The following is a 110,193-nucleotide window of genomic DNA, read 5'->3' as shown; positions in this document are numbered from 1 at the left end:
GTGTGCAGCCTGCAGAGTTTAGTAAAAGAAAATCAGTAATAAAAAACTGGGTAATTAAATCTTGCATTATAGTCATTGAATGTGTTATTATTTGAAATATCCTGTCATTTAAAGTATCCTGTGTTGTGTTTTTAGGCGTAAATAATGTAATTGTATAGTATTTTATAAAAATATTATTTTAAAATGTACATTATTTCAATGCTGTATGCAATAAATTGCTTTCTAATTTAAAAAATTCTTCATTTAACATTTGCAAATACTGCATTTATACATATGAACAATCTTTTATTTATTTGTTTTATCCAACTTATGGTAATCAACAGTACAAATATGATGGTAAAGAGAATAGGATAAATTTCAGAAGACAGTTTCAATCAATAAATTTAGAATATTAGAACAATCTAGACCAGAACAGGCCATTCATCATAACAAAGCTTGTCAGTCCTATCCACTTAATTCTTCTAAAATAAAATTGTCAAGTTTTGAAGGTCCCTAAAGTCCTAGTGTCTACCACACTACTTGGTAGATCATTTTAAGTGTCCATGGTTCTCTGTGTAAAGAAGAACTTCCTAATGTTTGTGCGAGATTTACCCATAACAAGTTTCTATGTCTCCGTGTTCTTGATGAACTCGTGTAAAAAAAAAAAAAAAATACTGTACCAATTCCCTTCATAATTTTAAACACTTCAATATTTCATCTCTTAATCTTCTTTTGCTTAAACTGAAAAGGCTCATCTCTTTTAAGCTTTCCTTTTACTTCATCCCCTGTAGCCCTGGAATCAGCCTAGTCGCTCTTCTTTGGAATTTTTCTAGTGCTACTATGTCCTTTGTGTAGCCTGGAGACCAAAACTACATAGTACTGTGATTCAACAGATTCCAGTTTATCTGCCAACCCTATCTTGGTATCATCTGCAAACTTAACCGACTTGTTACTTATATTTCTATTCAAATCATTGATTTATCTCTATTATAAAAGAAAATCTTGAGACAAGACTATTGCCAAGTGTTTTTTTTTCCCAAGTCCTGCCCTCCTCTCAACCATTTTAGGTTAATGGGCCACGGTGCTCTCACCTCCCATTCATGTGAATGGTTTTGTCAGACACAGTTCCTGCGCTCACAGCTCTTCTAAATTTTTACATTTTCCTCACTTTAACTTCCCAGTAAAAGAAGACTTATTATGTCCAAATCTTAATGAAGAATTTCAAGGGTTAAAAACAGAAGAGATGAGTACACGGGCAGTCCTAGCACCGAGAAACGAAGTCAAACAAATTAACGCATAAATTGTTGATCGGTTACATGGCAAATTGGTTAAGTGCGTATCAATAGACTAAGCTGAAACAGTTGGTGGTGATTGTGCAGAAGATGAAAACATCAACTTACAATATCCTGTAGAATATCTACACCTGTTAACACTGGCCAAATTACTGTTGAAAGAAGGATGTATCATAATGTTATTGCTTAATTTATGCAATACGACAAGATTAGTTGTATTCAAAATTGGTCGAACAATTCTGACATGTACAATTTTAACAGGCGACAAGAAAGGTAATGTAGTACATCTTCAGCAGAAAACAGACACCAAAGGAGATCCTGATATGCTATTTGTTTTAAAACGTTTAGTTTCCCATTAGAATAGCTTTTGCTATGACAAATCACAGGGACAAACAATTGAAAAAGTCATTGTATTAATTCGAGAGAAACAATATTCAACTCACAGGCAGTTATACGTTGCATTGTCACGATATAACTTCAAACATGGAATCAAAATTCAAAGTGATATTGACAAAAAGTTAATTCCAAATATTGTTTTTACTTACGTTTTACAGTAAAAGTGTAAGTTTAAAAAGTATTTGCATGTTAATTTCAAAGCCAAACAGAACGAAAATGTATAACAACAAATAAGTAACACAACATGAAACATAATTTTCTTTCAATTTATTACATTTTACTATTTCTTTTACTGTGGTTAGTTACTCGCTGTAATGTAAAATAGTTCTATTATGCATATGTCACAATCTGTTAAAATTGTACGTCCGCTTCCCTATATGCGAGTGGCAGTGCTGCTAAGTGGTTAGTGCGTAGCGCCTGTATGTGGGTTGGCGAGCAAAGTGAGCTGGGGCAGGGCCCTCTAGTATAAAAATATAGCAGCAGCCCCAGCACTGACTCATGTGGAACACCACTCTTAACATCAGGCAATTCTGAATAGGTTCATCACAGCATCACCCTCTGCTTCCTGTGTCTGAGGCAGTTTTGAACCCATCTACAAACATTATACTGACCTCACACTTCTTTTAGTAGGAAGAACAGCGCCATCTGCTGAGCTTTAAGTGCGGAATGCAGGATTCAAGACCAACAACGATGGAGAAATGCATGCTGACAATCGCATGAAGTTTACTGTTGTTTGTAGTCATTTATTGGGTCACACATCCACCTCCCGTAAGAAGTCAAGGCATTAAACCCCACAGACAATGTCCTAGAGGAGGGTCCTCAGCTCCAGTCCTGGAGGTCCGCTGTGAGTGCAGGTTTTCATTTCAACCGTTTCTGTAATTAGAAGCCAGGCCTAGCAGATAATGAAACTTGGTATGTAATTATATCAGCTGTTAGTGTTTTCATTCTTCCAAGACAAACCTGTATCACATTGTAGATACTTTGTTTTCTGAGCACATGAGCCAAATGTTTTGTGTCCTGGAATTGATTTGTACCTCTTGGTCCTTCTCTTTTCTTTCCTTTATTTTAAAACCATTTTATTAAGGCAGATACTGTGTGATGCATAGATACAGGTTTAAGTTAAAGCACTTTGCTGGAGGGCTTGTGATTTCTTTGTCATTTGCACCTTATTATTGAGTGAATTTTAAGTTGGTTAATTAATTATCCTGGTAATTATACTTGCAATCACTCAAATAATTCGGCAAAGGCTCCTACTTTATTTACCTTACCTTTCTCTGTTGTAGTAGGAGGTCTCCGGCATTTAGACTTATATCAAGGTAACTGAGGCACACTTGTTATAAGAATCAGAATAATACAAATTATTAATAATAATAATCATATGTATATTGACATATTGGACTGGACACAGACAGACTAGACAGACAAACATAACATATAGACTGGGTGTTTACTGGTATTTAGAGTTCTGCTTTTTCTTGGCACAGATAAATAATTTTATGATGCCGAGTCTTTAAATATGAGGACTGATGTTGTTAGTCCGCAGGGGCGGATCTACCGGGGTGGCACGGGGTGGCAATTGCCACCCTGAGAAAAAGCCTTGCCACCCCAGCACTAGTATCTCAGTGTTCTAAAAATAAGAGTTTCCTCGACCGATTTACAGCAGCAACGCTCTATTATGATGACATAAAAATAGCATATACCCGTAAATAATAGAACAAAATCGTCTTTCTATTAAAGCGTAGTCCGAACAAACGACTCTCATGAACTGCTTCGTTTTAGTGAATCAAAGACATTTAGTGCAACCAGCGGGATCATCACAGACAAATTCCGGCATTTTTAACAAACCGAAGCAGTTAATTTTGATATCTTCGCGTATATCAATGTCTAACAGTTTAACTGTAAACTATTTTCAAAAGTATGTTGTTCAGTAGCTTGCATATTCAAGTCCAAACCTTTGATAAGTGGCGTCACGTGACAACAACGCCGTGTCCAGTCCATCGATATGCTGGAGTTGAGAAACAAAACCAGGTACTGAATTACTTTCATACTTAACAAATGAATGTTTAATTAAACATGTCTTAGTGTTGCCTGAGGTAGATGCTTGCTAGTTATATGACAACTAAACAGCAAGTATGTCTAATCAGTTCTATTTAATGTTAACCTGTATTACCTTGTTAGCTAGTGCAGCAATCAAAATATTCCATAGGAGCACATGCATTTACTGAGTTATTGTATAGCTTAATGTTTCATATGTATTCATTATGGAGGTGAAATTGTTCAGTGTAGTGTATGTTTAGAAAGCTATAAAGTCTAAACTTCATACTTGTTGCATCTCCCAGGATACTATGAAAAGAAAGGCTGACATCCAGAGTTTTTTTAAACCAAAAAGAAAAGGAAAATCAGATTTAGATACTGTGGGAGTGGAAGGTGAAGATAAGATAGAAAAGGGTACAAAAGAAGTTGTGGAAGACAGAGGAGGTGATGGAGTGTTGGACGAAAGAAATATAGAAATGGATGACAAAGAGCTAGAAAGAAGTGAAGAAGCAGAAGATATCCAGCATGAAGTGAGTGAAGAGGTGGAAGAAAGAGGTTTAAGAGAGGAAGAGAGCTCAGACATTGAAAGAGAGGAGAGAGAGCTTGAAACGCCAGCACCCTGTTTGTCAGGTGGGGCCCATTCAGTTGTCCAAGCGAGAATAAAAGCAGTGGCCAAGCATGCATTTTATGTGCATTGCAGTGCACACAGTCTCAACCTGGTTATAGTAGATGCCGTCAAAAATGTGCCAGACGCTGGGAATTTCTTTTCTGGATCTTATGTCCATCAAAAATGGCTTGAAGTACAGCGGAACATGTATGATGGTGTATCAAGGGAGCTCCAGCGACTCAGTGATACACACTGGGCTTGCAGACATGTAGCATGTCGCAATGTCATGGATAGATTGCCTGCTATTTTGCAAGTGCTTGAAGAGCTCTCAGATGAGAACAATCCTCAAAGAGCCGTTGAAGCAAAAGGCATATTGGCCCAAATTGATGTCAGTTTTGTTGGATGTCTTGTGCTCTTTCGAAAGGTGTTGAGTGACTCTAATATTTTGTCTGAGATGCTCCAATCTAAATCTGTTGACCACTCTAAGGCTGTTGAACTCATTGACGCACTAAAAGAAACACTGACAAATTATCGCAGTGAGACTTTTTTTGAAGACCTATGGTCAGAAATACTTAATACGTGTGAAAAGAGTCACATTTCAACAACATTTCACACCCGAAAGCGGTCAAAACAGATGGCTACAAAATTTCAAGATTCCATCGTTACTTCCACACTTGGACAGCATGTAGAACCAGACAGCAAGGAGACTTTTCGAGTCAAAGTGTTCTACCCAGTCTTGGACACCATGATTGGAGAAATGGAAAGACGTTTTTCAGATACCGATTGCAACATCATGAAAGGCATTCAGGCTTTAAATCCGTCAAGCTGTAGTTTTTTTAAGGGAGGAAGAGATTGTCTCTTTGGCTAATGCTTATGAGTCAAGTGTTGAAGATATTAAACATGAGCTTCACCAGGTAGGGAGAGTCCTAGATAGACTTAAGATGAATGGAAAAGAAAGTCCTACTACTCTGATGGAGTTTGCTCATTTTCTGGAACCATATAAGCTTGTTTTCTTTGAGCTGTTCAGGTTGTGCAAAATAGCTGTAGTGTTACCAGTTAGCAGCGCAACATGTGAAAGGAGTTTTCAGCTCTGAAGATAATCAAAAATTACCTAAGGTCTACAATGGCAGAGAGTAGATTGTCGCGTTTGGCTATTCTCAGCATTGAATCAAAACGCACCAAGGCCTTGAATTTAGATGACTTTGTTAAAAGATTTGCTGAACAACATGGCAATCGTCGCATTCAGTTACAGTAGGTTCAGTTACTTGCATTCTTTAGATGTGAGTAGTAAATATGTCTGCAACTGTACACATATGCACCAAAGCTGTTTGTTGGATGGTTTAATAGACTGCTGGTCATAACCTTGTTACACCAAAATTTGTAATTTAGTTTTCGGTCCATCCAAATTTGTTGGTTTTGTTAAAAAAATAAGAGATACTTGGATTTAAAGGGACTTTTGTTGCTTTACTTGCACTAAAATTATTGAATTTGTTTTTATGTCTCATCCAAGATATTTGAATACTTTAAAATGTCATTTTGTTGCTCTTGTTGCACTGAATACTGTGATTTATTTTATTCATTTTGAAGACATATGTTGGTGATTTAAATGTGGTTTCTGTATACTGTATTTATTATGTGTTTTTGACTTAACGATCCATTGAGATTTTGTATCAATATGCAGTCTGCATTGTTTGTCATGCTTAGTAAATTAAACTTGGCATAGACTTTGCGTAAAACGCATAGGTTTGCGTAAAACACAATAAAGAGAAGTTAAATATACCGTACCATCTCATTTAATTTATCTGACTTTCCAATCCAGATATCAGATTCAAGTCAATCACAAATCAGCCTTTATTTCATTTTTTTAGAACAATGTAAAAATGTGCACCCTAGTGTATACACCGAATAAAGAATAGCATTCCTTGAATCCACAAAAACCATGCAAGGATGCTTGCTTCAGTGTTGCCACCCCTCATAATTTTAATGCCACCCCCTTGCCACCCCATGAATAATTTTCTAGATCCGCCCCTGTTAGTCCGGGTTCAAATGGACAATTCTTCATGCGTTGGAGTGTACTCCTTCCTTTTCCTTCATGATCCCTTGTCTGTGATGTGCTGCTGCTTTCTCAGCCTGACAGTTTGCTGAAGCTTCATGGAGAAGAGCATTAGTCTTTCAGGCACCAGACCTTAGACGCTGAAGTTCCCTTATTGAACTAATGGCTGCTCCAGACAGGGCTCCTTTCCTAGCTTGACAGACTGAATCTCAGCTCTCACGCTCACAAAGAGAAGAGTTTGTTGGTCTCAGCTTTCCAAGGAAGACCGGCTCATAGATTCTAGGTTTAGAGAGCAGGTTTCGGAGGTTTTCAGTCATTCTGGAGGGAATCCCAGGACTTCTCTTAACTTGCCATTCTATGCTTCTCTTCTTCTTCTACTAATGAGAGATGGGGTGCATGTGGTTTCAAAGGATGGTTGAACCTTCTCCAGACTAGATTAAAGTCGCTTCCAGATACAAAATCAGTTTCTTCTAATAGGCGAGTTCTTCTGTCCTTCCTAGTTGTCATCCATTGAATTTTTAGGTCTTTGTCCTTCCTTGAGTCAATTTTGGTGAAGCAGAGGGGCCTCTGGAGAGATGTCAGGTCACCTTCGATTTACACTTTTGTTATCAGATGAGGTCCATGCAGATCCTGGAGTTCTGTCACTTAGTTTGGACTGCAAGGTGTGGTTTGGCACAGCTGGGTGCCTTCATCCCTGTTAAATCTGCTTTCTTAACAGGCCTGGTGTGTCACTAAAGTCTAACAGAATGGACAATACCCACTTTGTCCTACAATCTACTGGAGAAATCTATTTGCAATGAGCTGCCTAAACCGGATGGGCAATGCCTTAAATACAAAATCTAATGGATTTGAGGTGAAAAAGAAGAAAGCCACAATAATAAGAACAGAACATGCAAGACGACACACACTGCATGACTCAAACTGCTCCCTGCACTTCTGGTGGCAGTGCAAAGTACCATGGTGCCAGGTGGTTACTGGACAGCATCTCACACAAATAACTGAGAAAATTTTTTTCTACATACTGTATATATCTGTGCTTTCTGCCCACAAAATTCTTGAAAACAGGAGAATCATATTGCTGACTTCTTTTCCACAAAGTGGAAGCATCACACAGAGATTTCCTTGGTGTGTGGCCTTCCTCAGTGATGGGTGAAAATCAAGATGTAGTGTGGTGTGGTGTGGGACAGTTTATTTCTGATATTTGATCTCACTCCTGCTTTATTTATTTACTTTAATTACTGTGGCTTCCTTTAAGGAAGCAAATGAAACTCGATTTATCTTACCCCTTCGCTAGCCTTAACTGGAAAAGAATCAAAACAGAAGTGCAAACACAATATAAAGAAATACAAAACAAAACATCAGGCAGTTGTCATTTTCACAAAGATGATGACCTTCAAACCCTAACACTACCCTGGCCATGTCAGATTAGACATGCACACACTCACACGTCCATGGGTACAGAGGACACTGCAGGGCCAATTGGTCCAGCCCTTGAGCTGGAAACAGGCTTACAGAACCAAGCAAGAAGACAATTAGACATGCTACAAGAAATCATATTTTTCTAGATAATTAATTACAATGTGCATATGACTGAGAATTGAAAAAATACAAATACTTAAAAAGACAAAATTGAGGGTTGTTATAAACATTTTAATAATACATTTGTCAAGAAGTTTCTTGAGTTCAAAAGCCCAACTGCCAAAAATGCCCTGACTAGAACCAAAAAGGGCCGAGATGAATCTTAATAAAATAAAAAGGTTTATTTTTCACAAAGGCCATGCAAGCCCCAAAGCTCCAAAGTGCACAAGGAGAAGCCTGAAAAAGGCAAAGAGTAACACATTCAACAAAGTCCCAGTACGGAATGCAAAGTCAACAACAGTGCAGGGGTTCAAAAATATCAGTCAACAATACGAAATCCAAAACCCAAATTCAAAAACAGTGCAGGGGTTCAAAATATCAAAAAATGTAAAATAAATTGAAAAGCAGTAACAAAGCACAGCAAAATCACAAGGACTCTCCACTCCTGGAGTATTTAACTGCGAGGAATCTTGGGGAGGCCCTCTCTTAAATTAGGTGGACCTTGTGTGACCACCCAAAAAGCACAAGGGACATAATACAATACAATATAATTTCTTTTTGTATCGCCCAAAATCACACAAGGAGTGCCACAATGGGTTTTAACAGGCCCTGCCTCTTGACAGCCCACCAGCCTTGACTTTCTAAGAAGACATGAAAAAACTCCCAAAAAAAACCCTTGTAGGGAAAAAATGGAAGAAACCTTGAGAAAGGCAGTTCAAAGAGAGACCCCTTTCCAGGTAGGTTGGGCATGCAGTGGGTGTCAAAAAGAAGGGGGACAATACAATACAATACAACACACAGAACGGAACAAATCCTCAAAGCAGTATAAAAATAAACATTTTAGAAGTACGGAGTAGAATTTAACAGTAGATGATATCACATAATATGATTTGGATTTGTTTAGAGTCCTAGAGACCTCATCCATCAAGCTGCCTCCCCCATTTGGCCATTCCACAGCTGAAATAGCACTAATCCGATGAAAGGACCCCTCTTTCCCACAATTCCTGTGATCCTCCAACAGGGATGACTTTACCTTAGCCAGGCAAAACAACTTGGCAGGTGGGCCGTGGCACCAAGTGCCACATTTGAGTACCGAAAAGAGAAACAGAATAGGTGAGGGTTAGTATCAAATTCTAACTATCATGTTACTTATGTTTTAGTACTAATAACTAACAGAGATGCAGTCTGTACAGTTAATGAGCAGCTCTAGTCAGGATATGCTAAACTGAAGTAGTGAGTCTTCAGCCGGGATTTAAAAGCTGAGACCGAAGGGGCATCTCTTATAGCAGCAGGCAGACCATTCCACAGTTTAAGGGCCCTGTAACTAAAAGCTCGACCTCCCACTGTTATTTTATTAATCCTTGGAATCATAAGCAGACCGGCATCTTGAGATCTTAATGTGCGCTCAGGTTTGTAAATCATAGTAAGCTCAAATAAATAAACCGGATCTTGGTCATTTAATGCTTTATATGTTAAAAGGAGGATTTTGAAATCTGCCCTAAACTTAACCGGGAGCCAGTGTAAGGATTTAAGAACTGGAGTTATGTGTTCGTATTTTCTTGTTCTTGTAATAATTCTTGCAGCAGCATTTTGGATTAACTGGAGGCTGTATAAAGAACAGTTTGAACAGCCAGTGAACACCGCATTGCAGTCGTCAATCCTACTAGAAATAAATGCATGAATTAATTTCTCAGAATCTTATTTATTTAGAAAGCGCCTTAATTTCCCAACATTTTTAAGATGGGAGAAACATAATTTGGATAACTTTGTAATATGTGCTTCAAATGACATGCTAGAGTCAAAGATAACTCCTAGATTACAGGCTGATTCAGTAAAATTAATGGGGATTCCAACTGAGTTAAATGATGACAGAATATTGTTGTGATCAGCGTCATTCCCTCCAACAATTAACATCTCTGTTTTATCTGTATTTAAAGACAAGTAGTTCTCATCCATCCATCCATTATCCAACCTGCTATATCCTAACTACAGGGTCACAGGGGTCTGCTGGAGCCAATCCCAGCCAACACAGGGCACAAGGCAGGAAACAAACCCCGGGCAGGGCGCCAGCCCACCGCAGTAGTTCTCATTCATCCACTCCTTTAATTTACTAACACAACTAATTAAACACAACATCGGAGAAACTTCATTTAATCTAAATGAAAGGTATAACTGAGTGTCATCTGCATATGAGTGAAAATTAACATTATGTTTCCTAATGAGAGATCCCAGTGGAAGCATGTTAATTGAGAATAGTAAAGGTCCCAGTACTGAGCCCTGCGGGACACCATATCTCACTTCTGTTAATAACGATGGAGTACTGTCAGCACATTTCTGTACATATTGGAATCAGTTTGCTAAATAAGAACTAAACCAAGCGAGCACAGTGCCTCTGAGCCCAACGTCATTTTCTAGCCTGTGCAGTAAAACAGAATGGTCATTGGTGTCAAATGCTGTACTTAAGTCTAAAAACATTATTATAGCGGAGCTTCCTTTATCAGAGGATATCAGAATGTCATTTCCAACCCACTTTAGTGCCGTTTCTGTACTATGACCAGTGCGGAAACCAGACTGGAATTTCTCAAATAAATTGTAATGCGTAAGGTGCAACTGAAGCTGACTGGCGACTACTTTTTCTAGTATTTTAGAGAGAAGGGGTAAATTTGAAATAGGCCTATAATTATTTAGTATGTGTGGGTCTAGGTCTGACTTTTTAAGTAATGGTTTAATGACTGACACATTTAGTGTATCAGGTACTGTGCCATGCAATAATGAACTATTAATAATGTTTAGAATAGGCTCTGCAAGAACATCCATTGCACTTTTTACTAGTTTTGTTGGCACTGGTTCTAGGGAACAAATAGTGGGCTTCATTTTAGAAGTTAAAGATAAGACTTCCTGCTCAGTTATAGGATTAAAATTACTAAAGTGCTGAATGCAATGTGAGGAAGGGTTTGCTAAGCTAGTATGCGGTTTGTACTGTGATGCTGAGATCTGGGATCTTATATTTTTTAATTTTCTCATAACCAAAGCCCTTCTCTAAAAAGAAAATAAACATTAATACAATTGAATGATGCGAAATTAAACAAGACAGACATGAAACACAACTGTGAACAACAGCCAAGGGAAAAATGCTGGCTGAAACATGTCAACATTAGTATAGCTGTACAGGAACCTTGTTTGCTTTGGATAGCCATATTGTTTTAGGCAATTCCAGTTCTGCCTTTTGTGCTCCAAGGAATTTCATATTGATTGGAAGACCTTTTGTAAGGAATATATCTTTTGATTTTTTTATGAAGATTGCGTGTTTGCCTGTTTATCTAGCCAGGATTTGGCAGTATATCTCCCTCTAGTGGCCATTGTTGGAAGAACTCGTGGGAGTTGCGTGCTTTTGAGATTCCCAGTTCAAGACAAAAACGTACTACAAAAATAAATACTTGTTGTTACAATTTGAATATATACTTTATTAGTAGTAAGGGATATAAGGCAGGACCTGTCATGGCTACATCCTACATTTTTGGGGCCCTGAAGCTTGGACTGTTATGGGGGCCCCTTTGCAACCTGCAACAAGGTCTGGATAACCGCAGTTGTCTTACATTCTTCAGTGTGCTTGTTCCACGGCAGATCATCATAATTTTTTTGATACTTTAATAACCTTTTATTTTTTATTTTAACAATTATTTTGTATTGAATTACACTATTATTAATATTCTGCGGTGGGTTGGCACCCTGCCCAGGATTGGTTCCTGTGTTGGCTGGGATTGGCTCCAGCAGACCCCCGTGACCCTGTATTCGGATTCAGCGGGTTAGATAATGGATGGATATTATTAATATTATTATCTAAAAAAAAAACCTCATGGAGTAAACAAGCGAAGTGGATTAAAGTTTCTTCTTGGGCCACTCGGGGATTATGGGCCTTGAAGATTAAACTTCATTATTTTTATAGTAGATCTGTCTCTGGCTAGACACAAACACATTGCCTGCGTGGAGTAGCGTGTAGTGAGAAAAGCACTGTATACATGTAAAGAATTATTATTATTACTACTGTCCACATATTTTGAAGTAATAAAAATTAGCAAAATGTCATCCTCACATTGTCGGCTATGGACTGATAAGTAGCGATATGTGTACTTCACCACCATACAAATCACTATCATAAAAAAGGCAAAAAAAGAGAAAATGTCACTGTTTAATGGAATTAATCAACAATCGGTTGAAGATCGCCACAATAATGCAGATATTTTTTAATACAATATGTTTATTGTTTTGATCCACGAACTACCGAGATAAACGCAATGGTCCATCGTCTCACCTTTGGAATAAACGGTTAATAAAATGAATCGCGCTAAGGTTCTATATGACTAACACCCGTCGATCACTAGGACCCGGGGGAGCACGCGTTTTGTTTCTGCTCAGTTTCCATAGCCGCCGCCGCTGCAGATTCAAGCGACTCAACAGCAACAAAGTCTCAAGCGACCAGCGCAAATAATTATCCCATTCTAAATTCACCAGGGAATCGCAGTGCGTTTCGATGAAGTTGCATGAAAATCTGTGATTTGACTCTCTGATCGATAATGGCACGATGTACAATAACGGAGCATCAAAAAGAAGAGTGCATTTAAAAATGTAAAATTCTTGAGGAACGGAGTGACCCAAGTCTACCTGGCTGCCTGGAGAACCTGCGCTTCATTAAATGGGAAACTGGTCGGCAGGCTGATTTACATTTTAGTTTTTAAATATTTGATTTAAGAGTCGCCCTTCGAAATCGGATCAACATCTATGTAACAAGGTAAGATTTTAAACATTCTTACTATTATTAAAGACACTTATATTGTGTGTTTTTAAGTTAGTTTAAACGAAATTTTCTTTTTCTTTTTAAATTATTTCATTGCTGAAGTTCTTAAAGTATTGAATATTCATATTGTATTCAGATTTTCGCTCTCGGTCTCTCAGTTTAACGTGCTACCTGGAAGAAAATTCGAGTTAGAAAGAGTGGTCTTTCTTCGGTCAAGCTATATTTTATATAGCGCCATGCAGGATACGTAATGCGGATTCACAAAACTGGTCATAAACCGTCATATAATATTTGATTTGTGGAAAATGCATATTGCTGTATAGCGTAAAGACGCGATGACAAAAAAAATCTACAACTAAACTGCTTTCAGCTTTTTCTGATTCTATTATTTTTGTTTACCTTATAGAAAATGCTTTATTTTTCATGTTTTTTTTTTGGTATGGCGGTGCAGCGCAGTGGTTAAGTAAACCCGGCGGCTGGGGTCTCAAATCTGACACTGTGTGACCCTGAGCAAGTCATTTCACCTGCCTGTGTCCCAATTGGGAAACAAAAGAAATGTAACCTACTGTGCATTCCAATGTTGTAAGTCACCGTTAGTCCAAAAAAAAAAAAGTAAATGTTTTAACTAAATCCATCTATTTTCCAACCCGCTGAATCCGAACACAGGGTCACGGGGGTCTGCTGGAGCCAATCCCAGCCAACACAAGGCAGGAACCAATCCTGGGCAGGGTGTCAACTCACCGCAGGACACACACAAACACACCAGGGCCAATTAAGAATCGCCAATCCACCTAACCGGCATGTCTTTGGACTGTGGGAGGAAACCCACGCAGACACGGGGAGAACATGCAAACTCCACGCAGGGAGGACCCGGGAAGCGAACCCGGGTCTCCTAACTACGAGGCAGCAACGCCGCCACCGTGCCAACTAAATGTGTTTCAGAAAAGATTTAACTTCCTAATAGTCACTAACATTTTAGTCAATAAATATATATGTAGCTCCTTTCAAGGGGAACAGAATCTAAATGTACTTCACAAAAGATTTTCTTAATTATATATAGTGCCTTGTTCAGTCACTGTTGTGTCCTGCCTTTCAACCGATGCTGCCATGATAGGCAGCATCCCCCTTCAGTCTTATAATTGAATAAAGTGAATGTAAACAGTGGATGGAAATTCATGAAAACCATTCATCAGTTATTTTAATATCACTCACTTTTTTTGCCATGCCACTTACAAATGTGCGTTTTGAGCTCTGAGTATTTTAATTTATGACAAAACCGTCAGAATCTATCCATCCACATACCAGTTTGTTCAGTTTTGAGTTTTTTGGGTCAATGCCTGTTCTCACAGTTGGCGGCACAAAGTAGCAACCCACCCTGGGACAAGGCGCCACATAAAATTAAGAAAGTGTCTTGTGAAATAAAATGAGATGCTGTTCCCTTTCAGCTATACATATTTAAAAATGTACACATTTGAGCTTATCAGGAAGTCCAGGCACATTCGGAGCCAAACTTTAGAGGATATGCCAACTCCACTCTGGCAACCTCTGTGTCGGACTGGAACTTAGGACTCTGGAGGTGAGAGGCTGTGGGGTTAAGCAGCGCACCGTTGTGCCCCCCAGAAATCAAAACTTCTATGTTACTGTAGAATATCTTTCACAAAAGACTTGTTGAACGTTTTTGGGTCATATGTGACTGATTTATAAATACACCCAAATAAGTCAGCCAGTCAATAATTTGTCTTCTATGGCTTCTTTCATTGTGAACGTCATTAAAAAGGTTAATCTCTGGAGACTTCCCAAAATGCTATTTAGGATTAGAATTAATTTAATAATCACTTATATACATTGGCTTTGATGACAGAGTCATACTGTATGTCGGTGCAGTAATAATGCTGTCTCACCCCGTGAACATCCCAGGTTTGATTTGTGCCCGAGTCACAGTCTTTGTGCTCCAATTTGCTCCCACTTGTATGGAGTCAAGTGAAATTCTTACTTGCATAGTCATAATCAACATGCAGACTCCTTTATCTTGAAACGTCTGTCTTCCTTACTTTAAATCACTACCTTACCTATGCAGCATGACTCCTGGTCCACTAAATCCTAACAGAATGGGCAATGTCCACTTTGTCCTACAGTCTCCTAGTCATGTCTGGATTACTGCAAATCTCTGCTGGCAGGGGCACCTGCATGTGTCACCAGACCGCTACAAATGATTCAAAATGCAGCAGCATGTCTGTTGTTCCACCAGCTGAGGTTGCCTTGTGTCACTCCTGTCTCAGATAACTTCTGTTATCTCAGCTTGGATCCCTTCTTAAGAAACGGACTGGGGGAAGGAGCTTGTATGGGTCAATACCTCCCCTAGGATGACAGAGGGCAGCCCTCCTAGTTTGCTATGATGCACAAGGTTGGAGCATGGAAGCTCAACACTGCCAGGGCCCATGGTCAACACCAAGGGGGCGCAAGGGGAATAGCTGAGCCCTCCTTAGCAGGATTGCCGCAACACCCAGAAGTGCTGCTGGAAGTATTTCTGGGTGCTCTATATAATAAGCCTACTACCATTACTCTGGCAGCCAGAGTTGGGAGGAAGTGGACAAAGCTTGAGGGAGTAGTGGAGGTGGAAGAAGGAGACGAAGAGAGAGAGAGAGAGAGTATAGACAAAATACTGTATGTTGTGCTTTGGAACTGAATTTAAGCAGGTGGGAAACGACTATTTGGAAGTGTTTCCCACAAAAAGTCTTGTTTTGTGCCACATGTCTGTTGTGTCAGGTATTTGGGGAGCTGTGCGCACCCTGGTGGTAATGCCTTATTCTGGTTTACATTAATCTTGGATCTGCGTACTTAGATTAACACTACTTTTCATGTTTTGTGTCTTAGCTTATTTTCTTGTATTTGTGTAACAGTGACTTATGTTTTGATACTTTTATGTTGCCTACATATTTCCCTTTGGAATAGTAAACTCTATCTAAATGAACAATGCAGCAGCACATATTAAGTTCAGATTCTTAATGCTTGCCCAGAGAGTAGTCAGTGGGTCAACACTTTATATATAAATGGAGGCACTTGTGAGGTCCTGTGCTCCTGATAAATGGTGTGTGATGCTGCCACCACCGCCTGGTATTAAATCTCAGTCCGGACTCGTCATGTGTAGCTCCTAGCTGGTAGAATGAACTACCGAACTCTATTCAAAATTCTCCCTCAATGCATTTAAAGTCTCTCTTGTTTGGTTAATCCATCCATCCATTATCCAACCCACTATATCCTACCTACAGGGACACGGGGGTCTGCTGGAGCCAATTCCAGCCAACACAGGGCGCAAGGCAGGAAACAAACCCTGGGCAGGGCGCCAGCCCACCGCAGGGTGTGCACACACACACACACACACCAAATACACATTGGGGACAATTTAGAATCGCCAATGCACCTAACCTGCATGTCTTTGGACTGTGGGAGGAAACTGGAGTACCCGGAGGAAACCCACACAGACATGGGGAGAACATGCAAACTCCACGCAGGGAGGACCCGGGAAGTGAACTGCGAGGCAGCAGCGCTACCCACTGCACCACCGTGCCGCCCCTTGTTTGGTTAATTTCTACCTAATTGACTTTGTTAGGTTCTTGTAATCTAGGAATTGAATGTAGCTTTCATTTTGTTCTGATCTCTTCATTTGTGATGATCAGTTTTGTAACCTTTTCCTGTAACACTTGTTCCCAAACAGTTCTGCAGACTGATGTATACTTGATTATGTTGACTGAGCTCTTTTGTCAGTCAATTTGGATAAAAGTGTTTGCTAAGTAAATACATGTAAATGTTTCTCAGAGTTAGAATTATAATAGCTTGATGGCAAGTGGTCTAAGGGAGCGAGCACAGGACGGTTGCTTTGACTAGTACTTGAAGTTATATGCCAGGCAATACTGGAGATAACCAGGCAATCACAAGTGGCACATATAGTAGCTTTCCCCACAATTCATGAGGTCATCCAGTGACTCTCTCCATTTTGGTTGTGTGCATTTGATGGACCAGCCTTACGTCAAGCCTTTGCTCTGACCTTGCACTTGATGTTCTGCATGAACCTGGAATGGACATAGGGTCTTTACACGAGGCACATCTTTCCAATGTGCTCTGAAAACTTACCCAGATTACAAATAATCATGTTAAGCAAATAAAAATCACTCATTTACCTATTTTATAAATATAGTCTTTGTACCACATGCAGTAAGAAGATCATGGGTTTGTGTTCTCCCTGTGTGGTAGCACTTTGAGTGGTGAGAAAAGCGCTATATAAATGTAATGAATTATTATTATCTTATGTGCAATGAAGATACAGGATAACCCAGTAAATCTACAACTTATTCAACACTTTTCAGGACAATGCCATCATTGCCATTAAGAAGTATGTTTTTTGTCTCCTAAAAAAAGTTCTGGATCACTTGGCCTATAAAAACTATTTAAAATTGAAATAATGTGCCCCACTCCAATACCTCTACAGACTCCACATGGAGAATTTGGAGAATCCTTATACCTTCCTGGATCTGCTCAGCTCCAGAGTAGGAAAGAAACTAGCCCTGATGAAGAAATTTGGTTCATTATTTTAACTTTAAAATATACCTAAAGAAGTCCTCCAAAATGCAGTTAAATTTGTAGAGCATCTTCCATGGTGAACACAATTCCAAAGTGTTTCATACATTATGTACATTTAAAAAATGTGTTCAAGAAAATATTATTTAGAAAAGGTGGTTGATTGCATAGTGCAGAACCTTGCTGTATATACAGCCTTACATACTGAGCATTGTCAAAGGTCACGTGACTTGCTCAGGGTCACATAGTCGTTCTTTCTTTTATTATGGTGTCCATTTCATTGCAAGTACCAATCACATTATGAATCCCTAGATAAAGTTACATCTGCAGACTTGTGATTTCATGTCCACCAGCATAGTCAATAGGCCTCACTATTTACTTAAGGGTAAGTAACTATTTACTTAACTAATGGTGTGGTAGCTGTTTCTATGGACATCTCCACCCAAGACCATGCAGTGATCTTAAAATATACAGTGCAAACAGAACAGAATGATGTGTTCAATGGGAAGAAATCTAAACAATATTAAAGAAAACTAGGCAAGTGGTGTAGAAGAACCCTCAGACACAATATGATGTGCCATACCATAAAGTCAATGTAAGTACTGTAAATTTAAAGTAATGCCAGAAAGAAGTAGAATTGTTACATCTGAATACACAATGGAAGGTCTGACACTTGAAAGTACTGCTTATATGAAGGATCCAGGAGTCATATTGAAGTCAACCATATCTACAGTACCTCAAGACAGTTTACAAAAGCCATTAAGAAGGCTAATAATTGGATGTTCGGTTATCCTGTACATCATGATGTGTGGCACACAAGTCAAAAGAGGTTATGCTTAAATTATGACACACTGGTGAGGCCTCTCCTGGAGTACTGTGGGCAGTTTTGGTCTCCACACTGCAAAAAAGACATAAAAATGCTAGAAAAAGTCGAGAAAAGAGCAACAAGGCAAATTCCAGAAACTGAGAATTATGGGCTATATGGAAAGATTGAAGAAGATGAACTCTATAAGATTAAGTAAAGAGATTAAGAGATGATGTGTAAGGAAGCTTATTCCTGTCACTCAAAAAATAAAATGCATTATATTACAATAATTATTGAGTTATTTTGCTAAAGAATTGCATTGTTCTGTAGTGATTATTGCATTGTTTTTTAAAAGTATTGCATCTTTTTTCTCAAAGTTATATTCTGTTGTGGTCAAGTGTCATTGTGCACACACGTGTCTAGTGACAGTTATTAAGATGAGGTTAAATACACATGTAGCATGCAGTCAAGTGACAGGAACTGAACAAACATGATAGGCATATACCGTACATTTAATCTTACATGTGCTGAGAAGTAAATTTAATCCACCCAGTTTAGCGTCACAGGGAACCAGTGATTATCGGAGCAGCACTGGGTGGAAGGCAAGAAGCAACCGGGGTGGACAGTACGCCTATTGTTTGCAGGACTCAGTGTCACAGCCGATCAGAAAATAGTGTTCTGCATGCAATCCAATAACCGAAACGTATCAATAAAGAAATTGTTTAGTCTTATTCCAGTCACTTACTATAGATATTTTAGAACAGGGTGATCTGGTGGCACAGAGGCCAATTTTCATACCACAAATCTCTGGGGGCTTGAGTTGTAAAATTAAGTCTTGTATTGTTCAAGTGACACCCAAAAGTGTGCGCCATATATTGAAAAGCTGTCTTCTTATATAGGCATGTTAATTTAACACTGGTGAATTTGGTGTTTGGCTTTAAATGGACTTTATCTCATTTTCTGCCAATGCCCTAATAGCAGCAACCAAAAGAAGAAGAAGAAGCCCTCGAATGCAGCTTTTTTAAATAACTCTTGTGTATTCACTCCTTAGCTAGCTGAAATATTTCCATTGCAAAACAGTGTCATTGTGTCTTGTTTAGTCATTTGCATTGCACACTACAGAGACATGCAAGATGCCTGAAAACCTGCAGAAAGGTCTGTCTGGGAACTTGAATGCTGCCAGTATGTAGTAGGAAGTCTGTCGGATACATTTGGGGTATCTATCTATCTATCTATCTATCTATCTATCTATCTATCTACAGTGGTGTGAAAAACTATTTGCCCCTTCCTGATTTCTTATTCTTTTGCATGTTTGTCACACAAAATGTTTCTGATCATCAAACACATTTAACCATTAGTCAAATATAACACAAGTAAACACAAAATGCAGTTTTTAAATGATGGTTTTTATTATTTAGGTAGAAAAAAAACTCCAAACCTACATGGCCCTGTGTGAAAAAGTAATTGCCCCTGAACCTAATAACTGGTTGGGCCACCCTTAGCAGCAATAACTGCAATCAAGCGTTTGCGATAACTTGCAATGAGTCTTTTACAGCGCTCTGGAGGAATTTTGGCCCACTCATCTTTGCAGAATTGTTGTAATTCAGCTTTATTTGAGGGTTTTCTAGCATGAACAGCCTTTTTAAGGTCATGCCATAGCATCTCAATTGGATTCAGGTCAGGACTTTGACTAGGCCACTCCAAAGTCTTCATTTTGTTTTTCTTCAGCCATTCAGAGGTGGATTTGCTGGTGTGTTTTGGGTCATTGACCTGTTGCAGCACCCAAGATCGCTTCAGCTTGAGTTGACGAACAGATGGCGGACATTCTCCTTCAGGATTTTTGGTAGACAGTAGAATTCATGGTTTCATCTATCACAGCAAGCCTTCCAGGTCCTGAAGCAGCAAAACAACCCCAGACCATCACACTACCACCACCATATTTTACTGTTGGTATGATGTTCTTTTTCTGAAATGCTGTGTTCCTTTTACGCCAGATGTAACGGGACATTTGCCTTCCAAAAAGTTAAACTTTTGCCTCATCAGTCCACAAGATATTTTCCCAAAAGTCTTGGCAATCATTGAGATGTTTCTTAGCAAAATTGAGACGAGCCCTAATGTTCTTTTTGCTTAACAGTGGTTTGCGTCTTGGAAATCTGCCATGCAGGCCGTATTTGCCCAGTCTCTTTCTTATGGTGGAGTCGTGAACACTGACCTTAATTGAGGCAAGTGAGGCCTGCAGTTCTTTAGACGTTGTCCTGGGGTCTTTTGTGACCTCTGCGCTCTTGGGGTAATTTTGGTCGGCCGGCCACTCCTGGGAAGGTTCACCGCTATTCCATGTTTTTGCCATTTGTGGATAATGGCTCTCACTGTGGTTCGCTGGAGTCCCAAAGCTTTAGAAATGGCTTTATAACCTTTACCAGACTGATAGATCTCAATTACTTCTGTTCTCATTTGTTCCTGAATTTCTTTGGATCTTGGCATGATGTCTAGCTTTTGAGGTGCTTTTGGTCTACTTCTCTGTGTCAGGCAGCTCCTATTTAAGTGATTTCTTGATTGAAACAGGTGTGGCAGTAATCAGGCCTGGGGGTGGCTACGGAAATTGAACTCAGGTGTGATACACCACAGTTAGGTTATTTTTAACAAGGGGCAATTACTTTTTCACACAGGGCCATGTAGGTTTGGATTTTTTTCTCCTAAATAATAAAAACCATCATTTAAAAACTGCATTTTGTGTTTACTTGTGTTATATTTGACTAATGGTTAAATGTGTTTGATGATCACAAACATTTTGTGTGACAAACATGCAAAAGAATAAGAAATCAGGAAGGGGGCAAATAGTTTTTCACACCTATCTATCTATCTATCTATCTATCTATCTATCTATCTATCTATCTATCTATCTATCTATGTAATAGTTGATAGATCAAAAGTAAATGACTGATTTCTTAAGCTTTGGTGCCTTGCCGTGTCTTTGGTCTCTAACCCTCTTTTTAAGATTCTGTCTTCAAATATTCTCCTGTGGCCTCGTGCTTCCCCTGCCTCTTTGTCTACCTGTTTTATTTATTTATTTATTTATTTATTTATTTATTGTCTCATTAGGCAGTATAGCAGCAAAACAGTCCTTAACCACTTCTTCCTAACTTCTGTAAATCTTCCCTTTACAATTTACTTCTTTTAGAACTCTTAGCTTCGCGCATCAACAAGTCATAGAGTGCCACTATCAACTAGTGTTTAGCCGCCATTCAGTTATAAGGGGACTGGATGGCTGCAGATGTGCAATTTTTTTACATTTTGTTTTTTACTTTTTACCCCTCTGGCTTCTTCACAGGGCTGTCTGTGGACATGAGAGTGAGTGTTTATGTGGAGGGTTCTTTTTATAATTCCTGATTTGTGCCCCATTATTTTTTTCTAATTATAATTTGAACACAACAAATATCTACTCCTTGTAAAATAAGGTGAGAGGACACATCAAAAGGGTATGGGCTACTAGGAGCACAGTATCACTGGTTAGTTTGCCGTTGGCAATGATGAAAAGATGATCATTTTTGTCAGTGTGAACTCCTGAGTCTATCTACCTAAAGAGCTTACCATCCTTTCTCAGGTACCATGGCAGTTCTTCTTTTTTTTTGCTTTTTCTGGGCATGATGTTTTTCTACTTTCTGTATTTCCTGTTTTCATAAGTTTAGGAAGTTAACACGTATGGGAACTAAAAAAGTTGCACCATTTAAAGTGTACTTTTTGAAACAATGATGCTGCTGCTGCTGAAGTGGAGTTGTTGTTTGCCATTATCTTTACCTTTGCATTGATTTTTTTTCAGTCAAATGAATTGTTCCATTTATCCAGTGTGCTGTCACCGTTGCTTCTGATTTGCATCTCCTTTCAAATGCACTATGCTGGTTTACCTGGTTGGCTCGCTGCCCCTCATTAGTTTCTGTTATCTCACACACATTTATGACACGTGATACTGTAGTGGCTTCTTCCAGCTTGGCTGACTTTGCTGTTGGTCTCATTCCAACTGTGTCTTCATTTTTTTGTAAGCCACCTCTCATGAGATTAAATTATGTATCCACCATGTATATTTTAATAATCTCAAGAGCTATGCCATTCAAATGTTATGGCACGCCAAGTGAAAACTTACACATGATGGGTGGCTTGGGTCATGGCTGGTATGTAATTTTTTTGTCACGGAGTCAATTTCAGGTTCTTCCAGGTGCTTGACATTCACTATCATAAGACATTTGCTTGCTGAATGCCAAGTTTTTGAGTTATTAAAGTTAAAGGAAGAGAGCTGCAAGGTAATCCTGTCTTCTCTGTAGGCATCATAAGTGAGCATGTCACTCAGATGGACTTTGCAGTTTAATCTCCACACATAAAATATCAATGGATTCCTATACTGTTGAGTCTATTGCCATGCAAACATTGATGTATGGTTTATAATAATTATCATGATGATGTGTAGCATGGCTGAGGGCTTCTACTGAATACATAAACTGGCACAAAAAGGTTCCCAACTATCTGCACTGGTCAATCTGTGGCCCACTAGATGGACAGATGCCTGAGAAATGGTACAAGCACATGACAAGAGCTGTCATCAACATCGGAGACACTACCATCATGAGGGACATAGCAGTCAAAGCAATCATGCCATTTCAGTTAACCATCCTGATACAAAGGTGGTTTTGGGGCCTTGAAGCTTGAACTGTTATGGGTGTCCATTTGCAACCAGCAACAAGGTCTGGGGAACATCTCTTATCTTCTCCAGTGGGGTTGTTCCATGAAAGATCATCATACATTTTTTAAAGATGTAACCACTACATCTCCAATTTTGATCAAAATTGCTGCACTGGATTATCTCGCATGTCAATGTCACTGGTGTGAATTAAGTACTAGGGTGTTGTACCGTGTATGGATGTAGTAAGAGGTCAAGCAAAATGACACCTTTTAATGATTAACTAGAAAGATTATAATATGCAACTCAGGCCCCTTCTTCAATGTCAATATAAAGTGAGAATAAAAAAATTCCAGTGCCTTACAGTTTTTGAGTTATGGAGCCCCATTGATATTAGGGACCCTAAATCTTCAGCTTCATTAGTTTCATAGTAGATCTGCCCCTGTCCTTATATGGTGGTGCATCACAAAAAAGACAAGCAATCGATGTCGCAGTCCCAGATGACAACAGCTGAAAGAAGCTAAAAAGCAGAGCAAGTATAAAGATCTGCAGATTAAGATCAGCAAGATGTGGAGCACCAAGACTCGAGCTGTGCCTGTGGTGGTCAGAGCTCATAGTGGCGTCATTAGACAAGAATCTGCAAGAGCTGACAGGACACCACACACTCCAAGAGGTGTTGAAGTCCACACTGATGGAAACCGCTCACATTCTGTGCAAAGTACAGGATTTAAAGGTTTGTCACTGGTTGGAACACGGATACCTCGGCAGCCGCCAGCAAATTTCCATGAATAAATAAAGTTCTAAAATAAAATCTGCATCAGGTGTTCAAAAATAGAATTAAAAAATGAGTGTCCAGTTCTATGTAAAGTATACAAGGATCAACTGGCTAGGGAGGAGAGGAAAACAAAAACTAATCCTACTAACATAAATAAGGTTTATGCCATCCTGTGTCTACTATGGATATTATTATAGATTTCTCCTCTACCTTTAACAAACTTCAAATGCTACTGAACTATCTAGCCAGACTTACCAGCATGAGTGACAGCCCAGGACTCTTACCCAGCAGGGCACCTTCTTAACAGAAGGAATGGAGGAAGGAGCTTGCATGGGGAAATACCTCCCCCTGGATAACAGAGGGCAGGACGGATTGATATGGTGCCATGGGTTTGGAGCATTGAAGCTCAACACTACTGGGGCCTGTGGCCACTGCCAGGGGGGCGCAGGGGGAATGGCTGAGCTCTCCTCAGCAGGACTTCCGCCACACCCGGAAGTATGCCTGGAAGGAGATCACGGGACACCTGGGGCACTTCCAGGTGCTCAATAAAAGGAGCCTGAGTCGGGAGGAGGAGTGGAGGCAGACAAGACACAGAAGAGCGACAAAGGAAGAGGCTGCTTGCACTTATTATACTTTGCTACATAGGTGGGAATGAGGAAAAAGTGTTTCCCACAGCTGAGTAAATGTGTGTTATGCTGAACTTGAGTCCAGGTGTCTGTTGTGTCGGGTGTTTGAGGAGCTGTACACCCCCTAGTCTCCCCCCAGTTATGTCATTCCAGCTGTTTATGGACTATGCTATTCAGTCATAGGGCCTAGCTGAGGTCTTTATGTTGATATAGTATACTCATAATGAGCACCTTGGACACTGAGGCTGCCACCACATACTTAATTAATACCTAGAGAAATTAGAAATTAAATATATTGAAAAAAAAAAAAAAATTAAAAGTGGCTGAAAGCCAGTCTCAAGTATACATGACAGTTTCATGCTGTGTCAAAAGTCTAACTCACTGAGTTCAGTAGACCAAAACCCAGAAAAAAAAAATAATAATAATAAACTGTGTGTGTGCCACAACATGCCTGACATGGGTATATTACAGATTTCTGTCAAATCAAAGAATAAATAAAAAAAATCAACATATGGCAGGTAAGAATCTGATGTTTTAAGAATTCTACCAAGCCTGCCATTCATTCAGGTTAGTCAGTTAATCATATTGTGTTTATATGACAGGGTGTATGTAATTTAAACCAGGAGTCTCCCTTTTGCTACAATAGTTTCCTTTCATTTCATTTCAAGTTTATTATTACATGCACACAGTACCGTGATATTCTTCCTCAATGTCACCCACAGGCTAATGACAGTATTATAATGGGAACAGAGAGCAGACAAAATGTTAGGCTATGAATATAAGAAACCTACAGCAGGTCTGCTCATCCAATTTCACTATGGGTGGCTGGTAGTGATTTGCACAAATTGAGTTTGGAGTGAAACTCCGTGTTTTAAAAATTCATGAAATAAATTGTGTTTCAAAAAGTTATGTAATTTGCACAACAAAGGCTTGAATTGCTGTCTGGAAGCTTTTAAATAAATTCTGTGGGGAAAAAAAAATCTCCGGAAGTGTGTACATCCTCAGCTCGGAACGGGTGGCTGCCAGTTACGAAGTCCAAGCTGCTGTAGGTGGCATTAAGTCTCAAGTCTTGGGGCTCTGTGATCTCGTCTGATGGTATAACAGTGTTAAATACTGAGCTTTAGTCTGTTCATTATATATCAATTTTTATTACCAATGCCTTCCAGACGGTTTGAAGTGCAAGGGTTATGAAACCCTCTGTGGATTAACCAAACTATATGGCATATTCTGTTTAATGAGTTCCAGTCTCTCAAAGCATTTGATCACAATAAGGCTGAATTTCATCATTCTTTGGAAATTAAGACAGCATCTTTTTGCACCATTTTATTACAGTAGTTTATTTAAGAGCTAAAAAATGTACCTCAAGATGTGGGCACAAGTAAATACCTCCATCTTTATTCTGGCATTAATGAGCAAACCCTTAGGAACACAATGCTAATTCTGGGTAGGGCCTACCGTTCTTCTCAAAACAGCACAATTCATCATGGCTTGGATTCCTCAACATGTTGGAAATATTCCCTTGAGATTCTGGTCCATGTTGACATGACTGCATCACGCAATTTCTGAACATTTGTCGTGCTGCAAATCTCCCGTTCCACCACATCTCAAAAGTGTTCTTTCAGATTCAGATCCGGTGACTGGGGAGGCCACTGAAGAACACTGAACTCCTTGTCATGTTCATGAAAACCGTTTGAGATGACTTTTACTGTGTGACATGGTGCAATATCATGCTGGAAGTAGCCATTAGAAGATGGGTATATCGTTGCCATGAAGGGATGCACATGGTTAGCAACAATATTCAAATAGGCTGTGACTTCCAAGCGATGATTGAAGTGCGCCAAGGACAAAGTCCCCACAACATTAAACCACCACAACCAGCAGCCTGGGCTGTTAACACAAAGCAGGTTGGTTACATGGATTTGTGCTGTTGGCACCCAATTCTGACTCTACCATCTGTGTGCCTCAGCAGAAATCGAGATTCATCAGACCATCCTGCATTTTTCCAGTACTAAGCTGTGCAGTTTTGGTGAGCCGGTGCCCTCTGCACCTTCAGCTTTCTGTTCTTGGCTAAGAGGAGTTGAACCCGACGTGGTCTTCTGCTGTTGAAGCCCATCCACTTCAAGGTTCGACATGTTGTGCATTCTGAGATGCTGTTCTGCCCACGCCAGTGTTTATCTGAGTCACTGTAGCCTTTCTGTCAGCTTGAACCTGTATGGCCATTATCCTTTAATCACTCAAATCAACAAAACCTCACTGGATGTTTTTTGTTGCTTGCACCATTGTGAGTAAACTCAGGAGACTGTTGTACATGAAAATCCCAGGAGATCAACAGTTACAGAAATGCTCAAAACAATCCGTTTGGGTGCCAGTCGAAAATCAATGAAATCACATTTCCTTCCCCATTCTGGTGTTTGATGTGAACATTAACTGAAGCTCCTGATTTTATACATTGCACTGCTGCCACTTGATTGGCTAATTAAATAATTGTGTGGATAAGCAGGTGAACAGATGTTCATGCTCAGTAACTGTAGATACTTACATAAACCTATTTGGTGTAATTGTGTTGTTCTCTTCTGTGGCTGGTTTGGATAGGAAACCTGTGGTTCTCTCAGTGATGGGCCAACACAAAATTAAGTCTTGCTGGGTCTGTCACTGGAAATCTTAGAAACCCCGTCTATGATTAACGCTGAACTGCGGCACCCCAAACGAGAGGGCAACAATCCTTAGGTGACTGCCAACTCAGAATGCATCCATTACCCAACCCGCTATATCCTAACCACAGGGTCACGGGGGTCTGCTGGAGCCAATCCCAGCCAACACAGGGCGCAAGGCAGGAAACAAACCCTGGTTCAGGGCGCCAGCCCACCGCAGTTAATTAAGAATCCTGAATTTTAATTCTACAGGGACTTTAAAAAATTTGAATTGTCACACGCTGGATTCCAAAGTAGCGACTTCGGGATAAACGCAATGGTAAAGTAAAAGCACACAGTCGCATTGCGTATGGCACGACTGCGCTTCTTGTCGCTTTACCTGTGACATCTTTGTTGAAAGGTTGCTGACTCACATTCCGCGTAACCTGACACCGATGCGGACTCTTTAAATTTGATAGCGACCTATTAGAAAGTAGTTGTTGTTTATCTTTTAACCAGGTATAAAGCATAATTTAAATTGGAAGGTTGTGGCTTTCGCGATGTAGTCATTATATAGTATTTAGAATTGCTGTGTATGGCGGCTCATGCAAATAAAGTAAATATAATATCAGGTTTATTGTCATGCGCACACTGCATTGAAACTCCTACGTGTATGTCTCGGATTAGTGGTGTAATCCCAACAGACAACAATTAATACACCAGACCTAAAGGTTCAGACGACTGAGCTCGTACAGTTATTAGTTCGATTAAAGTGTTAATGAGACTTCTGAGAAAGCGTGTGCGTTAAGAATCTGCCCGAAAATCTAGTGGGAATGCTGCTATTAGTTTAGGAGTTGGAAACAAATTAAGACATTTAAGTGCAGCAACGCACAGCAGGAAAAAAAAATACTGATTAGTCGTAGGAATTACAGAAATCTACATTATTATCAATTATGTCCTGGTATGTAAAAATCACACAACAAAAGGGGGTGGGGTCTTTCTTTTCCTGTTTTTCCACCTTTGTGTACTCATTGGCTGTAAACGTTTGGGAGTATACCAGGTTTGCCAATGTGTTTAACTTGAGTGTTGGGCTCGGCAAAATCAAATGTGTTTTAACACAGGGCCCCCCTTATTGTAAAACCGTAAAAAGAAGTGAACTAATGAGATTTAACCGATTTCGGCGTCTGTTAAATATTGCAGTTGTGCTGCAGAAGTGGGAGAGCACCAAGTATGCCAGAGAACTGCACCAATATTGGGCCGGAGAGATTTAATATAAAATGTAACTTATGCCCCTCTGTTGATCTAAAATCCATCCAAATGTATGCGACCTAATACAGTTTAACAGTTTCATTTTCCCTTTAAATATTACAGTACATTCTGTCCAGTGCAGCAGATTTAAGAGTGGCCAATGTTTGCCATTGAATTTAAAATGTATATCTGCATTGGGCCTGGCAAAACTCGCCAGCAATTATTTTAGCATGTTGAAATAAACGCTTTCTTACTTGATTTAAGCCTTTAGATTGCCTGCTATATATTCTAATCTGTTATGTTAAAACCTTTAGATTGCCGGCGATATATTCTAATCAGTTATATTCTTTGGAGTGTGCCCGGTTTGGTAGTGAATTTGACCAGTGTACCCGCAATGGGCTAAGCAAAACACACATGCAAGCAAAAGTGTATTTTTAATCTTTAAATTAGTGAGTAACATCAATGACACAAATTTCTGTCTACCTTTTAAAATGTTGTATCTTAATATTACAACAAAGTAACTCTCTTAAACCTTATTTTGACTTTTTGCTTTGGTCCTCTTCTATATTGACAACGAGCTGTTGCTTCTCTTATCTTTTATATCTAAACTTACTGTATATACATATGACGTACAAGCAGCGTCCATTGTTAACCGCTATCAGGCGACACCTTTTTTGAGTCTTTTTCCTCATTCAGTTCAGGTCACTGGTTGTTCCAAAAAGTACAGGTGGAATTAGGCTAGAGTGCCATCTGGTGGCTTCTGGGTGAATTGCTGCGCTACTGCCCAGACGATCAGCAGAACACATGGACCGAGTGTAAGCAGCAGATGTTTCATCCAGTTCAGTCTCCCTTGTACCTCCTAGCAAAAATGCCAATGAAACCTCGAAATCTGTGATGTTTCATGATCAGGGCTTGTACAGAAATCAGTACTAGACTTTGTCCTTCTCTACCGATCACTGAAAGGTCCAATTTCTATTCTCTTAAAGAAAGCAATCCATCTTTACGAAAGCTCCGCCCGCAGCAAGGATACCGCGAACACGCGCATTTCCGCGACTTATTCACAGGCTACAACTGCGCGCTCAATGTTTGAAGCACTAACTATTAAATGACGTTTAAGTGACGATACACTGCAAGACACCGATTGCACCACAATGAAGTCAGTTTCAGACATAGAATTACAGAAAGTCGAGCTGCATGACCAGCAACATCGCACGTCAACGTCGCCGCCATATTGCGAGTGGCACTGCTGTGGAGTGAAGTAATGGATAAAGATTCCTCGCGCATATGCTGCTTGGGATTGTAACCGCTGTACGATCGAAACGAGATCTCGGGGGATTGCGTTTCATAGGTAAGGCTGAACAATTGTTTTGGTTATATTTGGCCATTAGAAAATCCCGTTTCATAATCTTAGCACTCAAGGTCACCATACAATAAAATTAAACAACATTAGTAAAATTAAAACAAGATAATGATAAATCAAAAAGCAATAATTAGCAAACAAACAAAGATAACTGGCATCAACAGTGCAAAATTCACAATTGGTATGCCATTTTGAAAAGATAAGTTTTGAGGGCAGTTTTAAAATGTGTTATTGAATTGAACTTACGTATATGAGAGGGAAGAGAATTCCCGAGTTGAGGAGCACTAGGCGAGACGTTCGAGCTTCCATAGCAGTGAGTCTGATGTGTGGTACAGAAAGTCGAGCTGCAGATGAGGATCTGAGTGAGCGAGAGGAGTGCATGTCTGTAGGCTTTAAATGTTAAGAGCGGTATTTAGTATTGTATTCTGTAGTTAACAGGGAGCCAGTGAAGTTGAGAGAGAGTAGGTGTAGTATGTTCAGTGAATTTAGAACAGCAGGTTATTATCCTGGCAGCAGAATTTTGAAGAAGTTGTAAGCGATGGATACGTTTTTGTGTGATGACAGATAGAATAGCATTACAGTAATCTATACTTGAGGTGACTCGGGCATTAACTAACACTTCAGTACTGTGTTGCGTAAGAACAGGATGAAGTCTAGAAATGTTTCGGTGATGGAAGAAGGCAGTCCAAGAAATGTTACTTATATGGGAGGAATTATGTCATAATAATAATTATTATTATTTAATAATTGCCATTATTAGTGTATAAATGGATATAAATAATTGCATGTAAACGATTTGCCAAAATCTGTTATATGTAAATGATACTGTTGTAAATGTTATTGTTTTTTCGTCAGAAAACCCAGTTTCCACGTCTACCTGTATTAGTTTAAATGGCACTTTTGCCACTCGCAATAGGGCGGACACGCTGACATATTGTGTTGACTGGGCAACACAGTGAATGTGGTATCTATCTATATATGTCTATGGTTTCAGACACCTTGATATGATTCCTAATGATTCTTTATAATTGTATAAAGCTTTTCTCACTACTCAAAGCAGTTTACTTTGCGAGAGGGGTGGCTGGCAACTTTAACCGCCACTAACATGTAGCATCCACCTGAATGATGCGACGGCAGCCATTTTTGCACCACACATTTACTGTTAGGTGGTGAAAAAGAACCAACTAGAGACAGGAGATGATTAGGAGGCCAGAATGACCAAGCCGTGGTGGGCAATTTAAACAGGACATCTGGATACATCCTACTCTTTTTATGAAGGATGCCCAGGGATCCTTTATTACTACTAAGAGGCAGGACCTCGATTTTACAGCTAATTCAAAGGATAACACCATTTTTACAGCTCAGTGTCCCGTCACTGCACTGAGGCATGGGAATCCACATTCAGACCACAGGGTAAGCGCCCCCTGCTGGTCTAATTAACACGTCTTCCAGCAGCAACCAAGCTTTTCCTAGATGGTCTCCCATCTAAGGCCCTGAACATGCTTAGCTTCAGGTGGGTGACCTCTTCTCAAGTGCATGTGGTATGGCTGTTGGTTGGTATTTGAAACCCCATTGTAGCAGGTCACTTTTTTGTTTGGGTGCCGTTTAAAGGAAAAAAAAGCAATTCAGAGGACTGAATCTCAAAAAAAAAACAAAAAAAAAACAAGTCAACCAAAATGAAGGGAACAGAAGCCAGTTGGCATCAGAAACTAGCCCCCCTGTTCTAGGGTGTGCTGCCCCATCTGTGATCTCACCAGGTCACCAAGTTGGAGACCTCTGCCCTAGAAGACTGATGATGGAGGTAGTCTGTATCACTTTTAGATGACAAGAATGGACTTTGAGAGTTCACAGTTTGTGTCTTTCCTACTCAGTATTTATGAAACCTGGGTCCACTGGAACATTTTGAGATATGCCATATTGACAACAGAGTCACGGACTGCTTTTAGCCCATATCACTAAAGGTCCAGTCGCATTACATGAACATTCCAAGGATTATCAGTCGCAGACTTTATTTATATAATCTTTACGAGTCAGAGGCAGTCACAGTGCGCTCTCATGGCCACCAGTCATGTAGTCTGATGTTCCCAACGACTCAGTCTGAGAATTGCCCTACAGAAATCAGACCGGTTTTATTTTGTGTTAAGTCAGATGTGATGGGTTCTCTGTGCATGTGAGAACTGACAGCCAAATGAGCACTTACCCAGAAGTCCAATGCATGTAATGGAACTACAAGGAATACGGGACTTGGATGTTTAAGACCTGACAAACAGAAGAAAAGCTTATCTGTTTCACATCTCATGTTTTATTTACCACAACATAATTAGGGGTTGAGACTGAGACTGGTGCTGGAAAGAAGTCGTACAGCACAGGCTCAGTAAGGTAACAGGTTATTGGCTGTCAGAAAAAGGGTCAAGCTTGCTTTACTTTAGAATTGGGTTCTTGACCAATGCACTGGCACAATAGTCTCTGTTGAACGTCATGGGTTCATGCTCAGCACAGAGGTGATGCTCTGCTCTTCCAGCCTTCTCTGTCTGTGTCCATGTATAGACTGCATAAAACATACAAAAGGTCAATCACATCCCAGTATGGCCCTTCACATATTGTCACACACTCTACCCATCTAACCATTAATTTTTTGATCTCACTAAGTCCATTACAGAGTCATGAAGAGCTACCTCTTGTAGTCAAGGCAAAGGCAAGTAATAGTCAACTAAACAGCAGTCCATCACTGGACTTATTCATTTATGTGCTGTTACTCTTTTACATTAAGTTAGAGTAGATGTTGATTAAAGTATTTTTTCATTTATCGTAACTTGTTTGGGATATAGGAGGAAATATTAGCGACCTGCCAAGGATGTAAACCTACTGGAGGTCCATGGGGCTGTAAGGTAGAAACACAAACCTGTCTTGGCCCTGCACCTTTACACTGTAATGGGCCAGAATAATGACACTGAGTGATACCCCAATTGCTTTAGTAGAGTGCTTTAGTATGTAATGATGACATACTAGAGACTGGAGAGATAAAAACACAGCTTTAGCTAAGGAAAGTGGCTCTTGTGAATTGTAGGAACAGTTATGGTTTCTCGTCAGCCATTGCTTTATGTACCTGGTGCAGCATGTCACATATTAGGATGTGTAGTGGGTTCAGAAAGTATTCAGACCCCTTCATTTTCTGCACACTTTGTTGTGTTTCTAGATTTCATTTTATATGATACATTTGCCATTTTGCCCCTGAATCTATAACTCAATAACCCATTACGACAAAGTGAAAACATGTTTTTAGAAAAGTTTTCAAATTTATTAAAATCAAAAACTAAACCACTCTTACTCACATAAGTATCCAGACCCACAGTTCAGTCCTTAGAGGCGCCTGTGGCATCAATGACAGCTTTAAGGTTTTTTGGGTAAGTCTCCTCATGCTTTGCACACCTGGATTTGGACAGTTTATTCCATACCTCCTGACAGAGCCTCTCAAGCTCCTATAGACTGTATGGGATGCATCAGTAAACTACCATCTTTATGTTTCTCCACACATGTTTTATTGAATTAAGTGTGGGCTTTGGCTGTGCCACTCAAGGGGTGGCCAGAGAGTTGTCCTGAAGATGCTCCAAGAAGACAACTGAAGATCTTGTCTTGGCTGTATGCTTTGAGTCATTGTCGTCTGAGTTCACATGCATTCTAGAGTGGTTTTCTTCAAGGATCTCTCTGCATTTGGCTGCATTCTTTATCCTCCCAATTCAGACCAGTCTCCTTGTCCATGCCCCTGAGAAGCAACCCCTTAGCATAATACTGCCACCATTATCCTTCACCACAGGGGTTAGGCAGGTGATGAGCTTTACAACTGTCCAGGTAGCTCAAATTTTGTCTCATCCGACCAAAGGATCTTTTCATTGTCATATGCCTTTTAGTCAAGAGTGGCTTCTATTTAGCCACTCCGCCATAAATGTCTGATTGGTGCAGAGCTGCTGATATGGTCATCCTTCCAACAGGTTCTCCCATCTCACTAGAGGACTTCTTAAGCTCTATGAGAGTGACCACTAGATTCTTAGCATCTCCCTGACCAAGGACTTTTTTACCCGATTACTCAGTTTGGCCATATGGCAAACTCTAGGAAAACTCCTGGTGGTTCCAAACGTCTTCCATTTCAGAATTGGTGAGGCTACTGGGAACATTAAAAGATTTACAAATGGTGTTCTACCCTTGTCCTGATCAAGGCCTCACCACAATTTGATCTTGGAGATCTGTAAAGGGAGTTTTTTGGACTTCAGGTTGTGGGACAGTGTAAGTTGTGGGACCCCATATACATGGGTGTGTGCCTTTGTAAATGATGTCCAGTCAATTCAGTTTGCCACAGGTGAAGTCCAATCAGGTTTTAGAAACATCTCAAGGATAATACATGCAAAGAGAATACACCTGACCACAATATGGAGTGCCACAACAAAGGGTCTGAATATTTACATGAATAAGAGATTTCAGTTTTTGATTTTTAATTAATTTGCAAGCCTTGCTAAACACTTGTTTGTCATTATGGGCTATTAAGTGTAGATTGATGGGCAAAAATGGCAATTGTGCCCATTTAAAAGTACAGTAAATCAACAACACAATTGAAAATGGCGAAAGTGAAGGAGTCTGAATATTTTCTGAAACCACTGCATTCCCTTTTAATAAAAATCTCAAGACCAGAATGGCAGATGTTTCTTCTCAGTGAAGCTTACCCACTAAAGAAAAGGAAATAAAACTTGTTTTTTTTTCTTCTTCCTTTTCCTCTAACGTGTTGGTTAAAGTCATACTAAAGACCGCCTCAGCTACACATCCTTTCTGTGGCTTCCTCTCTCTCAATCTCTCCCTCCTCTGTAAGCAAATCTGATGAGGACGTGTTGGAATTCTCACCCTTCGAATCAACCGCCTCAAAAGCTGCTGGTCGTGAGACTTCAACTCTCAACAGCATGTCGTTCGTGCGCTCGACCTCCTGCCTTACTTTCGGTGGGGCTCAAGGCTACCGGTTTGTCCGGGTTAACAGAAATGATTCACCCCCCTCTTCCCGGCCTGTTGACTTTTTGCACCATTTCTTTCAGCGCTGCTGTGCTTTTACTTCTTTGGTAAGTATGGCAAGTACATAGTGTCACTTTTATATGTTTGATTATATTAATTCTATGTTATATAGCAGTGTTCATACACCCAGCTATCTTGCAGTGCTTTGCTGGTGTTTGCTGGATGACATTCAAATGAATTTTAACTACAATTGTATCTAATTAACAACATTTGACAACCATGTCTCCTTTCAATATATTCATCATAATTATGGACCAAATGGAGGTCCACTATTATTTTATACAGTTTCTTTGGTTCAAAATAATATATATTGAAATCATTTAAGAGGCCCATGACACAATGATAACAAAATATGACTTTTATGTGCCAGCCTTGCAGACTCAATAATATCTTGAATAGCTTCGAGAGGTGCATTTCACTCATCCAAGGAGTAACGACTCATTTTATATTGTGCTCTTCTCATTTAACACTCTTTGAAATGAAGATGTCTGTTGCACAGTCATAAAATAATTCAGAGCCGTAATACATTTTTTTATGACCTTTCAGGCTCCCAAAGAGCTTCACTTCCAAGTCAAACAAGAAACTAAGCAATAAATGTGTCATATCTATTAAGCAAATTTGTTAAATGTGTCGTTGTTTTAATGTTCAACGTATCTGCAAAATGCATTGTTTATGAAGCAATAAAGTGTTATGCCAATTAGTTAAAAAACAAACATTACTTAATATAGCACCTTTCATGCTCAGTATTGTGAAAAGCAACATCACTTCCTAAGTAATCAAGAGACGTCGCATCTAAAAAAAATAATTTTATAACCACAGAGCTCAAAGACGTAAACTTTCTACCGTGTGTTCCATGCTCATAGTTTTATTAAAATTCTGTACAAAACGATCAAGACACACAGTATTCATTACACAGCCATTGATGTTAAATAAATAAACCTGTATAGAGCCTTTCATTTCCAGCACTATGAGTTGTATATTATATTTTTGAATATTGCATTTTCAAGTCAGCATTCCAAGGCTGTTAGAATACCAAAGTAGCAAAGCAGTAAAATGAGGTGTGAATGCAGAAAGGAAAGCAAAAGTAGTGAAGGCCAAGTGAGTGAAATGAACGACTGGCAACAATAAGCTCTTAGCAGAGGCTCTAAATGACTAATGAGAAGCTCAGGATATTCTGAATTTAAATTTTAAAGAGGGTTTGAAAGTCAGTCACACAGAATATTCTTTTCAGGCCACAGAATAAAGAGGTTGTGAAATAACTTTAAAAGGAATTTGTTAAATAATTATTTAAATAAACAAGTTAAATCATAGACAAGCCATATAACAACATCATAGTGAGGACTTTTATTAAAATATACTGGTCAAAAAATTAAAGGAACATTTTTTAATCAGAGTATAGCATCAAATCAATCAAACTTGTGGGCTGTTGATCTGGTCAGTTAAGGAGAGGGAGTTGTTAATTAGTTTCAGCTGCTTTGTTCTTAATAAATTAACAACAAGTGCACTAGAGGGTCAACAATGAGACGACCCCCAAAACAGGAATGGTTTAACGGGGGAGGCCACTGACATTTTTCCCTCCGCATTTGTTTTTTCACTAGTTTTGCACTTGGCTATGGTCATTATCACTACTGGTAGAATGAGGCAATACCTGAACCTTATAGAGGTTGCAGAGGTAGTCCCACTTCTCCAGGATGGCACATCAATACATGCCATTGCCAAAGGTTTGCTGTATTTCCCAGCACAGTCTCCGGGGCATGGAGGAGATTCCAGGAGACAGGCAGTTACTTTAGGAGAGCTGGACAGGGCCATAGAAGGTCCTTAACCCATCAGCAGGACTGGTATCTGCTCCTTTGGGAAGGAGGAACAGGATGAGCACTGCCAGAGCCTATAAAATGATCTCCAGCAGGCCACTGGTGTGAATGTCTCTGACCAAACAATCAGAAACTGAGTTCATGAGGGTGGCCTGAGGGCGTGATGTCCTCTAGTGGGCTCTGTGCTCACTGCCCGGCACCATGGAGCTCGATTGGCATTTGCCATAGAATACCAGAATTGGTAGGTCTACCACTGGCACCCTCTGCTTTTCACAGATGAGAGCAGGTTCATCTTGAGCACATGTGACAGACGTGAAATGGTCTGGAGAGGCTGTGGAGAACATTATGCTGCCTGTAACATCATTCAACATGACCGGTTTGGTGGTGGGTCAGTGATGGTCTAGGGAGGCATATCCATGGAGAGACGCACAGACCTCTACAGCCTAGACAACACCACCTTGACTGCCATTGGGTATCGGGATGAAATCCTTAAACATCCTCATGTGGCGAGAGTATGCAGGCAGTTCCTGAAGGATGAAGGAATTGATACCATTGACTGGCCCCCATGCTTGCCTGACCTAAATCCAATAGAACACCTCTGGGACATTATGTTTCGGTCCATCTTACGCTGCCAGGTTGCACCTCAGACTGTCCAGGAGCTCAGTGAGGCCCTGGTCCAAATCTGAAAGGAGATCCCCCAGGACACCATCCATTGTCTCAGGAGCATGCCCCAATGTTGTCAGGCATGCATACAAGCATGTGGGGGCTGTACAAACTACTGAGTACGATTTTGAGTTGTTGCAATGAAATTTCGGCAAAATGGACTATCGCATCATTTTTTCACTTTGATTTTCGGGGTGTCTTTGAATTCAGCCGTGTGTAGGTCAACCATTTTCATTTCCATCAAATGATGTGGCATCCTTTCACTCCTAACACATTACCCAGTCCATATCAGTATAGATTTCCAGCAGGATTTTTTTCCCATTGAGATCTGATGTGTTTTCAAAGTGTTCCTTTAACTTTTTTGAGCAGTTTATAATTGGATTACTTAAGATTTTAACTGTGGTCATAAAGGTATAAAAAAAAAGGATTTTTTTCTTCATTGGTCCTCACTTTTGTTAATTATTTATTATTCTTTCCCTATTTATGGCTCAATTGCAGAGTGGCTGTGAAATTCTAAATGGACCATTTTGTGACTTATGTATCCTATTTGGCTGACAACAGTGCCAGAATCTAAAACTATGCTAGACCAATGAATAGTACCGTCTACAAATGAAATCTTGAGGTAGAAGGGACCCTCACATGCAGACCCAGTGAAAGTCTGTTCACATTCCCTTCTGTACATTTCAGTGTATAATAACCTTAAAATTAGACATTGTAGTGTGAAACACTTTAAAGGTAATTGAAGGCACTATAGGAGGTAGATGTTTTTCTTGACAGGGGTATTTCCAAGTGTTTGTTCTGAGTGGGGAGCTACTTAGGGTCTGAGGCTGTGCTACATGTATTGGAGAACCAGAACTTAAATGTTCTGTGCATCTCATAATGCCAGTTTAGTTTCCACCAGAGGCTGACTGTGCTTCACATAAACTGCTAATAATCCAAAGAGAATAATATGGAAGCAATCATACTGTAAGAAATTAAAGTATATAATTATTAGATATCACGCTTTTTTTAATTAAGCGAATAATACCCACATTTGCCATCAGTAGACTTTGAGTGCTTTGAAATTCCACCACCCATCTATTTATTTAACTCGGTTAATTCTTGTGAGGATCACAGAGCTGGCCACAAGTTAGGAACCAGCCTGGCACATGGTACCCGTCCATCACAAGTTCTAAATAGCCACCATGGGTTTAAACAGTCCATTCATTGTAGAAGGGCTGTCAATGAGGTGAACCCAAGAACATGTGAGAGGTGGCAGGAAAGAAACAGGAGACGGGAGAAAGAAAGGCATACGGAAAAGAAGAGAGGAGCAAAGCAGGGAGGGTGTTAATTTGTAGCTGTGCCCAAATTATATCAAGTAAGGAACAAGTCTTTTTTTTTTTAATTTTTTTAAGTTCATTTTTTGTTAAAATTATTTTCTAATAAGTAATGATGTCTGTCTTTGCCTGTTAAAGTGTTTCAGTGTTTTGTTGTTTTATAAATTCACCTTTAAACTGGTTAAATGGCTGCAAATGTCTTCTTTCATGAATAAGATTTAAGATTGAGAACTTTATTTGTTGCCAGAGGGAAATTTGGCTTTTTATGACAGCTCTTAAAATTATTGAATAAATAAATAAGTAAATAGATACATTTGTATAGACACACACTATGGTCTGAGCATAACCACCAGAAAGACTGAAAACCAAGAAAATAAAAAAGTAAGACAATTTTCTGACATGGCTGTCCCAGGTCCAGTAAGGCATTATGCAGACATATTGCTGTTGGTATGAAGGAGTCCCAGTAGCTTTTCCTGACACACTTCTGCTGAATAATTAATTGGCTGCAAGTCCTTAGTGTTAGTGTGGCAGAGAGAGGATGTGTAAGCATTGCTCATAATGGCACTCGGTTTTGTTTTCTCCTTTGCTACGACCTCAAGGGGGGCACATAGTGTGTCGCATAACTGAGCTTACTCTTTTAAATCAGATGTTGATTCAATGGGCCTCTCCTGAATTGATGTTACCAGCCCAACCGATCCAAGTGTAGAAAACTGCACCATCATTACAGAATTAAAGAAAATGTGAAGGATGTCACTTCCCACATTAAATGAACACACTCTCCTTAAATAAGAGCCTGCTCTGCACTTTCTTGTATAGTTCTTCAGTATTATAAGACCAGTCCAATCTATCATTGATGCGGACCCTGAAATACTTTGTAGGAGTGCACCACTTCTACATCCACTCCCTGAATAACGACCAGACATAGTCCAGATAATTAGATTTGGTGATGTTGACTGTCACAGATTATGAATATAATACTAATTTTCCATCCATCCACCCACCCAACCCACTTATTCAGAGCAGAGTTGTGGTGCTGCTGCTGGAACCTGTCGCAGCAACCACTGGGTTCAAGGCAGGATTAGTCACTGAATGGGCACCAGTCCATCGCAGGGCAAAGACAAACACACAATTTAGCATTGCCAGTTCACCTAACCTACATGTCTTTGACATATGTTCTCCAACCTGCTTAATGCAATTCAGGATCACAGTGGGCCAGAACCTATTGTTATTTTATTTTATTTTGTAGTGGAGATTTTTTGGTATTCTTTACCACCCACAATAACACTTAACGTCTTCCATAACTTTTAATGCAACAGACCAGAACTCCTTGATTCAAATTTAGCCATAAAACAAATCCATACTAGACACATTCTGTTAGGGTTGGGTGGTCTTTTGACATTGGAGGTTTATGTTTCTCCAGTGTCTGCCCTGCTGCAGTTCTTGTTTTTCACTCCTCCTGGCCATCTGATCTTATCAAATGTTATCAAATTAGACTCTGTCATTGCAATTATCTATCCATCCATTATCCAACCCGCTATATCCTAACTACTGGGTCACAGGGGTCTGCTGGAGCCAATCCCAGCCAACACAGGGTGAAAGGCAGGAAACAAATTCCAGGCAGGATGCCAGCCCACCGCAGCACTGCAATTATGACAGAGTTAAAAACTGACCATAGTCGGCAGAAATGTAATTTATACTTGTTCTTAATTTTCTTTCTTTCTTTCTTTCTTTCTTTCTTTCTTTCTTTCTTTCTTTCTTTCTTTCTTTCTTTCTTTCTTTCTTTCTTTCTTTCTTTCTTATAGCAGTCTTCCTATTATTTTAGTAAAGCACGTTGTGATCCCCTTTTTGTATTAAATGTTATTTTGTGTTAATATCATGAATCACTCTGGACAGTGGTACTCTATGTAGCCTCAAAAAAGTTGTGTCCAGCTCCACAGTCTCTACTCACCTATTTGTTTTTGAGCAGCATGGAAACACCTAAAATGCATCTTTCAGGTTTATATTTGTCTTTGTTTCTACTATTCTGTCAATTCAAGAGAATAATGTACTGCTGATTAAAAACAAACAAACAAAAAGCCAATTTTAAGTTTGTAAACTTTGTTACACATTTTACTTTACATTCACTATGTTACAAATAACTTAACAGCTCAGGTAGACAGAAATTCACCAACCAGTCCTTGAACACATTGAGGAACTCAGAATGTAGCACTCCTCCAATACCCGTGCTGTGCTTTTCCATTAATTTTTGTAACATACTGTACTTACGGTTAGAAAAGCACTGGAACATTTATGTTTATGATTCTTTGCTGCCATGATGAATAATCATCAGCATTCTGTTTTATGAGTCCCTCCAGATTTGTGGTAGTGTGTTGCAGTGGTGAACTGGACTTTACCAAAATGCAAGAGGTTGAGTTCTCATCCCAGCTTGATGGGTGGCCCTGAACAAGTCACTTAACCCGCCTGTAATAAAATAGCTGTAAAATATACCTGCATTTGAAAAGGGTCTTGGGATTGTGTTTATATAGGTACAATACAAAATAAAGTGGGGTAGCTTATTTGTTTTTCTACATTTTTAAGAAGCACTTTTTTCTTTATATATTAAATAGGATATATTTAATTTAAACCTTCACTTCCAAGCTTTATAGTTTGTATCAAGATAATATAATTTGTATGTGAGACTTTGAGGTGGACTACAGTTTTGCAGTTCTTGTTTGTTGAGAGTCGCCAGGTGGATTTGGCCCACTGCTTTAGTAGTTCCTAAGAGTAGATGGGGGTCAATGTTTTGTGATGGTCCATAGTCACCTGAACTGTGTCTGTAAGGAGCTGATCCCATAACAGATCAGTGTTACATGTCAGTGTTTTCAGGCAGAGCAGCAGTACACCTTTCTGAAGGATTATCATGCTTCATCATAAGCTGTGACGCTATTCAGTTTTATGCTTGTAGAGAATACTAAGAACAACTCTCTTCTATCAAGATATAAGTTATAATCATTTAATCCTCACCTCAGCCCTAAAATTAGATACAGTGCCTATAAATGTGTTCACTCCCTTGGGAGTTTTTATTGTTATACAACACTGAATCACAGTGGATTTGTCTTTTCTGACACAATCAACAGAAAAAGATGTAAAATGGTCAAAATTAATCTATCTATATGTATAAAAGCTAAATACCACTGACTCACTGATGATTCACTCATCACGAAATCGCCAGAACCATGAGGACTTGGGACTTCAAATTTGGAATGCAGGTTACCCTTGGCCCATAGGTGCTCACTAAGAAACTGTTTTAAAAAATTTGTGGTCCAAGCATGTTCTGTCTGTATGTCTGAATTACTTAACGGATGTAGATCTGGTTGTTTTCTATATTTTGCTTGAACTTTCAGGTTGATTTTGTGACTTCTCTCATCGTGCTAAATATCATAGTTCGCTTGCAGTACTGATGTATTTATGCAAATCCAAGAGAGTGGCTGTGGGCTGGGAGCAGGGGGGCGGGGGCTTCCTCATTCACTTGCCCGCCACCGTTCGAGTTAGTCTATGTCTCGCCATGTGTTGGAGTGCACCTTGCCTCCACTTAGCTGGAGATAACTGTTTGTTCAACAGACGTTATAATGTACAGATTGTTAAGGAGTAACGTTTGATGTCTTTGAGAAAGAGATCAGAGCTCCATGTATTTTAGAGGGTAGCTGCTGATTGCCAGAGATATCACAGCCCTGTGCTTTTCTCCCCACGTGGAGGACGCTGTCGCGTCAGAGCTGAACACGATCAGATATAGTGCCAATGTCTATTGATTTTTAAAGTTTGTCCTGTTTGATTACTATGTGGGCGCAGCCACGGGGTACAGCTGCTTACAAATATAAAACACAAAATAATTGATCCTGGCATCACAGAGTAGTAAGCAGTCTATTGCAGGCTATACCCCACACTTATGCTGATTTAGAGTTGGCATTTACTGTATATCTCTCTGGGAAAGTGGGAAGGAAACAAAAGTACTCAGGAAAACAAAAAAACATCCATCCATCCATCCATCCATTCATCCATCCTCTTCCGCTTATCCGAAGTCGGGTCGCGGGGGCAGCAGCTTGAGCAGAAAGGCCCAGACTTGCCTGTCCCCGGCCACTTCTAGCTTTTCCGGGAGAATCCCAAGGCATTCCCAGGCCAGCCGAGAGACATAGTCCCTCCAGTGTGTCCTGGGTCTTCCCAGGGGCCTCCTCCCAGTTGGACGTGCCTGGAACACCTCACCAGGGAGGCATCCAGGAGGCATCCTGATCAGCTGCCTGAGCCACCTCATTTGACTCCTCTCGATGCAGAGAATTTGCGGCTCTACTCTGAGCCCCTCCCGGATGACTGAGCTTCTCACCCTATCTTTAAAGGGAAAGCCCAGACACCCTGCGGAGGAAACTCATTTCAGCCACTTGTATTCGCGATTTCGTTCTTTCGGTCACTACCCATAGCTCATGACCATAGGTGAGGGTAGGAGCATAGATCGACTGATAAATTGGGAGCTTTGCCTTACGGCTCAGCTCCTTTTTCACCACGACAGACCGATGCAGAGCCTGCATCACTGCGGACGCCGCACAGATCCACTTGTCGATCTCGCTCTCCATTCTTCCCTCACTCGTGAACAAAACTCCGAGATACTTGAACTCCTCCACTTGTAGCAGGATCTCTTCTCCCAACCCTGAGAGGGCACTCCACCCTTTTCCGGCTGAGGACCATGGTCTCGGATTTGGAGGTGCTAATTCTCATCCTAGCCGCTTCACACTCAGCTGCGAACCGATCCAGAGAGAGCTGAAGATCACAGCCTGATGAAGCAAACAGGACAACATCATCTGCAAAAAGCAGTGACCCAATCCTGAGTCCACCAAACCGGACCCTCTCAACACCCTGGCTGCGCCTAGAAATTCTGTCCATAAAAGTTATGAACAGAATTGGTGACAAAGGGCAGCCCTGGCGGAGTCCAACTCTCACTGGAAATGGGCTCGACTTACTGCTCAGGAGGAACAGTGTGGTTTTCGTTCTGGCCGCGGAACAGTGGACCAGCTCTACACCCTTAGCAGGGTCCTGGAGGATACATGGGAGTTTGCCCAACCAGTCTACATGTGTTTTGTGGACTTGGAAAAGGCGTTTAACCGGAGGGACCGGGGAGTCCTGTGGGGGGTGCTCCGGGAGTATGGGGTACCAGATTCCCTGATAAGAGCTGTTCAGTCCCTGTACAACCGGTGTCAGAGCTTGGTCCGCATTGCCGGCAGTAAGTCGAGCCCATTTCCAACAAAAAACATATAAACTTAAAACAATGTTCAGACACGACACAGACAATGTCCAGAAATATGATTCTAACTGATGATCTGTAAGAAAGTCATTAGCACCCTTCACTGCACCACTGTACTGCTGCCGTGAATATATTACACTTATCTGAAATCTGTCATGTGTCTTTTGTCATGTCAAGTCACATTTAGTTCATTTTAAGATTTCGTTAGGATTACGTGATTGTTAGTTGAATAAATAAGCAAGAGGTAGAGAATAGTGGGTTGGGGGCCAGGTAGTACACCTTTTAATGCAAAAGGAGAAAACTGGAGAACAGAAAAGTTCCGTTAATATATTATTGAGAATGTTGCACGTCCTTCTGTGCTTCCGCTCAAGTTAATTAGTTTGTCTCATCGTAGCAGAGTTCCATACTCTTCGGTCTTGGGTTAAATCTGAATACCGACTTCTGGGAATGCCATTCTTTAAGTATACAATGGAGAGGAAGAGGCAGGACCTCTGGGATTGAAGCAGATGTGATGTCCGTGTGCTGTGCACTCCAGGCAGCAGACAAAAAGAAGAGAGTCCATTACCATAGACAACTGCATATCCCCTGATGCAGTGTTGGTGTCCTTACCTCAATGTGCTGAGGAAATTCTTCTGATTCACTCGCATGTGATTTGTTAAACCACCGAATTGAAAGAAGGTGCAGTTTTTCACATGACTTTTTATAAAAAAACAAATATCTTGTTAGTAGGGTGTCCAGATTTTTAAAGTCCCAAACCAAGACACATGTGCAGCATGTATGTTTGTGTGTTAACTCATTCCTAATCATAAAACCCCTCAGGATGTGTTTAATGATTTCTTTGTCTCATCATCATCATCATCATCATCATCATCAGAGAGGTTCAGGGCATAGGAAACAGAAACATTTTCACAAATAAACACTTAATGCTTCTACAACAAATCATTACACACTTTTTGATTGGAGCGTTGAAGGGTTTATGAATGCATAGGGTCTGTGCAGCATAGAGGGTTTGTATGATTGGTAGTTTGATGGCTGTGTCAACAGAGCTTTGTTTGCCGTACAATAAAAACCTTTGAGACAAGCAGCCTATTAAAATCAGGATATATTGTTACATTTCAGTTACTTGTGAGGAACCCAGGTTGCATGAAGTTGGGACTGTCTGGTCAAATTACTTGTTAGGCACTGTGGCCTGCTACCTGCAGTGTTGGCCTATAAAGAATATGATTATTGGTTTAATCTCGTCCATGGGCTTCATCTATGACCCATTGCTTGATCTATTTATCGAACCCCCTTAATGCACTTCAGCGTCATAGGTAGTCGGGTTCAAGTCTAGCAGCACTGGGCACAAGGCAAGCACCAATCCTGGACAGAATACCACATTTATACACGCATCATGTCACCCATATAATGCCAGCTCAGAGTCCCCAGAAAATAACCTGTGTACTTGAGGAGAACATCCAAACTACACACAGACTGCAGAGTTTGTGGGATCTTTGGTAGGCTTTAATCACTTTACTATCTGAAAGTAATATTGTTTGCTTCTCTTCCTCTTCCTCTTTTTATTTTTGACTCATCACTGTAGTTTCCGTCCTTGGAATGTCTTTTGAATTTCTCTAAATCCATTTTCTGTCTGTGTTTTTTTTTTTTTTCATTTCTTATCTTTTCTAGTTTTGCAATATTTTTTTTTGTTATTTAAAAACTCCCTAAAATGTACATGTGGTAATGAATATTTATGAAACAGTGGTGTGGCATTCTTTGTAAGGTTTGCATGGAATTGCTGCTCATGTTTGGTTTAAGCGTCTAGTCTTAGTAGATGACAACAAAGTGAATTTTTTTGATGACTAAAGTGTTAGTCAGTCTCTCCAAATTTTGTACTGTAACCTCAATTTTGAGCACAATAAAGCAAAAGGAGGTTACGTGGTGGTGCAGTGTTTAGCATTGCTACCTCACAGGTCCTGTGCTCAAAAACTGGTATGGTCAGTATTGAGATCTGTTCATGTGTCCTGTTTCTCTATTTCTTTTTTTTTCACCAGTATGCCAAAGGGTAAGTTAACTGGCAACTCTAAAAGAGTCCAATGTGGGCCTTTGTGTGTTTGCACAATGCTGGGCTAGTTTGTACTATCCATGGTTGAACCCTGCATTGTATTCAGTTTGGCACCTACTTGCAGAAATCCTCAAGTGATAGATAGATAGATAGATAGATAGTTTATTAATCCCAAGGGGAAGTGCTTTATGGGCTCAATAATGGATACATTGAGGAATCATTTAAAAGGGATCCAAATGAAACAAATTATAGGTAGCAGGACAGTGTATGAAATGGAAGGTGGCGGAGTGGTCTGCCAGTTAAAACATAAAAAGTTTGACCCACTGATTACTGATTTTATTATGTTCCATTGTGTGTTTGACCTGTACGTGGCTTTGCATAAATCCATTTCCAAAGTTAACTAAATAAACAAATTAATGAAGGTGAAACAGGGTATGATTTTGGGGTGCTTTTGGGATTGAATGACATACAGTACAGGCCAAAAAATTGGACACACCTCCTCATTGAATGTGTTTTCTTTATTTTCATGACCATTTACATTGGTAGATTCTCACTGAAGGCATCAAAACTATTGGCGCTTTTCCACTGCATAGTACGGCACGACACGGTTCAGTTCAGCTCACTTTTAGGGGGTTTTCCACTGGGAACAGTACGTGGTACCTGGTCCTTTTTTTAGTACCACCTCAGCCGAGGTTCCAAGCACGCCGAACCATTACCAAAACGTGATGTGTAAACTCTGCTGGTCACTGATTGGCCGGAGAAAATTGTCATTACTGCGTCACTGAACTTGCGACACAAGACACAACAGACCCGCTAGATTTTTAGCACAGCCAGCGAAGGTTCGGACGCACCATTTTGTTTTAACCAAAAATGGCTGTTTCATGGTCTATTGAGGAAGTACAGACGTTCCTCTCGTTGGTAGCCGAGGAGCGGATCCAGCGAGAGCTGGATGGGGTGACGCGGAATAAAAAAGTTTTTATCAGGAGGTAGCTTGTGGCGCGTTTACAATGATGTCCCGCCCACTCTAAAGCGGTACTAAGCTGTAGTCGAAACGCAAACCGAGCCGAACTGAGCCGAACCAAGGTGAGCTGTACTGAACTGTGCTGTGCCGTACTATGCAGTGGAAAAGCGCCATATGAATGAACACGTGTGGAGTTATGTACTTAACAAAAAAAGGTGAAATAACTGAAAACATGTTTTATATTCTAGTTTCTTCAAAATAGCCACCCTTTGCTCTGATTACTGCTTTGCACACTCTTGGCATTCTCTCGATGAGCTTCAACAGGTAGTCACCTGAAATGGTTTTCACTTCACAGGTGTGCCTTTTTAGGGTTATTTAGTGGAATTTCTTGCTTCATCAATGGGGTTGGGACCAGCAGTTGTGTTGTGCAGAAGTCAGGTTAGTTGGACGATCATTTATTTTTCAATAGGTCAATGACCCCAAACACACCTCCAGGCTGTGTAAGGGCTATTTGACCAAGAAGGAGAGTGATGGAGTGCTGTAAATGGTCATGAAAATAAAGAAAGCACATTGAATGAGGAGGTGTGTCCAAACTTTTGGCCTGTACTGTAGATTAAAGTTAATAGTACATTTATAAGGTGAATACCCTTAGATTGTATTAGTAGGAGCTTCACAAGTCGGCACAGGGGCTTATAGTATCTCAGAGCATTGTTAGAAGCCCAGCGATGTTGACCTGAAATGGACTGACAGCATATCTAAAGGCATCTTTAATTCTTTACTCAGTGAAGTCCCAACATGGAGTAACAACACTGGCCAGAGCCTCACTGACAGCAGGAATGGACTCCTGCAGATGACAGGACTTACCTACATGCTGCTACATGCTGTAACAGCAAGCATGGGGCTGGTATTTTTACCAATGATGGTCAAAGCATTGGGCCTTAAACGACAACATGTAAAAATTCACAAAACTGGCCTGTGCCTCCTTACCTGACCAGGACACCCTCAAGATGGAAATACAGGGGAGGTAGCATCCACAGGGCATTGTCTCCTTTGGACTGACAGACAGCAGCTCCATGGATTCCCACAGGGCACCATGAAAATTGGAGTTCATCTACTCAGCCCAGTTGAGTTCTTTGGGTAGCACCAGGGGGTGCTGCAGGGACTGGGGAGCCCTTCTTTGTCAGGCTCCAGCATTACCCGGAAGTACTTTTGGGAACAATACAAAAGGAACCGTGTGCCTCATTTCGAGGACCTAGAGTCAGGAGAAAGGAGACAAAGCTTAATAGGAGGAACAGAGAGGGCGGTGACCGAGAGAGAAGACAATTATAGAGAATTGCTATGTGCTTGCTATTTACTGGCTATATTGTGCTTGGTGTTGTGGGAAACACTTACCTGAAGGATTTCCCACAAATAAACACTCTTTTGTGCTTTAATACTTGTGTCTGAGCCTAACTGTGTTGGCTGCTTGGGGAGGCAGTGCACCCCCTACAGTCTGCAGTGGATATATTTGAGTAGAAGCCCTTATAAAAATTCATTTATAAAATAAATATAACAATGTTTTGGAGTTGGTAATGTATTGAAAGTTTTTCTCATTTGCAGAGTATCACGGTTTCCATTATTAAAAAAATAAGGTGTACATTGTCATTCTGCCTCAAACCTTAGGCTTACTGTGCCAAACAGGATAAACACCTGAAATTATCAAAAACACTCCATCCCCTCCATGAAACAGGGTGTTGGCAGCTTAATGCTGTATGGATGTTTCTCTGCAGCAGGCCCTGGAAGGGCAGCAAAATAAAAGGAAATCCTGGAGGAAAACCAGATGTACTGTAGTCTACAAAAACCTGCACCTTGGAAAAAGTTTCAATCCCCAGGAAGACATTGACCCCAAGCTTAAAGACAAAGCTACACTACAATAGTTTAAAAAACCCACAGTGTTAAAGCCCTGGAGTGTCAGAGTCAGAGTCCAGATCTCAATCAAGTTGAGAATTTGTGGCTGGACTTGAGAAAAGCTGTTCACTCACAAGCCCCATTCACCCTCACAGCACTTGAGCAGATGTGCAAAGATGACGGAGGAAAATGTACTGTCCAGAGGTGCAAAGCTGATAGAGACCTGTAAAGACAAACTCCAGGCTGTCATGGATGCCAAAGGTGTATCTACTGTAACCATAAGAACCCCAAACCACAGACACATTCATACAGGGTGGTCCAGATCTAATTATGCAGATCCAGATCATCTGGATGACTTTGATTTATGCAGGAACGATTCCAGTTCCGCATGAAGATGATTCTTCATGTCATCAGTTCGCACACTTCTCGATGGTCCGGGAGTTTTCGGGTGATTTTCTATGTAATAAACTTAATAAGTTATAGCATAATGAAAATTGCATAATAAGATCTGGACCACTCTATACAACACACAATATATGAATAAAACATGGGATTTTTATTCCTTCTAAAGCACCTTTCCGCAGACCTCCTCCAGCAATCAGCAACAAATATAATTCCAATCACAATGAACCAATTAATCTTCCTCCTTCCATCCCCCAGTTGAGTGTTGCCCGCTGCCTCCCGACTCTGACTTGTACCTGTGTGGCTGTGGGTTTCCTTTTATGCTGGACCCGCGAATGCTTCCAGGGCCACGCCATGTCTTCTGGGAAGCACCTCCAGGGTCATAGTGAAGGTAGAGTGGTCCTCCAACAACAGCCCCCTCTTTTGGAGCGTAAGGACCCTGACAGGGCAGCACTTCTGGACTCCATATCCCAAGCACCCTTGCGGGTGCCCCGACTGGGTTCCCATGTGAGAACCACTGCCACCTGACATATGGTGGATTGAACTGCTCCCGACTCCTGGCTTCAGCTGGTCCATCCATTATTTTATATCGGGCGGGTACAAAATGATTTATTAGTCTGCGTCGTCGCACTGGCCTACCGTCTAGGAAACATATTTCTCTCCACCTCATCCATGATGCCAGTTCTCCTCCTACACTACTAAATACTGACTTGAAGGGGGGAAATCAATTATTTTGTGTGTTATATTTATGCAAAGTTGATCATTTTGTATTGATCTGTTTTCACTTTCACATTTAAAGAGTCTCTTTCTGTTGACTTAATATTAAAAAAGCCAAATTTAATCACCTCTGATTCAATGTTGTTTAACATTAAAATATGAGAAGTAGGTCAGTAGTTTTTACAGGCCGTTTCTTGTAAGTTGATAATGATGATAGAGAGGAAAACAAAAGCTTGAGTCCACACTGTTTCTGGAAAAAAATAAACCTCTGGGGTTCCAAACTTGGCTATCACAGTTCTGATTATCTTGGCCGAGTAGTTGTCCACACCCTTCTGGCTGTTCTACAAGATCACAAGCACATGCGGCACAGTCTAATAAAAATAAAATTGGCTTTGGTTGAGTTTAAACAGTGTCTTGTGAAAGCTTACTTCACTTAGTCTTGCTGTGATAATTCAGCTGAAGACTTATCATCATTAGCATCATTTTATTATGATTAATTACTTTTTTCAAGATTTCAGAAATTGATAAACTACTAACGAGTCTATATTAATTATATATACTGTAAATATTGTTTCACAGAACAAACATGAAGATCAGAGACACACTTCTACTCAGTCAGTCATCATCCAACCCGCTATATCCTAACACAGGGTCACAGGGGTCTGCTGGAGCAAATCCCAGCCAGCACAGGACACAAGGCAGGAACAAATCCCGGGAAGGGCGCCAGCCCACCGCAGGACACACACCAAGCACACACTAGAGACAATTTAGGATCGCCAACATACCTAACATGCATGTCTTTGGACTGTGGGAGGAAACCAGAGCACCCAGAGGACACCCACGTAAATATGGGGAGAACATGCAAACTCCACGCAGGGAGTACCCGGGAAGCGACCCCAGGTCTCCTTACTGCGAGGTAGCAGTGCTACCACTGTGCCACCCCACTTCTACTCAGATGCATTTTTTTTATTTGGAAGGATATAAAAGCGCGCTGGGTCTTTCACAATTCGCTCGGTATGTGGGCAAGCGCTCTGTAGCTTGTCACTTCCTATGGAAAAATGGGATGGTGTGGAAGTAGCCAATTAGGACAGGCCTAGTTCAACAGCACCCCTTTATCTTTAAAGTGGGATCACGGCACTTTGGCAGGGCTGAGTGAGGGTTAGATATGTATCTGTTTGCGTGCCTGTTGCTAACAGATTTCATAAAACAGAAGTCTGTCGCAGGACGCTTGCTATGCTGCTCTCTTTATGTAAGTTTGCATGTCTTGAAACATTTTATGTGGTTTTCTTGCAGTCTACAATGCAGGATGTGTCTTGAGGTTGGTGACAATTTGTGCGTCTTTTTCTCACCATGCCAGTTCCTGCCTGACCAAGTTGTGCCCAGCTAGGTCTAATAAGAAAGCTGAGTTTTGGGGTAAAACAAAATTAGACGAATCCATTGTTGAATAGTGTGTGATATCCATTGCTCATTCTCTTACTTGCTTGCTGGTCCTCCAACTTACAGAGAAAACTTGGGGGTTGGTGGCAGGATTGGCACTCCAGCAACTGTATAAAAAAAACAACCTCACATTGTTCCAATGTGGTGCTAAACTGTCACCCACTGCACTTGGGTCCCAACCCAGGTGGTTCATTGTGTGGTGGGTGGGGTGCAGCAGAAGACTATCAGCACATGCTCCTGACCTCCTTCTCCTCCTCCCTTACCTCTTTCTTCTTTTCTGTGTTTACTGATACTGTTGCATTAACTTTACCCTTCACTGGTCCAAACCCTAAAAAACTGCACAGACCACTATCCCTCCTCCCCTAAATCTTACGATAGGCACTATGCCATCTGGAAGGTAGTGTTCTCCTGGCATCCTCCACACCCAGATTCATCCATCAGACTGCCTAGTAGTCAAGTGTGATTCATCATTCCAGAGAACATGCTTCCACTGTTCCAATGGCACCATGTTTTACACCACCAGAGCCAATGCCTGGCATTGTGTGTAGTGATCTTAGGATTATGTGCAGCTTCTTGCCCAGGAAGACCCATTTCATGAAGTTCCCAGTGTAGAACTCTTGTGCTCCTGTTGTTTCAGAGGCAGTTTTCATCCTTTTGAGCCCCTCGTACTCCATCCTTGGGATAGTTCTCTTTTTGATATGTATGCTATGCTGTCTTTAGGCTCAATTATCAGGAATTTATTGCTTCTCATTTCATTGCTGTGTTGATAATACTCAAATCTATCTACCATTAAAATCAAAGCAAAGTGAAACAATATAGTCTGTCCATGCATGTTTAAATGATATTAAAACGTAGATGGCACTGAACTTACTTAAACCTATTGATTCCAAAAACGATATTGTCCTATTTGGAAACACAGAAATTTTGAGTGTTGCTGATGTTGTTACCATACATCATAAATCTCCAGTTAGGAACTTAGGAGTGATTTTTGGATAACTAATTCAAAATTGACAAACAGGTAAACTCTGTGGTTAAATGTATTTTTATTTCCAGCTGAGGCTTTTCACTTAGGTTAAGGTCTTTCTTTCCTTTAATGATTTTGAAAAGGCCATCCATGCTTTTTTTTCATCAAGCTCAGACAATTGCAACTGTCTGTATTTAGGTATTGATCAAGCATAGTTTCGATGCCTGCAACTAGTCCAGAATGCTGCTGCTCGCCTATTGATGGTCTCCCACAAGCGTGAACACATCTTAACAATACTGACCTCACTCCATTGGCTTCAGGTTTGCCACAGAACCTTTTTAATTGTTTTTAGATGTTGAAAGGAATGGTCCCCTTTTACCTTTCGGAACTCCTTCACGTTAACACGCAAACAAGAGCACTGTGATCTTCTAGCCAGACGCTCTCAGTGGGACCAAAGTTGTTGAGGTTGAAGCAAGGGGGACGTTGGGCTTTTGTGTGCCCACTCCCTCGTTTTTCGAATATCTTAACTTATATTAGGTCTTCCCTGATATTAATTACTTTTAGGACATTTCTTTCACTGGCCTTTGAGCACATAAGTTGTTAAATACTATGTTTCTATATTTTGGTTCATCTACAGCTCTCCTCTGCAAGTTTACATGGTGGATAACTTTATGACTTTTTGATGCTTCCACTTCACAATAATAGCACTCACAGTTGACCGGGGTAGATCTAGCAGAGAAGAAATTTTCATGTACTGTACTTACTTGTGACAAAGGTGGCATCCATTGAATGCGCTGAGTTTAACGTCACTGAGCTTATCAATCCAACCTATTCTACTGCCAGTGTTTGTCAAAAGAGATTGCAGTGCTATGTTTTTAATTTTATGAATCTGCTAACAATGAGTGTGGCTGAAACACATGAACTCAGTTGGTTGGAGATGGGTGTCCACATAGTTTTGCACAAATAGTGTATGCATTGAATACACTCAAAGACACCAATTTGTTTAAACATACAGAAAAACGTAGCAGTTTCAGTCTGATTTACGCAAATATAATCTAACGATATCTGTCCATTAATTTATTATTGAACAGTGGCCAGGGTCGTCTTAATTAAAGGGCACAATGGACACTGGCCAGGGGTCACAGAAGCAAAGGGGTCCACGATGTTTTTGATATCTATGTATGTTTCTGTTTTGCTCTCAAAACCGGGGCCCCAGCGCTGTACTTTGCCCAGGGGCCTATAATGCTGTTAAGAAGGCCCTGACAGCGGCCCAATTGTTCACTCAGGATATTTTCATTTGCTTTGATTTATTCTTTCTTCTTCTCTTTTTCAGATGAACTGTTATGATCGAAAACTACGACAGACTCGTCCTGAATCAGAAAGCAACAGGCCTGACCGAGTTGTACCGCCAAAGAGATCCAGGGTGAATGGCTGGTCCTTCCCGCTACATTCCTTCCAGTTCATTGCTTGGTTCTTCTACATCTACCTTGTGGTTGTTGGCTTTGGGATTTTCATTCCTCTACTTCCTTATAGCTGGAAGTATGCTGGTTATTGTGTATCCTTTTCTCTGATTATTAGTGTGGGGTCAGCTATTTTGCTGTAGTGAAGCAGCACCATACTGAATGTTTGAGGTCTGCTCTTCACAGTAAACTGCTTCAGTGTCACATTGTTGATGGGGGTAGATTTAGAAAATCGTCTACTCTCGGGAATTACCTTTGATTGTTCAAACACAGGATACCTGGTCCTTTAAGGAACGAAGTCTTTTTGAGATTGCACTTTTGTGCAGTGTGTTAGCTTTGGGTTTTGATACAGGCTGTAGGCACTAATAAGAGTAATTGATGTTTTATTCATTTCTTTCCTGCTTGAGATTATATAAATTTATAACCCCTGGTGAAATCAGCATTTTTTTGTAGGCAGTGAGAGATGATCAGTGGGGCAAGGATAGCATAATATGCTTTAACTTTAGCTAGTAGCTGGCCTGCTCCATGCAGATTCCTTCTTTATGATTTGTTCCTAATGTCAGATGATTCCTAAACATCCCACTGACTACTGCTACTTTTGCCAGTCGCAACCATTATTATATAATTTGTCTGATGTAGTTGGTTGGTCTGTTAGTTAAGGTTTAAGTCAGCAAGGTTCATAGATTGAGTGATTTCCAGATATACTATTTCATATTTGTGCCCAAGTTCAGCCGGTAGGAAGAGGGATTTCATCCTTAACTCCAAAGCTGGTACACACATTTAGCAAATAACTGCATCCATTATATTAAAAAAAAAATCTCAGTCCTAAGATCATAGACTGGGGGACCACCCTGCCTTCTACTACTTTTACTTTAGTGATGAATAGGGCCCACGATTTACCGCGGCCCGCAGAATTTAACGCCACGCCGCGGAATTTAGGGTTTTGCAGCGGTAAAACACCACGCCGCGGAATTAACCTAACTGCCGCGGAAAACACCAAATCTGAATGAAATCTCACCATTTGAGGCATATTGATATTAGTATGATTAGTTTTGATTACTTATTTAAGTTCTTTCTTTAGCCTATTGCATCATCTCATTAATATCTCGTTCGTTACTACTGAAACAGTAGTAGTACCACAGTGGAGCTACAGTCCAGTTAAAGAAGCTGTCGGCGTTGCTGCAAAGTACTGATAAACTTAACGAGCTGAGAGCTGAACTTGAATTTGTATCTGTTCACTGCCAGCTAATTATGAACACTTTGACTTCTTTTGAGGCACAGTCATTCAATGGCTGTCGATGTCTACAACAAAGCGTCTGACTTACTGTCTTGCCTGAAATCGTCCGGATTTCCAATTGCAACCAGCAGCTGTGAAGATGCAAAGCACAACGCTGCTAAACTTGAAGAATATTTTGTGGGAACCAAACAATCAGCAGTAGACCTATTCAGATCTGTGAGGATATTTGATCCACGACAGATACCACTCTTATCGAAGAATTTTGCTGATCATGCACAATCAGTGCCAACAATGATGGCTGCAGCCTGCAGCAGATGAATGACAAGCTTATCTGGACATAGTGTAGCGAACTCCCCTAATTGATGGTTGAGGAGTCCGACACACACAAAAAACTCCTTCTAATAGGAAATTATTATTATAATGTCCGAGCACCGACAGAACCTTAGCCCCAACTTTGATGTTCCCCAGATGGAGTTGTTTATACCAAAAAAAAAAGAAATAAACACCTAACAATTGTTTAACTAAAATATATATATATATATATTATAAAGCACACCAGTAATAACCCTTCATTTAAGTCACTCCTTATCCAAAAAATATACACCCAGTAATAGACCAACCCCTTTTACCCTTATATACTATACAGACAGACAGCAAGAAAGAAAGCCCAGAAAAGCACCAAAGATATATCCTTTTAACAACACCCCCCCTATATTCAAAATAGATATCTATAGCAATACACATATATACCCATATATACAAATATAAAATTATACCCACAGAGTCACAATCCCCACATGTTCCCCATTCCCTTTTATATAAGGTTGATTTAAAGAGTCTAGCCACACGGCCTGGGAAGTCCGTGAATAGTCCAGTAATCTAGACAACTCCGTTCCGTTGCCTAGTAATCTGATTTATAAGTAAAAGGAGCGATCTCACCGGCTTGGGGACGATCCTTCGTTAAGAGATGAAATCCGTCTCACCCGGGAGTCTGAGCGTTAACGTCCTTCCATGGCCGCTACCCTCAACAAAAATATACTTGAAGCCGTGCACTCCGAAGATGCTTTCCTGTTAGCCCGCACTCCTTTTTGTTGCGTCCAACCGTAAACTTCGGAGCCTTCCGTGCTTTTACCAGGTGCTTCTTTTACAAATTCCGTTCTCCTTCCCAGCTTCTTCTTTTAACAACCTTTCTTCTTCCTCCGCCCTCCTCGCTTCCTTTCTTTTTCTTCTCTCTTCTCCTTAAACTACGCGCCTCCTTGCCTTTTAAGGAAGATTTTAGCCAGGACCAATATATTTTGGCGCAAGCTTGGAAGCAAACGGATCTATTCTAGAGGATTGTGGGTGAGACCTAATCCAGACCAGATCCCCTACATCGTAGTGGGCCTCTTTCCTACGTTTATTGTAAGATCTGGCTTGCCTGGCTTTGGCCTTTGCCACACGACTCTCCACTTGCTTCTTTAAGGTGACTAGCTGATGTATCGTCAGATAAGACACTGAATTAGGGTGTGGGGCTTTAATGAGACGCTCCAGGGTCCCTTGATCTGCCTACCAACAGCCAATAGAGCAGGGGTCTCTCCGGTAACTTCGTGTACTGCAGTATTGAGCGCAAATCGAAGCTCCGGCAACCAGCGGTCCCAGTCTTGATGGTTCTTCCCCACATATGATGCAATCATAGTTTTAAGGGTTTTGTTTACCCGTTCAGTCATGTTCGTTTGGGGATGATAGGCTGTTGTCAATTTTTTCATCACCCCCCATCTGGAACATAAGTTTTCCATCAAACCACAGGTAAACTGTGGTCCTCTGTCAGACACCATGTATTTTGGTACACCCCACCGAGTGAAGATGTCTTCCCTAAGAATGGAGCATATCTTCCCTGCTTTTGCATTAGCCAAAGCAAACAGTTCCACCCATTTGGAATAATAATCCACCACTACTAATAATACAGTCTTTTTATTCTTGGACCTAGGGAAAGGACCCATCAAATCCACTCCCACCATTTCTCCTGGTTCCTTCACCACTGTGGATTGGCATAAACCAGCCGGTTTTCCTGGAGGAATCTTATACTGTTGACATATCTGACAGTTTTTAACATGGTACCAGACATCCTTACGAATGGTGGGCCACCAGGCTACCTCCAGGATCCGTAATAAGGTCTTGGTCTTCCCAGGTGACCCCAAAAGGACTGTCATGGAAGTATTGGAGAAATTGGAAGTTAGCTCTTGGGGAACCACTAGCTGATACTTGTGGCCTCCAAGTCTCGAGGGATCACTCGATACAGCACCCCTTGAAGTTCTTCATATCTGATATGCCCAGATCTACTCCCTGAACCTTCCCTGCACCCCTGACAAACAGAACAAGTTGTTTGAGCTCGAGCGATTACCTGCAAGTCTAGGGGCAGTTCAGACACAGAGGGTTTGACCACAGCCACCAGTACCTCTTGGGACTCTTCAGGAATCCAAGACAACGCATCTGGTACTATATTGCCATGACCCTTCCGGTAGTAAACCTGGAATTTGAATTCTTGGAGCCGAAGCACCCATCTCGTAAGCCTGGAAGAAGTTTTTGAGCACTTGAAAGCCCAGGTCAAAGCATTATGATCAGTATAAACGCTGAATACTGTCCCCTCTAAATAGTGCCGCCACTTCTCCACAGCCCAAATTACAGCCAAACATTCCTTTTCACTGGCTGAGTAGTTAAGCTCAGGTCCCCTTAATTTCCTTGAGGCATAGGCAATGACATGCTCCCCACTGGTATGACACTGTGTAAGCACCGCCCCCAGTCCCACATTACTTGCGTCAGTATTTACCCGAAACTGTAGTTGTGGATCCGGCTGTGCCAAGATGGGCGGCTCCTGCAGAGCGGTCTTCAGCCTGTCTACTGCCTCCTGGCATTCGGGTGACCATTTCCACGGGGCTCCCTTCTTGGTGAGGTGATGCAAAGGAGCTGCCCTGTCTGCCATGTTTGGTATAAATTTATGATACCACCCTATCATCCCCAAAACCTCTGCAGATCTTTCACGTTGGTAGGGGTTGGATAGTCCCGTATGGCGATGGTCTTTTCGGGATCCACCTCCACTCCTCTTGCTGAAACCACATGGCCAAGGAAGGTCAATTGGGATCGCATCAGATGGCACTTCTTTAAGTGCAAGGTCAGGTTGGCTTGATGGAGACGACGAAACACTGTTTCTAAATCCAGCAAGTGTTGATCTTTTGTTGGTGAGAATACAATGATGTCGTCTATATATACAAAACAAATTTTCCGCAGTAGCCCCTTCAGGACTTGTTCCATTAACCTCTGGAATGTAGCTCCGGCATTGACCAACCCAAAGGGCATAACCCGAAATTGGTACAAACCCTCCGGAGTTATCACTGCCGTCTTCTGTACGCTGTCTTCACCCATCCGTACCTGCCAATACCCGGAGCATAGATCCAAGGTGGAAAATACTGTTGCCCCATGGAGCGATTCCAGAATGTCATGGACTAGGGGCATAGGATAAGCATCCACTCGGGTTTTAGCGTTTAGGGCTCGGTAGTCCACACAGAACCGATGTGATCCATCCCTTTCCGAACCAACACCACTGGCGAAGCCCATGGAGAAGACGATGGCTCAATTATGCCAGCCTGCAGCATCTTAGCCAGCTCTTTCCCTAATAATTTGAAGTTTTTGGGGAGAGGCTCTATAAACCCGATGTTTAATGGGCAACTCGCCAGTTGTATAAATAACATGGGAGACAATCTGAGTAGTCCCCAATTGGTCTGTCCATACTGATGGCCATCTACCTAACAATGGACGTACCTCTTCCGGTTGATTAATTATAAGTGGGTCCATGGCCTTGTCCAGGACCTCTGCCACCGCTAAATAAAACTGGGAGATGGGTTGGCCAAGCTCTTCCGATCCTTTTCTTCCAAACTGGAACACCCCACCCCCAGGCAAGCTATACTCTCCTCGAGAAGGGCAAATGGTCATCTGTGCAGCCATAATGGAGTCCAACCCTAGAAGTAAGGGCATGGTGAGGACGGTGGATGATCTCGTCAAACTGGGATCCATGGTGGAACGAGACTGGGCGGCTAAAAGAGGGTTTAGGCCGTCAAAAACAAAACCGGGGGAATCAACCAATACCGGTAATAAATACCAGAAGAAAGAGCCAATAGATGGTCAGCTAGCAACTGTGTTTGGTCAACCTTCCCTTCTGGTGGTTCCAGTTCAGCTGAGAGGCTTATGGGGAGAAGCCATAGTGGATACAGGGAGCACGTTTACCCTCATGCGCCTCAGTATGTGGCAAAAGATTAAGACCTCGGAGGACGAACTGACAGAGTCCACTTCGGTCAAGTTTATACTGGCGGATGGCAGAAGAGGGGTCGCATCTCGTGAAGTAATTTGGCGTGCCTTAGAGAACAGACTGCCTCGCTTAGCAGCCCTTGCTAAAGTCTACATTGCGTTGCTAAAGTCTACATTGAATTGAAGTGGAACGTTCGTTCTCAAAATATGGATCGGTGTTGTCACCACTGCGATATTCTCTGTTACAAGAAAACCTACGAGCTTACAGTGCCGTTTTCTTCAACAATAAATAAACAATAACTTCAGAAACGTTATTCGATAGTTTGTTGAAAATAATATTATGCCTACATATGTTTCAGCATCGTTTGCCTAAAGCAAATCTGTGGATTAAAATGTGCAGATGTGAACGCTTTGATATACCTATTTGATTAGTATTACGAATTATGGTTGATTATTATTAAGGATTAAGAATAAGAAAAATTGCATTTATTTTGCATGGGTTACGAATTAGTCTTATGGAGGTCTGGTACTGCCTTTGCCTCGCCGCGGTACGCCGCGGAATTTAAAAAAACATGCCGCGGAATTAACGATTTCTTGCCGCGGTAAATCGTGGGCCTTAATGATGAGTCAGTTGTTTCATCAAAACTGAATTTGCAACAAAACCTCAGAAGTTTGCTTTGCCAAAAAAAAGTGAAATCATGAAACTATGCAGTTTCATTACCATTGAAATTTACACTTTAGACCCAGGAGGAAATGTGTTGAAACCTCTGATATTTATAATTTATTTGTTTTTATTCTAGCGATTATTCAGAACTGTTGTATAACCGGAGAAAAAAAAAAAGTTCACCTCTGGCTAAATCTTATCTAATAACACCTAACTCCTCTGTAAGACTGAAGAACAGCTGCAATTCTGTCTCCACTGGGTTCCAGATGTTAGGCAACATCAATTTTAATCCACTCTTCCAGTGCACAATCTCGCAGTTTGGCCAGAGTGGTCAAAATAAGACTCATCAGACCAGATAACGTGTTTCCTGGTATCAACTGTAACCGTGCAGCTTTGTGAGCAATTGTTGGCAAGGGGTTCTTCTGTGGTACTCAGCTCCAGATATCCATAGCATGGTATTCTCTTCTGAGTATTCATTCAAAAATGGCTTGTTGTAGGCCTGCACTAACTGTCTGCAGGTGATGATGTACGCCACTGCGGGAAGACCCTTTGGATGGTGCACTTTGACACACCCACAAAGTTGGCAACTTCCTGTACATTGTGCCTTTTGTCATGGCCAGGTCTGTCATGCAACCCATTTTTGATAGAAAAATACCAAACGCACATGGCACACCACTGCTCCTTGTCACTCTACAAAGCCCATTGCACATGACACAGCATTTTGTAGGGTGATGTTCATACTGAGGTGTCTTCTGTTGATGTCTGACGTATGCATCACCTCTTATATGGGTTGTGTCTCATTTGTTCGCCATTGAGCGTTTGTATTATAGGGTTTTGAAGTAGAGAGAATCTGAGTTCTATTATGTTCTTTTTTTACCTGCATACAAAGTTAAATATCTGGTTACCTTACGCTTTTTTGTTTCAGTCACAGGCACAACTGTTCTAAATATTTTGCGTTTCACCATTTCCAAGGAAACCCGTCCCAAAATTGTTGGGACACACTCATTAGTGATGTCAAAAAAGCAACAGTATAACAACAACATTTATTTTTATAGCACATTTTCATACAAATGATGTAGCTCAAAGTACTTTACAAGATGAAGAAAGAAAAATATAAAAATAAGATTAGGCAATACTAAGTAGCAAGGAATAAAGTAATGTCTGATGGCCAGGAGGACATAAAAAAGAGGGCTGGAGAAAAACAAAACCAAAATCTGCAGGGGTTCTGAGGCTACAAGACTGCAAAGCCCCCACTGGTGTACAGGTCACTCCATTCATTCATTGGATATCTGAACTTGACGGCTAACAAACCATTTCTTAGTGAAAAATTAGCAATTTCCTGGTTTCAAATCTTTGCTCTCATTTTTTGACTCTGAAAATTGAATGTGTTTTATGCTTTGAATGAGGATATTTCTTACTCCTGGTTTTGACCTCAGCCCATCTTTGACTATCTCATCTTTCATTTTTTGGTCCTCTGTCTCTCTTTGGTTAGAATATTTAATATGCATAAATACATTTTTCACATACATTATCATCTCATTTGCAACCTTATTGGAAGTGCAACCCAATGCAGGAACTGCAATTCTCAATAGGCAACAGGAGTGTGCTGGGGCTGATGGGAGGACACTTTTATCATTGCACACAAAGTTTGAAAATATTCATTATTAAGCATACTTTATTAAGTTCAGGATCACTTGGAGGATGGAGCTGATCCTGAGAGTATCTGACATAAGACAGTGACCATCTGTGGTTGGGATAGCAGTTCATCACAAGGCACACTCAGACATTCACCCACGGTCACTCAGTTTAAAGTCTCAAATTGATGTTGGCTGCATGTCTTAGTGATGTGTGGGGGCTATGCAAAGTACCTAGAGAAGAACTCATGTGGATATGAGGACAACACGAAAATTCTCCTTGATTTCTCAATATATACATGATGTGAAGAATGTTATTTATTCTTTCATCACCTGGCATCGAAAAATGAGTTGACAGTTTGGGTACAGAGTATATTTTCTGTCTTTATCTTTGACAGTGAAAGTGAGAGAGGAAGAGCATGAAGCACTGAAAGGTGACGCATCTCTTCCTGTCAGTGTGTGGCTGGCTTTGTATCCGCTGCCTGGTCGCTTTGACGTTTCTGGGGAAATGGCATTTGAGATGTACACTTGTAAACCCTGCATTGGTCTCATAATGCAGAGTGTGACAGGACATGGTACCTGTGGACAGGTGACAGAGGTTGATTTTTAGTTTTGTTTTCATATAATATTCATTTTTTTATAACTCCTAATTTATTGCTACAGATGTTTGCTATGACAGAGAGATAGCAACCAAATGCATACGCATACACATACACAGACACACAGACGCTTGTCCTTTTATTTAGGTTTACCTGACACTCTTTAAAGTCTCCATATCCATAACCCTCTCTCCTTTGTGTTTTCTTCTCGAAGTCTGTACAATTTCTCTCCGTTCAACTTGATCCCCCCCCTAAAAAAAAATAAACAAACATTGCCTCCCTTATTTGTTCATCAGATTTCTCCATTTTCACTTTTATATTTGCTTTCTTTTAATTTCTTCCTTAGGCTTGACAAAATCTTACTGCATGCTTTTTCTGCTTTTTACCGCATGGCTACAGACTGTAATTTTATCTAAATAACCCAAGGCCTTGTCTTGTTACCCACACTAAGACTAGTGAACATTTTCTCGTTTCTTTGTGTAATATTTGCTATTGCATCCGCACAACAAAATGAAAGTACCAACAGTAACACCTACAGTGCACAGTGCAGTGCACTTGTCTGACTCCACTTTTTTGTTTTACATGTTGGTTTATTAACACTCACTCTGCTTTCTGCTCTTTTGTACTTGTATGTTACTTTGATCTGTTGAGGAAAAGCTGGTTAGGAAATGCTCCTCTTCTAACACTAGCTTGTCAATATTTTTCATATCCAACTTTCAAACCGGTAGGCTCCATTGCTTGACCTTCATGTAACGTATCGATGGACAGAAGCTGTCACTCCCCTTACTCTCTCTGTCATCGTACTTGGCAGATTACGATTAATCAACCCACCCACCGTCCTTCACAACATTTTATAATCTTGACAAATGAGATTAACTTGTATTTAGCTCCTTACTTCTGACTTCTTTTCATTTTCTTGAATTAAATTAATAATTCAATTCCGTATTATATGAGATAGTCTCCCATTCCCTTTATAATATTCTTTGGGAAACCTGAAATGCATTTTATTTGCTGATTTGCTATAATATCGGTGGTCAGTCCTTTTGATGTTTTACTTCTTTTAATTTTTTTAATTTTGACTAAAACCTTATATAATGCCATTCACTTTAAATGTCTTCAGCTATTTATAAGTTTCCTTTAATGTTTTGTTTCCTTCTTTATATCTTAGTACTCTGTTCTCCTTTTTAACGTTCTTTCATTTTTTTACCCTCCTCAATATCCTCATAAACCAAAATTCAATTTTCCACCTTATATTTTTAATTTCTCTCTCCTTCTTTTTGTCTTTTTTAAATCTACACACTTGCACCAACTCCATCCTTTTTCTTCCTCCCAGACCTTCTGTTTTCCAGCTCATGTTTTAGCCATCCTCATTTCCCACCATTCTCTCCTAACTTTATATCAGTTATTCAGTATTTTTGACCATCTACTGCTACTGGTACTTCTGTTTTGAGGGTTGTATTGCCGACCTTTTCTTCAGTTTTGGTTTTGGTTTCCTTCACGTACGATTGCTCAAGTGTGTCAACTTGTCTGCTTTCTTTGAGTGATGTGATGTATGTGGATATACAGTATATTGGTATGATCACATTGTGGGTGGATTTGAAACCAGTTCATTTTCTTGCAGGGATTTATTAGTCTTGAGAGAAAAAGGGGATGACCAGGAGGGGAAACATAAGCATGCAAAAAGTAAAAACCAAAAACCAGTCATCTCCAATGTCAATGCCCAAGTCAAGAAATGAAAGCAAAAGTCAGGCACAAAGGTAGATTTTTCTTGAAATATTCACAAACTCGGAGAGTGACGTGTTCAACATGGTGAATCTTATAGCAACACACTGATGACAACCAAGAAACTTCTGGAAGTGCGCACCGTAGTAATCAATGTGTTGCCATGATCACTGTGACACAAAACTGCAGCACCTAGTGAAAAATAGAATGCAGATGAAGAGATGTAAAATATTTTCAAAATAACTGAAAACAATTTATAGAATACAAATACATGCAAAAATCAGATTCAGCATCTCAAAAAAGTAATGGGAATAAATCATTAATAAAAAAGAAGTGTACAAAAATTTTGTAACATAACAGGATTGTACCAATGTGAAATTTGCATGTTCTTCTTCATTTCATTCCACAGTAGACATGGTGTTTGTTTGCTATTAGTTTTATTGCATGCAATAAGTTAATCCAGTGTGAGTGATGGCGTGTACATCAGTATATCTGATGTTGCATCCAAGTATAATCTTCAGCCTGTAACCATTGCCTCTATATAAGCTCCAACAATGTGTGACACATATAAGGTGAATTCAGAAAATGAGCAGAAGTTGGCATTGTGTATGCAAGTGTAACTTATGTTTCCTGCCACAAGTCATAAGAGGGCTCCTTACTCAAATTCAGCAAGGCTCCTTAACTAAAGTTTCTCTAGATCTTTGGAACAGCTTTTATTGTACATCTCGTGGCACATTTGGTGGCAGTCTCTGTTGATCCAGCCGACTTCAACGTACGTGCCAAGCACAACTATAATAGCCCTTTGCCAGCTTTAGACCGGACCAAGCATCCACATGCAATTCAGAATCTGCACTGCTACTTGTGTGAAGTTGATGTGTAAGTAGTTCTGTTCTTTACTTCTTTACTTTGGGAAGAAACACTCTGCATGTATCTATCTATCTATCTATCTATCTATCTATCTATCTATCTATCTATCTATCTATCTATCTATCTATCTATCTATATATCTATATATATATATATATATATATATATATATATATATATATAAAAATATAATGAAGGCTAAGGGGTGCCACAGAGCCCCAAATCCCAAGCATGAACATACAAACACAGTCCTGGGTTCAGATAAAAGAGGTTTTATTTCACAAATACCTTGTATAACAATTAAACAGTGTTTCTTCTTCCTTCTCTCTCTCTCTCTCTCTCTCTCTCCCCCCCTCACTGCACTGGTACTCCTCCAGTCAAATGTTTCCCATTTCCACTTCCATCTCCTACTTGCCTGGACAGGTATAACAGCCTCTAGACCCCTCCTATATCCTTTGATGAGTGTCTGGATTCTGGATGGAGGTATTTGTGACCATTCTTCCATACACTATCTCTCCAGTTCAGTAAATTTGATGGCTGCCAAGCATGGACAGCCTGCTTGAAATCATCCCATAGATTTATGATGATATTCAAGTCAGGAGACTGTGACGGCCATTCCAGAACATTGTACTTCTCCCTCTGTTTGAATGCCTTTGTAGATTTCAAACTGTGTTTTGGGTCATTTTCTTGTTGGAATATCCAACCCCTGCGTAACTTCAACTTTGTGACTGATGCTTGAACATTATCCTGAAGAATTTGTTGATATTGGGTTGAATTCATTTGACCCTCGACTTTAACAAGGGTCCCAGTCCCTGAACTAGCCACACAGCCCAACAGCATGATGGAACTTTCACCAAATTTGACAGTAGATAGCAGGTGTTTTTTTTGGAATGCGGTGTTGTTCTTCCGCCATGCAAAACGCTTTTTGTTATGACCAAATAACTAAATTTTTGTCTCATCAGTCCAAAGCACTTTGTTCCAGAATGAATCTGGTTTCTCTAAATGAGCATTTGCCTACAACAAGCGACTCTGTTTGTGGCGTGAGTGCAGAAAGGGCTTCTTTCTCATCACCCTGCCATACAGATGTTCTTTGTGCAAATAAGCTGAATTGTAGAATGATGTCCAGATACACCATCTGCAGCAAGATGTTCTTGCAGGTCTTTGGTAGTGATCTGTGGGTTGTCTGTAACCATTCTCATAATCCTGTGCATATGCCGCTCCTGTATTTTTCTTGGCCTGCCAGATCTCAGATTAACAGCAATTGTGCCTGTGGCCTTCCATTTCCTGATTATATTCCTTACAGTTGAGACTGACAGTGAGATAGCTTTTTGTAGCCTTCCCCTAAACCATGACACTGAACAATGTTTGCTTTCAGATCTTTTGAGAGTTGCTTTGAGGATCCCATGCTGTCACTCTTTAGAGGAGAGTCAAAGGGACGCACAACTTGCAATTGACCACCTTAAATACCTTTTCTCATGATTGGACACACCTGTCTATGACGTTCAAGGCTTAACGAGCTAATCCAACCAATTTAGTGTTGCAAGTAATCAGTATTGAGCAGTTACATGCATTCAAATCAGCAAAATGACAAGGGTACCCAAATTTTTGCACAGCCAGTTTTTCACATTTGATTTAATTTCATACAACTAAATACTACTTCACTAAAATCTTTGTTCGGAAAACGCCCCAGTACTCAGATGTTCCTAGGAAATGAAAGACATATCACTGTTACCTTTTTTTTTGAAAGTAGAGTAAACTTTTTCATATTACTGTATATATATATATATATATATATATATATATATATATATATATATATATATATATATATATATATATATATATATATATATATATACTGTATGTGTGTGTTTTGAAAACAAGGTTCCTAAATTTGCTTAATCCAATGGGTCACAGGGTGGTGTGTGTGTGTGTGTGTCTGTGTGCTGTGGCAAGTGGCTGGGGGTGGTACCCAGAAGGACTGCAGGAGGGCTTACGCCTCCTCCAGACCACGAGGGGGTGACCGCCCAGGTGGCTTTGAGAACCACGGAAACAGAGCTTAGAAGCTCAACCCTATAGGGGCCAGTGGTTACCAACAGGGGGCACCCAGATGCCTGAGGAGTCCTGGCCCTCAGCACTTCCTGGGGGAAGAAGATCAGGGACAGCCGGAGTGCTTCCGGGTGCACAGCCGGCACTTCCACCACACTAGGGAGTGCTGGCAGTCGCTCATTGGGAGGCACTTGGAGCATATCTGGGTGGGTATAAGAGGGGCCGCCTCCCTCCATTCGATGGCTGGAGTCTGGTGAGGAGAAGGACAGAGCTCCTTCCAACTTTAAATGCTGCTCTGTGTGAAGCTCTATCACATTGACCTGTCTTTGCTGGTATTGAATTATTGTCTTTTCGCAAAAAGTGAAACAATACAATAAGATATTTGAATGTCCTTAAAGAAAGCAACTAACATAGTAAGAGAGCACTTTCCAGTTGTTCTGCTCAGATTTAATGTCTGTTGCTCGATTTCTTTCAGTGGGCAAAAGGCAAAACACTGCAGCAGCTGCAATAAGTGCATCTCTGACTTTGACCATCACTGCAAATGGCTGAACAACTGTGTTGGTGGAAGAAACTACTGGTAAGGCTGGCTTCTTTATTTATTTTAACCTACTGTTTCTGCTGAAATGTTGATTTGAAAGACATCGCTCATCAGTCTCTCTGATACTTCCGGGTCAGTACTTCTTTCCTTACAGTTGGACAATATGCAGCACTACAGGTAAACCCGTTGATCATTGGTAGTTTTATAGTCAACTACCCCAGTAATCTAATGAGATTGAATTTATCAACAGTATTTTTGCTTTGTGCTCACCTCCCCCCACCCGCCCATAACCTATTGTCTATGAGAGAGGAGCGAAAGATTTAAATTTGTCAAAAATTTTAATCTCCAGTTTTTGACGGATCTTGATGTTTTAGGGTCCCCTGGTACCGAAAACATCGATATCTCAATGATGGGTGTGTGTCTGTGTGTCACAGTTCCTTGAGGATGGTCTAGTGCTAAAACGGCTGGATGGAAAAATACTAAACTCGAAATTTAAGCCTGTTATGAAATGATGATGTGCTGATTCGTTTTTTGAGACGAATCGTGCAAGAGAAAGAGGGACTCTAGGGGAACCTTCAAATGAATTTTTGTTAATATCGCGAGAATTATGGCAAATACCATAATTCTGCAAATAATGATGAATTCTTTTTCTCAATAGCTATCGTAATGACCAATTTTATGATCAGAAAGATCAGCATCAGAGCGGTGAATAATTACTGAAATGATATAGAATAGTTCAGGTAACTTGGTTCCTAGGGCTAAAGCCTACTGACGCTCATGTCCACATTTTTTTCTTTACATTTTTTCTTATGTTTAATTCTTGCGGTGTTAAACCTTTGCATTAAAGTTTTATGTGCATTTTGGGTGTAGTAAAATCCTCTGTCGCTTATCTCAGTGTCAACCCAATAGGTAAGCTACCACATTCTTCATTATTCTGACCCCATTTTTGGTTTGATCCCGTTTTTTTAGAATCAACTTTTAGATTTAAAAAAAATATTTTTTTGCTTTAATGATAGGTACGCACAGTAATTGATTTACATTTTATGTATTTAATGATAGGTATGTAACTCATTACCCTACTTAGTTCACAAAGTTTATATGTATTTCTTAACAATGTGTATACTACTACAGTATTTTAAATTAGTTACAATATTCTCCCTGACAAAGAAACAGGGCTGCAAAATGCATAAGCCATTGTGGAGGATGGCCGAGACCCTTACCTGGCAGGGACCGCTTGGTAATGGAAGGACCGGGGGAGAGAGCATGCACAGGGCATTATCTCTTTTGGAGTGCTAGATGGCATCCCACCAGGGTTGCAGTGGTGTCCTGGATTCCCACAGGGCTCCATGGGAGTTGGAGTTCACTACAGGCCTTTTGGGTTCTCTGGAGGGTGACTAGAGGGTGTTGTAGGAACTCTGAAGCCCTACTTTGTCGCACTTCCACCTCACTCCGAAGTGCTTCTAGACCATACTGACGAGCAGGTACAGGATAAAAGAAGCCCATTGCCACTGGTCCAGGAGCCAGCATTAGGAGGTCGAGGACAAATCTTGCCAGGAGGAGTGGAGGTAGAAGAACAGAATGAGAAAGAAGTCCTGTGTGCTGTTTATTTGACTATGCACATATGCTATGCTGTTTAGGTGGGAAACAATTGGGAAGACTTTCCACTGGTCAAATAAAAAAATGTGTGTTGTGCTTGAACTTGTGCCTGCCTTCAGTCTGTGTCGGGTTTGGGGAGCGGGTGCACCCCCTGGTGGCAACACTGTCTATTCATTCCTTATAAACTATGAATGGCCGACTTCGAATTCTGCTCAGAACTAAAAAATGTCAGCATTTACCTCCAGCATTTACTCAGTTGAGGTTCTATATACCATACTGATCCTCCTTACAACATCTGGATTTTTGTTGATTACTTCCATGCGTGTTTTTCTAGTTTTCTCATTTGCTGTTTTCACAATTATATAGGTATACCTTATTTTTTTTATGTTAGTATTTTATCAGTTCTAGTATTTATAGTTTATTTTTTTATATTAATTTTATTTGCTGTTCTACCATGATCTGTACACAGTGGTTCTAGAATTTCCTGTATTCCTGCGATAAAGGACTACTCCTCTCAAAAATGATTTTTTTTAAATGTTACTTACCACATGTGGTTTGTGGTGATGACAGCAAATATTTTTTTTTTATTTCATGTTTAATGCAGAAAGGAAGTAACAAAATAATACTTTAATGAACAGAGGGCAGTGACCAATGCTAGACAACAGCAAACGGTATCAAAATGTCCATAAAAAAGAAACTTCATGTTACTCGCGACACATAGCCTACTTTCAAGTCACCGAGTTGTACAATCAAAGAATGCAAAATGTATGCATTTTTTGCTAAAAATATTGTTACATTTATTCTTCCAGTAAAACAAAAGTAGCCCAAAATCAAGAAGGTCTTTTACAATGGGTCACATTTTTTAATTTAAGACAGGACTCTTGGCCAATGTATTAAGGGTAGAATCGGGTTTAAATAAGTTCTAAAACTAGATTAAAAGAGCCCAATTAAGCAAATTACATAAGAACATTATACTCTTTCATTTATTGATTGAGGAAAATTATCCAGTGTTACATATTTGTGTGTCTAAAAAGTTTGTGAAGGTTTGCTTTCAGTAACTGATGTGACCCCCTTGAGTGCATACTATTCTGAACTTCATGCTAGCTGGCTAGATCTCCTCTGTGTCGACCCTAAGCAGTTTAGATGATCCTGCTTCTGTTTGCTCCTAATGAAAGCCTCTTCTTTCCCTTTTCAAATTATTTAATCAGTTTAAGAGGGTCACTTGCTAATGGCTTCACAAACTCATCATTTATCAATCTATCAATTATTTGTATTTTTCCTTACAGTATTTTTAATAACAGTTCTTTCTAGATTTCCTTAATGGCTGTACCAGTATGACATTATTGCACAGATAAATGTATGTGTATGTGTAGTGACTTTGTTTAGGGTTAACCTAAAGTTATTGTATAGGTGTACAGGTACTGGTGAGTGACATCACTATGGCACTGTTTTCTTTAAAATCTATTACAGAAAAGAATGATCAGGTTTTCATAATGTTTTTTTTTCCAGTGTTTTGCGTTATTTGTGTATGTGTTTTGTGAATTGATTACTTTTCTTTCAATCAATCACAATTTCCTTTTGTGTTCCCTTTTATTTATTTATTTTTTTGCTTTTGGAGTCTTGTGTTTTCAGTATGGTAGTATTTTGTTTGGGCTCACTAGCAGATAGTTAATGAGGCAGGAACTTCCTATAATCTGATAGAACATGCACGTTCTTGAAGATTACGTTAGGCTGCAGCAGTTCATTTCCATCCACTGATTCTGGTATCACCCTGAAAGAGTCACTCATCCAGCTAGCGGTTCTGTTACAGTTTTGTGAAAATGTATGGAATAAGTGTGAAGCATGTGCCACTTTGGAAGAGAGTGTCAAATAATAACATAACCCTAAGAAACATATGACTGTGTCTCTGTCTTTTTCACCATCAGCTGGTCCTGTTTACATTCTTACAATAATCTTTGGATATGTCTTCTGTTCTAGCACTTACATTGGATAAATCGAGGATATCTGCAAAAGAAATCAGCCCCAAAGATTTTTCTTTTGTTTTGTTTTTAGGTTTTTCTTCAGCACAGTAGCCACTGCTGTCTTTGGAATCTTCATGATGGTGGTCATTAGCTTTTATATTTTTATTGAACACTATGTGAACCCCAGCGAACTGCGGACTGCTCCTCAGTTTCAAGGTGTGTTTTTCTAAACGTATATAAAGTTTGAGGATACATCCGTGATTTGTGAAATTACTCCACTCTAAGCTGAACTATGAATGGTGCACCGTAATGTTCTCTGAAGAAAGTATTTAATTTTTGCTGCATTTTATTCATTGTGCTTTTGATAGTATAATTATTTTGCAGTGCAACAGTAGCGTTCTTTTAGGTTTATTAACAGCTGCTTCTTTTGTACTTTTTCTTACTTTAAGTTTTTTTTTTTGGCTTTCCCTGGCAGGTATTTGTGACAACACAACGTGGTTAGCGTTCCTCCCTCTGACCCCCATTGAAACGGGCTCAGCAGGGATTCTGGTGGCAGCATTTTTCACCTTCTTTTTAGGAACTGCTTCACTGCTGCTGCTAGGCCATTTGCTTGGGTTCCATATTTATTTATGTAAGTAAAACTTTTATCTTGTTTTCGCCGCAAGCCCCACATAGAACTGCTGTGATGGAATGCATTGTATGTAAATTGGCTGGTGATGGACATTACAAAAAATTAAATGCTGAAATATTACCTTATGTTTGGCTTCACTTGGAATTTTGAAAATATTGTATGCACTGAAATATGCACATTTTTCCAAGACAGTCTTGTCACCGGCTCCTCGCTTGTGTCCACAAATGTTTATATGCAACTCCAGCAGTGATGATTCCACTTCAGGCACCTTTGAGTACTTGGCATCATGAGATGACCAATTTACTGACATCTTGCATAGTAAATAATTTGCAGTCTGTATGCAGCTGGTATTCATGGTTGTCTATTAGGTCTGTCTGACAAATTCATTTTTATTTTTCAGTATAGATATTGGTACACAGTCATATTGTATTTAAGTCATTTTCAAATGAATTTGATCAATCAAAGAGCCAAATATCTGTAATTTAGTCACTTTTACCTACAGTCTCAATGTAGCTTTAGTAGTCTGCAGCAACATATTGAGTCAAACACAGATGGTATGGACTGTTCGTCTTAAGTGTTCTGTAGCATTGCTTTGAGATTTGGGGGGTGGCGTTGCAGATAAAGTGACAGGGGAGAGACCTCTGGTCCTGCGGCCATCTAATGAGAATGTTTGTTCAGAAGTAGTGTTTAGCTAACGTTGTTTAAGGCATTGGTCTGTAAATTACAAGCTTTTTAGCTCTAACTCTACCGCTGACTTAATTTCAGACTCTGAGGAAATCAATGAGCTCCCGTTGTAGCTTAGAGTCATTTTTTAATCATGAAAAGATATGAGATTTGAATTTCTTCCTATAATTAAAAACTGAACTGGACCTTGTTGACTGAATGTACCTTATCTACTAGTGTCATGTCTGCTATCAGTGCTTACACGTTGCTAGTATAATATAGGAATACTAGGGTGTTCCCTCCTGCTTGTTTTGCTTGCCAACCCCTTTGCTCACTTCGTTTGCCAGCCACTTCGCATCTCTGCCACTCACGTTGTGAAAAGGGAGGCTGAATGCACCCCAAGGAGATGTGGTCGCTCCTCCGAAACCCCCTCTTAAATGGTAGTGAAACTTCCCTAATCTATACTAATAAAAGGCAAAGCCCTCACTCACTCACTGACTCACTCACTGACTCATCACTAATTCTCCAACTTCCCGTGTGGGTGGAAGGCTGAAATTTGGCAGGTTGATTCCTTACAGCTTCCTTACAAAAATTGGGCAGGTTTTATATTGAAATTCTACGCGTAATGGTCATAACTGGAAGCAGTTTTTCTCCATTTACTGTAATGGAGATGAGCTTCAACGCCGTGGGGGCGGAGTTTCGTGTGACATCATCATGCCTCCCACGTAATCACGCAGTACATAGAAAACCAGGAAGACCTCAAAAAAGCGCTCAAGAAAACATGCATTATATAATTGAGAAGGCAGCGAAACAATAAGAAGCGAGCGAGTGACATATACAACCATATTCATGAGTTCTGCTACTTCGGAAACAAAGCACGATGTAAACCTACACTTTAAATTAAGTTCATAGACAGGCTGCCGCTGGCGTTTGTAATTTAGTGCCTGCCCATATAAGGCCGTCCGTCAGCGGCAATCCAATAGCAAACTGCCACTAAATATTCACAGGTTAAGGACTGTGCTTATGCAGAGGAAGATGAGATGGTCAGGGTGGTGTTTGGTACAAACTCAGCGAAACTGCGAGAGAAAGTTTTAAGTGCCAGGACTAAGGTAACATTAAATACAGCCATGGACATAGCACGAGATGGCACCAGCACAGCTGGGAACCTTCGATGCATGTACACCGAGTGGCTCACGTGAACTGACGCAGTGCACAGATAAAAGGCAACAGTTCCAAAGAGCTGAACAAAACCAGAATTACACAATTGAAAAGGCAGCAAAAATATGAAGCGTCTCATACATACAAGCATATTCATAAATCCAACTACTGCGGAAACAAAGCACACGTTGGAAAAAGTCAATGTCCCGCTAATGGAAGACAGTGTAAAAAAAACCCGTGCATGCAGTGTGTCAGGTCTCAGATAAAGAAGAAGACGAGCTGTTTATTGATGCAGTAAGAAACGAATCGATGAATGAAACCTGTCATCTTTACAACGATTGACAAACACGGAATGTAACTTGAACACAACACATCCTACAAATACAAACCTGATTGAAAGAAATAATGATAATCAAATCCTTGATGACAGCAACACTCAGTAACACTCACAAAACAAATACTGTATATTGACAGTCATTTCGTTATTTTAAAATGTTCCCTTTTCTTTTCTACGTTTTTTAACACACTACTTCTCCGCTGCGATATGCGGGTATATATATATATGTATATATATATAACCCGATCTACATACTCAAATAATGGATACTTTATTCGCCATCAATGATTGTTTTGGTAAAGCCATACTCAGTGTATTCATTAGATGAACGGTAAAAAAGTAAGAGCGAGGGAGGATGACTTATTGAGGCATGCAGGCTGTAGTGCGTCAACTCTATCTGAATTGCGCGATCACATTTGAAAAATATATCTTTTCAAGTTCTATTTAGTCCATATGTGTCAAACTCAAGGGCCGCGGGCCACATCCGGCCCGGCGTGTAATTATATCAGGCCCGCGAGATCATTTTATATACTGTATTATTGTTATTAAAGCCCGGGTATATGAAGCGCTGGTAACACAATAAACTACAGATCCCATAATGCAGCGCTTCAGCTGCCTTGCCGAACACTAACCGCGTTAATCAAGTCTACCTTATGATGCTGCAAGTTATTGCGAAGCTACAGTTATTGCGCACTGAGTTTGCACGGCGCTTTGGTGACTTTGAAGAACAAAAAAAGTCCGTCTACATGCGGCTCGAACCTTGTGCATGTTTGGTAGCACATATCTGTGTGAGAAGCTCTTCTCAGTGATAAAGACTAACAAAACAGCACACAGGAGTCGCCTCACTGATGAGCACCTGCAATCCATCCTGAGAATCTCCACAACACAGAACCTCACACCAAACAGAAACGAACCTGTGGCCAAAAAAAGATGCCAGGTGTCCAGCTCTAAAATGACATATGAGCAAAGACAACTGAATGATTTGATTTGTTATTGCACGTAAGAGCGGAGTCAACGTTTTAACAAACAGCGTATTGCACTGATACGAAATAGCTGTGTGTGTATATATGTAGATATGTATGTATATGTATATATATATATGTTTATATATGTGTGTGTGTATGTATGTATATATATATATGTGTGTGTATGTATGTATATGTGTGTATATATGTGTGTGTATGTATATATATGTGTGTATATATGTAGATATATATGTATGTATATATGTGTATATGTATAGATATGTATAGATATGTATATATATATATGTTTATGTGTGTGTATGTGTGTGTGTATATATATATATATATATATATATATATATATAACAACAACACTCATCACTCACAACAGTGACAAAACAATTACATTGACAATCAGGTTACGTTATTTTCAAAATGTTTCCTTTTCTTTTCATTGCTTCTTTAACACACTACTTCTCCGCTGCGAAGCGCGGGTATTTTGCTAGTAGATATATAAAGATTAAAAAAAAAAAAAAAAACAAATGTCTAAATCAATGTTTCTTAAATCTTGCCTTTCTTAGAGTCTTCATGGCCCAGTCCACAATGACTATCAGACATTCATAGCATCTTGGGGTCATGTTATAGTTGCCCCTTGGAGAATTGCTGCTGACAGTCAATGTGGAGCAATGATGATCACTTAAACAACCTGCAGTAACAAATTGTGAGACACTTCACAAACCATATGTGAACCTTTTCCATTTAATACAGAGGCGAGTCGCAACACAAAAGGTGGCAAACCACAATTCATTTTAGGTCCCAACTCATAGGTTAAGAATCTATCCTATAAATGAAGGCTATAAAAAAAATTGCAAGAAAAATGGAATCATGACACAGTGACTGGTGTTGCTAACAAAGAGTTCCCAAAAAATGATAATTAGTCAAGACTGAATCTTTTTTTGTTGATGAAATATGCAGAAAGTAATTTTTTCGTTGATCTCTTACTAAGATTACAATGAATGGTCGTGACTGAGCATGACAAGTTTCAACAATAGAGCCTCTACTTTCTTTACATTCTATTAGTCCTTCAGCCACATTTATTGTGTGAACAACCAAAACTGTCTGCTGTCACTCATAGGGTCTTATGGTACAATTTTCAAATTCTTGTAAAGACAGTGTGCGTATTGTTGTGGTAGAAATGGGGGTGTGTAGATGTCATTTTGTAAAGAGGTATTTTCCTTTTTGTGCAGTAATAAAGAAGATGAGTACTTATGAGTATATAATAAAACAACGAAGCATTGTGACTGCACGGGGACAGGATGGATATCCGGAATCATCACGGTCCACCCCAGTTGGTGCACTCTCTCTAGAGGTAAGAACATTGATTGTGTTGAGATTGTACATTGTTACCAAGTTTGCTTAAGTTGCTTCCTTTTAGTCATTCCCACATGTCCATAACCAATGCCATGTTTTATGATGTTCCTCATGTTCCCTTTTCTGATCTTTTATTGTAATATTCCAATCAGTTAATGTTAATATTCAGAACCATTCAATTTGTTCAATTTAGTGTAATGCTGACTTCAATGTAATGGGATGAGCTCCTTTACTGCATGATTCTAATCTCTTAACATCTTAGAAAGATCTGTTGGTTCCACTTTTTAGGAAAACACTAACCCAATACAGTTCTCCAGAGTCACCCTTATCCAATAAGCCTTATTTCAGCTGTTATTGTCATAGAATCAGATGCTGAGTTGCCTCATGGGTTACATTGACTTCTGCCTTTGTTTGATCAAAGTTTTCAATCAGACCTTCATCCTGGGTTCCATATTTATACCTTTCTTCAATAGGTTCTGTGTTTCTTTGATTCTAAGCCAATTCGGTGGTTTAAATATGTCGGTGATGTCTTCTTTATGTTCTTTTAGCGCCCTTACAGATAAGATGGCTTGTTTGTTTTTTATGGTTAAAGGCATTTGTTCTTTATAATATACCCAACATCAAACTTACAGATATAAATGTTATATGCTATATATAACCTCACAGGTGGTGCAGTGGTAGTGCTGCTGCTTTGCAGTAAGGAGATTGTGGGTTCACTTCCTGGGTCCTCAATGTGTGGAGAGTGTTTTGAGTAGTAAGAAAAGCACTATATAAATGTAAAGAATTATTATTATTATAGTCTCATCGAAAATGTCTTGCTTTCACACAGACCCTAAACCTTGGGTTTTTTGCTATGTAGGAACATATACTCCAAACTGTAGTAATATATAGCACTTTGACAGAATCGTCAGCCATGGCATTCCATAGGCAGTTGGGGTATCAGCCACTGTTGCAACCTTGCTCATATAGTGCTGTTTGTCCCAAGACTACACTATCCACAGGCAATATTGAGGATGTCTCCTCTCACCTCTACTGACCTAGACTTAATTAATGAGCCAGGTGAGAAACCACAGCGGCAAAGCTGATCTGTTCTATTCAATATAATTTAAGTGTGGTACCATAAGCAGATACACAGGCCAAAGTACTACACAAAGTATGCAACTTTGGCTCTTGTAGCTGAAGCTGTATTAAGATGATCTTCATTTTCTGTCCAGATGGCAAATTTCTTAGTTTCTCGAATTTCTCTAGAGACAGATTCATTGCTTGTTTATGCCATTCTCAGATGGAAAAGAAGACAACCCTGTAACTAGATTTTTTTTAACATCTTCTATTAAGCATGTCCATCCCAGGAGTACTGAGTTATTTTAAACTTTAAAAATACTCAGTAAATAATTAATATTCAAATACACCATCTAAAATGGTTAAACCTTTTGTAAAATAGAAAAACTCACAATCAATTGTTAAACCTTAACCAAGTCAAGCAAGAGTGCTAAAACAAAGACTAATTGTTAACATGTTGACTGTTGCAATGAAAGTAAAATAGGTAACTTTGTTCCTGATGCCAATGTAAAATCAGTGTGTTATTTTGATATACTAATTAAATTAATTTTATTTGGAGCAAAACTCACAATTGAAGTGTATTTTCTCTAAACAAATCTCTATGCATTACCGTATAGTTGGTGCATGGGACTGAAAATCCTTTGTACAAAGTACATGCCAGCTGCATGATAACCAATGCGAACCGTGGTCTCCTTACTACAAGGCAGCAGCACTATTCTAGCATACCATGCCAGCCCTGCAATTGAATGTCGCAGTTTCCATTTGTAACTAGTAATGGTGAGATGCTAATTGTTGTTGAGAAATATTCAGATGGGTGTGGTTTCTCATATGTAAATTGTCTGTCAGTCATTTTCTAAACCGTTTTGTCCTGAACAGGTTCACGAGGGGTGCTGGAGCTAATCCCAACTAGCACACGGCACAAGGCAGGAACAAACCCTGGAGAGGGCACCATTCTATCGTAGGGCAAACACACACACACACCAACCACACAGACACTACGGCCAATTTAGTTTCATCAATTAACCTAACTTGCATGTCTTTGGACTGTGGGAGAAAATGGGAGCACCAGGAGGAAACCCAAGTAGATACATGGAGAACATGCAAACTCCACATAGTGAGACCACCATGCCGCCCATATGTACATTTTTTTTCTGAAGAAAAAAAAAAAGTTATCCAAAATATGGCTAATAAGAAAAAAAACTAACTGAAAGTGAAATAATCTGTTCTGTGATACCATATTTTTTTTTTCATTCTTATTTTAGACACAAGCTATTTACATATTTTACTGACAAATATGCTTGAATTTGATGTTACGGCCCCATATACGATTTACGAGAAAACTCATATGTCTATAGATGACATTCTTCCACATCCAATACTCTGAAAGATCACTTCTTCTTCTTGTTTTCTGTCTGCCTTTCTCTCTCTCTCACACTTTGGTAGAAATCAGCCTCATTTCAGAAGAGGCCAATAAAATGTATTGTTATGATGATTTCTTTATTTGGCAAACAGAGGAAACCATTGTGTATGATCACTATTTACCTGAGCCTTTTCCCCCTTTAAATATAGAAACCAAACTTTTACATCAGGATGTAACATTCAGCTGAAATCTATATGGTAGTTTTTTTTAACAATATCTTTTACCAGAATCATTATCTAACCATACATAAGCTGTTGCTATAATCACGATGCATGAACATATCCCATTTCAAGTTGTCACAATTATTATGCAACTCGATCATCTTTGTTTGGATGAAATTGTCTATTTCCAATTTCCTAGTCTAATGGAATGGTGGCATTGTGTGATAAATCCTAATTTGAGTACTTCTAGGAACTGTTCGTTTATTTTTCGAACATTTGAGAACATTTTTGACATAATTTATTATTTTATCATTTAGATAGATAGATAGATAGATACTTTATTAATCCCAAGGGGAAATTCACCTAATCCCGCAGCAGTATACTGATACAAAAAAAAAAAATAAAATAAAAAACAATATTAAATTAAATAGTAATTAAAATGCATGTAAAAGCAGACAATAACTTTAAATAATGTTAGCATTTACTCCCCCGGGTCATCTGCAGCATCTTATTGCAGATAATAATAATAATCATTTGATGGCAATGGTCCCATAGTGCCATTTTGGAACATTGTTTGCCATCATTTTGTGAAGCTGTCTCATAGCTGCCAGCCACTGTTGCAAAGCTTGTTCCTGTACACGTGTGTAATGTTACAGCCAGAGTCTTTTCTCTGGCTTATGTTTATTTTCTGGATTTTTGTTTTCTTATTTTTAAATTCTTATTTTTCATATTTTTACTGCATTTGTGTTATGTATGTTTATAATTTGGTATTTATGTACTGTGTTCCCAAGTTTTAATATGTTCCTTGAGTTCTGTGATTGGAGATCTAAGAGGTGGAACCACTATGATATCACACCAGAGGGACAGCTTCCATCATATTGCCAATAAAACTTTCAAAAGTTCATTATTGCAAGTGCTGTTTTCTGACTTTGTGAATTTCTTGATTTGTTTTGTATTCTGAATATTGGATTACAGATTGGCCTTAAATTGCCTCTTTTTTTTAGTTTTTCTTTTTGTTTCTTGTGATAAACTCTTAATTTACAAAGATTCTTGTGTAGAACGTGTCTGTTCAGCCTAAAGGTAGACAGTAATCCTCTTTCATGAAGGGCGTTTTGTATATTTTGGAACTATTTTAAGTATTTTATGGCTATCTTTCCATTTCTGGGCTTGTTAGGTCAAACGTCTACCAGTAGTAGTTGGGGCTGGCTGCCTGGGGTAAGGCCTTATCTGGGTATGTCAGTGAAGGTCCTGTGCTTCTCTGAGGGACATCGTAGGCCTCACACCCCTTTATGCCATGTTTGTAACTCTGATTTACAACAATGTGAAGTGAAGGCCTCTTAATAGTGATTATGTCACCCTGGGTTAGTCACCTGTGCACTGGATTGCAATAAATATCCATTTGGAAGATTAGCTTTAGTTAGGGAAATGATTATTATTCAGTTTTAATGAGCTATTCTTTTGTATTATTTTCATTGTAATTTCAATTTTCTGTTTTAGTTTAGATGTTGGGTTTGATTACATCATTTGCCATATTTAACTCCAGGGTGTTCCCTTCTCTTACAAAACCTTTGTCTGTTCCATAGGGTTATTTATTTATTTATTTATTTATTTATTTATATTTCCTGATCATTCTTTTTGTTCTCTAATAAATAATTTAAATATCCACACTATCTGGTGTTCATAATGTTTTGATTTAGCTCTCAATGTTCTTGTGGTTTATTCAATATTTGGCTGGATTTAATGGACATCTTTGGACTTTAGCAGACAGCAAACCCAGTTGCTATTTTATGATTAGTGTACTATAAATTATAGATTGGATTATTTCTTTGTCATCTTATGCCAAGGTGTTTTTTTGAAAGGCTCTTTCAAAGGGGCTCACACAGCAGTACAATCCCCAAAGTTTGTGGATTGTGTTTGACTTAAGCAGAAACCAAAGGCTACCTTTAAAGGAAAGACATTTCTGTTGAAGTAGAATATAATGGGTCTTTAGATGTCTGATATTAAATACTTAGGAACTTACCTAGATAACAATCTTAACTGGAATACAAATACAAAAAAATGATTCTCTAAATGCAACCAGCACTTATTTCTCCTCCATAAAGTCAAACTATTTAAAGTAGACAAGGACCTCATGTTGTCCTTTAATCGCAGTCTGATTCAGTCTGTTATCTCTTTCAGTTTCATTGCCTGGTTTAATAGTCTGACGAACCAAAACTCAAAAAAGCTCCAGCAGATTACAAAGTATGCAGCTAAAGTTATTGGAGCTGATGTAGATGATTTGACTCGTGTGTGTCAGAGGGCAATGTTAAAGAAACTGGAAATCATCTCAACTGATGACAGTCATCCATTACATGTAGAACTAAAGTTCAGTACATCAGGAAGGATAGTCACTTTGAAAACCCACACAAATCGCTCCAGAAACTCCTTTCTTCCTAGTGCCATACGACTTTTTGATAAGAAATATCAGAGATAATGATTAAGTTTTTGATATATATCCTGTAACCTTTTTTTTTTGGTGTAAATATGTATTATCTAACTGCCTTACCTTAACCTTTCTTGTTTCTGTTTGTCTGTTTTATTTCATTCTGTCTGTTATTAGATACAACTGAGAAGGCAAATTTCATGTTTTCTTGTGTAAACATTACTAAATAAAGAAACCTTAAACCTCATGTTGTTTAAATGTGCTCCTCCTCTACCTCTCTTTGAACCCAGAACTTGACGGAAGTATTGCCTGTTGGACTGTCCACTCATTATGGCCACAGGACGTCATCTTAATTGAATCTCACCTGTGAACGATTCTGTCTATTAGGGATAGCAAAGTCCCTTTCACTATGTCGTTAGTCAGCTGGTTGTACTGAAGAGTGTTTGTGGTCTTCCAAAATCTAAACCATTTTGACAACGTTTAGTGGAGTTGGCTTGCATTAAGTGTTTGCTAGTATGGTAGCTTGGCTTTTCTTTTAGAGAACATGTACATCTGAAGAAGGCTTCTGGCTCAGGAGTAGCCTAAAATATAAGAGTGAAAGAGCTTGTAGACATGCTTGGGTCTAAATAATATATGCAATTAATGAATGTACCTTTGTAGCATTGTGGTGATAGCACAGGACAAAATATTTGTTCTAATGCGGATATCATTTCCCAAAACAAAACAGGTCCCAATGTCTGTTGAGACGGCCATTGATTGTGATGCACCCTTATCTGCCAGATCCAGGTTTGTACGCTAGCACAGCGATATTTCTACATGCAAATTGCACACAATAAATGAAAACAAATTACACATTTTGTTTTTTTGTTTTTTTTTTATTTCTGCAGTGCCTTTAAGTATCGAGATAGCATGCAAGTTTCAGCACGACAGTCAAATAGCACCTATATGGAGGTAAGTATTTCATACTGGCATGGTTCCTCAAAGGAGGGTATTGGCACAGTGCACTTCTTCAGGGCAAACTCCTTTCAGGCATTGCTTTTTTGGGATGAAGTTCAACCAAGTAGAATCATATTAATATTAATATTATCTATTAAGAGTATGCTCGGCTCACTCTGACTTGTTTTCTGTTGTTAAATTTTTTTAAATATTTTATTGTTAATAACATTGGTGACATCATTGCTTTTTCATTGTCATCCATCAGGTCTTATGTAGTGAAATGGTTCACTTCAAATTGTTTGGAGATCTTTTTAATTACTTTCCCAGAATCAAAGACATCTATAACCTTCTGTCTGAAGTCCTCAGAGAGCTCTTTTGATCAAAGCATGGTGATAACACACACTTTACTAACAAAGAGCAAATCAAACTAAATGTCTGAGGTTGTAATAAGACGGGTGCAGACAAAATTCTTTCTAATGATGTTCTAATCATTTGATTCTAATTTTAGGTATATGAGGTAGTGATAAATGTAAGGGTAGACTTACTTTTTCCACAGGGAAAAAAAAAATTAATTATATAATTGATTACAAAATGTAAATGTTGCATGATATTTGTTATATCGCCTTTATAGAGATACTGTTTAAATGAAGATCAAATCTTGATATGTCCACATATGTTAAAAATAAAAAGGTTTCACATTTGCACAAAAGAAAACAATCTTTAGCTATTGTACATTACTTCCTGCACAATCTGTATGTAAATGATTAAAAAAGAAAGATGGGAATGGGATGTACTGTAAAATAAACAAAGTTTATTTGCGCTGCCAGTGTCTGTGGCTTTACTCCTGACGTCCAGCGCTGGTTTAGTGCTGCCGCACCACCACTTACTTACTGACTGAGCTCCACAAGAAGAATCCATCCATCCATCATCTAACCCGCTATATCCTAACTACAGGGTGACGGGGGTCTGCTGGAGCCAATCCCAGCTAACACAGGGCACAAGGCAGGAAACAAACCCCGGGCAGGGCTTCAGCTCACCACAGGGCGCACACACACACACACACACCAAGGACAATTTAGAATCGCCAATACACCCAACCTGCATGTCTTTGGACAGTGGGAGGAAACCGGAGTACCCAGAGGAAACCCATGCAGACACGGGAGAACACTCAAACTCCACACAGTCTAACTGCGAGGCAGCAGCACTACCCACTGCACCACCATGCTGCCCTACAAGAAAAATCTAAAGCTTTCATTTTTTCTTTTTGTTTTTGTTTTTTCCCTGAGGAGACTTCTAGTCCTCTTGCACTTAAAATACAGTCCACCTTTAAAGCCTTTAGCCATTACAAGCAAGATTCATCATCTTCTTTTGTATTTATTTAAAAAAACAAATCTTTACAAGTAATCACAATGCATTTACATTCTTACGCTAACAAGTGCAGTAACACACTTTCTCTCATTTCCGTGTCGTACTTTTTCCATCATCCATTGACACATTTTTCACATTAATCTTCTCATGGTAAGAAAACTGCTTTCATTAATGAAATCAAGTGTCATGAATTTTCTGCCATGTATTTGTTTAATAAATTCAATCAAATACTCAGGCATGGTGCTGTATAATCTTTCATTTTTAAGTAAAAGAAATGTATCAGGGTGGAAAATTAGTGATGTTTATTCCCCCTTAATCTGCCAATTATTAAATATTTGCAGCAAAGTTCAATTCTTGTTCTAATATGTATTGACAATATTGTTTCACATGTAAAATATCTTTTTGCAGATGATGCTGTTTTTTTTGTTTTTTTAACTCCAATTAATTCATTTTAAATGGATGACGCTTCTGCACTTTGACTTAAGCGCTAGGCAAATAGTCCAAAAATGTATGCAACATCTAGAAATGAATGCAAAGAATGTATATACAGTAGTAAGTGCATACCAGAAGCTCCAATATGGACAACCCGCATGAAGAATATTGATTTTAAGGCTGATGCATATGTGTGTGTTTATACCCGTAATACAGCATCCATTTTCATACTACATTTCAGTGTGCAAACGTGTGTGCCATTTCCTCCATCTCCATCACTTGGTAAATTTGGTATTTTTGGTATCTTCTTTATCATCGCCAGTTTTTACACATGTCCAAGCATACAGTATGTAGCTAAGTCTAAAGTAACCTTGAGATCAAAGGTTAAAGTAAAAGCTCCTGATACAGAAAAGCAAGGAAAACTTGTTCCTAATAAAGACTGATTAAGAGTGCTTACTGGAAATGTTATGAATAAGGAAGTATTTTCTGCTTACATTTATTTATTTAATTAAAAAAGGAGTTACACAAACTTACAAGTATGCAGTGCCTTCAGAAATTATTCACACCTCTTCACTTTGTTAGCATTGTGTTACATTGCAGCCGTTTGCTAAAATCAGATAAATACATTTTTTTCCCCAACATTAAGCAATACTCTGTTCTCCACAGTGACTAGGCAAAAACAAAATTTTAGTAATTTTTGGAAATTTATTAAAAAGCTGAAGTATCACAATGGCCCAGGCATTCAGACCCTTGGCTGCGTCACTTGAAATGTGTCTCATCTGCATTCTGTCCTTTTAATCATCGTTGAGATGTTTCTACACCTTGTTTGGAGTCCCTCTGTAGTCACTTCAATTGATTTGAACCTGATTAGGAAAGGAAGGCACACACCAGTCCATAGAAGGTCTCACAGTTGAGTAAAAGCCAAGCCACGAGGTCGAAGGAATTGCCTTCAAAACTTAAGAGACAGGATTGTGTCAAGGTACAGATCTGGGGAAGGTTACAAAAAAATCCTGCAGTATTGAAATTTCTCAAGAGCACATTTGCTTAAATAATTTTTTAATTGAAGAAATTTGGAACAACTAGGACTCTTCCTAGAGCTGGCCACCCGGACAAACCAAACAATCCGGGGAGAAGGGCCATTATAAGAGAGGTGATCAAGAATCCAATATTTGTACTGGCTGAGCTCTATAAAACCTGTATGGAGATGGTTGAAACTTCCAGAAGGAAATCCACCACTGCAACACTTCACTAATCTGGGATTTATTGTAGATTGGCCTGACAAAACATTAAAGCCTGCTTGGAGTTAGCAAAAAGGAACCAAATTGGTTCTCAGAATGCGAGTACCAAGATTCTCTGGTCTGATGAAACCAGGATTGAACTGTTTGGCCTGAAATCTAAGCATCATGTCTGGAGGAAACCAGATACCACATATCAAGTGTGTAATATTATTCCAATAGTGAAGCATGGTGGTCACAGCATGATGCTATGGAGTTCCTTTTCAGCAGGGAGACTAGTCAGGGTTGAGGGGAACCTGAACAGAGAAAACTATGGAGATATCCTTAATGAAAACCTGCTCTGAACCTGAGTGCTGAATGCTCAGAACCTCAAACCAACCCAAATGTTTGTCTTCAAACAAGACAGTAACACCCAGCACAAAGCAATAGACAATACAGGTGTAGCTTAGGGACAACTCTGGGAATGTCCTGAAGTGGCCCCACAAGAGCCCAGACTAGAATCCAATCAAACGTCTCTGGAGATGCCTGAAAACAGCTACTGTCCAGCTTGATTTAAGGCTTGACAGAGCTTTAAGACTAGTGATGGGTGTTTCGTGAACAATTTGCTCTTATTGAATGTCTCCTTTCAGTGAATCATGTGAATCAATTCATGAGCATGAACGAATCAGTTCAGTAAAACTCTATGGCCCCAATGATAAAGTGCATGCATGTCCTGCATGATGTTATCATTGTCTTATGTTATACTGCAGCTGCCCGTTAGTGGATATGTAAAGCACATGCACAAGAACCACCTGATTGATGAGTCTTGACTCATTTCATTCGTGAGAGAGTCACTACCCAAAAATCAGTCAAGTGATTCTTATTTATTTGATTTGTGAATGAATGATTACGAATTGCCTGTGGTGGGCTGGCGCCCTGCCCGGGGTTTGTTTCCTGCCTTGCACCCTGTGTTGGCTGGGATTTGTTCCAGTAGACCGCCTTGACCCTGTAGTTAGGATATAGCGGGTTGGATAATGGATGGATGGATGGATGGATGATTTCGAATTGCACAATTCTCATTCGCTTGTGATTCTGTAATGTAACCCCTTATTTTAAACATGCATCTTAAATGTGTAGCTTTGCACAAGGAAACAGCAATGGCATATGAATTATCATGTTAAATATATAATGAACTCTATTTTATATATAATTAATCCTATATTTATATATAATGACTTAAATATAAATTAACAAGCAATAATATTAATGATAGATTTATATACGCACAAAAAACATAAATCAGGTCAGGTTGGAGAGCATGCACTGATACAGTATGTTGCTGCACCCACCACATGACTAAACATCTTGGGATCCTGGTTGACAAGGCAGGCAGACATGCAGTCCAGTCCCACCCTCCGGATGACCATCTTTGTGTCGCAGCCAGGTGTTATGTGGCCATCCCCTTGGCCTGGTCCAGCCGCTTGGGTCCTCACCTATGAGGATCCTGCAAGCCAGCTCAACCTGAGGGAATTGCGATATACGGCCATAGTGCCGTAACTGACGCTCCCTCACAATGCAGGTAATGTGCCTTATTCGGGACCCCATGAGCAACCGTTCATTCGACACAAAGTCAAACCAATGGTACCCAAGGATTTTCCGGAGAGACACAGTACCAAAGGAGTCCAGTCTTCGTCTTAGGTCACTAGATAGCGTCCATGTCTCGCAACCATATAGCAAGACAGAAAGCACCAGGACTCTAAAGACTTGGACCTTCGTCCTTTTGCAGAGATATCGGGAGGACCACACACCCCTTTCCAGCGACCTGATGACCCCCCCCATGCTCTCCCAATCCATCTACTGACTTCATAACAAGAGTCACCAGAGACATTAGTGTCACTGCCAAGATATGAAACTTAAATATTTGTTGTGCAATCAGAGGAAATCATGGGACTACAGTATAAACAATACTTAAAAATTAATCAAAAGAATCGATTCACTTAAACGGGCAGTTTGAAAGAATCAATTCAGTAAATTGCATCGAAATGCACGTTAATACTTAGAAGGCTCTGCAAAGATTAATGGCAGAAAATTCCTAAATCCAGGTGTCTGAAGCTTGTCATGTCAGTCCCAAGAAGACTCCTGGCTATTAAAGGGGCTAACTAAGTAAAACTAAGTACAGAGAATAGGGTCTGAATACTTGTGTTAACGTAACAGAAAATGTCCATACTTCTATGGGTCATTGAGTGTTGGCTGATGAGGGGTAAAATATCATTTAAATTATTTTTAGCACAATACTGCAAGATAACAAAATGTGAAAAAAGTGAAAGGGTCTGAATATTTTCTTAAGGCACTGTATTTATAAGATTTTAAATATACAAGTTACATGTATACATAAAAGAACGTAAGCATATAAGTTATGTCTCCATTTTCCCATCTTTCCTTTGCCCTTACAGCTGTACATGTTTATAGTCTTCTTTCTATGAATGGCAAGACGCGCTGTTATGGCTAGAAGTGAAATGGTCATACTGTTTAACTCAAGAGTTCCCAAACCTTTTTCGGCCGCAGACCCCTTTACCAAAAACTTTTAAAACCGTCGACCTCCTAGTCATTTACTTTACTTACTCAAATTAATACATTTGTACAGTACTCAATATTAAATATTTCACTAGATATCAAACTTTTCATTTTAATCACTTGTAATTAATAATTGAGAAACATAAAAGGACTACGGAATATGGCATTATCTTGTGGAACATTTAATATCGAAGCCATCCATCCCTCCATTTTCCAACCCGCTGAAACCGAACACAGGGTCACGGGGGTCTGCTGGAGCCAATCCCAGCCAACACAGGGCACAAGGCAGGAACCAATCCTGGGCAGGGTGCCAACCCACCGCAGGACACACACAAACACACCCACACACCAAGCACACACTAGGGCCAATTTAGAATCGCCAATCCACCTAACCTGCATGTCTTTGGACTGTGGGAGGAAACCCACACAGACACGGGGAGAACATGCAAACTCCACGCAGGGAGGACCCAGGAAGCAAACCCAGGTCTCCTAACTGCGAGGCAGCAGTGCTACCACTGCGCCAACGTGCCGTCCTAATATCGAAACCTGCACAAAAAAAATTGAAGCTTTTTTTACATTTTTAACATTTATGAAATAAATATGTAAATTCAAAATAAGTACAAATACAGTGCATCCGGAAAGTATTCACAGCGCATCACTTTTTCCACATTTTGTTATGTTACAGCCTTATTTCAAAATGGATTAAATTCATTTTTTTCCTCAGAATTCTACACACAACACCCCATAATGACAACATGAAAAAAGTTTACTTGAGAGTTTTGCAAATTTATTAAAAATAAAAAAAAATATCATTATCATTAACTTCTAGCAGTAAAATCATCCAACGATCCGATAAATGACATGTGGACTAAGTGACATGTTTAAGGTGATCATTTTTTTTCCTAATGGATGTTATTCACATTGTATGTCATTGTACAGATGGTCCCACAGCTAAGTTAAGAGTATCAGAGAAACAGCCATTTACACTCAGTCTCTGAGTTCTGTTAGTAAAAAGGCTAGGATACATTTCATCAAGTTAATGTCCAAACAAAACTGATAAATCAGTTTGTCAACTAAAATATGGGGCTGGATTGTATTAAAAGGAGAAATCTACAAACAGCAATCTTGTATATTCTGTCTGGTTCATACAAGTACTTGTAGAGTAAATTCACGAGTGTTGTTGTGGCACCCTCAAGCCCCCTCTTTGCGCTGTATGCAAATTGGCGAGAATCCAGACAGGCCTCCATTTTCTTTAGCAGCTCTCTCTTAATCAACTCTTCTAATGATTTCATGATATGAGAAGTCAGTGTCCACTGATCTGTGTGTAGATTTTGTGATTGGAATAACGTTTGCCTTTTCACACATTTTGGGCACTTGCTGAAATTCCAGAGATACTGTAGTCCAAGCTGTGCTGTCTGCATTTCTTTTTTGGTTCAGTCATATTATTATCTGAAGAAATAAAAACTTTTATTAACAAATAATTTTCACAGCCCCTGTGATAAAAAAAAAAAAACCCAATAAAGTATGAAGAAGATTTTTGTTCAAACTCAAATAAATAAACGGTGTCCTCTGATTTTCTTTTTCGTAGTACTGCTCCTCAATAAATAATTATATTCAAAGTTCAAATCACAAATACGTACATGTCACATCAAACGAACCAATTTATAGTGTTGTATGAGAGCATGACCGTACAAGACTTGAGAGATTCTGCTGATATCGAATATCCATTGTCTCGTCCCACTGCGAGCAAGTGCGGACATGCAACGGTTTTTCATGTCTGCACTTGCTTTGATACGTTCGATAAGACGATGCACAGACATGTTTGTGCTACATGTATTTTCATGCATTCTTACGTGTGACTCTTTTAATGACACATTTCACCTTTTCGTTCGTTCGCAAGTTTGGTATGTCATGTGTTTTTATCAAAAAGTGTTTTTTTGAATTATTTTACTTCTTAATTGGGTACCTATTGGAATCATAGATATTTTGAAGTAACAAACAAGTAGCAGAAGTAAGGGGGTCTATTTTTGCTGTTGTAGACCCCCAGATTTTTTTATTGAAACTATCAACCCTAGAAAGTTCAAATCAACCACTTTGGGATCTCTTGGTTTAACTGGTAGTCTTCTAAAGCCTGGCCCACAGGTGTCTTAATGGTTACAAACTTTATTGCCAAAAAACTATTCAGAAAAAAAAATGTGTTTTTTTTTCTTCATAGGAATATCACGTTTCAAAAATCATTAGCCCTCCGGGTGACAATGCTCATTACAACCAAAAACAGGCCACGCACACATTATCAGGTACGTTCAATTCTAATGGCTCCTGCAGTCATTGTCTAGGTTTTCTATTCATTATTAAGCACTTTGTACTGCTGTAAATAAATAGATATTTTCCATTGAGGGTAACAGCTGCAATGAAATGCAGTCATAATATTTCATTTTTCTTTTACTCATTCCTACTATATGTTGTGCCAGAATTTGTTTGTAATTTTGGCTAACTCTTGTTCTTTGGGTCTCTTTTTAAGTAGAAACAACAAAAGAAAGTTTGGCAAGCTCAGGGACCAGCTGGAAGACACTTACAAGAAGTCAGATGGAAAGAGTGGACAAAGCTGAAGAAACACCAACAGTTCGGTACTCCGACCTGAAGGAAAACGCCACTGCTTGCTCAGCCCATCCACAAGAGCATGTCCAGAGTTTGAGCTCCTCATGCACAAGCACTTTCTAAAAGTTGATGGCTGCTGATTGGGAGATGAGTTTACTTGTGTGGTGCAAACATGTTCATTTTTAGAGGATTGTGCTCTGCGTCATCATGTGCGACACTGAGACACTACCAGCACTGTGCCAGTCTTGCCCACAGTTTACATTCATTATTTTGTGTCTGACTTTATTCTCTTGCAGCAAGAGGTCTATTGAAGACATACCAAAGCCAGGAGCGGTTTTGCACTTTTTTCTTAAAGAAACACAGATGACAGTATTTATTTATATATTTATTTTCCAAATTGAAAAGAATCTTTAGCTTGTATGTATGGAACTAAGGGAGTAGTAAAGCCGTGGTAAATTTTACTAAAGCTTAACAGGCATTTTATTTTCTTTTACGCCATTCAAAGTGCAACATGTGACCAGTAGGTGGCGCTGCATTGCTTATGAGTTCAGGAGTTGCTGGCTTTGTTTGAGTAGCCACTGATTTGCTTTAAATGCCATATAAAATTAAATTTATTTTTATATATTTTATGTTTCCTAAATAATAAAATTTTTTCATTGTATTTGATATAAAAAATGTAAAATCCATATGAATACACTTGATTTTTTCCATTTATATTTATATGTATTAGATTGCAAAATGTATCCATTATTTTTCTCTGATTCAAGAACCAAAAAAATCTACAGATTTATGTCTTTCTCATAAGAAAATGAAAACTGACATACAGCTTTAAAGGAATACTCCACCCAAAAATATATTAAATATATTTTTATATTTTACTTTACCTTAAATAGTTTGTATTGATGGCTGAGAAAATTTTTAATGTCATGTTTTCATGCAGAATGAAGACAAAAACTTTATGAAGTCAATGGTGGCCAGTTCTGTACAATGGCAGATGGTGTGAAAATTATTCATGGAAACAAGACAAACAAAATCCACATTTCAGTTATCCACTTGAAAAATGCATTATTTTTTGCTAAAATATTGTGCTAGAATTTTATTACTTCTGCAATAATTATCATAAACAGGAAATTAAAGCCTCATGGGACTCATGAAGACCCGCCTCTCCCCCTCATTCGTTGGTCAAGAGTCCTGTCATCAGTTAAAAAGTGACTCCCATGCAGATTTAGTTTCGTGTTTATGATGCACGCTGATTTTTCCTGAAGTAATTCATAATACTAGCCAACCCGCGGCGTACCATACGCTGCATAATCAGGCCGGTTTTTTAATAATTTTTAAGCACAGGGAGAAAATTTAACATTTGCAAAATCGGTAATGTAATAAATCAGCAAGAAAAGCAACATTGTAACAATGCACGGAACGAACCAACACACAATCGTCCGTGCGGCGTAGCGAGGTGGGAGGGGTGTGTGTACAAAGTGCAGGAGCATCTAAGAAGACGCATGTTTGTCGCGGATGCGATTTGCTGTATGTAGCGTGTACAACACTTTGCTATGCTGCACGCGGTCGTGCGTCGTAACCGAAAACTCGTTTTTTAAAGACTGCTCACTTCATTGTGTTTTAACCTCAGTTGTAAAGGAATGTTTTAATGATCCCATGGGATACCCCTCGCAAACAGTTTTACACGCTGCATATGGCGATTCACCTCCGCGAGAAACATGCCTCTATTAACAGTCAACGTGTGGGAGGGGGGTGTGTACAAAGGGTAGGGACGAAAACAGTGGGAGCGTATGAGTTGCACTTAGTGGCAATTCCACGGTTTGCAGCCCGAATGGGGTTCAACGGCTTACCCACGCCTAGACACACGCTCAATCTCATGCATAATTATTTATTGAATGCTAAACACTTCTGGAAAGACACGGTTGTCTAAAACAGGTTAGTGTGAGAATACAACAGTAAGTGAATGAAAAGATGGAACTCTGGAGAGAGCAAAATACAACACAATAGTGAACCCGCGCATAACAAACGGTGCATAATTATTTATTGATGGTTGAACACTTCTGGAAAGACACAGCGACACCCTCACAAACTGTTCTACACGCCGCATACAGCGATTCACATCTGCGACCAACAAACTGTTTTACACACTGCATACAGTGAATCACATCCGTGACATGATTTTTCCTAGATGGTCCTGTCGCGTCCACCCTCGCACTCGAAGCATACACACCGCCTGGTCATGTGTTTGCTCGCAAGTGAAACTCACGGAGAGCCGTCCACCAGCTGCCTGTGTGTGTGCCTCTGTCTGTCTCTGGCGCGGCTTTCTCTTGCGCTTCCTCTGTGTGAACCGGTCAGGCACAGAGAAGGTCAGCCGCTGACAGAGCGTCTCGACTGTTGCAGGGCCTGCATTGGTGAAGCAGGTGAGACGGTAATGAAACAGAGGCACAGGGCTTATTGGTTTTTAAAGAATGATTCCTTCATTGTGCTTTAACCTCAGTTTTAAAGGATTGTTTTAAGGATCCCATGGGATACCCCTCGCAAACCGTTTCACATGCTGCATATAGCAATTCACCTCCGCGAGAAACATGCCTCTATGAACAGTCAACGTAGCTCGGAGGTACATGACATTAACCTGACCTGCACTGCATGTGGCCTCTGCGACAGATGAACATAAATGACGCCATTCTTTCTGTGTCGTCGCGTCCGAGTTGGTTGCCGTGGCCCTGCGAGTTGTCGTCGTATCCAATGGTCTTGGAGTTGGTGGCCGTGGCTCCTTCCTGTGTGCGCCATAGGTGTCTCACTTGTCGGCGGCTTAGTGAATCCACGCCCCTTCCGGCGTGCTTTTCATGGTTGTCTTGCCTTAGTGAATTATATATATAGATTTTAGCAAAAGGGCATGAATTTTGAGAATGGGAATAGATAACTGACATGTTGATCATGCAAAACGAGTAACAGGAGATATTTTTGTTTTGTCCCCTTTCCATCAATGTTTTTCACTTTGCTTGCCAGGGTGCAGCATTGGTCGCTATTTGTTTTTAATATAACACATTTTTTCTCTCCATTTTGCATGATAACATGAGAAAAAAAAATTCTTGGCCACCACCACAAATTACACGGTGTAAATAACATTTTTAGTGTTTCTGGGTTGAGCTTTCCGTTAAGGTTGTCCTAGCCATGCATGTTCTCTTTGTCTGAAAATCTAAAGTTGGTCCATTTCTTTTTGACAAAGGAGGTTTCACACATCTTGTTTAAGCAGGTTGCTCTCTGCATGGACTTCTCTTTCGCTGCTGTATTATATTTTATACTAATGTCACACAATGTTCCTTCATAGAAAGCTATAAGCTACATAGAACAAACATTGTTGATTGGATGCTATCTTGCACGTGCTAGTTGAATCATAGTAAATGAATTATATTGGCTTAATTGTTTTCGCCAAAACTTTTTATGTTCTTATTAAGTCCTGAATTGGTTATAAGGGTGCACTTCTCAGGCCCTGTCATCTACTACTTCCCTGCAGGATTCTAATGGATAGCAACACAGTGCCATACAGGAAATCCAAAGAAAAGATTTAGATTGTGTATTGCCAGCTCATACCAAAGTGACACTTTAGCATTGGCAGACATGCCAGCCATCCAATAAATAAACAGGTGTTATCCAGTTTATTACAGTGTGTCATGCAGAGATGCACACCACCCACTCAAACAGGAGTCTAGCTGCAGAATTCCCAAGCTCCACTGAACAGCCAATAGGGCTGCACATTTATGTCACATGGTTTACACACTGGGAAATCTGAGAAAGGTGAGAATATAGCCGACATCACTACATGACAGTGTAACTAACTGCCTGAGACACCCCAATACAAGACACAACTACTCGGCAGTTGAGTCAGATAACTGTAATACAGAACAACCATAACCTAAACCACAGCGAAAGGATATTTTATGAGAAAACAAAGCATGAAGTATGTCTTCAAAATGGGTGATCTGAGAAAGACACGAATGAGTGGGTGTATCGCGTAACATCATTGACATATAATGCAAAGGTTGGTAAATGTGTGCCATTTGATTGGCTCTCCAATGGAGTGGAGCTCTGGAGGTCTGCAGCTAGACACTTTCCCAAAGATTAGCCTCCGTGTGTTTACCTGAGCAAACTGAGAGTAATCAGTGAGTTAGTGTAGCAGTGTGAAAATCCAAGCAGGAATAAGCCATCCTGGGAATCTTGAGCAGGGGAAAAAGATGTGCTTTGTTGGAAAGGAAATCTGAGATATTTAAAGTATGTTTCATGAAAGAAAAAACTGATATAAATCATGCCTTATAGGTTAATACTATGTTCTCTTTTAATTTGAAAAGTTATAAGATTTAACTGTAGGCACTTTTATGTGGCTGGGTGCTTTGCTTCAGTTTCAGGGTTTTTGTTACGATATAAATCTGAGCCTCTTTAAATAAATTATTTGAATGTACTTTGTGTAGACTGTCATCTTGTCATGGGTTTTCTGTGAAATAAATTTATTGTGCAATATTAAAAATAGTCATACCCAGGATTTGAGTTTGGAATCATTGGTTTTAGGATTTATAGAGCGTTTTCATCTTGTCAATGCCTTAGTGAGTTAGGGTAATTTGTTATTTTTATTTATCGTTGCGTTCCATGGATACCCGTATCACGTGGGTGACTTTGCCTAGATGCAGTTCCAGGTTACTGTGGTTATTTTCATTACATTTACAAATGTCCTTTCTGCCCTGGGTTAAATATCAGCTGGTTGCAGAATTGTTTATCTGCGGTTTGGATAATAAGACTAAAAAGCTCTTTGTGATTGCGTCTCTCTTATTTATCCCTGATCTTGAATTATTTCTTCTTCTTTTGATTATAATTCTTGATTTGGGTTCTGATTCTGCCATTTTGACTTAGGATTGTCTTTCAGTTGTGACTCATTTCTGTTTTCTGACTGTCTTTCATTTCCTGGTGTTCTTTCTTTTTCTCACTGTTCATTTTCACTGGCAGTACAATCCTGTTATAATGACTGAGAAAACCAACAACAGGAATGTGCAAACTGTGCCTTACTAACAAGAACATTTCTGGCTCATGGGCCAGTTCTAACTTTTAGTCATTCATCTATCCATCAATCTTTCAGGATACTCGTTTAGTTCATCATCATAGGGAGCTGGTATCAATCCCAACAGTACTGATAAAAGACAGGAACTAAACACAAATGGTCTGCCAATCCATTGCAAGGCACACACAGATACATGCTCCCGCTGGGCCAGTTTAGAGCTGCCATTTGTCCAAAGATGAAAATGGTGAAGAGGCGGAGAAAAGTTAAAAGTAAGGTGGAAAGAATTTAGATCTGGAATAATGAGAAATGCTCAATCATTTTCAGATTAAATGGTTTAACTGCACCCCTGTGTTAGGATATAGCCGGTTGGATAATGGAAGGATGGATGGATGTCACCCCTTTTTTTGCAAGTCCTGGTGTATTCTGTCATGTGGCTTTTAGTGTTTTACTCAGTACTGGCGTAAACTTTTTAATTTCAGATGCTGTTTTAATGCTGGACAGACTTCATCTGATATCATGAGATGCAGTGGGGGAAAAAAGCTGAGAGTTGGACTGGACATTTATGTGAATGAGCAGTGGTGTAAAAATATGCACATTATAATTCAAACTAAAATGTATAATCTAGACATTGAAGTACTGACTAGGCCTAGGGAGATAAATTGCATCATCCTGAATACTGTAATGCAGTGGAATATTTCATCCAGCCATCCATCTTCTCAACTCACTTATCCAGGGCAGATAGCCTACCCCAGCAGGCATTGGGTGCCTACAGGATCAACACTTGAACAAAGCACGAGACCATCGTGGGAGAAACACACACACACGCTCACAGCATTTAAAATTCTACCCTGTGCAAACAGGGACTCTACAACAGAAATTATTCACTTTGTTACCAACACTCTAAATGAATTATTCCAAACCTGCAGTTATAATATGTGGTCAACTTCAGCCAGGCGACTTTAAAGAACAATGACCAACTTAAATCAGTATGAGTAACGTACCATTTACAGACACAGCAAGCTGGCCCTGATTCTGTGGGACAACTGGTGACAAGCCTGTTATTAGACGGGAACAGATCTCTTATTACCCAAGCCTGAAGTTCCTGTGTGCATTTGGGGTTGGGTGTTGTGTGTTGTTTGTTATAATATTTCTGTTTTTGTTGCTCTTTGGTAAAGAATCTGTCTATCTATCTATCATTTAGTGCTTAATCTATCTATCTATGTCCCTTTTTATATATTATAGTTGTATACACGTATGATTTTTTTGGAACCACCTCTTCATATTACAATAAAGGGTGGGTGCAAAAATACACAGAAAAATCTAACTGATTATTGTAAGCTTTAAAATGGTACAACAAGAAAAGAAATAATAATTACAACAGTGAAAGAATTTGCCACACAACTGAAAGGAAGTTAAATTCTTTATGGACTATTGCCTATTTAATTTACTGCAACTCTAAGGACTGTGTTCCGGTTAAAGCGATGGCTTGAAATCAACCTAATCAATGGAAGGAATCAAAGATGTCACTATCACCGCACAGTACGAATATACAAATAAGTCTGCACCAGCAGTTCTGTCATATTCATGTACTAGTCATCACGGAGTCCACGTTAAAATGCATATCAAAGATTAAACAAGCAAATAAATGCAAGTGATATTTATTGGTAGACTATTAATTCTTCTTCTTCTTCTTCTTGTTCTTCTTCTTCTTCATCTTCCATAGAACATGTAACACAGCAGTACATTTGTTTTTTTGGCAAAGAGATTAGGTTAACATTATCTATCTATCTATCTATCTATCTATCTATCTATCTATCTATCTATCTATCTATCTATCATATAGTGCCTTGCACATCTATCTATCTATCTATCTATCTATCTATCTATCTATCTATCTATCTATCTACAGTGCCATCCATAATGTTTTTGATAAATACACAGTATTCCTTGATTTTCCCCTCTGCTCCTGTTGAAAATTACAAATCAAACAGTTCAGACGTGATTAAAGTGCACATACTTTCACATTCATTTGCATACATTTTGGTCACACCATCTAAAAATGACTACACTTTTGTTGTTTGGTCCCCCCATTACCCCTCTGCAGATTCTTACTCAGCCACTCCAGGATATTAACATTGTCATTTTCATCCATTCCTGTGTAGCTTTGGCTTTATGTTTAAGATCTTGGTCTATCTGAAAAAACAATCTTCTCCTAAGGTACAAGTTTCATATAGACAGCGTCAGGCTTTCCTCCCGACCTTCTCTATATTTTTCTGCATTCATTTTACTCTCACAAGCTGTCCAGGAACTGCTGTAGTGATGCATCCACATATCACAATGCTACCCCCTCCATGTTTTACATAATATGCAGTGTTCAAACATGGCCTTTAATCTGATGGGTTAAAGCTCAATTTTGGTCTCGTTGGACCACAGAACCTTCTTACAGCTGACTTCAGAGTCTCCCATGTGCCTTCTGGCCAACAGATTTCTTTTGGTTCAATCCCTCTTCATGGGTATTTTTATAAAGGTTTAATTTTGAAAATCATTAAACAAATGTTCTAGTAAAGATAAATATTATACATATGTGTAAGCCTAAAACATTCAATACCCCTTTCAAGGAACCGTGTTGATTTCTCATTTTATGACCCACTTGGCATGTGGAAATCAGAGTTGCTGCTCTCACTGATGTTTTATAATGCTTGGATTAATAGGAGCAGTTAAAGCTAAACAAAAATATTCTAAAAATGTGGTCACCTTGCAACACTCTTAAAAATAATGGTTCTTTAATGACACTTTATGGTTCTTTACGGGGATGAGTGGTTCTTCGAAGAACCATTGCCTGACAAGGCACCATTTCATTGTGGTAAGGGTTATTGCAACGAAATGCTTTGAAGTTCTTTGTGTAATGTGAATTAAGCAGAGATGGTGTTTCAGCTGTCACTCTATATTGAAGCAGATTGCTTTTGCAGATAATAATGATGCACACTGAAAAATAAAGTAGGGCCTAGAAACGCTGCTCTTGTGAGTTAATTTAAAAGGATTGGTGAATGAGGCTATATGACACCCATTTCTTTAATCCCTTGCCAGGCTCCATAGCTTAGGGGTTAGAGCCCTGGCTCTGTAAACCAGAGACTCGGAGTTCAAATCCTACTGGGGCCTTACTTCAAGAGCTTTTTAAAAAGGTAACCATTAAACCTGAGCATGGCAAGATTTCTAGTTATCTTTGTTTCCACTTTAAGTTGCCCTTTAATGACCCCCTCTGTGTCTGTCATGCCATGTGTTACTCATTTTTTGTAATATAAGGGGTGGCTGGGCAAATGTTTATATAAAGAGCGAGGTTGAGGTTCTCCCCTTGGGATTTCAATCTTGTTCGACCAGTGGTATAATTGTACAATAATCAGCAGCTATATTCTACACAGGGTGGGAAACCTCTTCAGGGGCTTAGTGTTTACTGATTTTTCAAAAGGCTTCGAAAAACTTTATAGAAGTACATGTGGAGCAGTGGCTCTGAGGTTAAGGAGCTGGCCTGCTGATCAGAAGGTTGCCGGTTTGATTCCCATACATGCCAGAAGTAACTCTACTCTGTTGGGCCCTTAAGCAAGGGGTTAATCTGCATCTAGGGAGAACTTGAGGGGTGGTGACAGGATTGGCTCTTCCAGACACTTTATATACATTTAAAAAAATCACTCTGTTCCAGTGAGATGTGCACACAGTACTAATATAGTGATATTTTTCCCCCTAGATGGTTCAACAGCCATTTTTTGGCACCAGTACACTGGCAGAGACAGACAACTAGAGAGTGGGAATGACTAGGAGGGCATCAGGACCTCAATTATATGTCTCATCTGAAGGATGGCACTATTTTATCAGCACAGTGTCCACATCACTGCACTGCACTAGGGTGTTGGGATTGGGATCCACATTCAGACCACACAGTGCCTCCTACTGGCCTCACATTCCAACTGCATCCCAAGCTTTTCCTAGATGGTCTCCCATCCAAGTACTGGCCAGGCCCACACATGCTTAGCTTCAGGTGAGTGCCCTCTTCTGAAGCGCTGGTGGCATGGCTGCTGGATATGTAGCAATAGTCCTTTTAACATCATGACCAATTGGTACTTCACAAATCCATTACCATCAATTCCTGGTTATTTACTGTATGGAGGCTATTATGGATCTACATAAATAAAAGGTCCTTCTGAAACCTTTATGTCAGGTGTGTTCAACTCTGGTCCTGGAGGGCCACAGTGGCTGCAGGTTTTCATTCTAACTCTTCTCCTAATCAGCGATCAGTTTTCATTGCTAATTAACTCCTTTTCCCTTCATTTTAATAGCCCTGTTTTTAAGGATTCAGTCCTCTGAATTGATTTGTTTCTTCATTAAATGGCAGCACAAACAGAAATGAGATGTGAAACGAGCCAACAGGTGACCAGCTAAATTGTAACGTCAAACGCCAACCAAATTCACTCCAACCAGATTCTTAATGAGATGTCGTTTCCTGCTGTTAATTAAAGCCGCTATTGAATATCATGACTTGTTGCTGCTCTCATTCTGCCACAACAGACTGTTGATTTTCTGTTTTTCTAAGAACACCATCAAATGGTTTGGTGACCTGAGCAGACCAACATAACCGAGACCTTCACCTTGCTTTATTTTCAGGTTAGCTGGTCACGTGGTGGCTGTCATTATTGTTTGGCTGCTCATTAAGGAACAAGAAACACCTAAGGGTCCAGAGTCCCGTCAATTAAAACTGAGGTAGAACAAGTTAATCAGCAGCAAAAACGGATCACTAATTAAGAAGATGGTTAGAATGAAAACCTGCAGCCATTGCGGCCCACCAGGACCGGAGACATGCACCCCTGCTTTATGTGGATGTGTCTTTTGGGAACCAACAATGGTTCCCCTATGAGATCGCTCTGAGGAACATCTCTGGCAGATTCATTTTTAAAGAGTAGTGAGATGAGACGTAACAGGAGTGTCTTGTATGGGATGAGCCCATTCAGAAAATGGGTAGAATAAACAGCAAGTTTGTTCAGTTGCCGAAACTTCTGCTGACATCTCCAAAGGGGCTGAACATTTGCGGCTTCTCAAGATTGTTTGAATAATCACACACTTTCATTGCCAGGTCAGCCAGCAGGTATATAAAGATTTTTCAGACAGGTCACCCTTATGTTTTAAAAGGTTGAAAGGCCCCAGCGAGATTTGAACTCGCGACCCCTGGTTTACAAGACCAGTGCTCTAACCCCTGAGCTATGGAGCCATTCACACCAGCCACTTGTCCTGCCACCGCCTTCCTGCTTTCCTGTCTTCGGTGAGTCACTCCACAGTAAGGGCGTTGGCTGTAATTGTCATTCAAATGAGTTACCTCTGTAGTATCAAATGTGTGTGACAAGGACACCTGTGGAGATATTCAAATTATACTTATATAGCGCCCATCTTAATAAGCTAACTCATAATGTCACTCAAACTGGTCATACACATTTGAACAAAGTTGGCATAATGTGTGACTGATTTAAAGAATTGCGTTTTTTAATACAACATACACATAACAAAAAAAAAACAAAAAAAAAACAGGCATCTTGCATTTTGTGAAGAAAAATAACAAAAAGACAGTGGATATGCAGTGGTTCTCAAAGTGTGGTCCAGGTGCCACCGGTGGTCCCCATGTTTGGGTCAAGTGGTCTGCAAGCTGATCAAGTCAAAGTGATTTTTTTAAAAATAATTTTATTGTAATCATTCCATACAAATCAATCAATTTTGTACAAAAAATAGGATTGAGATTGAAAAACAAGTCGACCCCCACCCCTGAGAGAGAGCGTGGGCAACGGGGTAAAACTTAAGGCTTGTAAACATACATAAATTGATGAGTTTAATAGACCAATAGAGATGAATGGAGAAGAAAAGGAAATGAGGAGATAATTGCTTCCTCGGTGCTTTAAGAGCTTATTCTAAAATATTACTGATTTGATCCTGCCAGGTTTTGAAACAATTCAGTACAGATCCTCTAAGTGAATATTTGATTTTTTCCAATTTCAAATAGTATAACACATCTGTTTCCCACTGACTTAAAAGAGGAGAGTTAGGATTCTTCCAGTTTAGCAAAATAAGTCTGCGTGCCAAAAGTGTAGTGAAGGCAATGACAGTTTGTTTGTCCTTCTCCACTTTAAGCCCCCTCAGTGAGCCCACCACACACAGCTGTTAATGGGTTAGGAGGGATTGGGACACCAAGGCTGTCTGAAGGGCATTTAAAAATGTTGGTCCAGAATGATGTTAATTTGGTGCAGGCCCAAAACATGTGACCTGTGAGGCTGGGACTTGACTGCAGCGTTCGCAGGTTGGATTTTGCCCTGGAAACATTTTGGAGAGTTTTAGGTGAGACAGATGTGCTCGATATAGAATTTTCAGTTGAACATTTGTATGCTTTGTGCATATGGAGCTCGAGTGAATTCTCTGCATTGCAATTTTCCTCTCCTTTTTCTGATATATTGATTAAGAGATCTTTTTCCCATTGTCCTCTTGAAAGGGAGGGACTGTAAAATAATTTTATTTATTGCAGAGATGGTGTCTAAGTCCTTGAAATTGAGCAATATGTTTTCCAGCAAGGACGAGGGTGCAAGATGAGGAAAATCAGTCAGGTTCTGTTTAACAAAGTTCCTAATTTATTTAAAGATAGTGAAAGAAATGTGTAGCTGGAAAGTTAAATTTAGAATGTAATTGTTCATAGGATGCAAAGACGTTGTCTATATAAAGATCTCAAAGTGATTTTTAAATCGCTCAGAGACTCAGAGTCTGTTATGTCCTTACTTAAGTATTTATTTGTAACAATCGAGGCCAGTGCTACTAAAACTGAGAAGGGGCTCTAAAAGTGCAGGCAACAGACCCCACTGCTCCAACTCCACATCTTGCAGCCCCTCTCACTCTCTCTGACATGCAACACCAATTCTTCACCCTCAGAATCTCTCCAGTCCAGGTGACCTTGACCACTGAGGAGTCCTTTCTTCTAAAGTCGCTTGGTGGTCACCCTGGAGGGTCCACGTCTGGTCATGGCAGTCCTAACACCATGGCTCCTGTATTAGCGCTGACAGGGGGTCATTAAGGATTGCTGGCTGAAATCTGGGCACATATTCAGCAACAATATATTTGAATCTTAGTCGTTTCGTTTTCACATAAATGACTTTCAAATATAAATGTGAGGAATGAAACACAAAATTATGTTAACAGGTGACTGTCAGACTCAAGTGGTCGTCTGCTGGGTTTGATTTTATCAAAGTGGTCCTCTGACTTGAAACATTTCAAGTTATCTAAACCAGTGGAACTTAAAGTGTTTTTGGACAAATATTTTGTTCTGGTGACCAGGAATATAAAAGCATTTAATGAGGAATTAGCTTAGCTGTCATTTTTGTTGCACCTTAATGTCTGTGTTGATTAAACTTTAGTAACAATACTATTACAACCACTACTAACAATAATAATACATTTAATTTATTTAGAGCCTTTCTCATGCACAAAGCACTTCACAGATATTTAAATGAATACTATAAGCACAGACGGATCACCCACATTAAACAGGATATAAACTAATAGCAAATATTATACACCAAACAATAGATCAGGGGTCCTCAGTCACAGTCCTGGAGGGCCACAGTGGCTGCAGGTTTTCATTCTAACTCTTCTCCTAATCAGCGATCAGTTTTCACTGCTAATTAACTCCTTTTCCCTTCATTTTAATAGCCCTGTTTTTAAGGATTCAGTCCTCTGAATTAATTTGTTTCTTCATTAAATTGCAGCACAAACAGAAATGAGATGTGAAACGAGCCAACAGGTGACCAGCTAAATTGTAACGTCAAACGCCAACCAAATTCACTCCAACCAGATTCTTAATGAGATGTCGTTTCCTGCTGTTAATTAAAGCCGCTATTGAATATCATGACTTGTTGCTGCTCTCATTCTGCCACAACAGACTGTTGATTTTCTGTTTTTCTAAGAACACCATCAAATGGTTTGGTGACCTGAGCAGACCAACATAACCGAGACCTTCACCTTGCTTTATTTTCAGGTTAGCTGGTCACGTGGTGGCTGTCATTATTGTTTGGCTGCTCATTAAGGAACAAGAAACACCTAAGGGTCCAGAGTCCCATCAATTAAAACTGAGGTAGAACAAGTTAATCAGCAGCAAAAACGGATCACTAATTAAGAAGATGGTTAGAATGAAAACCTGCAGCCATTGCGGCCCACCAGGACTGGAGTCATGCACCCCTGCTTTATGTGGATGTGTCTTTTGGGAACCAACAATGGTTCCCCTATGAGATCGCTCTGAGGAACATCTCTGGCAGATTCATTTTTAAAGAGTAGTGAGATGAGACGTAACAGGAGTGTCTTGTATGGGATGAGCCCATTCAGAAAATGGGTAGAATAAACAGCAAGTTTGTTCAGTTGCCGAAACTTCTGCTGACATCTCCAAAGGGGCTGAACATTTGCGGCTTCTCAAGATTGTTTGAATAATCACAACACACTTTCATTGCCAAGTCAGCCAGCAGGTATGTAAAGATTTTTCAGACAGGTCACCCTTATGTTTTAAAAGGTTGAAAGGCCCCAGCGAGATTTGAACTCGCGACCCCTGGTTTACAAGACCAGTGCTCTAACCCCTGAGCTATGGAGCCATTCACACCAGCCACTTGTCCTGCCACCGCCTTCCTGCTTTCCTGTCTTCGGTGAGTCACTCCACAGTAAGGGCGTTGGCTGTAATTGTCATTCAAATGAGTTACCTCTGTAGTATCAAATGTGTGTGACAAGGACACCTGTGGAGGTATTCAAATTATACTTATATAGCGCCCATCTTAATAAGCTAACTCATAATGTCACTCAAACTGGTCATACACATTTGAACAAAGTTGGCATAATGTGTGACTGATTTAAAGAATTGCGTTTTTTAATACAACATACACATAAAAAAAAAAACAAAACAAAAAAACAGGCATCTTGCATTTTGTGGAGAAAAATAACAAAAAAGACAGTGGATATGCAGTGGTTCTCAAAGTGTGGTCCTGGTGCCACCAGTGGTCCCCATGTTTGGGTCAAGTGGTCTGCAAGCTGATCAAGTCAAACTGATTTTTTTAAAATAATTTTATTGTAATCATTCCATACAAATCAATCAATTTTGTACAAAAAATAGGATTGAGATTGAAAAACAAGTCGACCCCCACCCCTGAGAGAGAGCGTGGGCAACGGGGTAAAACTTAAGGCTTGTAAACATACATAAATTGATGAGTTTAATAGACCAATAGAGATGAATGGAGAAGAAAAGGAAATGAGGAGATGATTGCTTCCTCGGTGCTTTAAGAGCTTATTCTAAAATATTACTGATTTGATCCTGCCAGGTTTTGAAACAATTCAGTACAGATCCTCTAAGTGAATATTTGATTTTTTCCAATTTCAAATAGTATAACACATTGGTTCCCACTGACTTAAAAGAGGAGAGTTAGGATTCCTCCAGTTTAGCAAAATAAGTCTGCGTGCCAAAAGTGTAGTGAAGGCAATGACAGTTTGCTTGTCCTTCTCCACTTTAAGACCCCTCAGTGAGCCCACCACACACAGCTGTTAATGGGTTAGGAGGGATTGTGACACCAAGGCTGTCTGAAAGGCACTTAAAAATTTTGGTCCAGAATAATGTTAATTTGGTGCAGGCCCAAAACATGTGACCTGTGAGGCTGGGACTTGACTGCAGTGTTCGCAGGTTGGATTTTGCCCTGGAAACATTTTGGAGAGTTTTAGGTGAGACAGATGAGCTCGATATATAATTTTGAGTTGAATAATTGTATGCTTTGTGCATATGGAGCTCGAGTGAAGTCTCTGCATTGCTACCTTCCTCTCCTTTTCTGATAAATTAATTAAGAGATCTTTTTCCCAGTGTCCTCTTGGATCTTTGAAAGGGAGGGGCTGTAAAATAATTTTATTTATTGCAGAGATGGAGTCTAAGTCCTTGAAATTGAGCAATATGTTTTCCAGCAAGGACGAGGGTGCAAGTTGAGGAAAATCGGTCAGGTTCTGTTTAACAAAGTTCCTAATTTATTTGAAGATAGTGAAAGAAATGTGTAGCTGGAAAGTTAAATTTGGAATGTAATTGTTCATAGGATGCAAAGACGTCGTCTATGTAAAGATCTCAAAGTGATTTAAGATTTTGAACACTTATTGCTTATTTCAGTCTTAAACAGCTGTATTCTCAGTTTTTATTGGCTAATTAGCAATAACATGCAAATGACAAAGTGACCCCCATTTCTCCATTTAGCTTGTTACCATTTACACCAGTGTGTATTTATCACACACTAATGCATTTAATTAAATACTTTCCAGGAATGTGAAGAGAAAAAAAGTGAAGGACTGAGAATTACTCAGCCATTTTAGCCTTCAGATCATTTGGATGATATCCTTAGAAAGGGGAAGAAAATCAAGGATATGAGAATGACCTGACATAGCGAAATGAAAGCATTAAGATGCCACGAAAATAAATTATTGACAAGAATTGCTTTCTAATTAAGCATCTGGGTTAGAACAAAAACTTGCAGCCACTGCAGCCTTCCAGGACTGGGATTGCGGACCCCTGCAATAGATAAGCACATGAAAATCAAAATACAACAGGAAAATGAATCGAAGAAAGCCAACACCACAACTGTGCATTGAACAATAGGATAAGACCGGAATGTGTTATCCGCTAGAGCCACACTTTATGAGTGAAAGGTCAAAGTTGTTCTTCAGAGCGATGCCATTTGAAGATCATTTTGGTTCTCAAAAGACTCCAGAAAGAGCCTTTATTTGTTTAGATCTGTAACAGGCCCCTTAATGGTAACAGATTTATGAAATACCAGGGTTCCTCCTTTTTAAAGGACTGTTGCTACAAGGCAGTAGCAGGGTAAGTTGGAGTTTTATTGATCTGTTAGACAGCCTACTACACTTTAGAGAGGTCTGCTTTGTCCATGTCAGAGAGCTTTTCCAAGCCCAAAGAGCCAATTTCATATTTGCAAAGAAAACGTCCCTGAATAAAACGATTCTTTGTTAAGCAATAGGAGAACCATAACGGCAATTACAAAGCCAATTCTTTTTAAGGGCGCTCAATGACCATTCAGTAGTTTTTCAAATCAGATCGATTCCAACCAGACCGCCGCCCACCAGCGCTACACGGAACGCAAAGTCGACACCTCATATGCACTCATCGCATTTTTTAGTTTTCGTGTATTGTTGCTTCACTATTCATAAGCTCAATGGTAAACACAGTAGGGTTTTGTGCAGCCCCTGATCCGTCTCCCGAGCTCATTCCACAATAGCGCAGATCTGGCACGCTGTCACTCTTGTCACACGTAAACCGTACGTACTGCAGAGACGACAGCGCTGATGAGCTTCCCAGCTCGGGTCGCTGGCCCATGAAAACATAAATGACCAACGCAGCCCTCAGTTTTCACTCTGGAAAGGCAAAACAAAAGTAATAATTATAAAAAAAAAAAGTCATTGAAATTGTTAAGAATATTTCATGTGAGTTTTATATATATTTCTGGGCAGTTATTTCAGAAATTATAACTTTTTTTATCACGTAACTTTTTCAAAAAACATTTGTAGCTGACAATATATTTTTTTATATAATTTTCACACTGCATATACATGTCAATCTTTTAATGATATATTTCTATTATTGAAATCCATGCGCAACATTTATTTTATTCGATTGTAAAATAATACAGATAGAGCTGAACACGGTGATATATCATAGCAGCAGTCATTTCCCGTGTTCTCTATCGGATAGGACATGATGGGGTTAGGGAGGAGAGGCCAACTAGCTAAGAAACCCGTGCCAAAAAACCTCATCAGACCAAGCTTGGTGGCAACCGCACCGCTTGATATTCAGTCTTAAAAGTTACGGACCTTTATTGGCATTTTATGCTTCTTTACAGGGTTGTGCGGTTCCTCGTAGAACCATTGATTGACAAGACACCATGTCATTCTGGGAGAGGTTCCTTGTGCTTTGAAAAACTTGCTAAAATGTGGAAAAAAACTGAAATTGGTATGGTATGCTATTTGCAGGATACCAACAGATTAAGAAAACCTGATGTTATGCAGTCAGGGTCCTTTTAAAATCGTGATTCATTGATATTTTACAAATCTACTACATTCTATTCATGATTATTTACTATAAGGAGCCTGTAAATAAATAAAGGTTCTTTCGGGAACCTTCACGTGGATGGGTCTTTTAGCAAACAAAAATGTTTTCCTCTGTGGCATCGCTCTGAAGTGCAACTCTGGCACCTTTATTGAGTGTTAAGCGCCTGTTTGTTGTATTTGTAGGCTACCTACGGTATCCGGGTTTGTCTGAGGCCGGGACTGCTATTAGGATGAGGAAGTTGATGAACGAGCCGAGGTGACACCTGCCGCACTCGGGTACCAAGCCGAGTGGTTCGCCGTGTGGCGGGTGTGGCAACGCGCTATCAACGCATGCTCCCAACAACCAGACCAAGAAGTGGGAGAAGGGTCTAGCTGCTGCTTGCAGTGCCTATGACTTAGATCAGGTAAAGTCCACAACGTCAGTCACAAAACGCCCTTTGACTCAGATAACCCTCCTACAACCCTAATCTTAACCAATAACCATAGTGTAATGGGACCTTAATGTTAATCATACTGTAATGTGACTGACGTTGGGGGCGTTTCGTGATATTGGGACATTACATGACTGACCTCGGTACTGCGGTCTGCAATTACACTCTGTTGAGAGGTGGGGGTATCATTTAAAGTTATTTCTAGTTTTTCAGGTAACAAAGATCCGGATTGTAAACAAATTGTGAAAAATGTATTTGGTAAGTTGAAAGAACTGAGTTGTAACAGCAGCCTAAAAAAATCGCTGATTGGATTCGCATTGGGAATGTTTCCCTGAAACCTCGGATTTGGTAAGAGCAGGTGAAAGAATCCATCAGGATATCAAGGACACGGGAAAAGGGGAACCAGAGACGCTGGGATGTCAGCATGATGGCAGACAACTGCTGGAAGATTCATAGGAAAATTTACCAGAAAGAAAGAAAGAAAGAAAGAACAAAAACTACAGAAGCTCAGTTGAAGTCAATGAATATGGATTGTTGTTTTTCTATCCATCCATCCATTATCCAACCCGCTATATCCTAACACAGGGTCACGGGGGTCTGCTGGAGCCAATCCCAGCCAACACAGAGCGCAAGGCAGAAAGTAAACCCCAGGCAGGGCGCCAACCCACCGCAGGTTTTCCGTATGTTTAAAAATATTACCATGACTAAATACTTTAATGATAAATTGATTTACAGCAATATTATAAACATGCATAAATTGTGCAATTTGTTAAATTGTAGTTATATTTCGTTTTAATTTTTCACTTAAATGTGACGTGATGGAAACATTTTCATTATATTTGTTATTGTGTCCATGAATGCAAATAACAACACTGTTCATAATTATATTCACCATTAAAAGGTTTTAATGCGTTTGATAGTGTGATTACATCTTTTCGTTGCTCGGGTATCTATGATGTGTGTTCTTCTCTGTGTTTTACATGACAAAAAATAAAGAGAAACGAGCGTTTTTTTTCTTCTAGCGGATTCTCGTTACCTTCTTGCTCAACGGGCACAGGGTGAGAGTGACACCGGTTTAAATGTGTTTCGACATTTGTGTTGAATTTAGAATTACTCACGTTTGTCAATTATAATTTGAATTGTTCACTTTGTTTTCCTTTTTGTGCACAATTAACTAATTGATGTGTTGCATATGTTTTTTTTTTTTACTCTAAGTGAAATTTGTATTTATTTGCTTAATCTGATGGGGTAGATTTTTGATTTCTGCCTGGCGAAATTAGTTTATGATAAATAACAGCTAAAGAGGAAGGCAGGAAGAAGGTGAACCAGAAAGCGAGGCTGTACGAGTGCAAAGCGGCCACTAGGGAGTTGGGTGGGTAATACTGCCTATAGTTTTTCATTTTAATCATTAGGATTTTATCTGTGTTTTTTAAATTGAGAAAATGGTTCTGGCTGGTAAAGTTAACTGCAGCAGGTGAGTCCTTGTACATCGGAGAAATCCAAGACGCTTGACGTTTTCGCGCTACACCAAGGAGGAAGGAATTGGGAGTGAAACCGGGCTGGAAATTTCTAGATTATGCGAAGTGCCTTGTGAAATAGGAACCTGAGCTCGAATAGCGGTGGAGGGTTTCTTTGGAGTGCTGGCCTCTTCTCTCCTAAATCAGATGTCTTCTCTTTGCCGATCGGAGGGTCTGGTGCCAGTCTTGAGGAAACTGGAGTGACAGCAGCAGCTTCTGCCTCAAATTTGTTGGCCATTTCCTCCTGTCTTATAGGCTACTCAGCCAATCGGAACCATAACCGTCGTCACATTAATTTCTAACTAATATTGTGTGCTGCAGCTATAATCGGACATTCCTGAATCAAAATAATCAGTTTATTATGAAAAATGTCATGAAAGTGTTTGTGTACTGTGAATTACACACAAATATTTCAGACGGTATAATATTTTCTAAATTGTATTTTCTAAAACGTAACGATGCACACGTTGGGGGAGAATACTTGGAAAAAAAAAATACTTTTTAAAAAGTGGTGCTGATGTCTACAGTGCTGCATGACCCTTCTCATTCATCTCACAGCAGGTTCCATAGCGAGAACGAATCAGATCGCTTTCTGCCAATACTATGAAAGCTCGGGCCAATCGCAGCCCGTATCGGCTACCAAGAATTGACCATTCACAACCCATTTTGTCTACCAAGAATTGGCCAATGACGGCTCGGTCGGCTACCAACAATTGGCGAATCACGGCTCGTGTTACCTCCAAAACTCGGAAAGGGCCTGCCAACCTCTTATCAGTTAATGTATTCTGCAAATGCTTGTTCGAGTCGGCACACAGACGCTTTGCGATTTTCGTTTATTTTTGAACTTTCTAAAAATGTTACTTACGAGTGTCGGTTTGTGCAGATATATTTAAATTCACGTACACATTTTTTTCAATAATTTTTTAAACATTCTTCGTGCAGTTTATTACATTTACGTTTATTACACATAAAAGTGTACAAAACGTGTAAAGAAATATAATATATAAATATAATAAACATTGAATTGTATAATCATAGTTTAATTTTACAGAATGAGCTTTAAAAATATGAAGTGCTGTATAATTATTAAAATACAAATCATAGAAAGTGAAAACTTTTTTTTTCTTGACTTCATCTTTGCCAATTTAAAAACTTTTTTTTTTTAATTCATTGTTTAGGTGAGTTCATTTTT

The 110,193-nt window shown here is 39.7% G+C and overlaps 1 protein-coding gene and 2 non-coding genes across 5 annotated transcripts; 1 reads left to right on the top strand and 2 right to left on the bottom strand.

The window, feature by feature from the left end:
* The first annotated feature begins 12,380 nt into the window (after positions 1-12,380).
* zdhhc11 (zinc finger DHHC-type containing 11) lies at positions 12,381-90,451 on the top strand. 3 transcript variants are annotated; one of them, XM_039737365.1, is made up of 11 exons: positions 12,381-12,728; positions 53,279-53,500; positions 64,237-64,415; positions 66,931-67,032; positions 70,642-70,766; positions 71,026-71,181; positions 75,552-75,673; positions 81,465-81,523; positions 81,625-81,688; positions 89,477-89,558; positions 89,783-90,451. In XM_039737365.1, the coding sequence occupies exons 2-11, from the start codon at positions 53,279-53,281 to the stop codon at positions 89,980-89,982; spliced, it is 1,311 nt and encodes a 436-aa protein (XP_039593299.1). In that variant the 5' UTR covers positions 12,381-12,728; the 3' UTR covers positions 89,983-90,451. The 3 variants fall into 3 exon arrangements, with proteins under 3 accessions (XP_039593299.1, XP_039593298.1, XP_039593297.1); XM_039737364.1 differs by lacking the exon at positions 12,381-12,728 and adding an exon at positions 34,254-34,521 and having other exon boundaries at positions 89,786-90,451; XM_039737363.1 differs by lacking the exon at positions 12,381-12,728 and adding an exon at positions 34,254-34,521.
* Positions 90,452-100,093: 9,642 nt separating this feature from the next.
* trnat-ugu lies at positions 100,094-100,166 on the bottom strand. Its single transcript has one exon. It is a non-coding gene; the product is annotated as a tRNA-Thr (tRNA).
* A 3,327-nt stretch (positions 100,167-103,493) lies between these two features.
* On the bottom strand, positions 103,494-103,566 carry trnat-ugu. The gene has a single exon. It is a non-coding gene; the product is annotated as a tRNA-Thr (tRNA).
* Between the last annotated feature and the right edge of the window lie 6,627 nt (positions 103,567-110,193).

The sequence above is a fragment of the Polypterus senegalus genome, chromosome 15, assembly GCF_016835505.1.
Source record: "Polypterus senegalus isolate Bchr_013 chromosome 15, ASM1683550v1, whole genome shotgun sequence".
NCBI lineage: Eukaryota > Metazoa > Chordata > Cladistia > Polypteriformes > Polypteridae > Polypterus > Polypterus senegalus.
The sequence above is the reverse complement of the archived record's forward strand: the minus strand, read 5'-3'. Positions and strand labels throughout refer to the sequence as shown.

Bases quoted from the DNA above. Each gene is read 5' to 3' on its own strand.
- zdhhc11 (XM_039737363.1), top strand. From the start codon at position 34,369: ATGTCGTTCGTGCGCTCGACCTCCTGCCTTACTTTCGGTGGGGCTCAA. The intron at 34,522-53,278 runs GTAAGTATGGCA...TCTCTTTTTCAG, and splicing joins GCTGTGCTTTTACTTCTTTG to ATGAACTGTTATGATCGAAA. The intron at 53,501-64,236 runs GTATCCTTTTCT...AAGTTTCTCTAG, and splicing joins GGAAGTATGCTGGTTATTGT to ATCTTTGGAACAGCTTTTAT.